At 37.0% G+C, this 144,179-nt stretch overlaps 2 protein-coding genes across 10 annotated transcripts; one reads left to right on the top strand and one right to left on the bottom strand.

Moving 5' to 3' along the window:
• Positions 1-39,079: 39,079 nt before the first annotated feature.
• On the bottom strand, positions 39,080-50,736 carry Peg10 (paternally expressed 10). Its single transcript, XM_069996520.1, is given in 3 exon segments — positions 39,080-43,424; positions 43,427-44,622; positions 50,499-50,736. Coding segments are annotated over 3 exon segments (2,388 nt in total). The 5' UTR covers positions 50,504-50,736; the 3' UTR covers positions 39,080-42,237.
• A 233-nt stretch (positions 50,737-50,969) lies between these two features.
• On the top strand, positions 50,970-125,713 carry Sgce (sarcoglycan epsilon). Of its 9 annotated transcripts, XM_069996511.1 has the most exons (13): positions 50,970-51,128; positions 65,997-66,104; positions 76,731-76,853; positions 78,407-78,564; positions 83,544-83,616; positions 89,110-89,308; positions 106,906-107,068; positions 109,940-110,151; positions 111,074-111,100; positions 111,839-112,027; positions 122,595-122,638; positions 123,522-123,556; positions 125,424-125,713. In XM_069996511.1, the coding sequence occupies exons 1-13, from the start codon at positions 51,020-51,022 to the stop codon at positions 125,472-125,474; spliced, it is 1,491 nt and encodes a 496-aa protein (XP_069852612.1). In that variant the 5' UTR covers positions 50,970-51,019; the 3' UTR covers positions 125,475-125,713. The 9 variants fall into 9 exon arrangements, with proteins under 9 accessions (XP_069852612.1, XP_069852616.1, XP_069852613.1 ...); XM_069996515.1 differs by lacking the exon at positions 65,997-66,104; XM_069996512.1 differs by lacking the exon at positions 111,074-111,100.
• The last annotated feature ends 18,466 nt before the right edge of the window (positions 125,714-144,179 follow it).

The following is a 144,179-nucleotide window of genomic DNA, read 5'->3' as shown; positions in this document are numbered from 1 at the left end:
CTGGAGGAGAGTGAAATTAAATAACTTGGAATCATTTTATCAAAAGAACACTATTAGCATGGCAAATTATAGAGAGGCCACATATGAATTTAATACAATTGACCTTTCAACTTCCAGTAATTTATACATATAATCTCAAATCACTGAGATTTTTATGCTTCTATAGTTGCTTTAAAAATTGATTTATATAAAAATTGATTTATGGAAAAGTTGAGATAATTTCTCTGATACCTCACATCCAGTTTCTCTGATTGATGTCTCACATTTATTAGTGTGATTCTGTTATCACAATGAATGTATATTGATATTATTATTAACCAAAAGCCTTCACTGCTTTGCTTAGTTTTAACCTAATGTTCTTTTTCTATTAGATTTCACAGTTTAAAAAAAAAAGATTAGGTTTCTTAGGACGCATAGTATATGGCATACTTCTCTTGACTGAGACAGTTTCTCACATGTTCCTTGTTTTTGATGACCTTGACAGTGTTAAACACAGTCCGAGAGCATTGCTCAGATACTGTCTCAGTCTTTCTACTGCTAGTATTACAGACCTAGGAAAGTTAAATGTGTGTGTCCCCCATCATCACCCCTACAGTACAGAAGATGGAACTTAGAGCCTTGCACGTGCTAGGCAAGTATTCTAATGCTGAACTGCAGAGTATCTATACAAATTGTTCAGAATTTTCTGCAAGGGAGATTTATCTTTTCTGCTAGATATATTTATTCAGTATTTAGTTATTTAATTCTGTCAATACGGACCTATGGATGCTTGTATGACACATTTGGTACAACATGATAGCTGGGTTTTTTTATTGCTCAAATGGTTGCAGTTTTGATGAACAGATCTTTGGGTATGTTTCCCTCCCTTTGACATACCTTACTTTTGCTTTTAAACTTTTCCATGTGTTTTGGGCTCCTTGGTTTATTTTTGAAACAGTATCACTATGGGATCTACACTGGCCTTGAGCCCCTAATCCTCTGGCATTAGCCTCCCAAGTGCTAGGATTACAGGTGTTCACCACCAGGCCTGGTACCCTTCCTTGTTTTGACACTACAAATGCTTTGACACTACAAAACTCAGTATTCCTCCTGTGTGTTTCCTGCTCATTAGTTTCTCTGATGAGTTCTTGTTCCTTTTGTTGGAGATTGTTATTACTAAACACTGGTCTAATTGATGGTTGACTATCAACCAGGTTGTGGGAAGACGAAAAGATCAAGAAAAAAGGGCAACATGGAGGATCCTTGTGGTGATGCTAAAGTTCTGATCTTGACTGCAAATGATCTTATTGTGATTTTATACTAAGGCACATGCAAGAAACAATGATTTAGAAATCTAAGTTCTGAGTACAAGTAGAAAAAATAAATAAGACAAAGAAAACAAGGAAGTGGCACTGTGGCTCAAAGTGTTAGATCATTAGCCTTGAGCAAAAGGTCAGAGACAGAGCCCAGGCCCTGAGTTCAAGCCCTGCAACCACCACAACCAACAACAAAAAGAAAACAAGAGCTGGGTCCTAAGAGTTCTTATTGAAGTGGTATTAATCCTAGCCTTCTCAGCTGAAAGAGCAAGGAAGTATATGTTTATTCTCTAGCCACTATATACATTAACCTATAAATATTTCTACTGTATACTATACTATCTGTATTTCTAGCAGCTAAGCAAGAGTCTATACTGATATTTTCAATTCTGATTTTAAGACACAATTTTTAGCATAAAGGGAATTCTTTTTCACATAAAGGAATTATTCATTTCATTGTAAGCTACAATTTTCTAGACTTCTTTTTGTTCTACAATATTTCTGTTTTGCTTTAAAGATTATTACAGTAATAGTAAACATTTTTGAGCTAGTATTATTTAGTTGATAAAAGGAGAATCTTTAGTCTTCTAGGTAGATAATATTATTTGTTGACAATATCTAGATACAATAATTTTGTCATTTTTGATTTAATTACCACAGAAAAGGAAAAGAGACACTCCACGATGATAGCTTGAACTGATAAGTACTTCCTTAAGGAATTTATTTAAAGTATTTAAGCTTGGGCTAGGGGCTGGGGGTGATAGAGTGTTGGTCACATGTAGGAGGCCCTGACTCAATCCTCAGCACTTAAGAAAAAAATCTATTAGGGCTGGTAAGGTGGCTCAGTGGTAAGAGTGCTTGCCTTGCATGCATGAGGCCTTGGGCTCGATTCCTCAGCACCACATAAGCAGAAAAATCAGGAAGTAGCGCTGTGGCTCAAGTGGTAGAGTGCTAGCCTTGAGCTGAAGAGCTGAGGGACAGTGCACAGGCCCAGAATTCAAGCCCCATGACGAGAGAGAGAGAGAGAGAGAGAGAGAGAGAGAGAGAGAGAGAGAGAGAGAGAGAGAGAGAGAGAGAGAGAGAGAGAGAGAGAGAGAGACAGAGAGAGAGAGAGAGAGAGAGAGAGAGAGAGAGAGAGACAGAGAGAGAGAGAGAGAGAGAGAGAGAGAGAGAGAGAGAGAGAGAGAGAGAGAGAGGAGAAAAGAAAAAACTATTAGTGAAAATCTTATGGGAAAATTTATAGCCAACAATGCCAAACAGACTCATTGATGGCTCAATGGAAAAAGGACTGTACAAAATCTGAATGGGTTATATCTGTACCATTTCCTTTGTTGGATTTTTCAAGATCACTGAAAAGTAATTTAGTATAAGGGGCTCAGATGGTTCAAGTACCAGAAAATAGCTAGAGTTTAACTTAGAGAACATGTGATTTTTGTGCCAGTAGGGATTTTTTGTAGAGCAATTATAATCCAAATAAATGTTCTATGGAGAAAGATCTAAGTATTTTAAATATGGGGATTCGTAAGGAAGCAAAGGTAATGGGGATAATGGCTGGTGATCACTAACTATTCAAAGTATGTTTAAAAGTCCATGATGACAGTTATCTTCAAAATCTGTTTAAAAGTCCATGATTACATTTTTAGATGACAGCAATGCCTCAGCTGATTGAATTCACCCTTCCTATGCCCTGTCCATATACGCAATGCAATGAAAGACTGTTGCAGAGTTTTGATGTTCAGATTACAGACTTGTTTTCTTCATAACCCTGGCCTTGAGGGGGCATGTGATTCAAGGATAGAATAGATAAGACTTTGGAAGACATCTGAACAATTTTGTTTCTTGTTGACTGACTAGAATCCTAAGAAAACAAGCCTGCTGCACTTTGTACTACATTGTACAATTGCACTATATTGATTTTACTTAATGGATCAGATTTTTCAACAATTCATACATATTACCCACAAACAGAACTGTGCCACAGAATTTGGTTGTACACTAAGCTATAACATAGTCACCAAATCCTAAAATAACAAGCCAAGTGAATCATTTCAGCTCAATAGTCACATTTTTGGTAAAACTTTTTGGATTTGTATAGAGAAACTCTTATCTTCACCCTTTGTTGGGGAGACAGTTGTGGCAGAAACTACTCCCAACAACTTCTTATGCACCTATTTATAAATTAACCTCCAATTGTTTGAACCAATGGCTTAGAATTATCCTTTGCTAGATAATGCAAAGGACCTGTACTTCAGAATCTCATTCTTTCGCACTGAATTATATTTTCTCTGCCTCGTCCAGCAGTGAATTCAACTTACCTCTCATACCAATGACCTAGAATCTCCATTGTTCTCTTACCAAACTAGTACAAAAACTTAAGAGGTAGGTCACCATTGAAACCAGGGGATAATGATGTATTCACTTCACAGACATAAAACAATTTCTCTAAAATATGTCAATGACAGGGTAATATTGAAGGTATATATTGTGCTGTGTTATTTCAGGGATATGATACTTTTGGACTAAGTAGAAGAAGCCATGATGAATTCCATTTGAACCTCAGACTTCAGTTTTGAAGGAAATCAAGGCATTAGACTATAAGATGAATTTACATAGTAGATGGTGAGTGTCATGTAGAATTTCTGTGGGGGTGGATAAAATACATTAAAAAGAAAGAGTTATTAAAAACATTTTATAACCAGCATTGATGAAAACATCAAAGATAAAATGCCCCTTTCTTTAAAATAGTCTTAGGGAAATTTAGGGGCAGAATTCATAGAACTACACATAATTTTGACACAGCAAAAAAATATAGGAATGAAAATAAATTTAGTAACTATTAAAGCTCAAAAAGTAAGAGTAAATTTAAAGGTAATATGGAAAAAAAGAAATTTACAAGGCAAGAGACAATACCTTATTGTAATCAACAAAAGGTAAATAAGCCTTCAGTATTTACTCAGCATGACACTAATAAATCTCACAGTTATTATGGTGAATGAAAAAGAACATACTCTATAGGAATTACATTTATCAAAGTTTTATATCAAAGCCAAATAGAGGCTAAAAATAAAAGCAATCAGAACATTACTTGATTATATGTGTTGGGTCACAAAGGAGTCTAAGGACCACCACCCCAGTTTGGTCATTTATAAGCCCAAGGAATTTAGAGGTTTACTCTGATATCTCCTATCTGCTTAAAGTCCAGACCTGCCAAGGAAGAAAGCAATTACCTCTGGTCCCTTTCCTGAGTTTTTATTAACTAAGCTCCTATTACAAGGGAGACAGAAGTCTGTCAACATAGCTGAACAGATTTCTCACACACCATTGTTTCATATTCCAAAGAGAATCATTTACAATCCCTTGTCTGTTCTGTATAGCCTGGATCATTGTATGCTTCTCCAAGCCCAATGAATTACCCTAAAAACCATTGAATATTCACTGAAAAATTGAATATATTTCTTGTTTTCTCTCTCCCTGTGAACAAAGGGTATCCTAACATGTGAATCATATTGAACTAATGAGTAATTATGTTATGTATTTGTTTCTGTGAATGTAATATATTTATGTATTTTTTTCTCCTATTGCACGTGTTAATTCAAGAGAAACTTCTGAGGAGAAAGGTAAATTTTCCTCTTGCCCTACACTGGGAAGGAGCACCCAGGGGACTTTCAAGAGTGATAGAAATTTTCTTTATTTTGTTAGGATGTGGATTATAAGAATGTACATTGTTAAAATGAAACAGTACTAGACTCAGATTTTATGAACCTTATTGTACATACATTTTACTTAGACACAAACAGTAAGCAAGTTCTTGTTCAATTTTTAAACTACCTTATTGTATATTCCAGACTTGAGAAAATTAGCAAAAGTATTATACCATTAAAGGTGGAAATCTAAATGATTTCTGTGACATTAAATGGATTTCAAACTCCTAGTTATTTAGCTATAGAAAAAAGTATATAAATCATTTATACATGTAGATAGATGATGATGATGATGATGATAGATAAGATAGATTTTTTTTAGCCAAAAGGAACTAGTAACAACTAGTTCTTTGTTCATAGTCATAGCTATGAACATGCATAACATGAAAGTATTAGTATCTAAATACTATTTGCCACAAAGAAGAGTCTTATTTCCTTGAGGAAATGGTAAACTCCAGGCCTGGAGAGAGACAGATTATAAATGATATTAAAATATTTCAGTCACCAAGAAAGTAAATATTCAAGCATTCAAGAAGAAAGAGCATAAAAAGAATGGCTAGGTGGAGGAGGCATAGACCTCAGTTCTTCCTTCCCCTTGCTGAATAAAGTTCTATCAAGCAAGGTTTTTAGAAACATTTTTTCTAGAATAAATTAATCATACAGAGGAATGGATTTTTATTGTGACATTTTCATACATGCAGATAATGTACGTAATCACAGTTACCTTTCATTACCTTCTTACTAAGCCTTCCTCCTCTTCCCACGCAGCCCTTCCTTGTCACTTAGGCCTTTTTCCATCGTCATGTCCAATTTTTCCCACCAGGTTCCATATACGAGAGAAAATGTGATACCTGTCTTTCTGAGTCTGGCTTATTTCCCAACTAAGTTTTAAAATGTTCAATGCTTGAGGGACAAAAACAGAAAGATCGAAAAACAGAAAGAAAGTAATAGGTTCTCTATATCATTTGATGCAAGACAAAAGGATTTACAGACCAATGAGTTTAAGCATGAGAAAGCACATGCCTGTGTACTCTAGAAAATATTAGCACAACTCTCCTAATAGATATGAAAATAATTATCTGGAAATTACAGATTGAACACTAAATAGGAACAAAAATTAAATATACTGTTGAAGTAGATTAAACTGATTGAAAATGTTCATTATACAGAAGTCAAAACACATAGGATAATTTACAAATTGGCTCAGCTTTATTAAAATAGACATAATATTCTAATTTGGAATCATTCATGTAGATAGATTTTGAGTTTTTTATTTGGGGGATGTTTTCAGCATTTTCCAAATGTTCACTGGTTTTTCAATAGCTGCAAAAAGTCCTCAATAAATCTTATGAAATATCTATGAAAACATAAATTGGAAAAACATGTGCAGTGCCTGTGGAAACTAAGGACTGGAATTCATCATATATCAGAATCTTGGAAGGATATACACTAATTACAAGCAGATGCTCAGGTTTAAGGCACTCTAATCATAGTCCATGGATGACTGACCTTTTGCCCTGGAACAGTGCAAGAGGGAATGGACAGGAAGAAGGTCAATAATGTGGAAACTGGCTGGACAACACCTTATTGCAGATACTTTTGGAGGAAGGAAATTCTTTTCCCTACCCCTCATTAACCCATTCATTGTGCATTCGTTTTAGGCTATGTAAGAGGCTGGGGAGCTTTATTTGAACGGATACCTTGTCTCTACAGCTATGCTTTTGAACTCACAGGACAGCAATTCCCAGCAACAGGAGAGCTAAGAGTGGTTGAAGAGGGATTTGAAAAGTACCACAATAATTAGTATTTCACTTGGCATTTCACCTAAAGGCTTAAATCTGGTTGATTTAACAAGTCTATGTAATAGAATAAATTATTAAGGGAAAAGCACTTTCAAAAGATCAGCATAAGTAATACATAGAAAAGAAAAAGAAAGACAACTTGAAATGAAGCAAAACTGATTAACGTATTTGATTTAATGCTCTCTATGAAAAGATAGATTCTCACATTTGTTGAAGAAATAAAATCTACCTTTATATTGACTTTAAGAATCAATGAATGAAAATAAATGGATAAAGGTACATAAGGCAGATATACAGTAAAACAATAGAGACTGACATTAGATGTAAGGAAATTGAAAAGCATTCTACATAGAAGAAATAAAGATAAAGTATCAAAGATAATAAATTCAGAGATAAGTAAAAATGATATCATGATCAATATTTACCAAATAACCAACACAGAATTTAGACAGAATGCTTACCAGTGTAATTAAATATTTATATGGTATATCTATCACTGCATATCTTTCTTATTTGACTCATAGAATGGTGTAAAAATTGATCTGAAGCTGAGGTGGTAAAAAGTTGGAAGCTTTAAAATGAATGTTCTTTCACATTTAAAATGTCCACAGAACCAAAATCAATAACAAAGAAGACAATATAAACTTCCTTGCTTTATAATGAAAAATATCCTTGACGATTATCTCAAGATGAAATAGAAGTTTTCAAATGAAATACAAAAGCACCAAAAGAGAAATAGAAAAGATTAAAAACAACAACAACAAAAGAACATATCTAAGCTCCACTTAAGGAAATGTTACAGGCAGGAGTCTTGAAAGGCCTGATACTTTATTGAGAATAAAATATTAAATTGAATGGAATAAGTATTTAATTTGGTAAACTTGGAAGCTAACACAAAAGTAAATAAAGCAACAAACAAACTAAAATATAAAAGGAGAAGAAAATTTTCACAGGTAAAATTTGAAATTGATTAAAGTGTATAATAGTTTCTATTGATGAACAAATCGTCAAGTTCAAGTGCTGACAGCAAAAACACTTATTTTTGCTGACAAGTCAGCAACTTGGCCTGATGGGTTGGGTGGAGCTCAGCTGGAAAATTTATTTTTTTTTCCCTTGACTGGAATCTGAATACTGATGAACATACTCAGGTATGTTCAATGAGCAAGTTGGTCAAGGGACACTGGTTGGTTTCTGATGCTTTCAGTGTAGAGTCTGAGGTCTTAGATTAGTCCCTCATTCTTCCTTGATCTACTTGGGCTTCTAGATATTCTAGAGAAGGAGCCACAGATCCTGAAGTCCAAGCTCTGAACTTAGTCTACAACATTTCTGCCTATCCTATAGGTCAAATTGAATCTGACAGGCATCTTTTTTTTCTTTCTTGAAGACTGCAAAAAATTGTGCCCATTTTTTGCTATTCATAATAAATATATTTTGTGCTACTTTCTCAAAATATTTTTTAAAATCTGGTCTAGTTAAATAAGTTTAAATTCTTTCCCTAAGAAGAATTGGAAATTCAGACTTACAACTAAAATCTATCATCAAAAAGATACTACTTCTGGGCTTGGTGACTCATGTTTGCAATTCCAGCTACCAGGAGGCAAAACAGCTCAAGGTCAGCCCAGATAAAAAGGAAGGTAGACTCCATCTCAACAAGCAGGTCAGGCATTGTGATTGATACCCATCATCCCAGCTACGTGGAACATATAGGATTGTGATCTGAGGCTGACCTGAGCAAAAATGGAAGACTCCATCTGTAAAAAATACTAAAGCAAAAAGGGCTGGAGGAGTGGTTTAAATGATTGAATGCTTGCTTAATGAGTTCAAATACCAATCCCACAAAAAAGATAATAATTCATATACTTTTAGATCCCAAGAATGAAATATCTTCTGTTCTTTAAGTAGTCACAATATAGCAAAATAAAAGAAAAGCTTCTTATCATTGACTGTATCTAATACCATGAATTGCTCAAAATAAGAGCCTGAAAATTAAAAACAAAACAAAACACTCTAACTTCACTTGTAGAATTGCACAAATTCATTTTTAAAAGTGTACTAAAAGTTACAGTATAAAGTAAATATTCATTTGTTCAGCCAGCCTTGAGCATGACTATGGACCAGTTATCTGGACACTGGATATATAGCTGGGAGCTGAGTCAATAGCATCTCTTCATCTCTTAGCTACAGGAGACCAGGAGGGGCAAGTTCAGCCTACAGGTCAAATCTGGCTTGCCACCTGTACACAGTAGAACATGGCCACACCCTTTGTTTATGTATTGTTTATATCTGCTTTCATACAACAAGGGTAGCGCTGTGTGATTCGGACACACACCATATGAACCACAAACATTGAAAATATTCACTGTGTAGGTTTGGAGGGTTTTTTTTTCTGTTTTTGTTTTGTTTTGCCAGTCTTGGGGCTTGAACTCTGAGCATGGGACTCTTTCCCTGAGGTCCTTTTATTCAATTGGCTTGAGTTATAGCACCACTTCTAGCTTTTTCTATTATTACTTGGAGATAGGCATCTTATAGACTTTCCTACCCGGCTGACTTTGAACCATAATCCTCAGATCTCAGCCTCCTGAATAGCTAGCATTACAGGCATGAGCCACTACGGTCCAGCACTCTATTTTTTTCTAATGGAAAAAGGTTGCTGGCCTTGAACCAGACCAAAAATAAAGAACAAAATATATTAAAAAAATAAAAAGTGCATGGCTAAATGAGAAGAACACCCATCCAGAAGATCCATGTTTAGACAGATTCCTTGGAAAAGCTCAGCTGAGGAAACAGGATGAGACGTGCCTTACACGTGAAGGGCCAGGGAGAGCATGTTTCTAGTAAGGGAAACAAGAATAATAACAAAGAGGTTCAACTTGTATCATGATGCATGCCAGTAGTTTCAACACTCAGGAAATGGAGTCAGGATTTTGAGTTCAAGGCCAGCCTGGATTACATAGTAAGACCCTGCCAAAAGATAGAAGAAAGAGAGAAAAGAAAAAGAAGGAAAGAAAGAAGGAAAGAAGGAAGGAAGGAAGGAAGAAAGGAAAGAAGAGAGGGAGGGAGAGAAGTATACAAGGAGGGAGGGAGAGAGGAGAGAAGGAAGGTAGGAGAAAAAAGTAAGCAAAAACAAAGAAGGAAAGAAAAAAAGAAAGGTTAGTGATTGCATAGAATAAAGTAATCAGGCTAGTGACTTGGAATAGTATAGTAGGAATAGTAGTAAGTGTCCAGGAAGAAATTGTTCTGGGAACATTGAAAGTAAGAGTGAGCCAGATCCTACAGATGCTGGGAAGAAGTCCAGATTTTATTCAAAGAGAGTAGGATTTACAATAGACAGGAAATTGTAGTTATGTGATCTATCAACATGTTTACTATTTCAAAAGGTGAAAACATGACAGTATCAATTCATACTAAGGAGCTCTTAATAAAATTCAGCAGCCTCTCCTCTTGAATTTGAAATAAAAAAGAACAGAAAAAATGGTTAAAGGCAGAATAAGTCTTTGCCAGAAACTTACACCCAGAAAACCTAATGACTATGTAGTCACAAGGACATTATTGCTCAAGGTCCAGGTCTATGGCTAGAGGGTCAGTTTTCAGAGGTCAGTTAGGAAGATAAGATAACTATAACCTGGCTTGAATGAAAAAAATAAGGCAGAAGAGCATGGGGCATTTAGTGTGGCTCAAAAACGTTTGATGTGAAAACTCTTTCAATTTTGATGAACTCAAAGTATCCATGAATTTTGGAGTACAGATACATACTATTTGTTTGCTCAGGGTATAATAGTGGTGATTTTGCTTAGGTATATTTACTCTGAAGTATGAGACTTATACTGGGTATGTGGTGCTTGGGAACTTACCACAGCTAGAAAATTGTTCAAATGGGAAGATTTTTAGCAGAGGATGTACAGAGACAACCCAAGAGAGACTAAACAGAGACTATTCAGGGTTAGGTATATCAAGGCAATCAGCCTCCATCACTTGACTCTGGCAGAGAGCTGGAGGCAGGCAGAAAATTTCAAAAGCTCTTTAGTGAGAAAAGGAAAGTTTCTGGTACAATTTGATGTTGACCTAGACAGCTACAGAAGGTTAAACTAAACAGGAATCCTGTGTGGTTGGTTGGGAAAAATTGTTTAGCATTCTGAAAGCCAAGACAAAAGTTCAGGAGAACTGGCAGCTGTTATTTAAACTCTGATTGTGTGGGGCTGATTGTAGCAGAAATTTTTGGTAAGGCCACTGTCTAATAGTATATGGTGGCCTGTCTCAATCTGGTCTTTGGTCATTCTCTTACTTGCAAAAGGTTAACCAAATCAGGAAAGGCCAGAGTCCCAAATCTTCATTGATAGGAGTTTGTTCAGGCATCTCTATAGTTCACTGTATGGTAAGATCTTCCATTCATAAATAGGAATAGAATACTCAGAAGGATTTGTCCCTCTTTTTTTGTCAGTTGTGGGGCTTGAACTCTGGGCCTAGGTGCTGTCCCTAAGCTCTTCAGCTGAAGGCAAGTGCTCTACCACTTGAGCCACAGTGCCACTTCTGGCTTTTTCTGTTTATGTGGTGCTGAGGAATTGAACCCAGGGCCTTATGGATTTCGAGGCAAGCACTTTATCACTGAGCCACCTTCCCAGCCCAAGGATTTGTCCCTTAAAGACAACAATATCCTGTTAAATTTGGAAATCCTCTCCATTTCTATTTTATAAATATTGAAGGATACATTTGAATAATCTTTCATGTGAATTAAATAGCAAACATTTCCCCCTTAGCTTGGCCATGCTTTAAATGACAGGTTTACAGTTAAGGAGTAAGAAGGGTGTGTGTGGAATTGGTGGGTACTTTGAAGTGTTTACCATAAATATTCTATGCTTATTCTCAGGAAGAGATTGAGCGAAGTTGTTGGTTTTGTGCAGGAACAGTGGCATCTACATCTCCTAAAAAGTGACGAGTTTGACCATCTGCTATTGTCATGCTTTCACCATGAGGGTTCAAGGGTAAAGCTTTCTACTGCGTTAGAGCAGTCTTATCGATCTAAACTGGAGTTTTCTCTCTTGATTTTTCTCCTGGAAGATAGAACACTCTTTTTACCCAATGTTCCAATGCCAGTTTACAACACTAAAAGTGTCTTTGTCAATAGGGATTATCTGGGCATACTCTACTTTTTTAGCTGTTTGTTTTGCAGGGCTGTATTTAAGTCCCATCTGCTTGTTTGTTTGTTTTTTATTTTCTTTTCTTTTGTCCTAAAATCCTTTCAGAATATTCTGACAGGTGTTGTAGTTCAAGGAATGGGCTGTTTCCTGTTCTTATATATGGTTTTTAGTCAGGTCTCCAATGTCCGGTTTAACTGCATTGACAATCTGAGAAGAAAGGCTGTTGTTCCAGCTCTACTTTCTCCAGCTTTCTATTGTTTTTTAGTTTGTTCTTAATATTTCCTACAATATCATCCTTTTTCTCTTTGTATAATTAAATCATGGTTATTTGAAGTGTTTTGGGAATTGAGACTTTGACTTCTTTTTATGAGCCTTTTTTAGTCTCTCAGGTTTTTCGTATAAAAAGCAATCCTGTACGTTTCTTTCTGAGTTAGTCCAATCAACTCTGCCACCCAGGATTAAGTATCTGAAATTCTGACCAACATATATACAAGTCAGATAACCTATGTCATAAGCATCCAAAAGAAGTGAATTCCTTTATGAACTATTGCTGGATTTGCCTGGGTTTAGAGAAAGCCTTAGGCAGTACTAGATGGTTAGGTTTTTAGAAACAGGGTACTTGCTATTGATGAAAGAATTGTTGGCAAAAGGACAAAGCTTGAGTCTGAGTCATTTGTGACAGCCCACATTGGTAATTCCAGTTACTTGGGAGACAGAAGCAGGAAGATTGAATTTGTGGTATCAGCAAAGTTAGTGAGAAACTATCTCACTAGTGAGAACCAAAATTAAAACAAAAAGGTCAGGAGTGTGTCTCAAGTGGTAGAGTACTTTTGTAAGTCCCTGGGTCTAATTCCCTAATCCTTGGGGCTAGGGAAAAAAAAGACAAGGCACTGGACCACATAAGTAGAGAGTAAGGAGCATGAGACAGAGGTACTGAAGGAAACGAATCAGGGGACAATGGGGAAAGAGGGGAGGCAGACATAAGAGGCTACTGAAAGACAAGTCCAGGAAAGATTTATTAGTTAAACAACTATTTTTTGTGAGCAAAAATAGGGGCTTACAGGGCCTGGACCTATATTGAATCCTGTAATATTACAAGCAATGCTTCCACACAATAACCTGAAACAGAAACACATAAATAATAAAATGAAATTGCCTGATCATACCAAGGAAGCCGATCAAATAGGACCCAGACACAAAGTCTGCCCATCAAAATGACAACAACTTAGGAACTCAATACAAAGAGATTAGACTTCAGACCCCAACTGACAGATCCACAGACAGAAGGTACAAAGGACCTTCTTGGTACTGTACCCCATTGAAAGTCAGCTGGGGCCCACTGAAACCAGCAGTGCAAAACATATTTACTGTGCCTTCAATAAGAATGGAATTTCAAGTCTATTTGTTCAGATTTTGCTGTTGCAAAGGGTCAGCCACCGTCCTCCATCACTCGCATTTGGCTAAGACTCCAAGGTAACCCAAGGGGAGCATCTAAGTATGCCTTGATTGGATAATGAGGGCAAGGGGGAAATCTGTCTTTCTCTGGTTGGTCCAGAGTTGGAAGCAGAGGTACAATCTTGGGAAACTGTCAATCACTAACCAAGTGTTGATTGTTCGGGGCTGATTGCTGTAGCAGCTGTGGGTCAGAGTTGGATCATCACAGATGGTTTAGCCATTGTCTGTCTATATTTTCAGTCTTTCAAGGAGGGTAGTGGTGTTTTTCTTTTCATCTGAAACTCTTCATTGTGCTGATAGTTGGATCAAAACCTGTAGTTAGTAAGAGGTATAATTTTAGATGGATTTCACTAGTCCCTGCTTGATATATTCTGTTTGACCAGTGGTCACAAGATAGTTTTGAGGCAATTTCATTTTTATAGAATATACTTCAGTTCTCATTTCCTTTCCTCTTATCCTATGGAGTGACCTAGCACCCCGAGGCTGATGCCAGGCTGTAGGGTGTCACCCTGGCTCTGCCTACCTGCATGTCCCATATTCCAAAAAGGCTGTTAGATACTCTGTAACCCAAGTCTTTTCCTTCTGTTCTTTTAAATTGTCAATAATATTAACACAGCAATCTACACACAGTGGGTGATCAATAAGTGGTTCTGACTCACTTTAAAAAGGACCTCAGATGCACCAAAGCCCAGAGCTTATTCAGTGAGAAACGAGCTCATTAAAATGGTATCACACCGGGTCATCCTTGTTATCTTACCCCCACCCCCAGTTATTAAATGTACATGTTTCAGAGCAGGGTGCTTTGCAGATTACTTTAGAAGAAAAGAAAGAAATCTATTTTTGATTGTGAGAAAATCTTTAAGAACCGGAGATAGAGTTAGTTTCAAACTGCTTTTGCACCTGAGCAAAATTATAAGTTACTCTGCTTCACAGAAGAAGAGGGAATTAGTCCTCTCATTATTGAGGCTCCTTGTAGTCCTGGTCCCACAGCTCCAGACCTACCCCAGAACTTACAAATTGCTTGCTAGTGTGTCATTTAAAGAATAGAGAACTAAGTAAAGGCTCTGAGGTTAAAAAGTACCAAGAGAGGCTTTACATAATTTAAATAGAGAGACAAACATTCTATTTTAGTTATAACTCTGCCACCTCTGAATTTAGTTCTCATCCTATACTTTAGGGCATCTAACTTGCTCACATATTGTCAGTGGTATTTAGTAATTATTTATTAGTTTGCAACAGCCTGACTCTCATTCTCTGCTTTCTCAAAGATAACCCAAGCTAGACACTAACAAAACAACGTATTATTAAAGTAGGGGGAAAAGCCCAGCACAGAGTCCAACCTGCACTGAACAAAGGTGACTGAGTATTTCGTGAGGGGAGGGGAGTTAGCTGGAGGTCAGGAGTTGGGGAGGTGAAATGAAATACAGACCTAGAATGGAGTCATCCATATAGAAACTAGCTGCACGTAGTAACTGGGGTTTATCTAGGTCTGACTGCTATCTTTCCTCAGATTTTAGGAGACAGGCATCCCATTTTCAGGTTTGGACTTGAGGGAGGCAATTTTGTTTTTATCTTCAGTGAATACTTAAGGCAGCCTTGAGGTTTCTTATGCAATGACTCTAAACACAGCTAGGATCATGCTCGGGGCATAGGCTTGATCTGGTGGAGACTTTGAGAGTATCTGTTCAAAGGTTTACAGGTCAAGATAAGATAATTGAGAAGGCTCAGGAGAATCTGGCTAGAGTTTAGTCAGGAGGAAATCTTTATCTTCAATATTATCATTAGTGTTAAAGTGAGTTCCTCCCCCTATGCTGAAGATGGAACCAGGGCCTAGACATGCCAGACAAATACTCTACAACTCAGCTTCATCTGAAGCCCTTTTTGTTTTATACCCAGACAAGCGCTGGCTTCAAATTTACCATCCATCTGACTTTAGCATCCTGAGTGGTGTTATTACAGGCATGTACCATCATACTTGTTGAGTGTGACTCTTTTCAATGTCTTCAAGAACAATTGTAGCCTTTGTATACAGAAAGACCTCTGATAAATGGAGATGGATTACTTTTTGAATGAATATTGTCAAACTCCTATTCAAATTCTAGCAAATTTCTATAGTTTTTTAAGGAGGATTTTAGAAACTTTTTAAATACCCTTAGATATTAAGTTTATTGAATTTCATGTTCTTTTAACAACTTATGTTAAAATATTCAGTTTCCTTTTTAGCAAATACAATTATCTAGTGAACTGCAGTCTAGAAAATGGAATTGCAAGGATAATCAGTATCACCAGAAACACATAATGGCAAATAAACAGGATTGCTTTGTGTAAAATATTAACACTCTCTTAAATTTTTGTTTATGCCTATAATTCTTCCTGGATAACAAGATCCATGATCCCTGAAGGCACATTGCCTTTAGAATGGTTCCCTCCTGTTTTTATTATGAAAGGAAAAAGAACGTGAAACTTATTATGGTCACCATTTCCAAATGAGAAAAGAACTCACATATTTAGTAGGATTAAGTTTATTCAACTATTGTGCAACCAATCTCCAGAACTTTTTGTTGTTGTTGTTGGGTATGGGGCTCGAACTCAAGGCATTGGCACTGTCCCTGAGCTCTTTTGTTCAAGGCTAGGGTTCTACCACTCTGGGTTTTCTGGTGTTTTATTGGAGATAAGAGTCTTATGGACTTTCTTGTTCAGCCTAGCTTTGAACTGCATTCCTCAGATCTCAGCCTCCTCAGTAGTTGGGATTATAGGCAAGAGCCACCAGGCACGGCTGTACCCTCTAAACAATAGCTCCTCCATTCCTCCTTTCTTCCCAGGCCCTGGAAACCACCATTCAACTTCCTTTTTCTATCAATTTGACTACTATGTATACTTCATATAAAGGGAATTGTACACTGTCTTTTCATGCCTGGCTTATTTCACTTAGCATGATGTCCTCAAGGCACACAGTAGAGCTTTCTTTCTTTATAAGGCTCAATAAACACAGTGAGAAGCTAAAACTCTTACTTGAAATTGCTGTGCCTTTAAGAAGGAGTTGAGGGACATACAGCTGAAGCCCATACATTTAAATAATATATTTTCTAATATAGGCATAAATTTCTGATTCCCTCCTTTACTAAGATTTTCCCCATAAGATGCTTCTTTGTTTTTAATACCTCTAACTTCATAAACACATTTTTTTCCTCAATACATTGTTTTATCCAGGTGTATGTGGAGAGAACATGTATTTATGTCCCTAAAGCTCAATGCAATATTTTTGTATCAAAATGATGAGAGGGGGGAGATGACATTTTAAGCTATGATCCAAATAAACTTAAACGAATGGCAAAGTCAGTCAGAAATATTGACAAGCATTCCATAGTATTCATAAAAAGGATGTGATATTTATGAAGTCGAGGGTTTAAAGATAGGCATTGTGGTATTACTATCTACAACATATTTCCTTGTCACAATTTCACATCCTAATGGTAGAGTCTATTACTTATATGTAACTCATTTTGTATTTTAGGAGATTTTTCAGAGGCTTTGAGTGGATAGCTTAGCCAATTGTTAGTTTTTCAGTTTGAAACAATCAGATAAAGGATCCGTAAAATAAAATTTTGTACAGTATTGATTGACTTCCAGAAAGATTTTCTGGAAGTGACGCTGTGGATCAAGTGGTAGAGGGCTAGCCTTGAGCTGAAGAGCTGAGCATGCAGACCCAGAGTTCAAGCCCTGCAACTGGAAAAAAAAAGAAAAAGAAATATTCTGACATTAAGCATGCCATACCTTTTGTCTTCAAAAAGAAGTGGGCAGCCTCCACTATGATTATTGTCAACTTGCTTTGTTATAACTTGCTTTGTTATCCACTTAGATTTTTACTTCTTTGTCCTCCAAGATATTTAAATACCTTCCTGTTTAGCTTCCAAAACCTTTGGGCTTGATGAGAACTCCGGCTACCTCCTAGGATAGAGGATAGAAGTTTGCAATTTAGAATTTACAATTTTTATAAGTACCAGAAGATATCTAACTAAATTCTTGGCATCCTCATAACTTTTGTTTTTATATTCTTGACTAGTAAGATTTTTCTACTAACACTCGAGTATGCTTATTCTCTTTATATATCTGTTTTGCCTGTATACATTAACTTGCATTATCAAATTAAAAGGTCCTTTGGGATGAGTGAGAGAAACAATTTTAGTATTTAATGACATCTTAACATATATATGAAGTAAGGCTTTCGTCCAAACTGCCTTTCTAAGTAGCATTGACAAAACATTTTTCTGTAATCTGAAACAATTTAGTTCATTTTACAAAGTGATCAAATTAATTGTCATCTATAATCCTTTTTTTTTCTCTTTTACTAGTCACACTAAAAGAACATCTTCTACTTGTTTTCTTTTCAAAAGGATGTTAAGGACAAGATGTTTAATTTCTTCTATATTCTTGAAGAAATAACTAAATTATTAATGGCAAAAAAGCAAACTCATCTAACTAGTCCTAGCAGTTTCATGGATTCTTCCTAGATATGGGTGAAAACATGTGAGGATATGTAGAAGACATGTAGAGCAGAAAGTTGCTTCCTTTAGAAGAACTATGCATCCAGAAAAGAAAAACACCAGAGATCTAAACTATGTATCCTAAAAGAATTGGAAATCCAACTGCTTTAACTCTAATGTAACAAATAATACCTTTCATTTTGTATAAGGAAATAGAAAGAATGAAAAGATAAAACACAATTCTAAAGAAAGGGTACATCTAATGTAATTGAAGAAAACCAGTCCTATGGAAAATATTACTTGATTTTTTTGTTTGTTTGGTTTTTTTTGTCAGTCGTGGGGCTTGAACTCTGGGCTTGGGTGCTGTCCTTGTGCTCTTCAGCTCAAGGCCAGCGCTCTACTGCTTGAGCCACAGCACCACTTCTGGTTTTCTAGTGGTTTATTAGACATAAGAGTCTCAAGGACTTTTCTACCCAGGCTGGATTTGAACTGCGATCCTCAGAGCTCAGCCTCCTGAGTAGCTAAGATTATAGGCCTGAGCCATCGGCGCCCAGCTACTTGGTTGTTTTTTTTTTTTTTGTGGGAAATAATCATAAGATAATGATACTTTTGAGCCATACCATTGGGTAAGTTATATCATAAGTCATAAATCATGACTTAAAAAAAAAAAAGAAGATTCTCCAGAACTCAGGTCACTTTTGCTATCATGGTGCAAAGGTTGCTTCCTGAAGACCATAGCCCACAGGATAATGTTATAAACCAGTAAATAGTACTATTTAGTTGAGGAATTTCTACAAACTAGTTTTGTTCCAGCAACACTCTTGTACTCATTTTAATAAACACTGTCTCTGTACAGATGACTACAAAATCCCCAAATTGCTGTCTTGGGCAGGGAGTTTGCTTGTTGAACAACAGTCATCAAAACACCTTCCTGTGTCCACCAATCACAAATTATGTAAAAACTGTACCTGTCATAGTCAGTTAATTGCCAAAGGAAAGAAATGTGATAGTTGACCAAATCAAAAATAACAAAAGAAAGCATATAAAATAAGAGTTCTTCTTCCTCACAATTGCTTGAAAGTAGCTATCACTTCATGAACCACAAGCTTACACAGTGGGTACCATAGCCTTTAAAATAGGCACTTGAACATGGACATCTCCAGCAACATTTCTTCAGACTTAGACAGGTATCAATCTTACAATTAATCCCTGTGGCCAAGGAGAAATACTCCAATCTTCCTTTTTTTTTTTTTTCTTTTCATCTGTTGTGGGGCTTGAACCCAGAGCTGAGGCACTTTTCCTGAGCTCTTTTGCACAAGGCTAGCACTCTTCCACTTTGAGCCGTAGTGCCACATCCAGGTTTTTGGTAGTTAATTGGAGATAAGAGTCTCATGGACTTCCCCTCTCAGGCTGGTTTCAAACTGTGATTGTCAGATCTCAGTCTCCTGAGTAGCTAGGATTATAGGTGTGAGCCACTGGTACGGGGTCAATCTTTTTCATTTTTGCTTTAAAATTTTCTTTTTTGCCTCAACTACTCTAGAGTATACCATGAAGTGCATATTCCCACCTCAATTTTCTGCTATTTCCAAATAAGTATAGTTATTGTTTAGAGACTCTTTCTCAGTTTCTTTTATCTAGATGGACACCATGAAACACTTATCCTATACCTTAAAAGCTACAACCATCCCCATAAGTCCTATAATAGTTATTCTTACAATCTCCCTCTGAGAAATTGAGACTTGCAAGACATCATTCTACTGTGTCCAATAAACATAACTTTGCCTGATGAATAGGTTTATTAGGTGGATATTTTAGAAAACTGACTCTTGACAATCTTGGAAGTCCCATGGTATAATTGAGACCCCTTCTGTTATGGCTCAAGGCCCTCTGTTCAGAAACTATACATTAACTCAAGACTTCTTAAACTTCATCTTTAATGGATCTTCCTCTCTATTGCAATATATTTTTGAAACACTTCAATATGAGTTTATTTTGTGTCCTGAGAATGCTATTTTTTAGGAGTCCTTTAATGACCTGGTCAACTTTGAATACTCTTACCCTTGGGAAGAAAAAATTGGCTGCTTATTAACTCATCACTATTGCACATCTACATTTCTCAGTCTTGCCTTTAGTTTGTGGTAACTACTTGTAGTAACTTCTTTTGTTTGGTGCTGGATATTTCATCAAAACTTCTGGACTTGTTGGTTGACCTAATTTTTCCAAGTGTGGCTGGTGTCTATGATCCTTTTAGGCACTCTGGGCCAACCATGTTTTCATGATGCATGTTTCTGTAACTTCACCATGCATGGCTACTATCCTTTAAGGGAGAAAACAATAAATGAGAAGAAAACTATGAGAGGAGGTCTTCTAACTTGCCTATCCAGATTAGAAATAGTGGTTGAACAAGTTTACACTCCCACCAGCAGTAGAAGCATTCCCTTTTGGCCACATTCACACCAGTATCTGTTGTTATTAGATTTCTTTATAATGGCCATTCTAACTGGGATGAGGTGGAATCTCAATGTTTTAGGGTCTATTTTCATTCATTTATTTATTTTTATTGTCAAGGTGATGTACAGAGGGGTTACAGTTATATAAGTAAGGTAATAAGTACATTTTTATTACCCCCCTATTTTTCTCCCCTTTCCCCCACCCCCGACCCCCTGACAAGTTGTACACATCATTTCCAACATACTATCTTGTGAGCATAGCTCTTGCATTGGTTCCCTCTTTGTCCTTTGTCTGACCATGTTGTTGCTCCCCTTCCCTTCTCTAATTCAGATAAACATATGTCATTTTGATTTGCATTTCTTTTATGGCCAGAGATGTTGAGCATTTCTTCATGTGTCTATTGGCCAATCTTATTTCCTCTTCAGAGAAGTCTCTCTTTAAGTCGTTAGCCCCTCTTGTTAATGGGGTAGTTGTTTCTTTGGGGATTTATTTTTGGGGGGATTTAACTTTTTGAGCTGTAAGTATATTTTAGATATGAAGCTCTTGTCTATTGTACAGCTAGTGAAAATCATCTCCCAACCTGTGGGTTTTCTGTTTATCTCTTAAAAGAAGAGATTTCTATTTTATCTTCTCCCCCAAGGTTTCCTACTTCAGTGGGTTCTTAACAGTAAGTTGTAATAATACATTTTGATGAATGGTTAAAGACTTCAGTTAATGTTCAGCTGCAATGCCTTTTCTCTTTTACACATATGTGCAAACAATAGATTATCCTTCACACTCTCTTTTCTTTCTGCATAATTGATAATTTTATAATGCTCTAAGCTGGCTTCCTCTTGCATCTTATTTCCCTCATTTTTCTCTTCTCTCTAGAACAGGGAAATTATTTTATTCATAAGCATTGCTCTGCCATTATATGTAAACTTTAGGGAAAAAAATCTAAAATATGGCCAAGGTTTTCCAAAATAAAATAGAGAGGAAATACTAAGATATTTGTGGGGTTTTTTTTTTGAGTATGCTTTCCTTGTCAAAATGTAACTCAGAAGAAAAGTTCACTATCTATAGCAGATATGATTCTTAGATATAAAGAAAAACATAGCACTTAGAATATTTTGCAGAATTCCACATTTTTTTTTCTGGTCATGAGCTTGAACTTAGAGCCTGGGCGCTGTCCCTGAGCTCTTTTGCTCAAGACTCAAGCTCTACCACTTTGAGCCACACAGACACTTCCAGTTGTTGTTGTTGTTTTTCTGAGTGATGAACTGGAGATAAAAGTCTCACAGGGGCTTTTCTGCTCAGGCTGGCTTTGAACTGCAGTCCTCAGACCTCAGCTTCCCTGAGTAGCTAGGACCGAGGTGTAAAGCCACTGGCGATCAGCAAAATTCTACAATCTTTAAAATTCATACCATTAAAAGGATTTATCTGCATTTGAAAAAGCATAAAGCAATATTTTTTCTCAATAAGTGATTCATTGGTCACATCATAGTGATTTAATTTTAGTTTAAATCAACACTATATCTTCTTATTAATTTTATCATTGTGTAAAAAATTAGTAAAATATTTCCATACAAGATGTGCTTAATTTTTTATGATTTAAATGTTTAACACTTTCTATATTAGTTCCATTTGTTGAGTAAGTTATTTTTGTTTCCACAAAAAATTTTCCCAGCAGTATTTCAAGAAATGTAATTTGATAAAAATGTAATGAGAGATGTCTTGAATAAGTTTAATCTTTTGAATTCTTATTGTCTGGACTAAGATGTCAACAGTGCCAAAATGGAGAAATCACACTTATGAACACAATCTTGTGTTTAACCTTATGTGAATTTGAGTTATAGCAATGAGTACATTTCTTGTCAACCTTGCTACTCCTTCCCTCAATTTTCTCCTACAATATATATCTTAATACGAGTATACCATATTTGATACCAGATCTCCGAGCTAAGATTTCTGCATAATTAAATGAAGAGGATAGATGATATCTATACAGTAAACTACATTCTAGGAGAAGGAGTGGAGCTTCAAAAAGCTATCTTTTATACTTCGCACTAAATATATCTCACATGGATCCACAAGGAGATCTAGGGATATCATCCATGGGCTCTAATCTACATTTGGCTTGGGAATGAAGTATTATAGATTCTGAGGTTGTTTACTACACAAACACTGTTGAAAAGGTAATTCAGAAAGAGAAAGTCAGTACTTCAGTTCTTAAGAAATGTAGAAATGGGGGGGGACTAGGGGAAAGGAAAAGAAGGGGTGATATTGTTTAAAAAAGAATTTTACTCATTACCTATGAAATAGTAACCCCTCTCTGTATAGCACTTTAATAGTAACAATAAAATTTATTTAAAATTTATTTATTTACATAAAATTTATTTTATTTCAATTTTATTATTATTATTATTTTTTTTTTGCCAGTCCTGGGGCTTGAACTCAGGGCCTAGGCTCTGTCTCTGAGCGTCTTTTGCTCAAGGCTAGCACTCTACCACTACAGCCACAGTGCCACTTCCAGCTTTTTCTGTGTATGTGGTACTGAGGAATCGAACCCAGGGCCTCATGCATGAAAGGCAAGCATTCTACCACTGAGCTACATTCCCAGCCCTATTTTTTTATTTTTATTTAAATTTTATCTAAATTATTTATTTAAAAAAGAAATGTAAAAATGTGAGAGATACATGACTAGGGGGTGAATGTCTATTCAATCTCACTCCTGTCCTCTTAGAAGACAACCTGAGTAAAAGCCTTAGACTCTATCTGAAAAAAACTAACCATGAGCAAAAGGGCTATGAGTGTGGCTTAACTGGTAAAATAATGACTACCAAAGATAAGATTCTAACTTAGGCCCCCAGTACTCTCCCCTCACTCCCCCCAAAAAAGCATTCAAGATCAGTGGTGGAAAACTTGCTTAGCTTTGGATTTGAGCTTTAAAGCCAAAAGTGTGTGTGTGTGTGTGTGTGTGTGTGTGTGTGTGTGTGTGTGTGTGTGTGTGTGTGTGTGTGTGTGTGTGTGTGTGTGTGTGTTAGGAAGATTGAAGGGGCTTTTAAACATTCAAAGAGATATTTATAGGAACTTGAGTAAAGTAATTAAAAAGCAAAAACCAAGATGATTTTCTGGGAGTTGCTTATAACACAGAAATCTGCAAAATAATATGAAATAATAGTATGAAAGCAAGGTAAAATACAGTAAAAGTGTTTAATTTCTCTCAAATAATTACAAAATGTTGTAATGTTTTTATTGAAGCATCACTTAGTGTGACACTGAAAAGATGCACTATGCTCCTGGTTTAAGGAACAGATTTTGGGTAGCTTTTTCACAGATTTGTTATGACATGCTTGTTTATTTGCTGTCTATGTGTGGCACACTCAAAGTGTACTTGCTGTCACTCTATCTCAGGAATATCTATATAGCCTTCAAAACTTTACCAAACACTATTAGGGAAGATATAGATCTGTAATAGCTGTCTTGACAGTTCTCAAAAGCACAAACTAGCATTGTCTATAGTGCTGAGATACCTAATTTTATTTGGAAAGTTGTTCATATCCTAGAAGAAATGAACATCATGTCTCCTATTCTGTGATTTATCAGTCGTATTAACATTCTCAAAAAACAGAAACTTTGTTAATTTTCTCTATTTTTGGACATTTTCAATTTCATTAATGCCTACCTTGATTGATGGCATTGTTTCCTTCTTTTTATTTTTTTGATGACTTTTTTGTGCGCGCGTATATGAGTACATGCGCATTGAGGTTTGAACTTGGGCTTCACACTTGCTAGGTGGAGGCTCTCATTATTTTTGAGCTAGGGTCTCCCTTTTTCCCCAGGTTGGCCTGGAACCTTCCAATCTCAGCTTTACTCCCACTCCCCACCCCCATCATCCATATCCAGCTAGGATTACAGAAACTATCAGCTACTATATCCAGGTATGTTTGGTTTATGTTTCAAAGATAGAAACTTAATATTGTTAAATGTTTCTTTGTGCATAGATTCCTCTTGAGTTGGTAGCATACACCTGTAATCTCAGTACTCAGAAGTTTTAGGCAGGAGGATCAATAGTTCTAGGCCATCCTTGGTTAGATAGCAAAACATTGTGAAAAAAAAAAAGTTTTCAAAACCCTTTAGATTCTTCTCAGTTTAAATTCTTCTCTAACCACTATATCCTGTATATTTAATATGAATTATTTTCATTAATTTCAACTTCAAACTATTTTAAATTTTCATTTTTCTTTGTTGGTAGTTTATTAGAAGTATATTAATTTCTACCTACTTGAGGATTTTATAGATGTTTTTGTTATTGTATCTCTTTAATAAACATGTGAAATATAATTATATGATCTAAAGAATCTGCACTCAATTTAAGTTTATAATTTGATAAGTATATATAAATTTCATGACAACACTATCAATAACATGCAAAATATTTCTGTCTTCCCCTGTATTCCTAATGCTCCTTTCCAGTTCATCACGATTCCAACAATAGGTTATGATTGTTTTAAAATGTGCTATTCAAGGGCTGGGAAAGTGGCTCAGTGGTAGAGCGCTTGCCTTGCATGCATGAGGCCCTGGGTTCGATTCCTCAGTACTACATAAGCAAAAAGAAAAAAGCCGGAAGTGGCACTATGGCTCCAGTGGTAGAGCGCTAGCCTTGAGCTGAAGAGCTGATGGACAGCGCCCAGCCCCAGAGTTCAGGCCCCACGACCGGAACCCCCCCCAAAAAAATGTGCTATTCAAATAATAATAAAAAGATACTTGGAAGAGCTATGTTAATATCATACAATGTAAACTTCTGAAATAGTTTGACAGGCTAAAAAGATTGTCCATGATCTGATCATAGCCAAGGAAAAACATTGATGAATTTTTTTTTCTTTTGGTCAGTAGTGGGGCTTGAGCTCTGGGCCTGGGTGCTGTCCCTCAGCAAATTCGCTCAAGGCAAGCTCTCTACCACTTGAGTCACAGGGCCACTTCCAAAATTTTTATATCCTAGCTCTGTCTTCAATTTTGATATTGTTAATCACTATAATTAATTAATCTCATTCATATAGGCATATTCTGAAACAGACAGTTCTGATTTCTTTATTGGTTCAATATAAAAACTTCACTAAACTAAACTCTTAAAGAGTTCTTCAAGAAAAGAACTTCAAAAAACTTGTGTCAGTGTGAGTTAAATGTGTTATGAAATAAGACATATGTCACAATTTTTTTAATTTGTAGGATCTTTAAAATAGCCTGAAAGCACTGCTTTCTGCTCCAATAAAAAAAAAGCTCCAAACTAAAACTCTAAGAACCTGACATAGCAGTAACTTATAATTCATCTGAGCTTTTAAGCAATATGCTAAAATTTCAAGGTCACGAAAGGTATTCTTGCTTTTTTTGATAGGTAATATTTAATTATGTGTCCATAGCAATACACATTTACTCCCCAAAGGTATTTAATTTTAAATATTTTTTGTCCCAGTAGTTTTTTTCTGAATAATTTAAAGGAAATTAAGCAGTATTTTTTTTTACTCATAGGAAGAACTTCGAGCTTAACGTTATATTTACAAATTATTAGAAATGATTCTAAATATCTTAAAATACTATTTTAGATAAACATTATTTATATTCCTTGTTGATAATACCAAAATAAAATTTATTTTTATTATATGCTATAAAACTAGACAAAATTATTTTCAGAAGTTTGAAAGGAATTCCTAAGTCAAATATTGAGGGAGAAAATATTGAGGGAGTTACAATTACGCAGTAGTTTATGGGTAATTTTCTTAATAAAAGCTAGTAATCCCCTTAGGTGTTTCTTTCATAATCTTGGTAATAAAGTTGGACTTGATTGGTGAGCTACTATTAATTTGAATATTCAGATAGCATAAACTTTAGATAATGAACAAATGTAGTGTCATTAAAGCAATTTTTAAAGATATAGAAGAGCTGACCCAGTGTTGTGGCTGTAATCCTAGGAGTCAGAAGGCTGAGATCTGAGGCTCACAGTTCCAAGCCAGCATGGGCAGAAAAGTACATGAGACTCTTATAGGCCATGAGACATTTTTATCCAATGAACTACTCACATAAGGCCGGAAGTGGCTCTGTAGCTCAAGTGGTAGAGTGGTAGCCTTGAGAAAAAGAATCTCAGGGTCAGTGCCCAGGCCCTGAGTTCAAGCCCCAAGATCGGTACAAAAGAAAGAAAGAAAAAGTAGAAGAGTGGACAAAAACTGTTACTGGGCATTAAATCATGGCAAAATCAGGTCAATTTCTGGTGCAAGAACAATTATATTATTGCTAAAGTAAAGAATGTAAGTGCTTTATCAGAAATAGAAGTATCATTGAAGCTATGTTTCAGATACCTTTCTGAAGAGTAGCTTTTCTAGTCTTGGTATCTGCTTACTACTCCATTGCAGCTACTCCATTGAGTGCACAGAGAAAATGACTATTCATATTGCTGGTCTTCTTTGTAAAGTATACATTTTGATGGAAGCATATGTAAGTCAAACCATTTTTTTTTTGTCTGATTGCAGCATTTCCCAGTTCTTTGTGATTTTCAGCCAGACACACCCTCAGCCCTATCAACTTTAAGAGCCGAGTGCAACAGCAGCAGTTTGGGGTGTTATCAAGCAAAATGGGAGTCAAGAGCAGAACACCACTGTGGCATACTGATTAGTTTCAGTCCAAGGCAATGAAGAAGAAAGAGATAAAAGAAAAGCTCTCTGTCTTTCTGCTATTTCATTACAAGCAGGACATAAATTGGGAAAGGTGTCCTCTTGTCCTCTCCACTAGAAAGAAATAGTGTTAATTGCTGGTTACAATGAATCTTTATTAGTTTGACATAGCACCAGAGGGATCTACACAGCTTTACTAACTTAGCCCTTACCTTCATCTTCACTTTAGCCTTCAGCATCTTCACCTTCCTACAATTTGCTGCCCTTGATAGGTGTAGTTTCCCTTTGTCTCCTCATGTCTCAAAAATTTACTGCCTTAAACTTTATTATTATTCCAGTGTTATACAAGCTCACCTGACAACCAGCCTTTGAACCAACCTGTCTGAGTGCTCCTTTCTGTAGCTCTGCTACTTATGTAATCAATTCTGTTGTTTCCTTATTAATCTGTATTTAGTGAGTGTAATTAATGAGATCCTATCCAATGAACCCAATGGTGTTGGGGGTAGGGGTCCCCTCTCAAAACTGCCCTATTATAACCTAGAACATCTACCTCACCATCATTTTAAATCTTTTTGGCATCCTGAGCCCCAGTACATCCTGCTCAGCAGTGAGTATTTTCCAGATAAATCCAGATTGACACCAAACATTATTTTCTGATTTCTTCCTTTACCAGTAGTGTGTATTGTTTAAATAAATTCCCAAATTACACAAAGCCTTCATGTAAATTAGGAAATAAAAACTCTAAGAAAATCTGAGAGCATATTAACACGTAATGCTGAATGACAGACGGCTCAGCTAAATTCTGGGCAAATACAGTTGAAGAAATATGAAACAAACCCCAATTTAATCAGGGGGCATGAAGTTTCTTTTACAAAGGTAACTAAAGACTTCAATAGTCTTATCTGTTTGAAACATGATTAAGAAAAGTACTACAGAAGAACATAGATACAGTTAACTAACATTGAGTCAAAGCAATGAGTTTTTGGCTTTTTTCCCCTTTATATTTGGCGCCTGTCTCTCAAATTTTGTAAAATGAGTTAAATGTTTAATTAAAAATAAGAGGAACCCAGAAAGATTACAAAGTCTTTAAGATCTTCAAACAGTAGAGAAGGAAAAGATGCTGACATATAAAGTAAAATAAATTATGCCTTAGTTTAAGTTTTTTGCTAGCTATGGCAAATAACAAACATGTTCCCATACCATTAATTTAAAAAAATATTGCTCCCATTTGGGAATATATGCGAAGGGTTATGGAGAACCTGGTAAGCAAAAATACCCAATATTACAAGAGAAGTCCTATATTCCTCTGAGGAAAAACGAATACTGTTATTCTAGCTTTGGCAATAGTGAGTAAGCCCTTCTGTTAGAGTCACCAAGCAACTTACTCCCAAGTTTCCATGGTAGCCACTTATTTTGGGGGGGGGGTTATCTGTGTAAAGGAATCATAAAGTTAAGAATGGAGTTTCTTCCAGAAATAAGTTTCATAGCCCAAGGATGAAAGGTGAATAGTGGTCTATGTTTGAACCAATCTTAAAATGGATTTATGCTTGTAGTCTCTTTGCAATAATCATAATGAACTATTTCTCCACTGAACTAATGGAAGATGTAGAAGTGAGAAGAAAGTCAATAAAGGGTTTAACTCCACAAAAGGGAGGGAACTGAGCATGTTAATGGACTGAAGTTAAAGAGCTGTGAAAGTAATTCACTCACAATGTTTCTTTTGTCCCTACCCTAGAAAGGAATGCATAGTTACACATATAGACTTTTCTATGGTAAAAGCTACTTTCCCTAGGGCACAACAAGAAATAGGGAGAGAAAATATTTTTGCAGGCCTGATGTGGAGTTAAATACATGAAATTTGGGGTAGGTAACTAGGCTTCACAGCTCTGGGTCTTCTTTTTTTAATTGTAAAAATGCTGTACATAGGGGTTACAGTTACATGAACAAGGTAATAAGTAAACTTCCTATCAAGCATTGTTGCCTCCTTTGTTTTTCCCCTACCATCCCTTCCCTGCCACCTCCACAACTACATTCCCCCCCACCCCACGCCTAAATTTTAAAGTTAGTTTTTCAACATAGTGTCTTGTACATCTCATTATTACAATGGGTCAAACCTATTTAAGCATTTTGTTGTTTTCCTTCCCCTCCCCAAATTAGAGAAGTGTATTTACAAGATGCAGGGCACCAACATCAAATACAGTAAAAACAGGGGTTATACTGTGGGGGAGTAACATACAAAGAAACAAAAAAAATCATATGGTACACTATAAATATGTTAGGAACAATAGCAAGAAAGAAAAAAACATTTGTGTCCCTATTTTGGGGTTCACTTCGCTTAACATCATCATATGTATGTATGTGTGTGTGTGTGTATATATATATATATATGATGCTCCTGTGACATCATGGTGGGCCGGGGCTCCTCGGGGCATACCTGGTTGGAAGCGTGGCCAGTCATCTGGCCCATAGCCTTGCCAGGCCTGGGAGGCCCAGGACATGAGAAGGCGGGGACAGGGGAGAGAGAACTATAAATTTCCCTGTGTTCAGCAGTAGCGTCCAATAAACAAAATAGCAAAGCTGGTATAAGGGAAAGTGGTCCAGAAGTAGTTGACTAAATCACTACAGGAGACTTCACCTAATTTACTTTTATTTGTGAAGTGCTAGGGATCTGAAAGTTCTGTTTCAGAAGTATGTGAGCAAATGCTTGGCTACTGAGCCATAGTCCTAGTTTGTTGGTAAGAAATAACACTTCAAGTCACCACAAATGACATGGCTTCAGATGGCAATGCAGAAATAAAAGAAATATGAAAAACAGAACAACAGGATTCCACCAAACTTCAAATTCTCTAAATCAAAGGACACTAATGTTGAGGAATTGTTTGAAAACCCAGACAAGCTCTGAAAAGAATAAAGTGAGCATGAATAAATGCCTGAAAGAATTCTAGGAAAATACAAATTAACAGTTAAATGGACTAAAAAAGAGTATGTTTTATAGAAATTCAATAAAGCTATAGAAAATCTGAAAAAGTCAAATTAAAATTCAGAAAATGAAAGTCTAAAAAAAGTCTAATGAAAAATGAAAAAAAATCTCAGTTGAAAGTAGATTGGATCAAACTGAAAACAGAAAATCAGTACCCGAAGACAAGTGAAATGTATGAGAATATTCAAATGAAGATAAAGGAAAAAAGTAAAGAATAGAAGACATGGGAAATATGGGAAAGACCAAACATATGATGGGAGGAAAAGACCAAACTTAGGAATCATGTTCATAGAAGAGAGAGAAGTGCAAGATAACACCATGGAAAACATAATAAAATAATTGCAGAAAATCCCCAAATGTTGAGAAAGAGATGATTATTCAGGTACGAGACTTTTAAGACTCCAAAAGAAAAAAAAAAAGACAAAAAAGGAAATGGTCCAAGGCATAGCATAATTAAAACATTAAATACACAAAAGCAAAGAAAGAATAATGAAAGATGCAAAGGAGAAGCTTTTATTTATTTTTATTTTTATTTTATTTTATTTTTTGGGGGGGTCTGGTCGTGGGGCCTGAACTCTGGCCCGGGCGCTGTCCCTCAGCTCTTCAGCTCAAGGCTAGCACTCTACCACTTGTGAGCCACATTGCCACTTCCGGCTTTTTTTTCCTGCTTATGTGGTGCTGAGGAATCGAACTCAGGGCCTCATGCATGCAAGGCAAGCGCTCTACCACTGAGCCACCTTCCCAGCCCGGGTAGCTTTTCTATTGTTGGGTTCCTCCTTATTTTGCACATTTGATATAATTTGCTCAAAAAGCAACTTAGAGCTCTAATCAATAAGGGACCTTTAACAACATTAACTAGTGAATGCACATTTGTGGGTTTTAGAGTAGGTGGTTCTTTTTTTAAAAATCATTTTGATTATTGATTATTGGTAGCCATTAAATTCTATGAGAGATTTCTTTCATTGAACGATTTCTAAAAGTAGTACCATTGCTGTGTAAAATTTTAATGTTTTGGAATTTTAATCTTCTGGATTTTAATGTTTTAGAATTTTATGTTTTAATGTTCTGGAGTAGCCTTGTGATTCAGTTGCAAACCATTCATTTAATTCAATCTTGAGACTCAGAAGCTCAATTTTGTTTAATCTTTTGGTTTATGAAGAGTAATCGTATTCTGGATAGGAAGCAATCTAGGTATAACAAAACATCCTTTTCAAGTGATTTGTTAATCACCTTGATACCATATAATTTAACACAAAATTGAACTAATCAGGCATTTGATAGCTATGTACTATTCAGTCAACCATTTCCACTCCCAATATCTCCTATTCCACTACTTTTCTGAATACTGTGAAGGTCTGATGCTGGGCTAGATAGGTAAGCAACTATCCATGGTAGCCTGTTTCTTAGGGGAGATAGCTTTTAGTTGTATGTTTTGCCATTAATCTCAGAGTTTTACATTTAATTGTCATCTTCCTGATAAAACTCCATGTTCATGGGATTACCACATGATATGAGTCCAGCAAGTCTTTGAAATTGGCAAACTAAGAGTCCCTCTTTAGATTTTCTACATGAAATATCACTCAACAGCTCTGACTGATGTCACTATTTTAAAATATGGTATAGGTCTCATAACCCCATTTGTCCCTTTTCAATGAATATCACTGTCCCAATGATGGCATTTTAGTGTGAATTGGCACTAAAAATAAACCTCGGTGTTAATTTTCTGTTTGCCTCATTTATTGCATTTGGTATGTCTTCCTTGATGTCTTCACTATTGTTTTATAACTTCATATTGTTAACTCAATTGTTAACTCAATATTGAAAAATCAAGTTTATTACACCTCTGCAGTCATTAGTGATTGTTGGTTATTCTATATGTTAATTTTTGGCCAGCTGTAATGACTAGTTGATATTCTGGGATATTCAAGGTATGTTATTGATACTGTATTGTGTGCCTTACCTTCCCCAAACCTGTCCAGAGTCATCCTACACACAACTTATAATATCTCCCATGTCTCCCACTCTCTCCCTCATCTTCCCCTACTGCAATGTCCCACTCTCCTTATTCTTATTAATAAATCTCAAGTATTCTAAGCAACATTAATATTAAAAAGTTTGTTCTATTTACTGAAACTATTAATTGGTGGTTTACTTTAAATGATAAAGTTTTGCACCTGGAATAAATGAGATCTCCTCTGGGACATACTGGGTATACACTGACACTGGATTGTGATTGATGTGACCTTTATGTGTCACCCACATCCTGGCCTCTCATCTTCTCTGTTCATGTTCTCATCTTCCTCAAAGTCCCCTGCTTCTTACCCCTATTGTCACTTTCCCCACTGTTTCAATCTCAATTCTTTTTTTAATAAATCTCAAATATTTCAAGCAGATTTGGTAACATCAATGTAATTTGTTTTTAGTATGTCACTAGTGTCATTATTGACAAGTAGCTTTTTTGCCTTATATGTTCATGTTTTACAACTGAGATCAACTGAAGTTGATTACTTAGAATTCTGGAAATGTAATTGACACCTAGCTATGTGGTTGATATGTGCTATATGCACCATCCCCATCCCAAACTCACCCCAATCACACTCTTCCCATCTTCCATCCCCAATTCCCTCCTGATTCCCATTTCCTCTCACTCTTCCCCCAACTCACCCTTTCCCACCAACTCATCTTCCCCCTACTCCAGTGTATAAATATCCACAATTGCAAGTAGTATTGATATTAAATATGCATTTCATTGTCACTGGATGATGCCAGGCAGCTGGAATATATGAACTGATTTCCTGGGGTAAACTGGGTTTATAATTGACAGTGGATTATGTGATATGTTCTTTATGCATTACCTTCTACTCTTCCCTTGGACTCCCTAATTTCTCTTTCCCACTGCAACTTTTCAGTTTTTCAAGTAATATTGTTATTAAAGATAAAGCTGGTTATGCCACATTACAGTTACTCTTAGTTGATGTCTTTTCTATATTAGTGTTTTGCATTTGGAATATTTGAGCTGATTTCCTGGAGTGTCTTCAGCCTTGCACTGATTAATATCAGCCATGTAACTGTTGCCTTCTTCAAATATCATCCCCATCTTAAACTCACCCTATCCTTCCCACTAACTACTCCCACAATTTCCCTCAGTATTGTGACATCTCACTCTTACATCTTCCCCACTCCAATAAAAAGAGGAACTCTTCAGCAGTATTTATATGAAAACTAAAGTTTATTTTACTGGAGTTACTAGTGATTGATGGTTTTATTATTAATTGGTGGTTTATATATTAATATTATTAATATTTTCATTTTATTTTTTTACCAGTCCTGGGGCTTGAACTCAGAGGCCTGGGCACTGTCCCTGAGCTTCTTTTGCTCAAGGCTAACACTCTATCACTTGAACCACAGCACCACTTCTGGCTTTTTCTGTTTATGTGGTACTGAGGAATCGAACCCAGGGCTTCATGCATATTAGGTAAGCACTCTACCACTAAGCCACATTCCCAGCCCATACATTATATATTCATATATATTAAATATTAATATTTTACCAGCTGGAATGAATTGATTTATTGAAGTATTCTGGGTATATAATTGGCACTGGATTGTATGACTGATGTATTTGTTATATACTACCCCTTTCTATCTCAAACCCCAATTCCTATTTCTCTCACTCTCCTTTTTCCTAACTGCACACCTTCCTCCTCATTTTTCCCACTGTATTACCCTCCCTACTCCTGTTAATAAATCTCAAGTTGCAAAGTTGATATGAAAAATAAACTGCAGTGTATCACTGGAGTTGTTCATTAATAGGTGCTTTTATGTTAAGATGTTGCACATAGAACTGATTTCTAGGGATATTCTTGCTCTAGCATTATAAGGTTGTGTAACTTATGTATTCTTTATGTTCCACTCCCATCTACCTTCTCACCACCCCCACCCTCCATGCTCCTCTCATATTTTTCAGCAACAACCTAGTATTGATAGTTTGTGTGTCACTAGAGTCACTATTGATTTATTATTTATTATTGTGAAATGTAACTGGAGCGTATGAATTGAGTCACTAGAATATTCTGTGTACACAATAATCACATTTACTACCTCCCCTGACCCTCCCACTCCATTCCAATTAATATGTCTCAACTATTCCAAGTAATATTGATACTAAAGTTTATGTCACTGAAGTCATTATTAATAGGTCTATTATTATGTATGTTAATATTTTACAGATAGAATGAATTCCTTGACTTTCTAAGGTATTCTGGGCTTATAATTGATACTGGGTTGTCCAGTTGATGTGTTCTTTATATATTACCCTTTTATTTCAAACTATCCCCCATTCCTATTCTTCTCATCCCCTTCTCACTCTTTATTTCCTTCTACCCTCCACTCACTTTGTATACTCTTCTTCATCCTTCTCCATCCCGATTAGTAAATGTTAAGTGTTTCAAGTAATATTAGAAGTACACTAAAGATTGTTGTTACTGGAGCCATTGTTAATTAATGGTTTTATGTTATGTTTGCAGTTGGAATATGTTAGTTGATCTTCTGGAGTGTTCTTAGTAATCACTGATACTAGGTTTGATGATTGATGTGTTCTAACCATCACCTTCATCCTAAACTTACTCCACTTGCACCCTTCTCTTCACTCTCTACCAATTCCCTATCTTCTCCCCCACTCCGCCCATCTTTCCATTGTCCCATCCCCCCATTCCAACAAATAAATTTCAATTATTCCCAAAATATTGACATTAAAGATGTTTGTGATGTCATGAGTTGTTATTGATTTTATGTTAATATTTTGCAAAAAAAAAAGTTGATTCCCTGGGTACTCTGGGCATATAATTGATAGAGTTGAGCAATTGAGGCATTCTTTTTAATGACATCCTTATCTTCCCTTCTTCACCTCCCTGTCCTCTCTTTATTCATCTCTACATTGCCCACCCTTTTATTAATAAATCTCATGTATTACAAGTCCTGCTGAGCTTAAAAAAACTATGTCCCTAGAGTCACTTTTAACTGGTCACGTTATGGTATCCTTTTGTAGCTGGAAGATATTAGTTGATTTCCTGGAGTGTTCTCAATATAATCATGGACACTGGGCTTAGTGTGTTCTTTAAACACAACCCTCATCCCAAACTCACCCTATTCCCATCTTCATACCCTTTCTTCTCATCACTCTTCCTTCCCTACCATCCTATACCTACCCTTTATTACTAGTTCCCACCCATTCTTCATTCTTCTCTCTCTCCCCTATCCCTTTCCAGCTTTCTACCCTTTCTTCATAGTCCCCCACCAACTCTTCTTCCCACACTCTCCACTCTTACCTCCGTTCCCTACTACCCCTACCTAACTCCTTCCTAGTCACCAACCAAGTCTTCATTCACTACTCTCCTCATCCTCCTCCCTTCCCTATTACTCCTTTACCTTTTCTTCCTAGTCCCCATCCCAGCCCCCATCTCTGTTCTCATCCCCTTTCTATTCTTTCTCTCCTCACTCCCCCTTCCTATTCCCCAATCCCCTACACTCTACCTTCTCATTCCCCTCCTTTCTCTACTGCTTTCTCCTCACCCTTTCTTCCTAGAGCCCCTCAAGGACACTTCATTCCCCCCCCTTCTCTACTACCCCCTTGTCACCTTCTTCCAAGTCCCCCACTCATTCTTCATCCTCCACTCTCTTTTCATGCCTCTCCCTTCCCTATGGCCCCTCCTTTCTAGTCTCCTACCCTCTCCTCTCAGCCCCCTCCTTTCTCTTCACCCTTTCTTCCTAACCCCCCCACTCTTTATCCCCTCACCCTCTCTTCTCTTGCCCCATCCTTCACTACTGACCCCTCTTCATCTGTGTCCTCCATCCACTCTTCATGCCTCCTCTCTTCTCATGCCTCTCCCTTCCCTACTGCCCCTCCTTTCTAGTCTCTCACCCTCTCCTTTCACTGCCCCTCATCTTCCATGTCCCCCACCCACTCTCAATCACTCACCCCTTATTCCCCTTCCTTCTCTACTACCCCTTCTTCCTAGTCCTCCATCCACACTTCACCCCCCATCCTCTCTTCTCACCCCCTCCTTCCTACTACCCTTCCTCACCTATCCTTCCTAGACCCCTACCCAGTCAACCACCCCTCTATTCTCATCCTTCTTCTTTATTCTCCCTCCTCATCCCTGCTTAGTCCCCAATCCACTCATCCCCCACTCTCCACTCATCCTTTCCCTACTACCCTTTCCTCACTTTCTTCCTATTCCCTTCCTTCTTAGCTCCCCACCTCCTTCATCCTTACCCTCTATCATCCCTCTCTATTCCTACTACTTCTCCTTATACCATCTTCTAGTCTCCCACCCTCTCTTCATCCTCCACCATCTTATTCCCCTTCCTTCCCTAATACCCTCTCTCTTCCCCCTTTTCACTCCTTCCTAGTCCAGTATCCACTTATCCCTCACATTCTTCCTCTTCATCCCCCTCTCCTCACCCCTTCTTCCTAGTGCCCCAGGGACTCTTCATCCCCTCGCACTCTCTTCTCACTCCCTCCTTTCCCTACTACCCTTGCTCACCTATTTTTCCTAGTCCCCTACCCAGTCAACCCCGCCCTCTATTCTCCTCCTCCTCCTTCTGTACTCCTCCTATTCACCCCTGCTTAGTCACCAATCCACTCATCCTTTCCCATCCCTACTACCCCCTCCTCATTTCTTCATAGCCCCCACCCACGCTTCATCCTCCACTCTTTTCATCTCTCTCTACTACCCCCACCTCATTCTCTTAGTTCCATTACTCTTCATCCCTCATCCTCCTCTCATCTCCTTCCCTTCCTTACTACCCCGTTTATCCCTTCTTCCTAGTCTCCACCCACTCCTCCTAGTTTACCCCCATTCCTCCCTACTACCTCTCCCTTCCTCTTCTTTCTAGTTCCCTACTTAATCATCACCCCCATACTTCCATCTCTCCTTTCTCTATTATTCCCTCTTCACCTCTTCTTAGCCCCCATCCTTCATCCCTACCCTCTGTTATGATCCCCCTCCCTTCTCTACTTTTCCAAATACCATCTTTCTAGTCCCTCACCCACTCTTCACGTCTCCTCATCTCCCTGCCTTCCCTACTACCCAAGATTCCTAATGCCCCAGCAAGGATACTTCATTCCCCACCCTCTCTTCTCTTGCTCTACCCTTCTCTACTATCCCCTCTTCACCTTCTTCCAAGTTCCCCACTCACTCTTTATCTCCTTTCATCCCTACCACCCTTCCTTTCCAGCCTCCCCTCTTCTCGTAGCCCCCTCCTTTCTCTACTTTCTCTTCACCCTTTCTTCCTAGCTCCCCTCCTCACTCTCTCTTCTCTTGCTCCACCCTTCACTACTGACCCCTCTTCACCTTCTTCTGTGTCCCCACCCATTCATCAAGCCCCACACCTCTCCCTTCCCTACTGCCCCTCCTTTCTAGTCTCCCACTCTCTACTCTCCTTTCCTTCCCTTTGCTATTACCCCTCACCTTCCAAGTTCCCCACCCCCTCTCTATCCCTCACCCTTCTCTCTTCCCCCTCCCTTCTCTACTACCCCTCCTTTACTCCTCCTCCTTTCTTCCTAGTCACTTCTTCACTGATCCCTACATTCTCCCCTCTCATCCCCCTCTCCTCACTCAGGGACTCTTCATCCCCTCACCCCTTCTTCTTCCCCCACCCTTCACTACCTACCCCTCTTCACCTTCATCTGAGTCTTCCACCTACTCTTCATGCCCCACTCACTGCTCTTGCCTCTCCTTGCCCTACTGTCCCTCCTTTCTAGTCTCCCAGCCTTGCCTCTCCTTCCCTTCACTACTACCCATCTTCCAAGTTCCCCATCCACTCTCCTCCTTTTCTACTACCCCCTCCCCACATCTTCTTCCTAGTCCTCCATCCACTCTTTATCCACACCCTCTCTTCTCACACCCTCCCTTCCCTACAACCCCTCCTCACCTATTCTCCCTAGTCCCCTACCCAGTCATCCCACCCTCTATTCTTTCTTCTCCTCTACTCCTCCTCCTTCTTAGTCCCCAATTTGCTCATACCCCCCCCACGCTCTCTTCCCTCATCCCCCTCCCTTCCTTAGTCCTCCTCCTCATGAGAGGACTGGGGATTTAGCAGGGGTGAGGAGCTCATCCCCCAAGCTCTTCCATTCTCTACTCATCCCTTCCCTACTACCCCCTTCTCACTTTCTTTGTAGCCCCTACTTGTTCTTCATCCCTCACCCTCCTTTCAATCCTCTCCTTTCCCTACTGCCCTATCCCCACCCCTTCTTCCTACTCCCCCCTCATCCCCCACCCTTTTCATCCATCTTCTCTCCTGCTACTCTCCTCTTACTTCCCCAACTACTCTTCATCCCTAGTCTTTCTCATCCCCCTCCCTTACTAACCCCTCCTCACCTCTTCTTCCTAGTCCTCCACCCACACCTTACTCCCAATCCTTCCTACTACCTCTCCCCTCCCCTTCTTTCTAGTCTTCTACTTAACTCTTCAACTCCTCACTCTCATCTCTCATCCCTTCTTCTTATTCCTCACCCCTTTCATCCCTACCCTCTGATCATCTCCCTCACCTCGTATTACCCAGCTCACACTATCTTCCTAGTCTTCCACCCACTCTTAAGCCTCATCCCCCTCCCTTCCTTAATACCCTATTCATCCCTTCTTCCTAGTCTCCACCCACTCTTCACCCCCCACTCCACCCTCCTACCTCTCCCCTCCTCTTCTTTCTAGTCCCCTATTTACTTTTCACCTCCATTCTCCCTACTTTACTAACTCATCCTTTTTCCCTAGTCTCCCACCCCTTTCATCCTTAATCTCCTTTAATCCCATCCCCTGCCCTCCTCCCACCCCCTCCCTTCCTACCCCTCCTCCTCACACCTTTTTACTAGTCCCCCATCCATTTTTCATCTCCCACCCTTCTATTCTTATCCTTCTCCCGAACATACTACCCCTCTCCACTACTTCCTAGCCCCCTACCCATTCATCACGCATCTTCTTATCCCTCTCTTTTCCCTACTCTCTTAGCCTCTGCTTTTCTCCTTCCTTACTACCCACTCTCTTTATTCCTTCCAAGTCCCCAAGCCCTTCCATGCTCCACCCTCTGCCCTTGACCCTGAGGACGCTGAAATGATAGGGACACAGTATGCACTTAACCACTAAATCTTTATTGAATTTTTTTTGTAATACATCAATGCAGTATTAGTAGATACAGAGAAATATAGTAAAGAGTAATACAATTTGCAGGAGGGGTAGGGTAGAGAGGTAGGGATAGGGAGGAGGGAGGGGGTGAGGTAGGGTTAGAGATGGGTTCTGACAGGGCTTTTATTCATCACTTTCTTTTAATGACCACAAATTTTTTCACAATCTGATCCTAGGAGTTAATACCTAGGGCCTTTATTAAATTCTCAATCCAATCACCTTTGAACTTTCACTAGAGTTTTAGATCTCCCTGCAGTTCCCTCTGAGTTTGAGGTGTGTAAAGGGAAGGGAAGGGAAAGGGTAGAGGATACAGTAAGTAAACGCGTCCACTTATAGAGATATCTAATACATAATATTGTCCTAACTTCCTAAGTAATCCCACCCACTTAAGATTGATTAATAGTCCCTCCCAGCCTAAATGCTTATGATTACATATATCCCCGATTACTTAAAACTTAAGAGAGAAAGAAAGAAAAACAATGCAATGTTCCACAGACCAATTCAATACTGTTCTGCAATCTCAAACAACAAAGAACTTTCAGTCCTATTAGGTGTGTGTTCTCACTCTAGATGAAAACACGGAATGGTTCCCTCGAGTCTCTTCTTCCACAGGTGGTCCTTCATTACCGCTCAGGCCTTTCCAGTAAGGTCTTCTCTGTTGCCAATCCTCGAACTGTACTGAAGTAAGATGTCTGTGGTGGATGACAGCCAGGTCAACTCAGGAGTCCAAGAGATACCTGCAAAACTTAAAACAAACTTCCAGACTGCACAAGAAAGAGGAGCCCCTCTTATTTTTGTGCACTTCCAAGTTCACTGTACTGCTTTACAAGATTTCATCAAATTAGTAAGACAGATACCTCTGTGCTCAAACTAAACTAACCCTTCATGAATGTATGTCAACTTTCTTCATTTCAATATCCTAGCATGATGACCTCCACTAATTTCTTTTCAGGCTTGACTAGCAATGGGAGCTCTTAGACAATTTTCCTTATTGATTTAATTATTTTTTTCCAACGGTCAATTAATTAATTTTGTCATTTTGTGTTTTGCTCCACTTCTAACTTCTTCCTTTATTATGAAGGCATTTTTGTTAGAAATGCCAAAAAAGATTTAACAGAAACAAATCAGATGACAGAAAGGAAACTTAATCAAATTTCAGTACTATAGAGTAAGTTTACTTATCTTAACAGCTAACTTATCTTACCTAACAGCTAACAACTAAAGATAGAATACAGAGTAATAGAACATGGTACACACTGCCGAAAAGTTAAATGACAAGCTTTAATAAACAGTCCAAAGAGTGTCAGGGATGTTGTCCTGACTTCCATCGATGGCCAAATTCTCCAGATTTTTGCTTGTAGTGGTGGCAAATGTCCGTGTGCACATGCCAGGGCTGCAGATAATGTCCCATTTCTGAGCATTCTGCAGCTTGAAGATCAATTAAAATTTGAGTTCAAATGTATGAAGAATGGAATTGAGGTTGAGGTAAACTGGAGTGACACTTCACAATAGTCCAGAAGCACAAATGCACCATTTAAAAAGTAACTAACACACACGAGTGATTGACAAGCTTTCTGATTCCATTGAGGAAAACAAGATAAAGTTGTTCTCAACTGAACAGCCAATTAGGTTTGTTCTCTTCGTGTGAGTTTTAAAGGCCCAATTGATAGAACTGAGAGTAATATTAAAGTTGAAGTCTGTACTTCAGAGACTTTCATTCACAGTATAGTAAGTTCACAGAAATATGCTATGTTACTTAATTTTACTAGAAGAATTAGATAGTTCTTTATTCATCAGTGGAAACTTGAAAGCATAGTCATCACTTAAAAATACCTAAAAGATACTACTATAGCTAAAACTTAAGTAAACATGCAAGGGTAAAGGGGTTGGGGGGCTGATAATGAAGGTATTAAAGGTGATGTTGATGGAAAAGGAAACTTCACCATTAAGACTCCATGAAATGTATTCTGAAATATAAACCATGTTGCTTCCTACTGCTCAAACTGTATGTTGGCAACTGGAGACCATGTGGGCTGAAACACATGCTCCTTCAAGCCTGCTCTTCCAATCTCCATGCATGGCAGCAAAATGGAGTCTCAGCAACCAGGCAGGAAGGTGGCAAATCCTGCAGCAGGGTTAAATGGCAGTAGTAAAACAGAAAGAGAGAGGTTAGACAAATGGTTCAAGGTAGTAGCAAGGGACCAGGCTAAAAGAAGTCAGGCAGCCCCAGGTTAGCACAAAGGTGAGGCCTGTCATCCATTGGCAGCTTCAGGTGGGACTCTGATCTTTTACAAGTCCATAGCCTCAAGACAGTGCCCAGTACTACTCTAATTCCTCCTCTTCCGAGAGTGTGGTCTGGGTGCTAAATCATTTCCCCTCTCAAGCATCCTCCTGGTACAGACCAATGAGGGGATGATGGGATGCCCAGGTGCATGGAGGCAGACACATGGCCGCTCATGAAAACACCCTCTGAAGTACCAGCAGGAGTTGGTACCAATGACCTCAGAGCCTCTCAAGTGTTGGGTACACAATTCGGGTGTCCTTTTGCTACTCTTTAGCCCTCACAGATGATGAGAGGTGTTGCCATTACTGGCATGGCGATGGTAAGATGTTGTCAAAGCCAGAGTTCTTGGGTACATGTGATTTGCACCGGGATGTGAAGGCACACTCTTAACACGCAAGAGTCAGTCTGAGAGAGCACTTCCTTTGTCAGGCTTGAGGTGTTACAATTAGCAGGGGTTTTTGCCTGCTCCTGGGAGAACCGGTCGAGTTGCTGCTCCTTGTATATTAACGGAACCATGAAAGTGGAGTTTGACGATGGTGAAGTTTCCAAGGGGTGCAGCAAGAGGATCACGGAAGCCGTCCCACACTGCACCAATAACTGTGGCTTCCTCATAAGGCGTCGGTCCTCCCCTGATGTAAAGAGAGTGCCGAAACTCCAAGAAAGGTCATGTCCTCCCCATTTTACTTCCCCCTCCATAAAGAAATCAACATTTCCTGCCTTAGCATCAGCTCCTTCCACAGGCTGAGGTGACAGTCCAGCGGTGTGATTGAGAAGCTGCACAGGAATAAACTTCTGAGGGCGGAGTTCCTGGAGGACATGACAGGTGTTTACATGGTGTAGGACGATGAAGGTGGTGGCGGGGGTGGCGGTGGCGGCGGCGGCGGCGGCTGCGGCGGCGGATACTGGGGTACCGGAGGCTGGCGGTACCAGTGTGGATTCCAGGTGACCATCACAGGTACGTAGAGAGATCTTCCATGCCCATCTCGCCCCACGGGGTACCACGCGAATCCTACGGGGTAGGTCGGGTACGCGTAGGTGGGGTACGAGTGGTACCCATGTACTTGAGGAACGTATTCAGTGTAAGTGGCCAGGTGCGCTTGGTCTTCTAGGTTTGGAATAGACAGGCGAGGGTACTGGTGTTGGATGGTGACGTGGTTCGGAGCCCGGCAATTGTAAGTGACTTGCAGCTTCCAGCCCCTCTTCACCTGGAGAACTTGTGCTCCGTTGGGTGCGATGGTGGGGGTGATGAGCCCATCCTTCACATTTCTCGCCACGAAATCTCGGAGAGCAGCCATTTCCGGTTCAGACAGGGAGTACACATGTCCACTGGGGATGCTGTGTGCTCCAGGGATCATTTCTATGTGAGGATCGACCAGCCGGTGATCCGGGTAGTGGTGGTGATCCACTGGGGTGTACACATTCTGGACATAGTAATACCTCACTGGGTGGTAAACTCTGTACCCGCCTTCTACTGGGAAGTAAAGGGTCGGGTGCGGCCCCGGTGGTGGTGGGAGCGGTGGAGGTATGGCCGAGTACATCCGGCAGTGGTAGCGGCAGTAATCGGAGTCGAAGACGATTGATCGGGTGCTCCAGGTGATGTTGGGGTCATGGATGGTCAGCCAGCGAACCCCCAGGACGACGGGAAAGAACGGAGACTGAGTCACATCGAATGACAGCACCTCTCGGTGATCACCCAGGTCGACGAACAGGTGGTGGGTTTCGTGGACAATGGGGCCGGATGCCACGGGGCGCCCGTCGATTGCTTCCACGAGAATTGGCCAGTCCTTGACTCTTACAGGAATTGCATTCTGTATGACGTATTCTTGATCAATGAAGTTGCCAGAAGCACCAGAATCGATCATGGCTCGGACGAACAGGGTGTGTCTGCCCGGGAGATGGATCTGGAGCATCACTTGCAGGTGTGGCGCAGAGACAGCATCATCTTGTGGGGACCTTATTAATTCTGGCCCGGTCGCTGAAGGTCCCTCTACAGCGGGGCCGGGGAGTTTCCCGCCGGCGAATTCTTGGAGGCCTTGGCAGGACAGTTGTCGGCGTAGTGCCCTCCGTTGCCGCAGTAGAGGCAGAGGTTCAGCTTTCGGCGTCTCTCCTTCTCTTCCTGGGTCAGGCGCATGCGGGCACCTCCCACCGGCTCGGTCGGATCCACCTGGTGACCTGCGTTGGGCAACACCAGCGCCCGGGGTGGGGAGCGCGGCTTGCGAGCAGCAGCAGCCCGGGCCAGCCTTCTCTCGATGTGGATGCACTGGCCGATCAGCGCAGACAGGGTCTTGGGGGCTTCGATGTGGGACAGCTCCTCCTGAATCTGGTCACTGAGGCCTTCGTGGTACTGGTCAATCAGGGCAGGCTCGTTCCAATCCAGGTCCTGGGCGATCATCTGGAAGGCGTTGGAATAATCGACGACGGACCCCAGGCCCTGGCGCAGGCGTCTGATCTTGCGTTTGGCAGCCTCTCGCCTCTGAGGGTCTTCGAAGACGTGCTTCATTTCCATCATGAAGGCCGGGTAGTTGTGCATCAGGTAATTGGATCGCTCCAGCTTGGCAGAGGCCCAGCGGGCGGCACGGCCGGTCATCATGCTTGTCACGAAGCAGACACGGACGCGGTCAAGTGAGAAGTCGCGGGTGCTCTTCTCCATGAAGACCTGGCACTGGGACATGAAGGGAGCCAGCATGTCGGGGTTGCCATCGAACTTCTCTGGCAGGTCTTCGGGGCACTCTTCCTCGATGGGGGTGGTGGGCACGGCAGCCGCCGCGGCACCCTGCAGCTCAATGTCGTCTTCGTCGTCCTCGGGGACAGGCTCCACCTCCACCTGCTCACGGAGGGTGCTGTTCTCCTCGGTCAGCTTCTGCACCTGGCTCTGCAGGTTGTTGTTCTCCTCGGACTGCCTGATGACCTTCTCTCTCAGGTTGTTGATCTCTTCAGACAGCTCGTCCCGCCTGCGCTCGGTCATGTTGGGGACGCAGGGGCTCTTGTTGCCTTTGTTGTTGTTGTTGTTGTTGGGGGGAGGGGGCGGGGGAGGGGGAGGGCAGTCGGCTGACCCTCCAGCAGCTCCAGCAGCTCCTCCGGGACCCATGGCAACTATGGGGGTGGGAGGGGACCTCCCGGGTGTGGCTTCACACCTGTGGGGATGGAGGCCTGGATCCTGGCCTCTTGCTCCCCTTCTTCGCGGCTGCTTTGTTTTCAAAACCCGCTTGTTTCTGTAAATGAAGATAAAATTATATATTCAACATACACATTCACAGCAGCACCACATACACAAAGATTTAGCAATTTAAAACTACCCTCTTATTCGAGAGGCTCATATTAATTAGTGGCCAAACAAAACACACCCTCAAAACTGAAAAAAGAACCGAGCTGTCAATCAATTCCAACAACAGTGAAAAGCATATCACTCTGATTGTCCAAACGACCCTGCCCCCCTCAAAAGCCACCTGCTCATCATGATTCAACAATACAGAAACTTTATCATCAGCATCCTTACATTTTTAAACAATAACTTTGTATGGCAGGAGGACAGCAAGAAACTTTCAAAGCAAAGATGAATACCAAATAATTATGCAAAACAATAACCTTAATTATAAGAGAAGCTAGGCAAACAACAACAACAACAACCCAGCTAATATTCCAACCAATGAGAAAACCACAAAAAAAGGAGGGGGCATTAAAATCACTTTGTATTCAAGTCTGAAAAAGTGGGGTTAACTGTCCCACACTCAAGGCCATCTCTACAGAGAAAGTCACTAATTATCTAACCAAACACAACTACCACCATCATAAAAACCACAAGACTGTCTAATTACATTTCTGATCATAATTCAACTTCCACAAGAGAATTCTCTGTGCAACAGAAATGGCACTGAACAACGGCAGGTGTCTACTTCTCTCTTCATTATATAATCATTCAAAGAAAGCTAATTAATACCTCCTTGGAAGAAATGAACTATTAAATGGGGCATTCAAGATGCCCATTAATAGTATACCCTCAAACATATTGTGATTTAATTAATGTAGACAAAGCAGGGAATATCCAATGGTTGTTAACTGATACTAATAAAAGCTATTAATTAGATAAGAGAAATGTAACTTTTTATATAAATGGGGGGGGTGCAAATATAGCAACCTGGGCATCTAAATATATTCAATGTGTTTGTTTTTAAATATTGCATTAGTAAAAAAAAAAAATCCAGGGCTTTATTTGTTCCGCAGGTAAGCAGTCTGTAATAAACTCTGTCAACAACAGAGCCCCACCCAAAGGTGTATAATGCTAAAATGGGATAGGGTGCATTCCTGAGGGGGGGGCATAATGAGTGGATGTGACTGTGTGTGAAGATGGAGTGAGGGGAGGGATTAAGTGTGTATGATGACAACACATCATACACACAAATGATAACACAGGATCTGTGTCATTTCTGAAAGTAGCATTAAATGAATTTATTTATTTAATTAATTTAATTTAATTATTTTATATTTTCAGTTCCCAAATCTGGAAAACATAAACACATAAAGTGTTTACATGTTTAATATATTCAGTTAAATGAGTTTTGAAAACTTTTTATTAAAAGTCTATCTTTGTAAAAGTTTGACAAATGTGTTTCAGAAGTTTAAAACTTAAGTTTTAAAAGTTCTAAGTATATTAAAGTTCTAAAACTTTGGAAAGTTTTGAACTCAATCTAAACAAAAGTTTTGTTAAGCCATGTTGTATAAACTTTAAAAAGTTTAAAACTTTGTAGTTTGTAAATCTGAAAACTTTTAAAGTTTTAAAACAACTTTCTTCTCTGAGATCTATCAAGGCAAAACGCACCATAATTACATTATGTAAAGCTCAAATGGTAAACATTTGTTAATTAGAGAAGTTAGGTGGAAAATAACTAATATTTAGGACCCTCCCCTGGCCCAACTCTCCACCAGTAGCCATATTCCCTTTGTCCAGTGTAGTTGGTGAGGCCTCTCAAAGGAGTGGCTATTTGTCCTTAAAGGGCAGGAATTAGTGTGCTACTTTAATAGTTTTAACCGTGCTTCTTAATTACCTATATTCCAGGCTATATTAAAAAAAAAGAAACATCAATTTATTGATATTCGGGCTTAGAAAAAAAACAAACAAACAAGACACAACAAACAAATCCTAACCTGTCACATTTATCTTCCTTTATAAAGTCATTAGCATAATGTGATTATTGCATATTAAATTAAGAGATTCAATGTCCCATTTAAAAAGTCTAGTAACCACAGGTAACTAAGGTACCACTGTGTCTTCTACAAAGTAGCCCTTGGGAAAAAGACTTGAGACTTCCCAAAGAGCATTGCCAGTAAGGCCTAGTGTGCAGTGTGACCCAGGTCAGGGAGGTCAACAACCTATGTGCCAATCACAGACACAGGGTGGACATTATTGAAGCTTAGATAAGGTGGTTTTCACACCTATAAGAAACAATAAAGAGATAGAAATTACATTAGCAAATCAGTACAAAATTTAAAAGTGAAAAGTAAGGAGGGGCTATAACTTATGTAACTTGGGGATACATGCCCCTCCCCTCACTTTTTTTAAAAAAAACTTTTTAATACAGTGCTAATTAAACAAATTCAAAGACCTCAGTTTAAGGGCTCAATCTCCCATGTGGAGGTTTGCAATTTATGGGTGGGGCTGTACCTCAAAGCAAAGTTAATTTGAGGTAAGGAGCATTTTGACTTTATTTGACTTATAAAACATTGGCTCCTTAAATTCGCCCTTAGTGGGGACTAGATAGGAGAGGTGAGAGGTGGAGGGGGTCAAGGTCCCATTCCTGAAACTGAGAGAGGTCACACTGCATTAAGCCTAGCTGCCTGGGACAAATGTCATTATGACATCTAAAAAGTTTTAAAATCTCAAACATAGAAAAAAAAAAAAAAGAGGCCCAAAACACCATGTATAAATGTCCCAAAAAGAAATGGGACATAAATGCTAGTGTTGTAAACTTTCAAATATTGTCCAAAGATTTTGAGTACTGCATTATTTGTGAAATGCAAATTAGTATGTGCATGCTTTATCAATGTTTTAGGCCTCTTAAATATGCATATATAAAATTGCCAAAATAGGAAACAGACTTAAAGCTGTAATTACAATCACAGAATTTCCAAAGGAAAAATAATTTGAGGGAGGGGAATTAGTAGAGTGACTGATTTGTGGGAGGCAAAGCCTCCTTCCCCCCCACCCCCTTAATAAAATCCTGGCTCATAGTTTGTAAATATGGAACCAGGTTTTTAAATTTCTTCAGTTAGAAGCCTTTTTACATGGTTCATCTGTATATTATACAGATGTTTAATTATGACAGCTGAAAATTCAATCTTTATTTTGTAATGTAACTAGTTTATAAGGCCAATATGTAGCATTAATAACCCATTTGCCTAAAACTTAAATAATTAGCTTTTTATGAAAAAAGCTAATTACATGGGATAACAAATAATTAGCTTTTTATGAAAAAAGCTAATTACTTGGGATAGCAAATAATTAGCTTTTTATGAAAAAAGCTAATTACTTGGGATAGCAAATAATTAGCTTTTTATGAAAAAAGCTAATTACTTGGGATAATTTAAATTAATTTAATTTTATATTATAATTACAGCTCACATAATTGCAGTTCAAAAACATATACATTTTTTTCTTTTTTAGAATAAGCCAAAAACTTTAGAAGACACTGTTGGGTGTGAGAAAGTTAAGACAACAGTACAACCCAGGACAGCAAAGTGCCAAAGGACCCAGGACTCAGAAATCAGAAAACTTCAGACCTGGGCAACACAATAATAAACCAATTTATTCTGGTCACTTAACAAGTAATTAATGAATGCCTACATGTGCCAAGTGCACATTATTATATGTAGGCGGGACTAATCCTCTAGAGTCCAATAGAAAAACAACACCTTGATTCCTATACACAGAAACGCTTCAACCTCCTTCGAGTCCAAGCCAGCAGTGCCAACCAGTCACTTAAACTCCCTCAAAGTTCAACTTGCTCTTGTTTTGTATTCATCAAAGCATCCAATTCCAGTAGGTCCACGAGTGTCTCCAAGGAAAAAAAGTTTAAATGTGAAAATATTCCTTTAATTTCTGTTTTATTATTTGAAATAAAAGCGCTGGCTGAATTGCCTTGAGGCACCAGCCAGGTAAACTTAGACGTTCCCATCATAATCCACTATCAGTAGTATTAAATTGTCGGATTATGTTGTATAATATTAAAGGCACTTGTTGAAAGTGATTATGAATGCAAGGTATAATTGTTGTTAATTGATCTCACTCTTAGATTTATTAGACACCAGTGGACAAAAACCAAAAACCGTGCAGCACAGAAACCGCAGGGGGGCGGGGCTGTACAGCCAGGCTCAGACAAGTAAGGTACGCAGGCGCAAAGGCAAGAGACCAGGAGAGAGGGATGGGGGGGGGGGGAGTAATGGGAGCTTACACTGCGCAGGCGCAGGAGCTTTGAGGAGGGCGGGGCTGTAGGCCGCCTCAAAGGAGGCTGGCTGAGGGAGGCGGGGTATGAGGGGAGGGCCACCTCAGAGGAAGCAGGCCGAGGGGGGCGGGATCTGAGCAGGCTACGTCACCGAAGGCGGGCTGAGGGAGGCGGGGTGCAGGCCGGCCACCTCAAGAAGAGGGGGGCCAGGGGAGGCGGGATCTGGGGGGAGCCACGTCAGAGAAGGCGGGCTGGGGAGGCAGGGTCTGGGCAGGACACCCCAAAGGGGGCAGGCGTGGAGGCGGGGCTCGGCTAAGCGGGCTCTGAGAGCCAGCCTGGGGAGGCGGGGCTGCGGGAGGCGCGCTCCGGGAAGGCGCGCGGCAACGGAGGCGCGCTCCGGGGGAGGCGCGCTGCGAGGAGGCGCGGAGGGGAGGGGGCGAAGCGCGCTCTGAGCCCGAGACTGCAGAGAAGGCGCGCTCGGATGGGCGGGGCAGGTCTGAGACTGGCTGTGACGCGGCCGCAGAGGGTCTGCCGCCTTTCCCGAGATCCTCCCCCCTCCCAGACCCTCCTCCTCGCCCCCCTCCCGCCTCGCACCCCGCTTCATTTCCAGCGGCTAGAGCGAACGCCCCCCGCCCCAGCGCGCCCGCCCCCCTCCCCGCAACTCAGCAGACCGACCGATTTCCACAAACTGTTGCTGAACGCCAAGTCGCGCCACCGCGGCAACTCTACGGCCGCGGGCATCAATCACGGCTCAGGCAGCCCGCGCTGCCAAAAGTCCGCGCCCTCCACCCCACCGCCGAGCGCGGCCGATGCGGGCAGAATGCGAAAACGCTTCCTTGCTGCCCGGGGCTCCATTTTGTCTACCAGCCCCGGTCATGCAAGAGAAATCCCAAGAAACCTTAAGTGGGAACCACCCCCAAAGGTGAGGGAGTGGGAGCCCCCCGCCCCGCTCTCAGAGACCAAGCGCAGGGGGCTCCGCGGCCCGGTGGGGCGCACCGGGCTGTGGCTTCCGCGCCTCTGCGGTAGGGATGAGTTGGAAGCGCATTTTAGGGGTAAATTGCGCTGCAGTTCGCACCTCTGCAGTCCGTCTGCCTCTCCCAGCGCCATGAAGCGCCCTGGGCAGGTCTTCTCGTTTTCTCCTAGCGCTCTCGCAGTGCGACTCTTGGGCAGTTCAGACTTCATAGCGCATCTAAAGCGCAAATGAGTCGGAGAGCTCCTGTCGCGCCGTGTTGGTAGCGCCTGAAGCGCCCATCCGTTGGCAGCGCACGAAGCGCCTCCGCTCGCAGCGCTTGAAGCGCCCCTCCGTTGGTTAGCGCATGAAGCGCCTCCGTTTGTAAGCGCACTGAAGCTTCAGTGAGTTGTAGCGCATCCGAGGAGCACCCTCGGGAGCGGGGTCTGTAGCTCATGTGCGTCTGCAGCTCATGACTGTCCGCAGCTCATGTCCGTCCACAGACCGTCTCTGGACTTGGTCTTGAAGACCAGATGCCGCGAAGGCTTAGTTTCCCCTCACTGTCCTGGGGGTCGTCCGGCCAGTGAAGGCGTGACAGGGTGTGCGTGGAGACCCCCGGGAGGGCGCATTACTCCAGCTCCCGCAGCTCCCCCGGAAAAACGGGATCTTAATGAATGTGATCTTATAAAGAAAAAATCCTCACCGCATACTCACCACACGAGGACCCCTCTGCGAGGACGGGAAGGATGGGTCCCACACCTGGCCGGGCGTGGGCTCCACTGGGCGGCCGAAGCCCGGAGTGGCTCCGGACTCGAGCCCGCTCAGCGGACCTTTCGCGGGGCTCGGTGGACCCTCTCGGCTCTGCTCTCGGGTGGCAGTCAGGTTCCTTCGACACACACCAACCGAAGTTGAAGCGCGTGTACCCCGAGCCCGGACCGCTAGCCTTATATAGCCTGAACACGGAGGGGGGGCGCCAAATCCCAGCGTGCTCCGCGGGCCAGGGGGGGTGGAGGGGAGTGCGGGGGCGGGCCAGGAGGGGGGGGAAGGGGGGAAAGGGGGGATGGGAGAGTGGGGGGGGCTGGCCACGCTTCCGCAGCCCGCCGCTAGGGGGAGCACGGGGTTCGGGAGGGGGGTGCAGGATGCTGAAGCTGAACTGGCCAAGCTGGGAGGAAAGAAAGGGAGGGGAGGGGAGAATCGAGGACGGCCGGCCTAACCAGGCCAAGAATGCAATTGCCCCGGTGGTGGGAGCTGGGAGACCCCTGTGCGTGGACAGGACAGGGTCGGGGGACACGCAAGATGAGCCCCGCGACCACGGGCACATTCTTACTGACAGGTTAGTGGCCTGCGCGCGATTTGGAAGTCCTGGGGCCAACAGGCCGCCGCCTCCCCTCCCCCACTCGGGTTCCGGGTACCCGGGCGCGCCCTTCGGGCGCTGGCCTCTTGGATGCCCCGAGGCCCCACTGAACCCCTTCCTCCAGGATACCCCGCACCCCACCTCCCGAGTCCAGTGGGTCCCTTTCCAGGCTTGACCCCTGGCCTTCTTTTTTCACCCCCCCCCCGTTGGGCTCCTCCCTGTCTAGCGGGCACAGATTTTCTATCCCCAATTTCCTTTACCCCCACCCCCACCCCCAGTACTGGACCGCTCCCGATCCCCGCAGCAAAGATTTGGGGGTCATTGCTCCATTTTGGGGGGTGGGGGTTGCCCCGCGATTTTGATTCCTTGGCCAAAGGAAATGGGTGTCAAGCGTCATCCCGATCTACACAATGCGTCTTTTTTCTCCTTTTCTTGCATTTGGTGGAAGGGAAACCTTAAAATGTCACATTTAAAAGACCAGTTCCCCCCTAACCCCGCCCTCACTTCTTTCTAAGCGCATTTTCTCGGGTGTCCGAAATCCCGTTTTTCTTAGGTTTTACCGAGCAGGAAAACGGGGTCTTGAAATGCCAAGAGCCAACACGGGGCGCTCAGGTCAGGGTCAGCGCGGGTTGGGGGCCAGAGATGCTGTAAAGGCCTGGCTGGCTCCCACCAGGGCACTCCGTGGAGAACGCTAAAACAATTGGAAACAGCTGTGGGTGCTTCCCGGGTTCTTTGGCGGGCTTTAGAGGCTCCCTTCGCCGGTGGTTACCGGATTTGAGCAGAGACCTGGGCTCGCTCCCGTCCACAATACGTTCTCCTAAATGTTGTGGGGTCAGAGAATGCGTTTAGTCACGGCAGCCGCAAATGCATCCTTTGAAGCGGTGGCCAAAATACGACCCCAGACATTTGCGTGAATGCCAAAGAATAGTTTTGTTATCTGTGTATATGTGATTTACGGTAGGGAAAATTACAGGACGCTAAGGTATTGATGAGGAAGGATGCCAAATAAAACCTTCACGAGTATTTCCATATAATCTTCTCAGAGTCTTAGGCGCTAAGACAACGGAGACAATCTGTTGCAAATCTTAGTGAAAAGAAATAGAAGTTACAATGGGAAATCAAATTGTCTACAACTGAATTTGATTTCCAAAGCACAGATGAAACACATTTCTCTCTGAAGACTAAATCTGAGCATGAGTTTTAGTAGTGTGGCTATAGATTATCTTACCCTTGAGAGTAGATGAGAATTTTACTTTTTGTGCATGACAAGTTGGGGAGATTCAAGTTTAACAATCCACCACCTAAGACTTTCAAACTTTGAACCGATTTAATAATTTCAACAAATTTTTTTGTAAAAACAAAAATACAATAAGCAAGACTTCATTACTATTTTAACACAATAAAAGCCATTGTCTAAAACTCCAGAAAACCGCAGCAAACTGTAAAGAAAATCAAGATCACCTGTAATCTCTTCACGCTGCAAAGATGCCGGTCAAATTATAGTCTGGTATGTCAGACTTGGTCTATGTTTATGTAGATAGCTAAAAAATATATTTTATTGGGATATACCTTTAAAAACTAAAAATGTAGCCCACTTGTTTTCTTTCTAATTAGGCTTTACATTTCAAAATTTCAGTTTTCTTTGGAAATAAATTAATTTTTTGCTTAAAAATTTAAATGAACAACCTCAGCACATAAATATTTAGAAGAAAACTGTAGAATTTCCTCTCACAATTATAACATATATACTTAGTTATCACTTTGGTGTATAGTTCCTTGGTATTTTAAGATTATTCCTCTACATATGAAAAAAAACTTTACTTAGAAAATGATGTTTAAAGGGGAAAAAACAATATCGATAGAGAACTAGTGTAGATAACCCTTTTTGCTCTCTGAAACTACAAAAAATATAAAAAATTAACAGATATTAAGAGACACTTCAGATTTTTTTGTGTGTTCATTAAAACAACAAAAACAACTTGAAAACCAAACAGCTATTAGTAGATAGGAACTCTAACTACTGATTTGACATATAGTGTCTAAGTGAATTCTAGGTTTTTCTCAAATGTTTGTTCCCAATGTTGACTGTTTTCTTCCCCGTTTATAGAAGGTTAAATATAAAGCAAAATAAGTGCTAGTATACGTTATTTAATTTACCAAATGATAGCCGGGCTTTGTGCTCAGACAATGTATTCTGGCTTTAACAAGCTCTTGCTTTATCACCTGTGTTTAACTTCCAATATAGTGGGAAAATTGTATTTGAATACAAAGTGGAATTTTCATTTTCAAATATTAGTAGTCCGTCTGTTTGGACATTTAACCTTTTGTAATGACAATTTGCCATATATTTATGAAGATATTGATTTATTTCATGTATTTAGTTTATATTTTAGAGAGGTAGGAAAATTGTATTTCCAAACAGAATAGGATTTTCTCATGTCAAATCACAACTGGACAGTTTATTCATTTTTAAAGGATAGTTTGCTGTAGTGCTGACATACCACCTGCATTTGACTTAATTTCTAATGTGGCAGGGGAAAATAATTTCTAAATAAAGTAGAGTTTTCAATTGTCAGATAGTAACTGGAATTTTTATTGTTCATTTTATCCATATTTATAACTCTGCCATAAATCTAACAGTTGTTGATTTACCTTACTTATTGAACATGACTTTTGGCATGGTGAGCAAATTGTGTATCTAAGCCAAGTGGAATTTTCACTTGTCTCACAGACTTTGAAAATCATCAGGAAAACACCATAAAAAATAGTTAGAGATAACCTCAAAGAGATAACTGTGCCCTGTTTCTAACGTCGGTTTTCCATTGATGACAGTCATCCTGTAAACAAAATACTGAAGTGGTGAAGAAATACTATCTTGTTAAAAAAAAATCTCAAGTTAAATATTCTGGCTGTGACCTTGATGGATTCAGCATTTCAGATTTCATTTTCTCCAAAAATAATTGAACACTTTGTTTCTTTTTAAAAAAAAATTAGTTGTCCACACTTACTCTATGTGATCCCTTTTCTTAAAATTCACCCTGCTTATTCTCTATTCTAAATGTCCACGTGCACACTTTTATCATTTGTCTTGTTCCCTTCTCGCAGTGTAAAAATGATTCTAGGTAAATAGATGATATGGTTTATGTGTCCTTTTGCGATTTCTGGACTAAGAAGGAAGCTTTACACTTTACTGTCTTTAGGTCCACAGCTTGACAGAAAGATTTTTTTCCTTCCATGCTTTCCTGACCTTTCCAACAGAGACAGACAGGCAGACAGACACAAGTACCATCTAGACTTTTGCTAAACTTTAGAATCCAGTTCTCTAGTTTGCTAGCTACCTAATGTCAAGAAATATTAAATCTAAAATAGCAATGCAAACTTAAAAAAGGGAGCGAGAGAGGTAGAGAAGGAAGAAGCAGCCAGTGCTTCTGGAGATCAACAAGTCATTTCGACAGACTTTTTCTGCTTAGAGTTTTCAGGTTGATGGAGCAGATGGGCTTTCAGTCCTCGTAAAGCTATTTCATATGGATTTCTTCCAAACCCAAAACTCTCTTCATAATTTCTCATTTAAAAATTTTTAAACAAGGTAAACTATATTAAAGACCATATTGAATTTAGACAACAAACACCTGTAGTCTATACAACTGGACATTAGAACACACATTTTCAGGGATGCACCTTCCCTTCCATATTTCACCCTGCTCTGCACGTGTGCATCTTTGGATAGAATCATAATTTTAATAGTGTAGATCTTTTGCACTTCGTTTTGAAGAATAAGCCAATCTTGCTTTTAGGGGAGACATTATCAGGGCTTCAAGCTGCTCTTACATGAGAAATGGTATATGAACTAGCAGAATGGTTAGGAGGAAGGCAGGCTGGAACCAGCACTGGCCAGGTGTGTAGGCTACTGGGTTTGAGTCAGGGGGTAACTCTGGTAGGGTCACAAACCTTTGCCCAGGCTCTTTTCTTGTTTAACATTTGTGGGGATGATTTGGACAAAGATCTTAGAAGCTTGCTTTTAAAAATTCATGGATGACTGAGAAAAGGATGGCTGTTATAAACAGATAACAGAATTTACAGTTAAACACCATTTTAAGTAGAGTGCAATGCTATGATGAGAGTGAAAAGCAAATGCATAATAATACAGGTGGTGCAGGAAAAGAGATGCCTTTGTATACTGACAGTTCTTTAGGAAAAAGATAGCTAATAATGAACCCACAGCATGATGTGCCTGGAAAAAAATTCAAATCAGAGTTAGACTCAGATAATAGTATAATTTATGTCACAACAATTAATTGTCCCTTGCTCTAATCAACCACATCTGTAGGATTGTGTGTCCATTTCTGGCTGTCACATTTAAAGAAAGACATTGACAAATTAGACAACTTCCAGAACAGTCTGTGGGGACAGTGAGGGGTCTGGCAATTCTGTCATAGGAGGAATCCTCCAAGGGTCTGGATGTGTTCAACTTGAGCAGAGAAGGAGACATAAACTCCCTTCTTTTGCTTTGAAAAGCAGAACCTGCATCAGTGGGTAGAAGGTACAGAGAGATTGCCACTTGAGACCTTCCTAACAGTTAGTGCAAGTCAACAAGAAAATCTACTTGTTCTGTTGTTTTAAAATTATAGAATTATTCATGATATTTAATTTGAACTCCACAAACAACATTTCATGTGGCCAACATAGATATTTATGGTAGAAACATTTCTTTTCCTGATAAACTGAAAACGCCGATCCTATGTGTTGTAAGTTGATCTCTTACAAATAGAAAATAGCCATAATAGGATAAATAAACACATGCTCTTTTTTTCCCCCATTCCATTTCAAATACGGAAATCTGAGAAGAAAATGATACATTCTGAGACCCCAGACCATCCTCCTTCCCCCTGTAAAGCGTCCTGATCTTAACTTGCTTCCCAGGGTCACTATTTCTGGTGTTTCTTGCTCTCTGTGGGATCTGGCTTCTTAGACAAAGTGGCTGGCGGGATTCTGGGGTGCATAGAATTACTGGGCAGGCTAGATGCTTGCCGCTGGACAGGGACAGCTCAGTATGCTTGACTGCCTCTTCCCAAGAGGAAAATGATTGAAAGGGGAGTGGGGGGTGTTAGTTCTCCTTTCATTAATCTGCTTCTCTGTGATTGATAGAAGGTCTCCTTGTAATAGAATTACAATTTCTTTTTAATAGCAAAAAACCAACCTTCTTATTAAAAGTAGCTTCTACCCCAGTGCTCCCTTAACTTACAGAGGAGCCTGGTTTCTGACTGCCCCAGGGACATTTTCTTAATGTCTCAAACATGACTTAAAGCAGCATTTTTTTCTTCTTGTCTCTCCATCTGACTCCTGATTGTTATTTTGATTGTCATAGCTAACTTTGAAAACATGTTTGCGCAAAGGGGTGACATAGATCAAATGCACTGCATTCATAAACTGATTTGTTGAATGATAACTCCTTTGCACATCTACTTAAATATAATTTTTTAAATTAAAAAATGAATCTGCAGAGGATGGACGCCCTTTCTGTGCAGCACATCTGACTGCGTTTTATGCCCCAGAGCCTTGCACACTAGGGGGACTTAGATGAGAAGTATGAGGAAGGGAGAAACAATTCACAATTCTGTCATCTTTTCAAACCAACTATTTTCCTGCTGCGTTTACTCCAGCCGTACATCCAGAACTTTCTCATTCATTCCAATTGTTGAGTCAGAATTTGAGTTATTCTGTCTCTGACTCTGTGAAGTGACCTTCTCATTCATTCCAGTTGTGGGGTCAGAATTTGAGTTATTCTTCCTCTGACTCTGTGAAGTGAATTTTTAATTAGAAGAACTTTCTCATGTTTTTATTTGACCTTTCTGTAAAAGTGCCAGGCACTTATGTGAGGTTGTAATAAATACACACGGCAACCTGCATGGCTGGCTTCCCAGTTGTTCAGTTGTTGGAGATGCCACAGGCATTCTTGGGCTGAGTTCATATTTCCCAGGGAGAAATACTCAAAAGTGAGGTTCTGGCTTGTCAACACGTACCTGATGGGCATGTGGCTACTTATCATTGCTTGAATGTTCTCCTGTGTAATAATCCCCTATCTTTTAAGTTTTAAAATATAAGGAAGTTATTGAGAGATATATAGTGGATTCAAAATATTTGTTGCTGGCATGATTATTGTTATAGTCACAAATACATTAATGCGTTAGTAAAAGCCGAAGTGTGTGTGTGTGTGTGTGTGTGTGTGTGTGTGTGTTTTCTCCCTCTTGGGTCATTCTGATAACATTCTAATTTTTTTTGTATCCTCCTCTAAGATTGTAACATTGTTTATACAATAGTGATTCACATGCATTTTATTATTTAAAAATCACTCGTCTTTAGCACATCTCACTTTCTATCTAATTACCTTAGACTAATCAGATCTTTAGAACAGATCCTTGGCCAGCCTGTGCCACGGGAATCGCCACAGCATCTGCTATGACATAGAAAGACAGAAAGACAGACTTTCTTTTCTGACAAATGGAACCTGCTTATTTAAAAAAAAAATGTTTAGGAGTTAGGCAGCAACGTTGGTGTAAATTCCTGCCCATTCTTTAGCTTTTCACTCATTCATTTGATCACCACTTTGATTATTATAGAGACTTGGGGATTCACTGGCACACTGAAAGAAGAGATCTTAGTCACTTTTCGTATAGTAGTGAAAATTAAAATTTTCAGTTCTCTGTTTCTTTAAGATAAGTCATAGAAGCATATAGTTGATCCTTTGGCTCTGGATGTAAAAGAAAAGAAAAAAATATCCCCAAAGATGCATGTTTTTCCTCCTTAACAAATTAGTGAATGTTTCTCACTATGTGGTAAAATGATACCAGATTTTCTTCCCTATGCAACAGTTAATCAACATAGTACCTTTGACATCTTTTATTTTCTGTAGCTGCGGAGCTGATTCTAATCAGAGACGGGGACTGCAGAGAAAAGGTTGCTACGTGTCTTATCAAATTTGAAAGGCATATTATTTTGTGCCTAGTCATTTTCCTTCTGGAAATCTAGTTTATAGATAAACTAATGACAGTGTTCAAAGATATAGTTAAGGATGTTTATTGTAGTATTGATAGCAATAATGAAAAACTGGAAAAATATCAGTCATCTTTATGAATCATTTCATTTTATTTATGTCTTTTTGGAGAGATTGTTTTTGAGATCCTGTGTTAGATGCTAGGGGATATATGGCTCCTGTCTTCATAGAACTTTTTACAGGAGTGATATTGACAATATCAAATATATTTTCCAGACTAATCTTTGTGAAGATTAATTAAACTATTACAGATGTAAATGTACTCTTAGAACTATGCTAAGTGCTACAAACATGATTAGAACTTGTGGTGTGATTTTACCAGAGTGGAATTGGGAGTTTAGGAAGCATTTTCTGTGGAAGCACTCAGATGTGAAGGATGTGTAAATATTAGTGAGGTAAAGGGGGAAGGTATATTGGGGCAAAAAGAACTGCTCTGCAGGGGCTCTGGGGCAGGTAGAGCATGTCAAATAAAAAGTGCTGGAAGAAATCCAGTGAGGATGAAATCCAGTGAAGAGAAAAAGAAAGAGGAAGACAATGTGAAATGGGGTTAGAGAGGTCAAGGAGCAAATCGTGCAGTACCTCGTAGACCACCTTACCAGTTCCATCTTTATGCTAAGACCGCTGGGAAGTCTTCAAGATTGGATTTGCATTTCAAAAAGAGTACTTTTGCTGCTTTGAGTAGAAAAGGTTGGAGTCTGAAGAGATTGCAGCTGACCAGTTTGAAGGCTACTCTGAGCTAAGATAGAGATGGTGACATTGTGGGTTATGAGGGTAACAGAGAAATAAAGTCAGGAGGAACATTTTAAGGAGTAAAATTAACAGAAGATATTGGATTTTATTTGCCATCGAGTTTACTAGGGGGAGATGTCAAGGGTGATTTTTAGATATCTCTAATCTACGTGAAAATAAGTTTAATGCTATTCACAGGCTGAAAAAGGATCCGATTTTATAAGAAAACAATCTCCAATCTTAATCTGGTCAGGCTGAGTTGAAGGTGATAGTAAATAAATTATGATTGAGATGGACAACAGAAAGCGATACAATCTTAAAATCTAATAATCTCTTAAACGGGTTTAAGATATATTTAAGTGAAAACAGTGTGAATCATGTAAAGCATGGTGTGTGTATGCCTGTGAACAAATATGTGTTGCATATGCCTAGAATAGAAAGATGCAAAGATTATTAACCACGGGCAGTGGTTTTGGTGTCAGGACAATGCAGATGTGAGAGAGCACTTTCATAGTTTATACCTCCCAGATTATATTGTGGAAATTACAACTAGAATGCATGGTTTCTATGGTAAAGAAAATTAATGATAGCTTAAACATCTAATGAGAGAATATTTCATTTTTAGCTCTTTTTTACAATTGGAAAGGTCATGTAGGTATTATTTTATATTTTAGTTTGAACGGAAATGTTTCCTTTACCAACAGTTCTACTTCCTTAATTCAGTAGCTCATCTGAACACTGCTTTTTATTTTTTTTCCACTAGATTGCACTATTACGCTAGGTTTCAAAGAATATATACTGTTTTCTATTCTGCTTTTCACTAATTTTATTAACAGTAAAACTACCCCACATTTTGTGAGTATGCCATCACATTTTAATGATATAGGTGGTTGCTGCATATATTATATGTCCTTTTTATTAAAGATCCCACTGGTACTTCTATTTTATTTCTGTGATAGACAGTTACGTTTCTGGGAGGAAAAAAACTCAAACTTCTTCCCCAGCTATTTGAGCAAAGGACTGAAGACTAACTAGAGAAATAAGTTCCCATCCCTTCTCCATTAACTGTTCTGTTAAATAAATATGTCCTATATGGGGCATATAATTTTTCATTCAGTTTTTTAAATTATAATGTAGTGCAAAATTGAGTGTTGTGCACACTGCATTTTTATTACGTTGGTGGCATTATTTTTTTTTCAGAATGAATACCTAAGAGTGTAAGAGCAGTTAACAGAGTGGGAATATCAGAGTTCTAGTAGTAACTGGTTTTCTTCAAAAAGGTTGAATTGTAGCTCCTAACTAGTGTGTGTTGTCTCAATGCAGAAGATGTGGTCTTCTCAGTCCTTCTGCAGGCTGTGGATATGATCGAGTTTGGTATGGTTGGAGCCTCATGCTGCTACCAGGGAGCTTCTAATGTTTGTTTCATTTTGCCATAGAAATATTACCATTTTCATGTGTAATGATTACGAAGAGTGACACGTAATGCCAGCTTCAAATTTTTATTTGAAGATTTATTCTTTTAAGTCATATTTAAAGAAATTCCAATTTTTCCTCAAATTAGTAATTCTTCAATTTGTTAAATATAATAGATCCATCCTTTAGGGATGTCACTATATCTTAAGCAGTTTTCTAGAAGTTTTCAAGATATTATCTCATTTAATGCCTCTCTGATGTGAATACTACTGTCTCCCTACAGATGAGAAAATCGAGGCAGAAGTGTATACAAACTTGCCCAAAGGATAAAAATTGGAATTTAAACTCAGACACTTTGCCTTCAGATAGTAATCTCTGCTTTCTCCACAATTTTACTTTACTTGGAAGTCTTATGCACCTTAATTCTATTTTGCTAGAAAAATTATAAAGTCCTCAGAATTTTTATTAAATAAACTTATATTCTTCCCTGCTAGACTTTTCTGTTTTAACTCTTTGGAAGCTGTTTCTTCTTACATTCTTGAAGTCTTCTTGTTACTTCTTTTTGAAATACATTTTTCATGGTATCTGTCAGTAGTTGTAGTGGACAGTACTCAGGAAAGTTTTATTTCCCCATAGATTTTACTAATGTTTTACCATTTTTTTCTCCATGAATTGTCTTGTGTTTTGTTTTTGCATGCATTTGGTTAATTTCTACTGCACTGCAGTAGGATGCCGTGTTGGTTGCTTTTTCTAAGTCAGCTGTTGGACAGTATATTTTTACCACAGACTGAAATAGATGAAGATGATACTCTAATAATAGTAATAATAATAATAATAATAATAATAATAATAATAATAATAATAATAATAATGGTATCTCAAATTACAAAAAAATACATGGTTTACAAGTTGCATTTTTTATTTAACTATTTACCAGTAGAGATAGAGAAGATGATATAGTCAGCCACAAAATGGCTTCAGAATCCAACTCTGCTACTAACTAAACACATTGTCCATGGTATGGTATATAATTTCCTAAGACTTCTTATCCTCATTGCAAAATGGAACTAACAATACCTACTTCAGATTGTTAATAAAAGGATGAAATTTGTTAATAGGAATAAAACCAATAATATGCAACACTTAGCACTCAAAACATGGTGACTAATGATAAGAAGTAATGGTCAATTACTTTTGTAACAAAAGAGAAAAATATGAATATGAGGGAAATATGAGAGAAAAATATGAATACATTGTTAACATGAGAAAAGTTTTTTAAAAAAATAAGGAAAGTTGCATAAAGGAAGGGAAAGAAAGAATCTAGAAGGAATGGAGCAATCCAGCCATTTGTAGGGGATGACAGAAAATGGAAGAGAATTTGGGAAATGCTAACTGCGCAGCCAACTTCTAAAAACAAAGTCAATTGTTCGTTTCTCTTAAAGTAGAATATAAAAAGAGATAAATGAAGGCAGTGGACAGAGAAAGATTTGACAGTTTGGTTCTAAGGTGAGTGTGTTAATCAGATTAAATTCCATTTGGCATATCCTGCTGTTTACTTGGACAGTGATGTCTGAGCAAGTTATTTATTATTTCTATCCCTTGACATTCTGATTAGCTCATCAGCAATCAGTCACTATTCATAGCTCTTCAATTGCTTTTATTAAAAAGCACCCCTCTCCTCCCCCGGTCTGCAAATTATTCAGGTTTATGAAAGACTAATATCTCTTCCAAGAGTGCTTGCCCCAAGCCACATGAAATGTAGTCATGCTGCCACAAGACTTGAAATGAATCACAGAAGCTTAAGACAAACTTTAGCTATGGTATGGTTTCTAGGGAACTTGAGGCCATGCCAGCCACCTCAGCGTTCTTTTAGTAAGCTTTGTTTATTTTGGAGAGGAAGCATTGAAAAGTTGGTTAAATTGTGTACAGTGATACCCCAGTAAATCATGTGAATGTTTTCTTAGTAAGACCAGTGTAAATGCAGGACACATGGTGGTTTGTTTATTTGTTTTTGCTTTTGCATTTATGAATTAGAGCAAAATTCACTCAGGTATAAATGCAGCATGCATAATTACAAACTGGTGAATTCAGTAAGGTTCTTTCTCTTCCTTTTAAGATTCTGAAGATGCTCCATTTTCTTTGGATTTAATCCAAGAACCAGGTCAGGTTGACATTTCCTTATGCATAAGGTGTAATCTGATAAGATATACACAGGACAAATATTTTAAAAATTGAGTCATATTCTTTCACTGTAAGGAAATTTGTTCTTATAGGGAAAAGTGCATTAGTCCTTCCCTAATTGAAAAAAAACAACTAGTTTTTCTTAGTAACGTTGTCTATTTGTCACTGTACCAATTACAATAATTTCTATACAGAAAGTTAATGAAATATATCCATGATCCTAGGCACAATTAAAAACAAATAATTATTTCCATATTATTGAAATTTTTCTCACACAGTATAAGATTTGAATGGTTAAGTTGACACATTATCCATTACACTGTGCCGTGCCTTTAGTAACATTGCCTGGTGAGTAGAGCCATAAAAACTTATCCTTTTATTTAGATTTATTGGATTTCAGTCTTCCTGTGGGCAGTCAGGCTTTATATGAATCAATGTGAACTTCAAAAAAAATGAACTTGCTTGAAGCAAGTTATTTATTATTACTTGAGATGTTTTAAAACTATTTTACCCTGCCTTATTTTCTAAAAAAAAAATTGAGACATCTGTCAGATGTGTGTTTTAAATCCTGCACAAGCCAACTAGACTGTCCTTATACAGAACTAGGATAGTACAACAATATGTATTCAATCTTTATGATGATTCTCTATCGAGTCCACAGAACTGAAGAGCCCAGGACGGATGTCTGCTTGCTTGCAGGACTTCCTTCTTTTCACTTTAGGATAAGGCTTCTATAATCATCAATTATGCCAATAGATTAGTTTGGTCTTGTAAGGATTGAATTAGACAATAGCATAAAAGCACCTTGCTCAGGATGTGATGATATGAAACTGTTAAATCTAAATGTAACTTGTCTGATCCCTGTAAATCTTGATTTTTGGAAAATTGTCAGGAAGAATTTGGCCACTCCCTCCTGTCTCTCCTAGGTTGGGCTTTCCTGCTGTCTGGTAGCAATTTGCTCATCGTCACATGTTGGCTGTTTGTGTAGAGCAGTTGAAGGTGGGAGGATAGGAATGTCAGTCCTAAGGTCAGCCTTACCTTTGCTACATGTAAGTGAACCAGAAAAATATTTGATGGCTTTGTGTTGTGTAGATATTTTAGAATTCATAGTTGTGAGTGAGAATCACCTGATGAAATTGTGTAACTCACCTATCTAGACTCCATGAATATGTGTCCACATTTATCATCTACCTTTGGAGGGTACATGTGAATATGTGTCTTTATGAAGTACACAGGTGATTTTTGTATCACCAACTTGTTACTTTTGGAACCCAAAACTCAAGAGAAGCCTAGAAGATAACATTTCTGATGTTGTGTTAGCTGAAAGTACTAGCAAATGGCTACTCTATTTTTCATTAGATTTCAATCATTGAATACTTTCAGCTATTAAATGAGTCAACCATTTATTAATCAACTCATTCATATGATTGGTCATTTAATAGATAAAGCTACTATACTTGAGGTTACACAGTTTAAAAACTGAGTATCAATTAAACAGGTCTTTTGTTGGGGGTGCTAGGATCATTGATTTCTACATCTCATTATCAGTGAAATAAATCACCTGATGCTTTGTTTGTGTTTGTTTTTAATAACCTGGGATTTGATTTTTTTCACTTTAGAAGAGAACTTGACATTTCTCATTTAGTGTAAGTTCATAGTTCTACTGAAAATTCAATTTGAAAATAAATCTGATTTATTAAAGTAAAGTAGGCAGCACTTTTAACATTAACTTTGCTGTGTTCCACTAAATAATGTTTCTATCTTCACTTGTCTCTACTTTCTAATACATGCAACCTTTTTTTTTTTGTCGTGTTTATGTTTGGTATGACCCATTTTGTTTTTGGGGGGAGTGGTGTTCCATTAGTTAGGCTCCTTTTCTTTATCTTTTATCTTTTTCTCTCTATACACAGCTTTTCTAGAATTTATGTACAAAAATCTAAGTTTTCCTATGCTGTACAAACTCTTATTTCTGCCTTGCTCCTCCTCAGTCTATCATTTGATCCCTGTGCTCCGAGTATTAGCATCCACATAGTGACTTTTTATAATTTTGCTTCTGTCAGTACTTCATTGAAACTCCATATTCAACAAGCTACCAGTAACGTTTTTTCCTTCCCAAATCCAGCATGTTTTCCCCCCTAAGATCCCTTCACCTTTTATCATTTTGCAGTAAGTAAAGATGTTGATCTCACTCTCTTTGCCCTCTCTCTTCCACTGGCATTTGTGACTATAGAATCAGTGGTCCTCTTTTCTGACCACCTCTTGCTTCTTTGCTGAATAATTTTTGGCTTTTTCTGTGCAAGTATGTTTATTAATGCATTTCTGCATTTACTTGTCCCTTCTGCTGTTTATGCACTCTTTATTACTACATTTTAGGTCTAGAAATTAGAACAAATCTATGAGATAAGACCTAGGAGATTTTGAGGCTATCCTGAGCCAGGAGAAATTTAACTGGGACAGTTGGAGGAATGGAGAATAGGATGGAAAGCCAATGTTGTAAGAAAAATGTTACACAGAAATATGCAATCTGAAAGGTAAGGAAAGAAACTCAGAGAGTAAGAAGTATGATTAACAGTTTGGATAATGAGGAGCAGAATGAATGGATCTGCAAGATAAATGTGTATATACTTGAGATTACTTTGTACATGAAGGGCACAGCTGTACTAGCTGGGTACATAGTGTCTCTAGGGAATTGCACTGAGAGTTCAGCTTTTGAAGTCATTTCTTTGGCACAACAATTTCAATGAGGGCTCTGTTGTATTCCCTTTTGAAGCATAGCTCTATTCCCATCTTCTTAGATGGTTTCACCTGGATGCCTAGCTAGTGTCCTAAATTTAACATAACCCTAATTAAATTCATATCTTTTTCTTGAAGCTGACCCCTCTTCTGGGATAATATATTGTATTTTGTTTGTTCTATGTCAAAAATTCAAAGCCATCTTTGATTCTCCTTTAACCTGTCAGTGTATATTGTGAAAAAAGTATTGTCAGTGTATTTCCTTGGTGCTTTGTAACTGGTGCCACCTTTTTTTCCTCTTTAGTTCCCACAGATTTTCTGCTCCTCTACACAAATGGCCCTATGTAGTATTTCTGAAACCTAGTCGTTACTTCTAGTGTAATGCTTCCAAAGTCAACTGTGAATTTACTTAACGTAACATTCTTAGCCAGAGACTTATCCTCCTTCTTGTCTTCCTCCAAGATCTGTTCTTGTTGCACTTAGACTATTCACCACTGTGTGTATTCATAGTATTTAGTAATATGAATCTCTGTACCTAAATTACTAGTTCTCCTAGATTGTAAGCTCCTTGGGGCCAGGAACAATGTCTTGTCTATGTGACATGCAACAAACATTTGTTGACTAGAATTAAACAGTTTGGCTGGAAGTGATCTGATCCCAGTTAATAGTACATGATCTATGATAGTCATTTGAATTTGACATTAATTTTATTTTTTGTGCATTTGTTTTATTCTAAAAAGCATTTTTATTAAGCTGTGCTGATGGCATAAATGGAACAGTTAACTGGAAGACCAAACAGGCCAACAGTTTTATTATCAGCAGAAAAATGGCTGCTGGGAAGAAAGATGGTGAGTTTAGGTTGTATATGTAAATCCCCTTTGGGGAGTCAAATGTCTGCTTCAAATACTCCGTTCATTCTTTAGGCATGTGTTGTGTATGTATGTGTGTTTAATAAATCTGAAAAACAAAATTTTGGTTTTCTAATCTTCTAAAACTTATGATCCTGTGTTTTAAATCTATTATTTTCTTTTGATACTGTTTTGTACTTTTTTAAAAACTAAAAATCATTCCTGATTTAACCAATGTTGCCCCTTATCCAATTACCTACTTACTACTTATCAAAATTGTCCCATATGGCCATTACAGTTTATGTATAGTATTAAAAACATTAAGAAGCACCACTAACAATATTGTAAAGTAGAATTTATGTAAACTTTGAAGAAAAATCATAAAATATTTTATGTGATTTGGGTTGACTTCTGTTCACAACCAAATTGATGTTTTGCTAGTAAGAAATTACTTGAAAAATGACTTGATACTGACTTTCTAAAATTTTATTTCCTGTCTATAAATTTGCCCTTGACCCTTGAAATAATTCATTTTATTAAGGTAAGAAAGCCTTACTTTATAATCAATTATTAGTTATTTTCAAAATGTCAGTTATCATTACGAACTTTTACCTGATATTTCTTGATTAGACAGTTTCATTCTTCCTCCTTTCCCCCTAAAATTTTGGCTACATGTGGTCATGAATATCAGCCAAATAGTATCCTGGTTTCATTAACAGTGGGGCAACCAAAGTGTCTTTCAAAAATAATAATGTTAAAATAATTTTATAAGAAGACCATTAATACTGTATGAAAAAATGGCCTTACTCTCTGATAAAATCTACTGAGTATTTGTAGGAGTGATTCCTGGCTTACTTAATTTTTTCCATACATCCCTTAAGTTGAGGTAACTAACTTTTTATAGCTGGTACCAAATTACTCTTCAGCTGAAATCTTTTACCTCCAGATCAGTATTACAGTGCAACAAAGTTTCCCAGTATATCTCCTTCCCTGATGTCTTGAAACAAACTCAATCATTGTTAATATCTTCAGTAAGAAATAGTGTTTCATAACAGCACTTTCCCATGAAAAGATCACAAACATTTGTTTTAAAATCCCTAGACGAACTTGTCCCAAAACCTAAACCTATAGCCTCATAGTTCTATTCTCTACACTTTGCTTAGATATTTCCAGTGGATTCTCCTTAGTCCCTTCAAAGGAATCACATCTGTTTCATTTTTTGACTGGTGGCTTGATCAAGCCAAAAGCCTTCAGCAATCTTGGCACATCCATTCTTACTGTTTTGCTATAGTTCGCTTTTCAAGTTATGGGACTCACGTGTCCTTCAGTATTATGATCTGCATACTTACACTCTGTCATCTCCACAGAAATTGGGACCTTACAGAGAGAATCTTCAGAGACTTCCTCCCAGCTTTACGCATTTTACACTAAATTCTTACCCTTTGAAAAATGTATAAATCTTGTCTTTACCTTTATACTTGGAACTGTTTTCCCCTATAAAAATACTCCTCCTGTTCCTGTTCAGTTTGTTAAGAGTATTGTCATAATTAGCTGAATTGGCCTTATTTGGTGCTATTCTTAGTGATCATCCTTTAGAATCTCTGAGTCCCCATCTCTTCCTATGTCCCCAAATTTATGGTTTTCACACTGATTTTTTTCCTTGAGATCTGAGAAATGATTGCATTTCTTAGAGATGAACAATCTTCCTCAAATCAATTGGAATAACCAGTTTAAATTGTCATGCTTTAAAACAAATGTCCTGTTTCTCTTCATTTGGTCCTTTAAATTCTTCACTTTTCCAGGTCTCTTCATCCTATATAAATTCCACATTTATATTTCTGAGTTATCAAGATGACTTGTACAGAAGGCACTAAGCTTTACCAATTATGTAAAGAAAATTGTCTGATAGCTTTAAAAATGGTAACAAGCACTAGTGTCTTTGTATTGCAAGGCTATATAGTACATGATAGCTCAAGCATCAAATGCTCTGCTCTTGACTATGAATTTCAGTCATCATTTTGTAGCAAGTTCAAGGGAACATTAGAGATTACAAGAACATTTATATAGTAAAAGAGATTTAGCAGTTATATTTTTAGCATAATTTTTCTTTTACAATAATATTCTCAGTCTCAACTAAAAGAGTAAGATAGTATTTCTTCTGTAAATAAGATTCTGAAGAGTTTGATAGCCTTGGACCAACATTTTGACATCATTCTACTTTGACATACATTCAGTGTTATAAAAATCATTAGGGGCTGGGAAGGTGGCTCAGTGGTAGAGCGCTTGCCTTGCATGCCTGAGGCCCTGGGTTCAGTTCCTCAGCACTACATAAGCAAAATGGAAAAAAGCTAGAAGTGGCATTGTGGCTCAAGTGGTAGAGTGCTAGCCTTGAGCTTAAGAGCTTAAGGGGACAGCGCCTAGGCCCAGAGTTCAGGCCCCACGACCAGACCCCCCCAAAAAAAATCATTAATAGCACTCTATGAGTTTCCTGCTTTTTTCTGGGATAGAAAATTTCTAGGAAGAAATTTTCAATTTGCCCTTGAAATAAATGAACAGAAGTACGTGTGCATTCACATACAGAGAGTTCATTTAAATATCTTTGAATTCTCCTTTCCTAATCATCTTTATATTCTCCTTTCTTACTTGGAAAAACCCTCTTTCTAAAATTGCTCAGCCTTAGATTAATCAACTTTCATTAGTTAAAAAAAATTTTTTAGAAACTAAAGCAAAGTCAATGATTGTGTTAAAAATTTTAAATAATGTTCAATATAAATGTTAAACCTTAACTGAATATTTGTGAGAATAAAGTAGCATGTAGTTTAGATAGGTTGATCTGCCTCCTTGAAGGAGCTTCTTCTTGGCTTACTGACAATCAAAGGAATGTGTTAGGAACATGGGAATATCTAACTAGATAATTTCTTCCCACCCCCTACTCACTATTCCCTGAGTTAGAGAGAACAGAACATGTCCCCAGGGTTGAAAGTACTTCTTTGCTTCTGAAGGGTGATGAAGTCAGGAGAAGGATCACAGAGTTCTAGGACTTCAGTGGACTATGTACAAGTAAAACTGCCTGTGTGGGCCGAAATGTTTCTTTTAAACTTCAGATGTACTTATTCTTGTAGACATGTTTCTTTGCAATTGTGATTGCCAGTTCACATGCTTTTTAGGTATACTGTGTATAGTTAAACAGTGTAAAGTTATACTATGATAACTATATGAAGTAATACAATTGGATTATCTGGTGAAATTCTAGCTTTTCATGTAAAAAAAGGAGAGATAATTGAAAAAGAGTTATGTAACATGAGATTACTGTACTGGTATGCAATAGTGGAATGTATAACCATCAAATATACTTTCTTTTATTTTCAAATCAATGAATGACTTGACTACCTGGTTCAAGAACTGGTTTTTGCTAGGCTTGAGGTATTGCTTAGGATTGAATGACTTGGTTAGTCCTTTTGGGTTGAATTGTCAACTTCAATAAAATGGAGGAATGATCCTCTGGAGAGTAAACACATGCCAAGTCTGTCTGGTAGTGATGATTAGGAATTCTAGGTTGATCAAGACACTCGGACCTTTTCTGGGTAGGAAGTAATAATCTTTTTTTGGGGGGGGGTCCGGTCGTGGGGCCTGAACTCTGGGCGTGGGTGCTGTCCCTCAGCTCTTCAGCTCAAGGCTAGCGCTCTACCACTTGAGCCACAGCGCCACTTCAAGCTTTTTTCTTTTTGCTTATGTGGTGCTGAGGAATCGAACCCAGGGCTTCGAGCATGCAAGGCAAGCGCTCTACCACTGAGCCACCTTCCCAACCCGGAAGTAATAATCTTATCTGCATATTTGCATGTCTAGTCAGGATGACCTCAGCAATGCCTTTCAACTTTTCAGCATTCAGTGAGACCAGTGTTTTGTTGATCATTTATTGAATGGTATACAACTTTTTTCCGTTGACATTTATGAAAGGAAGAGAAAAGTACATTCAATAATAGAAAAGATATTCAATTCCTGTTTAAAAAATTAAGTGTCTTTGGTTGGGGAAAAATAATGAAGAAGCTCTTTTTTTTTTTTTTTTGAGGATAAAAGATCCAAACAATAGTTCTCTTATAAAGAGATAGAAATAACCATATCTCATAGAGATAAAAACCAATCTGATGCTGTCCTTGGGCTCCAATGCACAGCCTTGGCATGGACTGTCTGTGACTAAAACAAAAACAATAGCTGCCCACCTCCAAATGGATGGCCTGGCAGTACTTTGATGTTGTGTAAACTCAAAGGTGAAGGGCGGACTGACTGCTGAGAAAAGGTGTTGATTTAAAGCCAATATTTATAAAATTTGGTTGATAAAACTCAAAATAAAAATAGGTTGCATGTCTGGCTGGATATGAAGGTATCTTAACATATTTCTACATAATCATCTGTTGTAGTAATTTAATTTTAATTTGATAGTATGTTCAAAAAATAAGGAAGGAAGGAAGGAAACCATAAGTATATAAGGCTCTTCAAACCCCGAAATTATTTCTCTTGAGGCAGAGACAGCAAAAGGGATTCATCTCTTGTAATCAGTTTGTATGAACTTGTCACTGTTTCTCCGAGTGCTTATGTATTTCCAGGCTCTGAGTCTCAGAAAGAGATTTTTTAAGACAGTAAAATAAAGACACAAATTCTTATTTTTCCTGTCAGTACTTCAAAGGTTTAATTATAAGAATGATCATGCTTATTTTCTTAGACCAGAAAAATATTTTAAAAGCTATGTTAGATAGGTGACTGTTTAATACTCTTTATAATCGAAGCACAATTAAAAATGTCTTCATTCATTTCCAAATTTTGTCCAGGTAATTCTTACCTTTAAAGCAATGCTTATGGACAGTTGGGATATTTAAATTAAGTAATTTTGTCTTAAAGCACCTTTGTGATGTTTCCTAATTGATCCTTTAATGTCTTAAGACTCTTTTAACTATGGGAAGCAAATTGATAAAAGTGACGTGCTTTCCGAAATAGACTAATATTTCCTTAGAAAATTACTGGTGGTAGTGTGTTATAATACTCTTAAACTGATTTAATTAGTGCTAAGTGTAATATATTGTTTAGTCCATACATTTCTTTGTTTAAGTAAGGCAGCCTATTTTCCACATATCCATGTAATAAATATTTTATGCAACACATCACGTCCATTTTATTTTGACAACTCATTTTTATATAACATGCAAGTTGAATTAATACTTTTAATTGTACACATATTTATTTCTGAGTGTATTTAATACACAGAGTCTGTACAGCTCTTGCTTCAAGTAATGGCTTTATCCAAGTTGCAGTTAAATCATATATTCAAAAGTACACTACTGCAACCAAGAATCAGAAAATATACCACAAATACTTTTTGGTCTGCCAAAATAGATGCAGCAAATGCAGACTGTTTTGTGCATCTAGCAGAGCACTGTGTGTGTCAAAACAGCACGTATTTGCTCTTAACATGCAATCTCACCTCATTTAGTAGTCTGGTTTCTAAACCTACAGCCGATTAATAACAGCAAATTAGAGGAGATAGAGAAAGTGCTATAGGAAACTACTGATAGCAATGAGAAATGACAGCTGACAACTTGTCTACAGAGGAGAAAACAGAAAATCTATAAAACATACAACCTTAAAAAGCATTAGCAGCCTGGGACCTGCTAGTGTGATCAGTAAATGACAAGGCAACCAAACAGCCCATAAGGGCGTCGCTGTATAATGGAGCAGAGAGCAGTAATTGATGTGCAGAATGATGATCTTATACTATCATGAAAAAGGATCGACCACTGAGTGCTTTAGAAAATCAGCTCTTTGGAATAATTCATTCCATGGGGTTCCTGATAAACTGAGATTTTTGTCCTTGCCTTGGAAACCTTAAAAATTAGACAATGATGATATAAATGGGCTTGTTAAAGTGACTAACTTGTTAATAAAGTGTCTATAAGACCCACCTACAGAGTATTGATATCTTTTAAAGGCCACCAGCGATGCATATTGATAACAATTTATGACTTTCTTCTCAAAGATTTCAAAAGATAGACAAGTAAGATTTAAGTCTAAGCCTCCACACTTAAAAAGAGCATTTTGTTTTTCTAGCCATGTATTTGTTCTTGGTGATGCAGAAAAGGATCTGGTAAGTAGGTCTGGACATTTTGTAAAGAAGGGACTGAATTGTGGCTATACACATACACATGCCATTAAAAATAATCATTGCAGTTATTGTGAAGTTCTGTGTCATAGATTCAGTAACAACTCACCACTACTTATCACTTATTAATATTTACTAAATACACTCAAATTTGCTTTTGTTTTTAAGGTAATTGTAAGTAAGCACACAGATGCACACCATTATATTTCATCATGAAGAAAGAAATTTTCCAATGGATTCTTAGTAAAGGAAGATAGGATGCAATTTTCCTAGCACAAGGTCCTACTTTGTTGCCACTGCTCTCACCATCTGTTATTTGATTTGGGGTTCTGTGCTGTCACATAATATGCAGTTGTTGAAATGGTCTGTAGTTTTTCTACCCCATGCCTAAAACATACAGAGAATAGATCTGTGAACAAGAGTTTGGGAGCATAGGAATAAGAATGAAAGGAGGGTGAGTTCATGAATCTGGCTACTTGCTGAAATAACCTTTTAACTCTCTTCTCTACTCAGATATGTGATTTTTTCTTTAGAAATTCTATTGCTTATGATAGCATGTTTTCAGAAGTTTTAATCTTTGCGCATCTAGCTATTGTTGCTGTTTGAAGATGATATTTTTGATCCTGTGGGCTCAAATTTGCTTTAATTGTTTTGCCCATTAATGTTGATAGGTTTGCACGGGATTTAGCCACACACTGGTTTCCAGTTTCAATTGTATCCAGTGGCATGTGTTTACAGAGGTAATGGATTTACAGCCATAGAAGATTGCAAAACCATGCAGTACACAGAGAGGCTAGACCCTGTGACCTTGGCTTGATTAGCAAGACACTGTATACTTGTATATTTCAGAGATTATTAGATCTTTGTATTGTGGCTTCTTACAGTGTTTAAATTTGATTTTTAAGAATTACTCCTAGGGAAAACCATATGTATTGAGCTTATGGTTTGTGAGTACTACCTACGCATGTGTGACTGCAACTTGTGTTAACTCTTACACTAGCCTCCATGGGTATTGGCACAGACCCTGTCAGCATTATTGAAATAGTTCATGTTTAGGACAAGAGCCTAGAGCTTCAGATTCTCTGTCATTGTTGGTTTTGCAAGGAAGCATAGGTGTAAATACTGCCCAAATAGCTTTCATTGAAGAGCTGTTTGTTTTGCAAGTAACAAATAGGAAAGGGAAATAGAAAAGCTATTCTCTAAAATGTTGTGTGGGTGCCCATAATTTAAACTGATGCCACAGAAAGGAAGTATTATTTTCACAAACAAAACAGTGGCTTAGTCATTTTCCATTTCTGGATGATGAATATGTCATACATCTGTATCATGTTTTTCTCAATGTGAATGGCATACTATACTTAAAGTGAAGCAGGCTTTACTGTGGAGTTGCCAAGGTAACTGACCAGCAAGTATGCAGTTCAGCAAGCAGATTTCAGAAAGGCAATTGAGTACACATGAATAAAGAAATGTTCATGTCATCTTAAAACCCAGGAGGGCTATGGTGGATTGTAGCTTGATCATAGATTGTGGTATATATTATCATGAAGGCAGAATCCAAGATGTTCTATGATAGTCCTTGAAAGAAAGTGATATGGAGTGCCAGATATCCTGTAATGATAGAGAAAGTAGAATCATCTCAATATTATTTAATGTGAACAACCTGTTTTTATTTTTGCTTTATAAGCTAACTTTTACTACTTCATAGTAACAAACAGTAGTTTAGTTTATGATGTAAATGGAGAATAGTAATCTATAAAATATTATGCCTTAGTTAAGTATATTTAGTTCACTGGCCTGAGACTTGTGTCTGACTTTACAGTGCTTTGTATTAGAATGTATGCATCCATTCTATGACTACTTATTAATTTACTCAAAAATGCCTGACACTCTTTTAGATGCTAAAAAAAATGACATCAACAGAACTCAATATTCTACTTTAAGATGTTTTTAACTTTTAGAATAAATTCAGAAGCAATTCAATAAGAGTGTTCAAAATATTCTTATGGTTTATATGTATGGTTTGTGTTCTGGAATTTGAATGCCTTTAATATAAAGTAAAATAACTTCTCAACAGGAGTTTAATTAAATTCTTGTTCCTAGTTTTGTTTTCCCTAAAAACAAAAACAAAAACAAAACCACCATAAGAACCTCAAAACACCCAGGATCCAGTACAACTGGCCTTGCACAGCACCTCTCTATTGTATCTTGCACGTGTTCATTGCTGAATGCTTGAATTCCCCATCTCTGAGTTCTAGAAATGTATGATACTTTAATAACTATATTGAGTTTTCCTTCTGTAAATGTTTTCCAGATTTTTTCAACCACATTTGCTTCACTTTCCCTTCCACATGTTGCTAGAGCATTTCATGCCTTCAGGATAACCTTTACTTAGGATGGTGTTGGTCTCCCAAACTGGATAATGAAATCATGAAAGGCACAAATGGGGTCTCCATAGCACCTAACATTTAGGACACAAATCCTAAGCCTTTTTCTATTTTTTCTATTATTCAGTCATTCGTCTTGTTTGAAATCTGATCATTTTCACAGGTGAGTAAATAGTCCTTAGGTGGAAGTTGAGCACTATAAAGACTATTCCTGAATTCTAGTTTCAGACAAGTCAACAAAGGGTCCCCTTCTGTACCTAAGTTTAAACTAGTTTGCAGCTTCCTTTTTACCAGTTGCATAGCCTTTGAAGTTGTGTTTTTAGTAGTCAAATTATAGATATGTGAAGCTACAGGCCAAATATTTTCATTCTGTTTGCCTTTTTTGGCAGCCATCCATAGAACTGCAGGGACAAGTTTTCACAGAAAAGAAACATTTTGTAGCTTTTTTTTTATACTGAAAATTTTACTGTCAGTGATCTTGCTATGCAGGGTTTTTAGTAAGTTATGAGCTTGGTATGAGCAGCGTTGGGATTTAAGGTTAATTACCACATTTACCAATCCATCAGTGACTTAAGAGAAAGATCTGGCCAGATGGGGATTCTCAGTCTAAAAAATGCAGTTTCCGACCAATCAGGAAACCGGAAAAGATTGTAGAGGTGACAAATGTGATAGCAATAATGTGCTAGTGGAGACAATGGTATCAGAAGAAAAACAATAGGTGGAAACTAATCAAACCAATTTGGCTATTTTAACATACTCACACCTTAATCATGAAATTGGCCCCATTTCACTTAAATTATTTGCAGTTAATTGTGTAATATAATATGCTGTTGATTACCCAGGATATAACATAATATAATGGAATATACTCTTTGAATTATTAAATGCCAAGATTTGGGGAAGAGTAATATTAGTTATTTTTAAGAGAGAGATAACTGAGTACTCAGAAACAGTACCCAGTACATTTTTCTAAGTATATATTATTAGTTTTAATTAGTATTAATATTAGTAAATTATATAATATTCTGACTTGCTTTTTCTGGAAAATAGTATACTGTAGATTGTTACTACTAAAAAGTATGAGAAACTGGGTGCCAGTGGCTCAAGCTACTCAGGAGGCTGAGATCTGAGGATCATAGTTCAAAGCCAGCCCAGGCAGGAAAATCTGTGAAACTCATCTCCAAAAAACCACCAACAAAACTGAAATGGAGTTGTGGCTCAAGGGGTAGAATGCTAGCCTTGAGAGAAAAAAAAAAGCTCAGGGACATCTCCCAGGTGCTGAGTTCAAACCCCAGGAAGGTCATTAAAAAAGGAAGGAAAGAAGGGAGGAAGAGAGGAAGGGAGGGAGAGAACAAAACCAAGTTGTAATAATTGTTGGCCAGCTCTCATGATTATTTTTATTAGTAATAATTTCCAGTAAAATTATATGGATATTCCATTGCTCAATAATTTTATGTGTGTGTGCTGCTAGTCTTGGGGCTTGAACTCAGGATTTGGAAGCTGTCTTTGAGCATGAAAAAAATTATTTCATTATAAAAATGCTGTACAGAGGGGTTACAGTTACCTGAGTAAGGTATTGACTATATTTCTTGTTGAACATTGTTACCTTGTCCTTTATTTTCCTCCTGCTATCCCTTCTCCTCCATCTCTTCCCCCCACAAGGCTAGCACTCTATCCATTGAACCACAGCTCTACTTCTGGCTTTTTGGTGGTTAATTGAAGATAGGCATCTCAAAGATTTTTCTGCCCAGGCTGGTTTCAAACCACAATCTCAGAAGTCAGCCTCCTCATTAGCTAGGATTATATGCATGAGCTACTGTTGCCTGGATACTGAATAACTTCTAAGAATGTTCCATGTGTATAATTTTATTTACATAGTCTTTGAAAATGTTCTAAACACGTCAATAGCATTTTCTACGTTTTGTCCTAAAAATCGTTTTTACACAAATTGTTATTAACAGTTCTCTTGCGTGTTGCTTTACTTTGATCAGAGATTTCTATATTGTAAATCCTTTGTTTACAATTGAAGCTGAATTATCCAGGAGACATCTGTCATTATTTATCTATGCCCTGTCTTTCCCTTTTTTTCAGTGTATACTATTTTCTCAAAGGTGCACTCTGATCGGAATGTATACCCATCTGCAGGTGTCCTCTTTGTTCACGTTCTGGAAAGAGAATATTTTAAGGGAGAATTTCCCCCGTACCCCAAACCTGGTAGGGTTTTTTGTTTTCTTTTTGTTTTGTTTTCTTTTGTTTTTTGCAGGGAGGGGGAAAGTGGTTAATTTGCTAAATGTTTATATACAACATTTCTTCAGTGTGTACAATCTGTGGTACATCATCAGTTATCAGTTATCATGTCATTTAAAATGGTCTGGATATATAACAAATGGGTTGTACAGTATTTCTCACTTGAAGATTTGAAATTTAATTGCAGAAAATAATTCATATTTGAATTTTAAAGAAAAGTATTTCTGGATTCTGAGTCATTTTATGCTTCTGACAGATGATCTATCTTTATTCCCATTGATGTAATTAAGACATATAATTAAGGTTTTTATACTAAAGCTTGTACATCGTAAAAAATTTTACATGCTTTGTAGAAGACAATATTAAGTAAGTTCTTAAAAAAGCTTTTCCAAAATAACATAATTTGATAAAACTTCTTAATAATATAATGGAGATTAATTTTTCTTCATAGTAGTAACAGTCGTAGATTCTTATTTAATTCACTATTGGTTTGAATATGTTATTTTGAATGATCACAAATGTCATCACATTAATGAAGATTCAGAAAGAATAGCAGGAGAAAACATATTAAGTTGTAAATGTCTCAAGCAGGAAATAAAAATGACTTTTCTAAACAATAACATCATTTATAAGAACACATTTTTAATATTAGGATGAATGTAGATTGTTTTGTAGATTATATGATAAATAACAATCTGAAAACAATTCTAGAATAAAGGTAGACATGTCCTTAATAGTTTTTAGGCAAAAAGTCCTCTTTTCCTCAGTGATTTTTTAAATGTTTTCTTATGAGCTATATACCATGTTTGCAGAATTATATAGCTCCACACGGTGAGCAGCAGCTCTGTGAAGAAGAACATGGAGGTGAGAGTGTACTTTTTAGCCAAACCATGGAAAATTACATATTCCATCAATAAAATTAGGGCTAAGAATAGAAATATTTATATACATAATATAAAATAAATGTATGAAGTGTGTTTGAGCACAGTAATCCAAGGCCAGGCACAAGCTAATAAGCCATGTTATTCATTCTTGTTATCCATACATAATGTCATCACAGTTGTCTTGGATTTGACATAATTGTTTTCATTCTATACTCCAAAGTTTTAAAATTATATTATTTTGATTTTGGTGATACTGTTATAGTTATTTTTTTATCTCCCTCAATATTAGTTTGATAGTATCTGGAGTATCATGAAAGGAATAATCTCCAAAGCATGAAATCATTAGTGAAAATGAGAAGGTTTTTACTAAAATCTGTTTATTTGAGTCATTGGTAGAACTGACCTGCTCTAATGTGCTCCCACCAAAAAGTTTCCAAGAAAATTGTATGAATCTGCTTTATTTGTGGCATCGCTAAATTCTTTTATTCCATGAAGCCTTAATCTAAATTCCCAAAGGGATTTTTTGTTTGTATATTTAGTTTGCTTAAATTTTTCAAAGCGAATGTTTTGATTGAAAGTACCAAAGCAAATTGTATGAAAATAACTTTTCGTGTCTTAATTCTATGTCTTATCTAGGCGAGATTAGTAATGATCCCATAACATTTAACACAAACTTAATGGGTTACCCAGACCGACCTGGATGGCTTCGATATATCCAAAGAACACCATATAGTGATGGAGTCCTGTATGGGTCTCCAACAGCTGAAAATGTGGGGAAGCCAACTGTCATTGAGGTAATTTCCTTTTTTGTAAATTGTCAAGGTTATGTACAGAGGGGTTACAGTTACATAAGTAAGGTAATAAGTACATTTCTTGTTGAATGTGTTGCCCCTCCCTTGTTGTTCTGCTACTTCCCTTTCCCCTCTAATCCCCCTCCCCCAAGTTGTACAGATAAATTAAACAGAGCTCCCCTATGACCCAGCAATCCCACTTCTGGGCATGTACCCAAACAATCACAAACAAGGCTATACTAAAGCTACCAGTACAACTATATTAATCTCAGCATTATTCACCATAACCAAGATATGGAACCAACCCAGATCCCCCTCAATAGATGAATGGATGCAGAAAATGTGATGGAATTCTATACTTCCATCAGAGAGAATGGCACCACCCTATTTGTAAGGAAATGGAAAGAATTGGAAAAAATCATAAGTGATGTAAGCCAGACCCAAAGACACATAGGTCCCATGGTTTCCCTTATTTTCAATTATTAGTATGTATCTAGGATAATCTTAGGAGATAAGCAGAATAGCTCAATACTATGTACATATGACCATATAAGTCGGTGCTAAGTGAAATGAACCCCAACACATGGACACGAGGTTTTTCTTTTTTCTTTTTTCTTTTTTTTTTTTTTTTTTTTTTTGTTGGTCGTGGGGGCTGAACTCTGGGCCTGGCACTGTCCCTCAGCTCTTCAGCTCAAGGCTAGCACCCTACCACTTGAGCTACAGCACCACTTCCCAACTTTTTTCTGCTTATGTGGTGCTGAGGAATCGAACCTAGGGCCTCATGCATGTGAGTCAAGCACTCTACCACTGAGTCAACTTCCCAGCTCCATGTTGTTGTTATTTTTAATGTACCATGTGATTTCTTTTTCTTTTTGTATATTCTTCCCCCTATGGTTTATCCCCTGTTGTCACTGGTTGATTTTGTTACCTTTTCATTGTACATATGCTTATCTGATTTAGGGAAGAGAACGGGAACAACAGAATGGTGAGACAAAGGACAAGGGGGGAACCAATGCAACAGCAATATACACAAGACAATATGTTGGAAATGATCAGTTATTTCCTTTTAAAAGATTAAAGTGTGTGTGTGTGTGTGTGTGTGTGTGTGTGTGTGTGTGTAATCATTTGAATTTTAAATTTTGAAATTAAAATCATAGGCCATTGTTTTAACATTTTGTGAACAGAAACACACTAAACATCTAGAAATGTGACATTCCTTTCTGTTCCATAAAGTTTGTTGTTTCAGCTTTTGAAGATGATGGTCTGAATTTGAAAAAAAGAAATAAATGATATTTGAAAGAGAGATTTTGGTAATATGAGTTATCTTTAGGAAAATGGCTATAAGAAGAAGCATTTACTTGTTTTACATTTTGAATTCAAATTATTCATTGCAATACAGTCATTTTGAGTTATTAGAAGATTAATTTTAAAAATATTTAGTAAAAATTGTGGAAGAGACTTGAAAATCTAATCTACTACATAGAGTAAAGGAACTGGGTACTGGTAGTTCATACCTATAATCCTAACTTCTAAGGAGGCTGAAAGCTGAGGATCTCTGTTCAAAGCCAGCCTGGGCAGAAAGTCCTGTGAGACTCTTACCCACAATTAACCATCAAAAAAAATTGGAAGTGGAGCTGTGGCTCAAGCAGTAGAGAACTAGCCTTGAGCAAAAACACTCAAGAGACAGTGCCCAGGCCACAACCTAGCACACAAACAAAGAAAAAAATTAAAGGAGAAAAACTTTGTTTTGATGGTTGCAATGACATAGTATCATATAGATTATTAAAAATTTTAGGAATGAAAGCCAGGTGCCGGTGGCTCATGCCTGTAATCCTAGCTACTCAGGAGGCTGAGATCTGAGGATCGTAGTTCAAAGCCAGTCCGGGCAGGAAAGTCTGCGAGACTCTTGGCTCCAATAAACCACTAGAAAACCGGAAGTGGTGCTGTGGTTCAAGCCGTAGAGCGCTCACCTTGAGCTGAAGAGCTGAGGGACAGTGCCCAGGCCCAGAGTTCAAGCCCCACGACCGACCAAAAATAAAAAAATTAGGAATAAAGCCAGACACTGGTGGCTCATGCCTATAATCCTAGCTATTCAAATAGGAGGCAGAGTTGTGAGAATCACAGTTTGACGTCAGCCTGAACAGCTAAGTCTGTGAGACTCTTATTTCCAATTAACCACCAAAAAGCCAGAAGTAGTACTGTGGTTCAAGTGGTACAGCACTATCCTTTAGCAGAAAAGCTCAGGGACAAACTTACCCTGACTTCAAGCCCCAGGACCAACACACACATTCTCTCCCCTCTCCCGTCGTAAATCTCAGGAAAGGCTAGCAATGAGTTATAGGATTGATATAAAAACTTGTTACAGCTCTATACATGAATAACAAAACTGAGAAAAATATATCCTAAAAGAGCATGTGTTACAGTAGCAACAAAGATTATAAAGTACTAGGAGAAAATATAACAAGATATAGGTCTTTATGGGAAAATTGTCAAACTGTGATATTAAAGAAATATCTCCAAGAATAGGAAGAAAAAAAGCATCACCTTCCTTGATTAATCTAAAGACTCAAGACAATTCCAATAAAAATTGTAATGGACTATTATTTTCTTTTAATGAAACTTGGCAAGCTGGTTCTAAAATTTGTAGGGAAGAAAACAGGCCAAGAATAACCAAGACAATCTTAAGGAAGAAAAAATGGGAAATTAGTTTATTCCCCTTGGCTATATGAACATTTATATGAGTGCATCTTAATTATCATGACATTGCCTTAATGAAAGAATGAACATATTAACTGAAGAATTGAGAAGAGCCCAGAGTCAGATATATATATATATATATATATATATATATATATATATATATATATATGAATATAGACCAATAATACATGTCCGAAGAGTTGGCACCATTGGTCATTGGGGAAAACAATGTCGGTGTATTAAGTGGTATTTAGGCAATTGACTAGCCATATGTGAAAAATAAAACTAAGTTCTTTGTACCAAAGAACTTGAACCTGGGTAGACTAAGGATTAGTTGTGAAAGGCAAAAATGTCAACAGTTACATTAAAATGTAGAAGCCCTTTCTGACTTTGGGGTCAGAATGTTCTTTGTTTATTTGTTTTGTTTTGGGGGGGGGGGTTACTAGGGTTTGAACTCAGCATCTTCCACTTGGTAAGCAGACACTCTACCTAGATCCATTCTCCCAATCCTGTTTTATGTTAGTTATTTTGAGTGGTGTCTCACATTTTTGCCCATAGTGGCCTCAGACTGATATTTCTAGCTATGGCCTCTAGGTTTTCTTCCAAAGGACCCATTTATAGATGGTGACCTGGGAATATGGACAGTCAAGCTTTATAACAATGTTTGTTTCAGCTGTTAAATTTAAGCATTCGCTGTTAAAATTTGTAGCTGTCTAAACATCAAATATAAATTCAGATAATAAAATTCTTCCCCTTCATTTGAAATATTCTTTATTCCTTTCAGTAACCTGTTATTTTTTTTAAAGAAGCTTATTAGAGTTTATGAAACTGGCAGTAATGGAATCAGTGATGGATAAGGAAAAGTTAGCATTAAACTAGTGTTATTAATTCAAAAATACCAAATATCTTTCTGAACAAAAGTTTCAATATCTAACATATAGGAGAAAACTGATATTTCTTTTCCATTGAAAATATTTTTTCAGGATAAATTCTTTTTGTTATTTTATATTAATTGTACAGAATAATGAGCGCTCAGTAAATGTGTGAAATCTTGAAGTTTCATAAGTAAAACTTCATATTTTTATTCTTTCTTCATTAGAAAATGTTTCTGCTTTGTTTTAATGTTTAATGTTTAATGTAGCTTGACTGACCACATGTCTAGCAGCAAGGAAGTGATATAAATCCAATGGGAGTTGACAAATTGTGAAGAGTTCTTGTCCCTTAGTAAAATAATGTGCCTTTTCGAGTATATGCTTTATCAATGTTGTTAAAGGCTTTGCTTAGCCCAAAATTCTGATTCTTATTGTTCTAATGCTCAGTATTTTTAAAGAGTGCAGTTGACTTTTTTTTGGATCTTCTGTGTGAACTATAAAAGTGCTTAGTATTATTTTTAAATGCAGAAGACATTTCTTGCTAGTTGGAAGCAGTTTTACTCTGCTCTTTTGTCTTAGTGTCACCCACAGCTCAATCGCTACTAGAAGGCTAGTACTGGATTCTAGGACTTGGACACATTTGGGGTTTTTTGAGGTACTACAGATGTGTCTTAATGATTTAACATCTGTTATAAAATTAATTATTCCTTGAGTTTTGAAGCCATATCCTGCTATTGGCCTTTGCTTTGTTTGTGGTTTGCATTGACTTTTTCTGAGTTGACTTTGATGTTCATTGGTCCTGCAAGTGCTTACTAACATATGACTATAGGAAGGTTTGCATCTGTGTTTTTGAGCATGTGCCGTGGCTTTTTAGACTGATCCTTACTGCTCTCTCCTGCTGTAAGATGTGCTCTCTACAGGATTAGTTATAACAGTTTTTGGACTAATTGGTGTGCAGTTTCATGCTAAATGCAAACAGCACAGAGATGTGCTTGTTTTAAAGTGTGGTTTCCATTACAATTCTTAAACCCCATCTAAAAGCTCAATATATTGTTTAGGCTTTGTTTTTGTTTTTTTTTTAGAATGTCATGGTAAGTAATTCATAATAGGGCCTTCATTTACTAATGATGCACCTGCACTGCTACCTGTATATTTAATGGCCATCTATGAAAAGGTCTTTCTCCATTTAACTTTTTACTTTAGCATGTTAAATAGACGTAATTGTTTGTTTTCCTATAATATTGCTAAAAGCCCTGATTTCTTATTGGCTAGAGAAGGAATATTGGGTTACGTATATCAACAAATAGTGAAAATGGAAAGACCAAGCATTTGTTTTCATTTTTCTTCTTAATGCATTTTGCTTTACAAATAACATTTCACTTCTTTAATATGATTTTCCTTTTCTAATAGATAACTGCCTACAATAGGCGCACCTTTGAGACTGCAAGGCATAATTTGATAATTAATATTATGTCCGCAGAAGGTGAGCATAGAAAATATATCGATCATTTATTTATTTATAAGAAATATTTCATTATGTTTTATAACTGTACAAAATATAATTGTGAATTATAAATGTTTCATATCTAATATAACTGGTAAAAATAGTAAAATGTGAAAATACAACAATATCTAATTTGTTATAAAATCTTGTATTGTGTTCTGTGAAGAACTAAGGATGAAGGGCTAACTTAACAGATGGGCCATATATTCTCGAAGCTTTGGTATTATGATCTGTGAAACGGTCCTAAAAATAATATTTTTGTCATAAGTCTGGAGGAAAGACTCGTAAGTCTCAAAATGTGCTTAGCATACATCATAGGGTGTACAGTCCATAGTTATGAACTAGTTTTGTTATTTTGCTTTGAAGTTTACAATGGGAGGTGGTTCAACTGTAATTTGGGGGACAGTTTTCTTCCTAAGTTAGTTATATATCAGTAATTACTATAGTCCATCAACAATTGAGAGTAACACATGCTTCAATTATACATGATTGCCTAAGGATTTTGAAGGTTAGGGTATAACTGTTATAAGAATTATACTACTAGAGAGATCCATGTTATTTTGTAACTGACTAGGAAAAATGTATGCTCCTAAAACCTTTGTCGTTAATATTAATAAATCATATGTTCTAGATGCCATTTATGAAAATGCCAGAAGAAAAACAGACAGATGATTTTTCCTCTGAAAACAGTAATACACATTTGTATTCTTTTTTTTTTTTTTTTTTTTGTCAGTGGTGGGGCTTGAACTCTGGGCCTGAGTGCTGTCCCTCAGCTCTTCAGCTCAAGGCTAGTGCTCTACCACTTGAGCTACAGCACCACTTCCGGTTTTCTAGTGGTTTATTGGAGATAAGAATTTCAACGGACTTTCTTGCCTGGGCTGGGTTTGAACCCAAGATCCTCAGATCTCAGCCTCCTGAGTAGCTAGGATTACAGACGTGAGCCACTGGTGCCAGGCTACACATTTGTATTCTTAATGCAGGAATTCTTGCTTTGGTTCACTAGTACAACTAAAACCAACCAAACAAATATTTTACCACAACCTACTATTTTTCAATTCATGATAACTCAATAAAGGCTGACTTTAAAAAATTGTCTTTTGAACATTCAAAAGAAAACAGTTTCTCTAAAATGCTAATATATATATGGAAAGATTCTTGAAGACTTGAACCTTTTTAAGTGATTTTTTTTCCTCATAGATATTTTAAGCAATATTAATTGAAGATAATAAATGTACAAATTTACAATTTAAAAATATCTTCCAATATGAAAAGCAGCTCCAAGGGCAGTTCTTTGGGCCCAGACAGAACATTGTCTGCTCTCATACTCACCAGAGCTTTAAGCAGATATTCATGTTTGTATCAGGGAGACTTTTAGTATGGACTACAAGTGAGATTGGATGCCTGATTCCAGTCTACGCTGCCCCTGTAGACTTGGAATGCCCTTGATGAGCACAGTAATCACAACGTTTCCTTTTTCCTTGGCAGTTCATCACTGGAGTTACACAGATATATTCCACTGGCCTTGGGTCATTGGATCTTACTGTTTTTCTTTCAGAGGGATTCAAGGCTCTTTCAGATGTGGGAGTTCCTAAAAGCTGGGGCCAAAAAGCCTGATCTATAGCCTGACCTCTTCTTTCTCCAGTCTTGTCTTAAAGCTGAGTCTGCTAGAGAGGCAGCTCACAGAGGCCTTTGAATAGGTTTTGTTATTGATGTAGGGAGCACATGATCAAGCAGATACTAATGGAAGATTGCTAAACAACTGTATGGTCAAAAGTTGGCTTTAAAGGCTATTTATCTAAATCAGGAGTTTTGAGGTTGTGTTGGTAAGGGAGGAAGTGTGGATAGATTTTGAATGCCTCTAACTTTGACTTCAGACAGAGCTACTCCATGCCTTTTATGTAGGGTTCAGTGACCTAAACTATTTGAAAACCAGTGAAATAAAAAGGTCACACATTTGTCCTTCTAGTCTAGACAGAACTCCTCTCTCTCTCTCTCTCTCTCTCTCTCTCTCTCTCTCTCTCTCTCTCTCTCTCTCTCTCTCTCTCTCTCTCCTCTCTCTCTCTCTCTCTCTCTCTCTCTCTCTCTCTCTCTCTCTCTCTCTCTCTCTCTCTCTCTCTCTCTCTCTCTCTCTCTCTCATCTGAGTATGGCCTTTACTCATGCTGTTTGTCCCAGATAGGGAAAGAAATAACAGAGTTGTAAATCAGGGTAATCATGGTCAGACCAACTCCCTGCCCAGCTGTCTCCTTCTCTGAGCAACCTAATGGGAAATTAGTCATGTAGACTCACACAGCATGGTGCTCAAGGAGAGCACATAAAGTGACTCTCTAAATTGAGTTTAACGCCTCTGAGGCCTGCTACCAATCTGCTGGCCTACTGTTCTCTTGGCCTCTGTGATTTCCAAATATAGCAGGCATGGGATTTCCCCAGAGTTAGAAAGCTGCTGTGATTCATTCCAGGGAGACCTGGCAGCAGCTCTTGGCCCAGTAGACAGCAGGCAGCTGCACTACCCAGCGCCTCCAAGGGGTGTGGTGGCAGGCAGCTCCCTGCTTGCCTTCATCAGTCCCAGAATGGAAGCCACAAAGCAGAGCCACATAGAGCAGAAAATGCTGCCTAACAGTTATCCAAAAAGTGGTACTCATGATAAGAGGGACAACCTTTACAGATTTTGGAAAATTGGATGTGAAAACATAGAAGAAAATGAATGATTATAAACTTCTGACACATGCAAAATTATATTCAATGTTATTTATAAATATATTAGCATCAAAAAACTCTTCTTCATAATTTGCTTCTGCATGACTATTTCAAGGTCTAGGGGAAATGTCACATAATTAAGCTACTATTTATCTGTATAAGACAGGAAATGTATTTGTATAAACAGAAAATTTATCTTCATGAACAAGAATAAATACATCATATTTTGGAAGATTCCAGACGGGCTATATATTAAATACGTCCACAATATCATAAGCAAAATGCATGACAGTATAGGAGATAAGTAAAGAACTGGATTGTTAAGAATAGATAACCACACTCTAAACAACACATTGAAAACTTAGTCTAAAGCCAGAATTTCTTCTTAGATTTCACCTCTTGCATCTGGTTTCAGTTACTATCAAAGAGCTTCACAAAAAATGAGGCCTTTTTTTTTTTTTTGATGACAGCTATCAGGTGCTCATTGTATAATTTTTACTTTTCCTTTAGCAAATAGGAGTGGAAGACTTTACAGATTCATGAATTCTATTGAAATACATTGGAGGATATGCATAGTGTAATTACCACTCAAGATTTTGAATTTATACTATTCAGATTTTCTTGTCCTTTTAAAGTAATGATTCAGAAAACCAACCTTTTCATATTATTATAACAACTAAAGTTGTAATATTTTTCAAATTTTTACCATATATTTGGAATCTGCTGAGGACTTTCTAGCCACATCCTGTGGCTTAGAGAAAAGTTATGTGAGGTAAATTCACATTTTTGTACATTCCTTAACCTCTCTAAAGATAAGCTTCCCTAAGCCTAGTACCAAGGCTCATACCTATAATACCAGCTTTTCAGGAGGCTAAGATCCAGAGCGTGGGCAGAAAAGTTATAAGACTCCATCTCCAGTTAGACAGCAAAAAGCTAGGCTGGAGGCCCAAATGGTACATCAACGATGGAGAAAGCAAACCAAGCAAGCATTAGGCCCTGAGTTCAAATCACAGTACAACTTCCTTAACCCCCCAAAATTAAGCTTCACATCTGAAAGTATAAAGCAAAACACAAGAAGAGACTACCCACTTCCTTGTGAGAAATTCACTGTTATAATTTAGCCAATTCTCTTTGCTTGGACTGCTTTGTAGTAATTTTTAAATTAATATTTGTTATAAAAAATTGTATTACATAAAATAAAGCTAACTCTTAATCATAATGGAAAAATCAGAATATAAGAAATATGAGTCAGACATTGGTGGCTCACACCTGTAATCCTAACTACTCAGGAGGCTGAGATCTGAGGATTGTGGTTCAAAGCCAGCCCGGGCAGGAATGTCCTTGAGACTCTTATGTCCAATAAACCACCAGCAAACTGGAAGTGGACTATGGTTCAAGTGGTAGAGTGCTCGACTTGAGCTGAAGCACTGAGGGACAGCGCCCAGGCCCAAAGTTCAAGCCCCATGATGGACAAAAAAAAAAAAAGATAAAAAAGATTTAAAGAAGAAATATGATTGTTGACTCAAGACCAATTGAAATATTTTTATATTTATTTGGAGCATTTTTTGTTGAGTGAATATGACACTAAATTGATTTTAAATACTAATTTTAAAATGTTTGCAGAATTTTAGTGAAATTTCAGGAGGAAAAAATTCTAAGTAAGACTTTCTATTTTTTGTCGGTCATGAGGCTTGAACTCCCGGCCTGGGTGCTGTCCCTGTGCTATTCAGCTCAAGGCAAGCACTCTACCACTTGAGCCACAGTGCCACTTCCAGTTTTCTAGTGGTTTATTGGAGATAAGAATCTCATGGACTTTCCTGCCTGGGCTGGCTTTGAACTGTGATCCTCAGATCTCAGCCTCCTGAGTAGGTAGGATTACAGGCGTGAGTCACAGTGCCAGGCTCTAAGTAAGTCTTTAACAAGCTAAGATGTAGAATTTCATGAGACTTCATAATTTTTTCTAGAGTATTTGATAATAGAAAAGTGAAAATAATAGAATTGCTCTGATTTTAGAATTCGTTTAAGATATATAATTAGTATAATTGTAGAAAAATAAATTTTTTGTCATGTTATAAATGATATCAGTAATTATAAATTTAAAATATTTCATTTTTTTCTTTTATGGACCAAATCCCGCAATGATCAATTACCCTGGTGAGCTTTGCATTTTATTTATATTATAGGTAAAGTTCTGTGTCTATATTATGTGTTTGGATACAGCCTCTTTTTACAGAGAAAGTCTCTGAAGCTAGTACAATGATCCCTTGGTATCTTCCAGGGATTATTCTTAAACCCCTGTGAATAATGAACTCTGAGGTTGCTCAAGTCCCTTAGACAAAATGATACAGTATTTGCATAGAACCTACACATCCTTTCATTCTTTATATCTCTCTACACTTATAATACCTAGTTCAATGTGAATACTATATAAATAGTTCTTAGGTCAAATTGTTTAGTGAATGATGACAAGAAAAATGTTGTACAGTTTTTCTAAATATATTTCAACCTCTCTATATCTATCTATCTATCTATCTATCTATCTATCTATCTATCTATCTATCTATCTATCTATTTATCTATCTATCTACCTACCTACCTAACTATCCATCTACAGTTTTTTTTTGTATCCAAGGACATAGAACCATGGATATGAGGACTGACAGTTTTAATATTACTTCCTATTATTAGAACAAAACCCATAAATCTCAAATTGTTCTTTTGTTTCCCTTTTAAAAGACTACTTTACTAAAGGTATGTACCTTTTTCTCCAAAATTAGACTTCCCATTGCCATATCAAGCAGAATTTTTTATTAAAAATATGAATGTTGAAGAAATGCTGGCCAGTGAGGTTCTGGGAGACTTTCTAGGGGCCGTGAAAAATGTGTGGCAGCCAGAACGTCTGAACGCTATAAACATCACGTCAGCCTTGGACAGGGGTGGCAGGGTGCCGCTTCCTATAAATGACATGAAGGAGGGGTAAGTACACTTTTTATTTCTTTGGCATAAATAGGGATTCTTAAGTATAGTGATCTTATCAAACTTATTACAGATAGATTGACCTTCTGCAGTTTTCTTTTTATTAAGAAATAGATATTGTAACAATAGGAACATTAGCAATTCTCCATATTGATAAAAAGATAGTGTTAATGGATCTCTAAGTTCTGAGTCCCAGCACTCGGGAAAATCTAACTGCGGGTCAGGATCCGTATTATGTATTATAGTAGTAAGCCTTTTGTGTCTTCTGTAGAGAAGCTGATTATTTAGAACCATGAATTTCAAAGGAAATTGATGCCTGGTTATCATCTGTAGAAGGATGTACCGACTGCTGTAACTTTATTCTAGGAAACTATTTCTTTGCCTTTGACATTCTTTCCACCATGTGTTAGTGACTGATGGCTGAAGTGCTTCTGAAACCCATTCCTGTGACACGAGAGCCTAAAGCCTGGCCTTGTCACTCACAAGTTGGGCGGCACTTAGAAAACACCAACCCTCTCTGTGTCTCAACTTCCTTTTCTGCTCCAGTGAGGATGATACACTTTCAGGGTTGTTATAATGATTAATGAGACGTGTATTGGAGAGGGATTTGTCAGGTTTCAAATCATACAGAGTATGAGCTGTATCCTCATAGAAGTCAAGAAACACTCCTAACCTGAGCAAATTGAAAACAGCAATGCCAATGTCAAGCCAGACTTTCATCTTTAATTTCTAATCTGTAGGCTGATGCAGAATTGCTTTGCCTTCAATCCTATAAAAGGACAATATGTGGAGTAAATCACATTTTTCACAGCATGTATCCTCTCTAACTTTTCCTTCATCCTTAATCCTGGTATCACTTTCATACAGGTGATGCCTAGAATTAACTAGGATACCTGGATTAGTAAGAATTAGATTTCAGAACAGCTTTAAAGGAGAAGTTTGTTAGAAATAACAGAAAAGATCACAAATAACACAGATGAGGTCTGGGGAGTAGACAGAGGGAGCAGAGGGGAAAGCAGTGATCTGTAAAGTCCAACTTAAACATTTCAGCATTAACTTTTATCTCCTATGTTATAGCAATGGATTTTGAAGTCAGTCAGGCCCACTCGTAAGTGCTTTGAGGGAAATAGTTTATCTCTTGTCTGACTGCTGATTGGCTTTCTATCCGAAAACCTAACTCTAGCATTAAAATTTTCACTACTAGAGTTGCAATATGTATCTCTTTCCTTGTGAAGAATTTTAAAAAGCAGAACCATGCAACAAAGGAAATGGTAGCCTCCCCCTGGAAAAAAAATTTCCAACTATGGAGCCTTTCAACAAGTTTCTTAATGTACAGTATTCTATGAAGACTGTTAAAACACAAAAGTCAAGGAAGTAGAATTATAACCATAATGAAAACTGGTAGAATTTTCTGAAGTTATACTTTCTTCAGGTCTTCATTTTTCTTCAGTCAGTAGTGTAGGCCACAGTATTAGAACTTGAACTAAATTAAATTGGTCAAATCAACTTCAAACTAAACTCTGACCAAAGAAGTGTTTCCCAAGTATGTCCAGCCTGAGAATCACCAGTATAGCATTATTAAAAGTATGGATAGGTTGCTGGCCTCTGATGTCCCATAGAGATTCTAACTCTGAGTCTAGGTCTCGGCCTGAGCATGGGATGCTAAATTAAGAACAGACTTTTTTGTCCTCTAAGTACTTGTAGAGAGTTCAGTCATTAGCTGACTGACTGCCCCCAACACCTGCTTGAGGGCAGCACATGCTATTTGAATCAGTCTTGTGGCATTTATTTAGACTCTTGTCTCAGATCCCTTCCCAACTTGAAATGCTTTCCATGAGTTTTAATTTAATGTTAAGCCTTAACCTTTACAAAGTATTCATATGAGAAGTCTTTTAAAATAGTGTTTCTATAAATTGTGCCTAGTGCCAATTCTATTACCCCTATACAAATGAAATAGGATCCTGCTTGAATTATAATTCCAGGAGAAAAGTTTGCCCCAGAGAATGGTTTTGCATGTTTTCTTTAGTTGCCGTATGAAGTCATGGTAACAAAAACTTTTTTATCCTATTTCTTTATATTTGGACATACATCCCATGTTTACCTCATCTTTGATGCCTTTCTTTTCAATGATGTATCTTATGGTTTTAATTTACTCAGTATACTTTTTACTGTATTTTATCTTGAAAATGATCATAATATATCAATCTTTTTTAAAATGAAATATTGAAAGCTTTAAGAGGTAAGGTCAGAGATATCCAAGGAATGTAATTCCTTGATTTTCTGGTATTTTATTTAAAATACATGTATAGAATTCAGACATATTAAGCATGTGAAGAATTAGTACACGAATTAAACATGTATTCTGCTTAATACTTAGCATAGGTCTTACTCCTAGATTTCCAGAGGGAGAGAAAGATGTACATGAAATTATCTACTTTTACTCATGGTAGCCACAATAAACTAATTGCACATTTCTCCATACTTGGAATATGGAGTTTTAATAGATCTTGGATGTGTAAGAGTAGTAGATTCCCATAGTAAACTTACTGTATATTCTTCCACAGCCTAAAGAGCTAATGTCAATCACCAATAACCTATTCTTCAGCATTCCAGCTCCTCATTACATCTCTAGAACTCACTAGCAGCTTTAAAACTTTTAAATCACACAGAAAACAATTATGAAGATCTACTTCAAAGTGAAGTAGATTCTGCAAAAGAAGGCTGAACCCTCTGAAAAGATTCATTTTCACTTGCCAGAATTATAACTCCAAGGCAACTGTGCTCTGAGCACACACTTGATGTTGCTTTTGCTCCTGACACTGAGCCAGAAGCTAAAGACTCGTGGATGTATTTAGCCTGGGATAAAGCTGGTAGAAAGAAGAGCAGGTTCATATTTCACTTTAGGCATGTCGTAGCTGCCAGCCATGGGTGAATGATGTGGTGTAAATGGTGGCCATGAGGGAATGATGGGGTGTGAGGATTAGAGAATATACTCACTTTTCATAAGAGATTGTCAAAGTAACCACCATATCCTCTTGTCTCCCGAAGGATGCTGATCCATCCTCAATCAGCAACAGAATCCTAGTTTATTCTCTAGATCATTTCACAAAATACCCCGTCTAATTAACTGTCTCATTTTTGCCCTGGATCGTAATCCTCAGGAAGAAATTCTACTGGAGGAAGGAACTGTTAGTAAATGGTTGTCAAATATTGATATGAAGGAAAGGAATAGTCCTAGACCAACCTGGGTTCTGAAATTGTCCTGTTAGATGATTTACAGGATTACGTTTTTTTCTTAAATATTATTCCTCCTGTGTTTTGTGCAAATATTTTTCTTTTTATAGAATAATGGCAATCTGAAATAGATCTTTTTTGAAAAAAATCTTTAAAACAAAATTTGGAAACCATTATCAGGCCATTTTTTTATGCATTTAGGTCAGTGCAACTAGATATTTTATCCTTTTTTTTTTTAGTTTTTGGCAGAATTGGAGTTGATCTCAAAGTCTCTCACTTTCTTGGCTCACTTGTTCCATCAATGCTTTGTTATTTGAGCCATGCCTCCAGTCTAGTTTTTTCTATAATTTTTCTGCCTGGGCTGTCCTCCACCTGTGATTTTCCAGATGTCAGCCTTTGAGTAGCTATGATTATAGGTATCAACTATTGGTGCCCAGCTGCATTAAGTATTTTTATGGAAAAATATTATGTTAGTCTTTGGAAAAATATAACGTAGCTAGGCAAGAAAATAAATGATCAAAATGAGTATTGTGAGTTTCAAATTTGAGGTATTCAGAGTACTTCTCCTTGACTTCACACCTATGGCTAGAGAAGATTCATAGAGGAAAAGAAACTTGATATATGTTATGAGTTGAAAGTGTGAGTATAAATTATCCTGCTGAGACAATGGGAAGGGAGAACGCTGTGGGGCAAAAAAAATCTCTGGGTATAAGAGAGCATGGTGGATGGGCTAGATATGTGGGCACATGCCTATAATCCCAGCTACCCAAGAGGTAGACCAAGGGATAGCAGGATGGAGGGTGGAGGCCAGTTAGGGAAAAAGTTAGTGAGATCTTTTCTGAAAAGCAAACGAAGAGCAAAAGAGCTAGAAGCATTGCTCAAGTTATAGAGCCAAGCATGAGACCCTATGTTCAAACCCCAATACTGATTTTTTTTAAAGCATCATAGATTTGAAAACCTACTATAAAGAGTTGAGCAGGGGTTATACCATGAGGAAGAACATACAAAAGAAATTTAAAACTCACATAGTACATTAAAAACAACAGTGACAAAGAAAAGAACCTCTTGTGTCCCTATCTTGGGGTTCATTTTGCTTAACATCATCTTATATGGTCATATGTACATAGCTTTTGACCTTTTCTGCTTGTCTGGTAAGATTAACCTAGACGTATACTAGTTATTATAAATAAGGTAAACCATGGGACCTATGTTTCTTTGGGTCTGGCTTACTTCGCTTAATATATTTTTTTTCCAAATCTTTCCATTTCCTAACAAATGGCATAGAATTCCAATGTATGTAGGTGCCCTGCATCTTGTATATTTTTTTTTTTCTGTTTGGGGAGGAGACGGGAAATAACAAAATGCTGAAACAAGGATACATGTTGACCATTGTAACAATGAGACGTACAAGACACAAGACTTTACAACTTCTGGTGGAGGGGGGAGGAGTTGGGGAGGTGTGAAGGGAAGGGATAGTAGGGGAAAAACAAAGGAGAAGTAAAAATGCTCGCTAGGATATGTACTCATTACCTTACTTCCATGTAACTGTAACCCCTCTACACAGTATCTTTACAATAAAAAAAAAAAAAACAACTAAAACAAAGAAGTGGGCAAAGGGTTCCAGAAGTATGAGAGCTATGAAGTGGCAAAGACCAAACCATAGGCATCCTTTTATACCAGAAAAAACAATGTGGATTTTATCCTGAGATACTGGGGATCTTTACAAAAAGAGGTTGATACCAAAGTTTTCAGTTAAATAGATCACACTTACTGTAGACTAAAGGGAAGCCTGCATAGAGGAAGGGCTTCATGCATAGGTTCTGAGATTTGAGGTGACCCAATGAATTCCATGTTCCTTGACAAGGAGACATAAATTAGAAGGGAAGAAACATGAGCAAATTCTTACTGAATTTACAGTCTTTAAATCTCTTAAATCTTTGAGGAATAGCCACATTTCTTTTTTCAATAAGGACATATGGATCACATTTCTTACTGTTCTTGTTGAGTTTTTATTTTTCTTGTTTGTTTGGTGCCTGATACTGAAGCTTGAACTCAGGGCACCTGCTCTTGCTTAGCTTTTTCACTTAAGGCTAGTACTCTACCACTTGAGCCACATACCTCTATTTCTGCATTTTTGCTTCTCAACTAGAAATCTCTCAGATTTGTCTGCCTAGGTTGGCTTTGCACTGTGATCTTCAGATTTTAGCCTCCTAAGTAACTAGGATTAAAGGTGTGAGCCACTAGCACTAGCTGTTTTGATTTAGGATTGAGGAAGTTCAATGTAAAACTCAGTGCTCTGGATTTGGAATTATTAATTCCATACATTGTTGTTTTTTCCTTTGGTAATTTAGTCATTTGATTATGCACTTTTATTATAATCTCATAAATCTTTAGTTCTTTATTTTATCATATTGTTTAATTGATGAATTACAGATATATACAAAATAGAAGGATGAGGAGAAAAACAGAAAGGTACAATTGCTTTTGAGACCTTGAGAGCCTGTAACATACATGAGCATGGGGCTGGGAAGGTGGCTCAGTGGCAGAGCGCTTGCCTTGCATGCATGAGGCCCTGGGTTCAATTCCTCAGCACCATATAAGAAAAAAGAAAAAAGCCGGAAGTGGCGCTGTGGCTCAAGTGGTAGAGCGCTAGCCTTGAGCTGAAGAGCTGAGGGACAGCGCCTAGGCCCAGAGTTCAGGCCCCACGACCGGACCCAAAAAAAAACAAACAAACCATACATGAGCATAGCTCTTTAAAGCTGTCTGAAATCTCTGATAGGCATCCATAAAGAACAAAATAGATTAATGAGTTGGACAACTAAGGAAAAAAGATCATCGCATTGTATCAGGTTACTGCTAACACCCTGAAGCACCATGTTTTGTCCATCAATAGCCTTGTTTTTACTTAATAATATACCACATCTCATTAATTTGTCCACTTTTGAAAATTTGAAAACATGATAAGATAAAAAAGTAAAGAGCATTCTCATTTCACTTCCCTAATTATTTAAACTTCTGCATATTAAAAAGCTAACTAAAACTAAACCATGAGAATCATAGCATTAGCGTGTACAGCATAACATTTTATTAAAAAGATATAATATGTTCAAAGTTACTGATTCTACAAAAAGAAACTTTTTTTTAAAAAACCTATACAATAATCTAATAACCTACTGTTCTTTTTTAAATTTTTATTTTATTGTAAAGATGCTCTACAGAGAGGTTACAGTTACATGAGTAAGGCAATGAATATATTTCTTGTGGAGCATTGTTATCCCTTCCCTTCTTGTTTCCCTACTATCCCTTCCCTTCCCTACCAGCCTCACCCCCCCCCTCCCCTGCCTGAAGTTGTAAAGTTCATTTCCAATATACTGTCTTGTAGGTATCATTGTTGCTATGGGTCATCCTGTGTCCTTGTTTCAGCATTTTGTTATTCCTCTTCCCCTCCCCAAATTAGGCAGATGTATATACAAAGATGCAGGGTACCAGAATCAAGTACAGTGACAACAGGGGGGAAAAACATACAAAGGAAACAAAAATTACACAGTGTATTAAAACAACAACAACAAAGAAAGACCTCTTATGTCCATATCTTGGAGTTCATTTCACTTAGCAACATCTTTTTTTAATTGTTTTTATTGTGAAAATACTGTACAAAGGGGTTATAGTTACATGAGCAAGGTAATGAGTGCACTTCTTATCCAGCATTGTTGCCTCCTCCTTTGTTTTTCCCCTACCATCCCTTCCCTCCCATCTCCTCAGCTACACCCCCCCACCCCTGCCTAAATTGTAGAGTTCAGTTTTCAACATAGCGTCTTGTACATCTCATTGTTGCAATGGATCAACCTGTATCCCTATTTCAAAAATTTGTTTATTTCCCTGCCCCTCCCCAATTACACCAACATCAAATATAGTGAAAACACGAGTTATACCATGGAGGAGGGACATACAAAGCAACAAAAAAAATCACATGTTACCTTATAAATACGTTAGAAACAATAGCAAGGAAGAAAAAACCACTTGTGTCTCTATCTTGGGGTTCATTTCACTTAACATCATCTTATCTGACCTTTTCTGCTTGTCCCAGACATATACTTATTGCAAATAAGGGCAACCATGGGACCTATGCTTCTTTGGGCCTGGCTAACTTCACTTAATTCTTTCCAAGTCTTTCCATTTCCTAACAAATGGGGCAATGTCATTCTTTCTGATGGATCATCTTATATGGTCATATGTACATAGCTTTTGAGCTTTTCTGCTCATCTGATAAAATTATCCCATATGTATACTAATTATTGCAAATGAGGGAAACTACGGGACATATATTTCTTTGGGTCTGGCTTACTTCACTTAATATGATTTTTTCTGAGTTTTTCTGCTATAATGCTGTTCATTTATTCATTCGTTCATCCAGAAGTTAGGCTCCCTGAGGACAAAGGCAAAGACTAGGTTGAAGAATGATTAAAGAAATGCTTTACCCCCATGGAAGATACTTTCCTTAGTGACTAGAACTAGAGTTGTAGCAATGTGATGGAACTGTGACATGTGTTCTTAAGTTATTTCAGAGTAGATGTTAGAGATTAATGATGGATTGAACTGCAGCGAGAAGGAGAGTAGTCAAAGGTGATGCTGCTTGGGTTCATGACTTGAGCATCTGGGGTTGCCAATCACTTGGGGAAGGAGATAGAGGAAACAGGTGGAGGTAGTGTGGGGTGATGATGAGCTCAGTTTGGAACACATTAAGTTTGAGAAGTTTATGGATAGTCCAAGTAGAGATGAAAATAATTTGGCAGTGTGTGTCAACTATCATAAAAATGTTTCCACTTCTAGCCATCTCTTTTAAGACAGTAACATTAAAGAATCTGTACATAGTCCTTGCAATATTATTTCTAACATCAAAAAATTGGAAGCAACTACCAGTCCAACTCTAAAATAATTGCTGAATAAATCATGTGCACTTAAAAATTATATTGCCATAAAACTATAATTACAAAGACTACAATATGGAAAATGCTTATGAGCATTAAATGGAGAAGCAAGATACAAAATTATATTTTAGAGATGATTGCAATTAGGCTAAAATATATGCATTTGAAAAATATTCTGAAAGGTACGTTGGAAAATGAAAATAGTTATCTTGGTAATATAAATGAAATTTTTATATCCCAACTTTTCTGTAATGTTTTCATATTGCTTTTATAATTTAAAGGGAAAATTTCAAAGCACCAAAAATCTTATGCCAATTTATATTATTTTTAAATGAATTAATTTAAAATCTTAGTAATTATAAATGCAAATTGCTGTCATATTTAGACAAGAGGGCTGTTAACAGTCTGCGAAACATCCATTTGTCTTTATATTTACAAACATTCACAATAATCAAGAAAAAGTCATAGTGTTGGTCAGGTATTTGACATGGGTATAGAAATTGATTTTACTTGAAGCTTAAATGTTACTTGTTTTAACTAGAGTATATCTTAATTTACAAACATCTAAATACTTTCCAATGGATTCTCATATCTCCTTTTATTCTGAATTTTTTTATTTTCAATTTCAGTCCAATTTACTATTTGTTTCCTGGGTACAGTGGCTCATGCCTGTAATCCCAGCTATTTGTTAGGTAGAAACAGGAAGATCATGTCCAACACAGCAAAGACTTAGTGAGACTTTATCTCAACAAATAAGCTAAGTATAATGGCATATAACTATGTTCCCAGGTACCATGATAGAGGAAGCAAGAGGATCCCTTTTCAAGTTCAGCCCAAGCAAAGTTAGTGAGGTTCTTAGCTGGAAGGCAAACTAAAAGAAAAATCATTTGAGGCATGGCACATGTAGTAGAATACTTGCTGAGCAAACATGAGGCCCTGAGCTTAAACCCCAGGACTGTGAGTGTGCATGCACATACACACACATTCCTACACACACACACACACACACACACACACACACACATGAATTTTTTAAATTTAATTTAATTCTGTTGTAAAGGTGATGTACAGAGGGGTTACAATTACATAAGTAAGGTAATTAATACATTTATGGTCAAACATTGTTACCCTACCCTCATTTTTCTCCCACTTTTCCTCTTCTCTCCCTACTGCCCTAATTGTGAAGTTCATTTCCAACACAGTGCCTTGTGAGTATTGCTGTTGCATTGGTTCATCCTTTGTCCTTTGTTTCTTTATTCCCTTTCCCTTCCTCAAATCAGATGAACACACAGGGTACCAGAATCAGAAACACTGATGACAGGTGATAAACCAAAGAGGAGAAGAAAAAAAAAAAGAAAGAAAGAAAGAAAAAAGAAAAGAATTTTAGAGCACAGTTCTTAGGCTTGGCCTTGACCTAATACTTACATTGACATAGCTTTGAACTTTAGTGCTATACTTATTTCATCTCACTTTTTAAAATAATAGCTTTATTAAAAGATAATTTACATTTCATACAGTTCATGTATTTAAAATGTAGTTTAATATTTTTAGGAAATTCACAATTTATCAATAATTTTAGAGCATTTTGATCATCTCAGATATCTCCATCCCCATTTCTGTACCTATTAGCAGTCATCTACATTACTCTTGACTCCTGGAAACTAATTTACTGGATGTCTCTATATATTTTGTTATTAACATATCAATGAATAATTTTATTATGACAGTTTTAGTTTCACTCATGTTATGGGATGCATCAATATTTCATTTATTTCTCTCTATTATATGTAGTATATGTTTATATATTTAAATATACATATATAAATTACATGTCATAAGTTGCCTGTTGTATGATATACTACCTTCTGTTTATCCATTTGTACCTTTCTACACTTGGATGCTTATGGATAAAATTGCTATCAACATTCATATCTGTTACAGACATGTGTTTTCATTTCTCTTAGGTATATCCTCATGAATAGAATTCCCAAGTCACATGATAACTCAGTATTTAACTTTTTGATGACCTGCTAGACTGTTTGAAACAGTTGTACCACCTTATATTTCCATCAGCAGAATAGGAGGGTTTCAGTTCTTCTGAGGGTGGGAACCTTTTTCCTGCCCAGAGCCATTTAGATATTAATAACTTATCACATGCCATATAAAGTATCAATACAGGAAGATAGGCGGAGGACAGCCTCCCAAGAAGCACTGGGTGTCCACCCTGTCCTGTATCAAGTGATGTCACTGCCCTTGTATGGCCTCATGTTCAGACATTCCCCATCCCTGCCAGGATTCTCACCATCACTAGGTATGATCTCTGCCATTTTGATGTTAGTTATCCTAGTAAGAATGAAGTAAATGGGTTTGATTTCAATTTCAATCATAGTTAGTGATGTTAAGCACTTACTTGTATTTCTTCTTTGGAGGTATGTATATTCATATCCTGTTAAGTGATGAGACTCCTTTACATTTTCTCCCAGATGTCTTAGACTTTCTCAACAAGAATCTTAGCACATACAGATTTACAAATGTTTTCTCATTCTACCATAATATTGGCTCGCTTATGTTGGTCTTTGAAGCATATAATATTTTCATTTTTATAAAGTTCAGCTCATCTAGTTTTTCCTTTATTGCTTGAGCTTTGATGTTATAGTTAAGAAAACATTGCCTAATCCATGCCACAGAAATTTAGGGCTTTTTCCTTTAGAGTTTTTTAGTTTGAGTTCTTATATTTAAGCCACAGTCATATACTTTAAAGTATATTGTCTTCAGAGAATTTTTAGGCTTACAGAGAAAAACCATACAGAGAATACATACGTTTTGCATCTACTTAGTGTCTCCACATGTACATAGAATGCCCATTATCAATTTCTTCCACCGAATAAATAGTAAGAAGAGTGATAGGAATCATAAGGTAGGAGTATGTCTAGTTTTCTAAGAAACTACCTAGCTTTCTTCCAATATTATATTGCTTGCTTTCAGACCAGTTCTAAAAGAAAGCTTCGATTTTTCCACATCCTTGCCACTGTTGGTAGTGATCTGAATTTTGGCTATTCATGGTATTGCATTGTCTTACTATATATTTCCCTTGTGATACGTGATGTTGAACTTTTTTTCATGCTTATTTGCCATCAGTATATCTACTTCAGTAAGGTAGCTGTTAAGACCTTTGGCGTGTGTGTGTGTGTGTGTGCGCGCGCGCACATCCACACGCGCACTCCTGTGTGCCATTCTAAGGCTTGAATTCCAGGTCTCGGCACTGTCCCCAAGCTCTTTTGCATGGATTTTACCACGTGAGACACAGATCCACTTCTAGGTTTTTGTGGTTAATTGGAGATAAGAGTCTCACCAACCTTTCCTGCCCTGGATGGCTTTGGACGGTGATACTCAGATCTCAGCCTCCTGAGTAGGTAGGATTACAGGTATGAGCCACTGGCATCAGGCTCTTTGACTCAGTTTTAAATCACATTTTTGTTCATTTCTGGCCTAAGAGTTTATTATATATTTTGGGTAACAGTTTCTTATGAGATACATGTTTTCTCTCAGCACTTTTCACAGCGAGCATTAATTTTCTTGCCAATTTCTGTTTCACGAATTATACATCTATTGTATCTAAAAACTCCATGTAGTTTTTTAGTATTGTCTTCTAGGAGTTTTACAGTCTTACACTATTTAATTTCTGACCCATTTTTGAATAAATACTTGTAAATTATGTAAGACTTGTATACATATTTTACTTTTGAATGCATATATCCACTTACTCAAGCACTATTTGTTGAAAAAGATTAATTTTTTCCAGAGTGTATTATCTTTGCTCCTTCTGCAACTAACTGATCTTTATTAGTTAACTATATTTTGGTCTATTTCTGGGATCTCTCTCTTGTCCGTTAATCTATTAGACTGTTCTTTCACTGGTATCACATTGTCTTGATTGCTTTATCTTGAAGTGTGACAGTATTGATCTTCCAGGTTTGTTCTGCTTCAATATTGTTTGGATACACTTGGTCTTTTGCCTTTCCACATAAACTTTAATCTCAGTTGGTCAGTGTTCACAAAACAGTTTTCTGAGATTGTGATCGAAATTAACCTTATAAATTAGTTTGGAAAGAACGTACATCTTAATAATATAATGAGTCTCCCTATCTGTGAAGGTGAAATTTCTTAACTTTGATTTTGTTCTCCGATTTCTCTCATCAGAGTTTTAAGTTTTTGTTATGTCAGTTCTGAGTTTGTTTTGCAATTTTTTGGTAGTATCTATGGATATAGTTTTATTTCTTCCTTCTACATATGCATACACTTTGTTTTTTCTTCTTATTGCACTAGCTGGGATTTCCAGAATAGAGTTGCAAAATAGTGAGAGGTGACATCCTTGTTCTTGAGGTAGTAGCAAAGTTCTGAGTTTCTCACCATTTTGTTAAATATTAGCTGTAAGGTTTGGAGGATTTATTTATTTTGGTAGACAACCTGTATTAAGTTGAGAAAGTTTTCCTCTATTTCTTGTTTACTAACAATTCTTAATGCACATGTTAAACTTTGTCAAATGCTTTTCTTCATCTGTTAATTAGGTCATATGATTTTTTTTCTATAGCCCATGGATGTGAAATATTAATTTATTTTCAAATAGTAAACTAGCTTTGCTTGATTAGGACAAATCCTACCTTGTCATCATTTATAATTTAAATGTATTATTGGATCGAATTTACTAGTATTTTGTTGAGAACTTTTGACCTCTGTTTTGAATGTATTAGGCTTTTATTTTCTTGTAATATCTTTGTCTCATTTTTATATTAAGGTGCAGACCTCATAAAATGCTTTATTTCTTAGCTTCTGTTCTCAGAGAGAGATTGTAGAAAAGCTGGTATAATTTCTTCCTCAAATGGGTGGTTGAATTGAAGTGTATGGGCCTGGTGCTTTCTGTTTCCAAGTTCATTAATTATTGCTTGAGTTTCTTTGCTAGATGAAGGCCTGCGCTGATTATCTATTTCTTATATGAATTTCATGAGATTGTGTCTTTCAAAGAATTGTTCTGTTCATCAGTGTTATCTAATCTGTGGGTGTAGCTACATTTCTTGATTATCCTTTAATGTCCACAAGATCTCTAATGATGTCCTTTTCATGATATTAACAATATTAATACTTCTCTCTGTGTTTCTTTCTTTTTCAGTTTGTCTCTGTCTGTCTCTCTGTTTTATTCTCTGTCTTTTTTCCTTGGTTTATGAATTTTATTTTTTTCCAAAGACAAATTTGCATTTTCATGACTACTTTCTTTTCAAATTTTTTTGTTTCCAATTTAACTTCTTCTCTAATTTTTATTGTTTCCTTTCATATGCATACTTAATTTGCTGTTCTTTTTCAATTTTCCTAAGTTGGAAACAGATGACTGTGTTTTAGATATTTCTTCTTTTTTAAAAAATATGTTCACTCATTGCCATTCTAAGTACTACCTTCACTATATGCTACAAATTGATAAGATAGGACTTTACTTTCATTTGGTTACAAATATTCTTAAATTTCTCTTGAGATTTCTTCTTTGACCTTTGTGTTTTTAAGATGGTGCTTAATTTCCAAACACTTTGGGATCTTACTGGTTATCCTTTCATACTGATTTTTAATTGATTTAATTGGGCATAGGTCACGTGATTTGTATTCTTTCAAATTTAATAAGGTGTGTTTTGGCCCAGAATGTTGATTAATGTGTTTTATTATGCAAGAATATTTATTCTGTTATTATTATTTAGTAATACGGTCTATTGATTCTGTTAATCTAATTAATGATATAGTTGAATTCAACTATACTCTTACTCATTATCTACCTGCTGGATGTATCTCTTTCTGATAGAATAATATTGAGCTCTCCAACTAAAATAGTAGATTCATCCATTTCTTCCAGTTTTACTCATGTTTTTTGATATTTTATTAATAAGTATATAATGCTTTTTAGATTTTTTTTCCATATCAGTATACCCTTTTTTTCACTTGAAAAATTTCCTTGGTCTGCTCTGAGATTCTTTATTATTTTTTCCCCCACACCACCACTGCTCCTCCTCCTCCTCCTTCGTGTGTGTGTGTGTGTGTGTGTGTGTGTGTGTGTGTGTGTGTGTGTGTGTGTGTGTGTGTGTGTGTGTGTGTGTGCGCGCTAAAAATTGAACCCAGTGCCCCATGAATACTAACACTGGCTCTGTTATACAGCTGTATCCCTAGCCTTGTTCTCACTTTCTTTTTATAAATGTTAGCATGGTATATATTTTTCTATCAATTTATTTTTACATAAATTATTTTTTAAATACATTTATGGTAAACAGCATGTAGTTAGCTCTTGTTTTCTTAAGTCTTATAGTTGGTATTTTTTATTAGTGCATTAGACCATTATTGTTTAAAGTGATTATTGATATGGTTGAATTATTACTTACCAATAATTTTGTTGCTAATTTTTATTTGTGGGCCTTACCCTTAGCCCTATTTTTATTTATTGTTAATTAATCATTCAGTTAATTAATTTTGTCAGTTGTGGGTCTTGAACTCAGGCCTGGGCTCTGTCCCTCAGCTTTTCAGCTCAAGGCTAGCTCTCTACTACTTGAGCCACAGCACCACTTCTGGTTTTCTGGTGGTTAATTGGTGATAAAGAGTCTCATAGACTTTCTTGCTTGGGCTGGCTTTGAACTGTGATCCTCAGATCTCAGCCTCCTGAGTAGCCAGGATTATAGGCATGAGCCACTGGCACCCAGCTCCTTAGCCCTATTTTTTGTACATTTTTTATTATAAAAATGCTGTACAGAGATGTTACAGTTATATGAGAAAGGTAATGAGTACATTTCCCATTGAGCATTGTTGCCTCCTCCGTTGTTTTCCCCCTACCATCCCTTCCCTCCCACCTCCACACCTATACCCCCCACCCCCACTGAAGCTGTAAAGTTCGTTTTCAACATAGTGTTTTGTTCATCTCATTGTTAAAATGGGTCAACCTGTATCCTTATTTAAGCATTTTGTTTTTTCCATTTCCCTCTCTGAATTAGAGAAGTGTATATACAAGATGCAGGGCCCCTATATCAAGTACAGTGAAAACAGGGGTTATACCGTGGGGGAAGAGCATACAAAGAAACAAAAAATAATCACATGGTACATTATAAATACATTAGAAACAATAGCAAGGAAGAAAAAAACCACTTGTGTCCCTATCTTGGGGTTCATTTTGCTTAACTTCATCTTATACGGTATATGTACATAGTTTTTTGCCTTTTCTGCTTGTCCTACACATGTACCAGTTACTGCAAATAAGGGAAACCATGGGACCTATTTTTCTTTGGGCCTGGCTTACTTCATTTAAATATAATTTTTTCCAAGTCTTTCCATTTCCTAACAAATAGGGTGATGTCATTCTTTCTGATGGAGGCATAGAATTCCATTCTGTATATGTGTGCGTGCGTATGTATATATACATATATATATACATATATATATATATATATATATATATATATCACATTTTCTTTAACCACTCATCTACTGAGGGGCATCTGGGTTGGTTCCATATCTTAGCTATGGTAAATAATGCTGTGATAAACATAGTTGTGCTGGTAGCCTTAATGTGGCCTTGTTTGTGATCATTTGGGTAAATGCCCAAAAGTGGGATTGCTGGTTCATACGGGAGCTCTATGTGGAGTCTTTTGAAGAACCTCCATACTGCTTTCCAAAGTGGTTGAACAAGTTTACACTCCCACCAACAATGCAGTAGGGTTCCCTTCTGGCCACATCCCTTCCAGCATCTGTTTTTATTAGATTTCTTGATATAGCCATTCTAACTGGGGTGAGGTAGAATCTGAATGTTGTTTTGATTTGTATTTCTTTTATGGCTAGAGAGATTGAGCATTTCTTCATGTGTCTATTGGCCATTCTTATTTCCTCTTCAGAGAAGTTTCTCTTTAAGTCTTTACCCCACTTATTTATTGGGTAGTTGTTTCTTTGAGGATTTGTTGTTGGGGGATTTAATTTTTTGAGTTCCGGGTATATTTTAGATATGAGACCCTTGTCCATTGTATGGCTAGTGAAAATCTTGTCTCAATCTGTGGGCTTTCTATTGATCTTGCTAGCTATGTCCTTTGCCATGCAGAAGCTCTACAGTTTCATGCAATCCCATTTGTCCAACCTGTCTTTGATTTGTTGTGTTTCTGGGTCACTATTAAGAAAATTTCTTAGCCCTATTTTTGTTGTCACCTAGTTTTGTGTTTTTTTACCTTGTTTGGTTTTAATTAGGTATTTTATATGATTTTTTCCTGTTTAAGGTAATACTTTAATAACTATTAAGTAATAATATTTTAATAACTTATTTCTGGATTCTCAGTTTTATTCCAGTGATCTGTTTCTATTTGAGCATCAAAGCTTTCAGTGAGTTTTCAAATCATGAGTTATGAGTCTTCAAAATGTGTTCTCTTAGTTGTAATTTTCCTTGTCTAATTTGGGTTTTTTAATTATCCTATGAATTTTAGGGTCAGTTTGTTAATTTCTACAAAGAAGGCAGCTGGAACATAGATGGTTTCATTTCCTTTTATAAGTAACTATAGTATTATCATTAAGATAAGTAATATTTAATTATAGTAATGTTTTTGTTTTTCTATTTTTTTTTGAAAACCCAGTGAGATTCTGTCTTCTCAAGCTGCTTCAAGACTGCTTACATGCTAGCGTCAGTCACGAGTCTCTTTTGTATGATGTAATCTTGTTAGCTAATTAAATAAGGCTCTTTCCTCATATTTGCTAGGATACTTGCCAAGAAAATGCATAATACACATATACATGTACCTATATATCTGCCATGTTTGTAGTTTCCATATCATAGTTTTTCTCCTTTAACTTCTGAGGTAATATTATTGAGAGGCCTTCTGCTGAAAGGCTACGTGCCGTGGACTTGTATACTAGGAAAACTCATAGACAAACTGTTGGCTGAAATAGCGATCTCTGTCTAGATCTCTGTATTTCCAGGTATAATATTATAATCTTAGTATAAGGAAATAAAATGAAGATTTTTTTCTTTACTTATAATTACTTACTTCTTCAGAGCTAAGATTGTTTCTCTAGCAGTTTTACCTTTAAAATTCAAGGTAAAATTTAATGTGGATAGTTTACCAAATGTAATAAACAGACTATGTGACATCAATTTTGAATGAAATAAAAGAAGATGAAATGAAATTTCTATAAATTAACATAGAATGAAGACAGCCTCTGGTACACCAAGGCAACTCAGTAAATATTGGCTGAATAAAGGAATGAATGAAAGAAAAGCCTCCATGAATCACTGCTTTTAAAGCATAGGCCTCTACCTTAGGGAAGATTCTAGTTAATCCCTCAATTCAAAAGGATAAATCCTGCTTTCAGGGTAGATTGTTTTTCAGTGTTTTCAATTTTCTTAAAGGATAACTTGAGAGTTTCACATTTTTACAGTGTTTATGTCATGGTTGGTGCCGATGTCCCATTTTCTTCTTGTTTACGAGAAGTTGAAAATCCACAGAATCAGTTGAGATGCAGTCAAGAAATGGAGCCTGTCATAACATGTGATAAAAAATTTCGTACACAATTTTACATTGACTGGTGCAAAATTTCATTGGTGAGTATTTAGTTTTTGCAAATGTTATTAGGGGCTGATGTGGCTGGACATACATAACATTTGACTAAAACCTGAGTTGCTTTTACAAACAAATCCTGGGTTTACTTTGTTAACTACAATGGACTTCCTTGACTTTAGGATTTGGCCAGTTCATTGACAGTGTATCCACTTAGGAAATAGTATCTCCACTTTTGTACTTATTCTACCCTTGATTAGTTGCTGAGACTGGATTAGCTTGGCAGGTGGTCCAAATGAACTCCTTGGGCACGCAGGTGGCTGTTAAATCAGCACAGATTATGGAGTCGGTGTGGTATGTGAAAAAATGTCTTAAATGTGCCGCCACTCCCCCACTTTGGAAGGAAAGAACAGAGAATAATAAATCTTAAAGCAAATCCATATTTATGCTACAATTCAACATTTTGGAAACTTGTAATCATAGGAAATGTTTAAGGGACAATTCCTAGTGAGAAAACTTACAATGTCTTGCCCATAGCCTTAAAGACAAATGCATAAACATTCAATGTGTCTTTCCTAATCACTATTTAGTTTGCATGATGATAGCATTAGGAAAAGCAGAGTGGTTCATATATATATATATGTATATATATACATATATATATTGTATTTGCAATACTTTGTATAAATGTCTATGGTATTGTGTTTTCTCTTGTGTATCTTTATAAATATTTTGATCCAGTTAGCTGGAAGACAGGGAAGTTGTTTTAGTTCTTTAATAACCATTAGATTTAGCTTATATCAGTTCTTTGTGATAGATGGTGAATGAGCTAAATCTAAGTTTAAAGTTGACATTTGAACAGCGTTACTGATACTTAAATATAACTGTCACTTCACATTTTAGAGAGCCAATTACAGGCAGCTTTCCAGGATCCAGTAGTGGAGAACATATCACTCATAATACAACATTTAGTACCCCCTGTGGCTTTTTGCCTTGGACCCCTCCCCTCATGTCCTTTGCATCTTAGAAAAATAATGCCATTTCTATGCCTTCTTAAGTCAAATTATAAGTAAATGTTAAATTTTAAAACTCACTGTTGTTCAGTCATGGTGCTAATTGTACAAGAGTATGAAAGACTGAACAGCTGTGATCATAACTTAAATAGATTGGTCTCACTAGAGTCAGGAGACTGTATACCCTACCATGACCATTTTAATTGTGTTTGAAGCATAGCTTGGGTTTATGTTTAGGAACAGTGTTCTAATTTCTAAAAGTTTTAAAATTAACTTAAATGTGCTTTCAGATTTTAATTTTTGCAGTAACATTTTATAAGTAGGATTTTATAAATTTTATAAATAGAAAGACTTTTCATACATGCACACACATATGCCACACACATATGTTTATATGCTACTTTTCATCATAAAGACCTTAGGAGGTTTCAGCAAAAGAATCATACAATAAACAATAAGAGGGAGGCTGGGAAGGGATGTGAAAAGTAAACAAAGGAGGAGGCTGCAATGCTTGGTAAGAAATGTACGCATTATCCTGCCCATGTAATTGTAACTCCTCTGTATAGTATGTTCACAAATAAAACTAAATTAAATTTAAAAAAACAATAAGATATTAAAATGGAAAAATTTGGGCTTAAACTTAAAAAAATGTGTAAGTTCATATTTGATAAACTTCCTAATATCCAGGATTTTAAAAGATAAAAATTAGACTTTTCCCCTATCAGTTATTTAAGTTCATATTCTTTAAAAGAAGACACTATATTAATTCCTTCACTGCAAATAAAGGCTTCACTAGCACCATATTACTAACAAAATACTTCAAGTAGTGTTTCAGGAGAGGATGAGGATGTTAAATAATGACACAAATAGTAATTCCCCCCAACAATTTTTTTTGGGGGGTCCGGTCGTGGGGCCTGAACTCTGGGCCTGGGCACTGTCCCTCAGCTCTTCAGCTCAAGGCTAGCGCCCTACCACTTGAGCCACAGCGCCACTTCTGGCTTTTTTCTTTTTTCTTATGTGGTGCTAAGGAATTGAACCCAGGGCTTCAGGCATGCAAGGCAAGCGCTCTACCACTGAGCCACCTTCCCAGCCTTCTCTCCCCAACAATTTTTTGTAATAGCAACTGTAAGTTAAAAATTGTACTTGGCTACTTTTTTTAATGTCCTTAAATAAAAACCTTAGTATAATTATATGCGATTCAGTGAATGCAATTCAATTAACATGGACATAAATTAACATAGTGTAAGTGTACATTTTTTTGATTCTGGGATAGAATTTCATAAAACTACAGCAATGGATAGGTTCCATCTTCCATCCATTATTTTTCCTAAAAATTAGTTGTTAGTTGGATGGCAGAAAGATTAATAATAATACACTTGGAAATTTTCCTTTCTTTTCTCTTTCTTCTTTCTCCTTCCATCAACCTTACAATCCGTACCTGCAAATCTGTTTACTAGCCAGTTTGTGGTCCTTTCACATCTGTACTAGAGTTGGTTATGAGGAAAAAAGAAATTTATGTAATAGTATGAAAAGAACTTGTATGAAGTAAACAAAAACTCTACACATGCATGCACAGATGTATGTCTACGTGCTCATGTGTATATAAGTAGATGTTTATATTCAAGAATCATGAACACATATATTCTGTTTGTTTACAAGAATGTGGGGGGTATATATTCTAGAAAGTACAGAGTAAACAGGCCAAGATAAAGCCTCATTACTTTGATTCATTACCTCTCCCTAGCTCTAATAAATAACGACATATTCAGAGAAATAAAGTAGTTGGAAGTAATTGGCTTTTTCAAGTAGTTTGTCAAAGAATGTTCTGCTGTGTCTGGATCTTAAAATCTTATAATGTTCGCAGTTAATAATTCAATATGTAATTGTCTTCTTTTATATCAGGTTGATAAAACAAAGCAAGTATCCACGTATCAGGAAGTGATCCGTGGAGAGGGGATTTTACCTGATGGTGGAGAGTACAAACCCCCTTCTGACTCTTTGAAAAGCAGAGACTATTACACGGATTTCCTCATTACCCTGGCTGTGCCCTCAGCAGTAGCCCTGGTCCTTTTTCTAATACTTGCGTATATCATGTGCTGCCGACGGGAAGGAGTGTGAGTACTTTAAAACACTACTAACGAATTGGAGAGCCTGCCAAGATAACATAGATGATTCCATTTAATGCAGAGTTTCACTTAGTTTGTTAAACACTTGATAAATGATTGAAATTGTGTTTAAACTGCAGTACTTTAAAATGAATTAAAATAGTTCTGAGTGTAGCAAATCAAATTAGGGGCTATAATTACTTTATTCAAAAATTATTAAGGCTAGATGTAAATTCACACTGGCAAACCACTCCCAAGAATAACTGAGGCTAGATACAGTGATTATGCAAGGCATCGTGGGGGAGCAGAGATTGGGCTCTATTGACATTGTAATTGCACTCTAAATACCTAAATTATCTTAGACAGCTTGATCAAAAATGATGGCCAAAATTCTTCTTGCAGTCATGCAACTGTGAAACAGGGCAACACAATCTAAATCCTTAAAATACATTTATAAAAAATCCTTAGGAGCAAATTAATGAAAATAAGGTATTATTTAAGCAATGAGTCTTCATTTCGTGAGTAGTTAGTACTTTCAGAACATGATGTCAGTTAAGATAACCTCCCAAGATTACCTGGAAGTCAGGGTGATAAAGCCAGGGATTAAAAATAATAACAAAGCAGCAAGTAACAAACTCTTTCATTTTTACATGTAGTCTGATTTCATTATGTCATAGAATTGATTTCATTCAGAAGCCTGATTCTCAGTCTCCATTTTTTCCCATTTTCTGTGTGTTTCTCATCAATATTCCATTGCTGTATGTGTCCTCATGCAAGTAATACCATAAACCTGGTGGCAAATGCTGCCTGGTTGTGTAGAAAAGTCACGACATCAGCATTTCCACATCATGCAAGATCTCATGAGCATATAGTCTTAATGTTCCAAATATCAATGCTATTATTTAATTCATAAATTTTGTTTTGTTTCTAGGGAAAAGAGAAACATGCAAACACCAGAGTAAGTGTCTTCTTTCCTGTTAATTTCTGTGTCATTGTTTTTGCCACTCTTCAGTTGCCATGGTGCTCCACACTTGTGTCATGCTTTCTTTTCATCCATCATCTTTCATAGTAGTTTATTTCATAAACGTGAAAGCTGCTTTCTAAATAGAGTTATTTAGGAGGGAGAGGAACTACACATAAAAAGGGGTTGAAAACTAAGATTACCTAGATTAAAAAATAAAACCTAAAATATTTCACACTCAGAATATTAACTTGCCAATTACATCATGTGACTTCCAAATCTGCATTTCTATAAACCAGAGAACAGATGAAAAGACCTTTCATACAAGTTTTCCTGAACCTACAGTAATAACCTTCCATAAAATGAACGTTCTGTGAGTATTTATAAATGCCCCACCAGTAGCAATAATATAAAAGCTGTAGTAGTTTGATCTTAATCATAGAAAATAAATAGAACACTAGTTTGTGACTTAGGGTTTAATATTAACACAATACTTCATAACAGTTTAATTTGAGCTTTATGTACTTTGCAATCAGTTTATAATTTTCAGCTCTGCTATGTTAAAAGTCTACGAGACATGATCACCTTCTGAGATAATTTGTAGAATGTTCAAAGTGCAACAATGTCTGGTTATTTTAAAAGAAAAAAAAACTTTTAGAAAATGTTTTCAAATTGACAACCCATCAGGTTAGTATACAATTTTAAATATATGTTGTTGAATTCTCTTTCATATAGTATTCAACTGGTTCATCATAGTGCTATTCAGAAATCTACCAAAGAACTTCGAGATATGTCCAAGAATAGAGAGATAGCCTGGCCCCTGTCAACACTTCCCGTGTTTCACCCTGTAACCGGGGAAATCATCCCTCCTCTGCACACAGACAGCTATGACAGCACCAATATGCCATTGATGCAGACACAGCAGTGAGTATCCACTTGAGTATCCCCAGTCATTAATATGCATGAATATGTTTACAGAAACCAGTGCTTCTCATTGTTGCTTTTGTTGGTTTATAAACAGAGGCGAAAAGAGCAAAAGGTCGTTGATAATGTAGTTCCCAACCCCACTGGCCTGATACAAATGAGATAGAATTAATTTTCAGGGAATTTTTTGTTTTCTTCACTAACCCAAATAAGGCAATATTTAGCTTATATATAAGAAATTGACATTGATAATATACAATCATATGTTTTCTCAAGAAAAAGGAAGCATATGTTACAGCATAACAAGATGATTATATTATAGAAATGTTGTTTATTGTGTTAGACTTTTTATTATCTATGTATTCTACAAGTTTTTTTACAATAAAAAGTTTTAGGGATTTCTTTTTTGTATGATTTACTTGTATATCTAAATGAACAATTACAGTTTGGGTTGTGAACATGAACATGTATTTTCTTCATGCAAACCTTCTAGTGTTGGAAGGACATTGGTCAGAAAGCCTGGAGGAAGCCTTGTAAAGGTTTGGGGAAGGAAGTTGAGAGATTTTATATACCTAGAAGCTAGATTTTGATACGTGAATTGGTGGGTAAAACTATTGTTTAATTTTAAGAATGTGACCCCCATTTTTCATATTAACCTTGTGTTAAAAATGTATTTAATTGCAAGTAAAAAAACTTTGATTCCACTAACAATCTAAGTTTACTTTTGAAGTACTTTTGTTTTCAAAGTAAATGGAATGGATATGCATAATATCTCTTACACTCTCCTTTTCACACAAGCATGTGTGTATGCACACACACACACACACCTTAGACTGTTATATGAGTAAACACACATTAAAATTTTATGTGGGAAGCATGATGAACACAAACATTTTTGATTGAGAGTATTTTATTTATTGTGTAACCAGGTAAAAAAAATAATGAAGATGAATAATATACACAGTAGGCTAAATATGCTTGCCCCAAACACTTGGGAAATCCAAAAGAATTATAAATAGATTCTGAAAGTTTTTTTAACATCATTTACTCAGGGTTATATAGGCTGAGGGCATGTTCATGTGTGCGTGTATGTATGCCTGAGTAATTTTCATTCAAGTTCTTTCAGTAGTTGGGGAAATTGCATACATTTAAAATTTGGGGGTTTGAGTCATAAAAATAAGTATTTGAATGTTGCATAATATAGTTGTAGTAAATGGAAAGGATGGATTTCTGTGTTCATTAAAATCATTGGTCCATTTGTTATGTGCTACACCAAGACTGTGTGTATTAAAATTAGATAGTAATGAGAAAAAAGTTGTACAACTTCAAGAATACCATAATAATACAATTTAGCATCTCTTCTGCTTTTCTGAGATAATAGTTGTAGATAACCTTATCATTCATTTTCAAACGAAAGATTTGTACTTACTATTTGAGTTTTTACATTACCTAGTATTCCAGTGAAATATCCATTGGTATGAAATGGTTAAATATACTTGAAACCCAAGGGTTTTTTTTTTTCAAGCTACAAGAGTTATCAGTCCAGTCAGTGTGTTGATAGACTTTGTAGATCATGGGGAAAAATCAAAATAGCTAAATCTTCCAAGAACATAGTTTGAGAATTCTACTGCAAAGTCATAGTGCTATGTAACTGTTTATTATATAATGAATAGGGAAACTTGAATATGTTTGAAAATCAGTAAAACTTCATTCTGATGAAATATAAAGGAGAAAGAAAAGACTGAGGTCTTGAAGTAACTTTTTAAATCATATATGTTGAGAATAAGATCCTTAAAAATTATTTTGCTTCCTTTTGGTTAGGACTTTGCAATGTTACTACTAATGTATGCTATATGCAAGCAAAAAAAATCTCCTGTATAGTTTACAAAGTAGTGCATCTGCCTGGTTTGTGAATAATCACATCTAGACCACTATTATGTTGATCAGATCTCTCTATTTGCAAATGTAATAGGTTATTATATTCAAATTTCAACATATATACGTTTTAAAGTCCAGAAAACCTTCATATTATTCAGATTTCTACTAATGGCAAAGCTCCATTAACTAGCACTTCTATATAAATAGGGTGCAAATATAATTGATGATGTTCTCAATGATTATTCTGAGGCACTGCAGGATCATCAAGTGCGTCTGACTCATCAGAGAAAAATTAAATTACATTTGGTGTCATTTCAGTGTTGAGTGTATATTATCTTTCTTTTATTCTTGGAAATGGATAATATGTGCACAGTCTCTATGGTAACTCCCTATAAGCCAGAATATGTGATTAACCTCATTTTCCAACCATGCCAGATAATAGGGAATGTATTGTCTTGGGTTCATCAGAGCTGTTCTTTACAAAAATTCAACTTTTCACTTTAACTGAAAAAGACAGCTCTTTTTAAAGTTTCATTTCAACACCAAATAGATACATATAAATATTTTGCTTATTTGGCTAGAACTGAATTCTGAAGTTTAAAATAAGATATTAGGTTTGATGAGGCTTTACAATACTTTCTAACTATGCTTGGATAATGTTGCCTTGTACTTATTAATTAACTCTTCCAGAAAAGGCATGTATTTTATCTTCAGATAGTTATACTAATGTAGTGAATTGATACCATTTGGAAACAATTTGGCCACCTATAACATTTCATATGTTTATTATTCAAACTTAACACGAGAAATATTCAGGCATGAAGAAATGGTCAAACATGTATATGGACTTCTAAGCAAGATTTAAGAACATTCAGAGCTTTCTTTCAAAGCTGAATGGGCTTTAAAACCTCAGGGGAAGGAAGAACTTGAAAGGCTGTGTAATTTGGCAATAAGGTAATTGTCAGTTACTTAGAAATATTTTCTTCTTCCTCCTCCTCCTCCTCCTCTTCCTCCTCTTCCTCCTTTTCTTCTTCCTCCTCCTCTTCCTTCTTTTCCTTCTTCCTCCTTTCCCTCCTTCCTTTTCTTCTTTTTTTCATAGAATTCTTCACAGGACCTCTTAGTGGCACCATAAATTATCCAGTTTAAAATATGTAATAAGTTATTTATAGGTGATAAATTAAAGCACTGACCTAAATCAGATCAACACTGAAATTAGATTATTTACTCTTTCTGATATCTATACTGATACCTTCTCTGGGATAGATAGTGTGGTCTTTGGCCTCAGATGGATCTATAATCCTGTTTACAAGCAAAGTGAATGAAGACTTAGCAGAAAGGGAATCTGGGGTAGAACTGGGAGCCAAAGCATATGCTCAGAAAGGCGGGGTTTCATTTTGTACAAGGTTCCTTTTGACTTCAAAATGGCAGAGATGGTATAAACATGAAGTCTAGAAAAGTAAGAGCACTTTAATTTGGTCTTTGCTAATGTTCTTAAACACAAACACATAATTTTGGAATGATTTTAGAGGGACAGATACTGCATACTTTTTGATTACGATTTACAGTTTCTTCCATTAACACCTTACAGTACTATAGTATGTACATGGTAACAATTAGGGACCAAGAATTGGTATTTTAGATTTTTCCAAATTTTACCAGTTTTAACATTCACGTTCTTGTTGTGTTCCAAGATTATGCGTAGGACAGGATAATCCTCATGTCTTCGTATTGTCCCCCAGTCTGAGCCATTTCTCAGAACATCCTTGTGTCTCTTGTCCTTGAGAAGCACTAGCAAGTGTTCTGTAGAGTGTACCCCATTCCTTCACCTAGTCAGGCTTTCTGCATCTGTACTCAGTAAATAAATGTTATCACTGATATTAGATTTTACAAAGATTTTTTAAAAATACAGACAGTGCCCTTATTACAATTCATTTCTCGTAACCACATTTTAAAGTAACTATTACATTTGAATTGCCTGGGTATAACACATTGTTGTCATTGGGCATTAGACTTGTGAACAAAGGCTTAACCAAATCTATCACAGATATTGCTGATATTCCCCAAAGATAAGCATTTGTAACTATTGCAATGGGAAAAAATAAATTCCAAGTTACAGAATTTTAGGTCCTGAATTTGAGAGAGTATAATGCAGTTTTTCCAAACTATGTTACTTTTCCTAATCACTGTGAGCTTTTAGAATGCGAATTCTAGCCCTAGATTTAGGGATTTGGAGGCTAATGGAAGTGTATGTTATAGGCTGAGCAGCTAAAAGGTTCTGAATCCCTGATTTAGTGATTTGCAGGACTTAAGTTTTAGGATTGGGAAATCAGTGGGAAGGGGTTGGAGATGAGGGAAATGTGTGTACTTCCACATTTCCACCTAGAGTTGTAAACAGAGAACATTTTTCCTAAATTCCCCAGAGGAATATGTGTGGAAAGTATGAAAGAGGAGTGAGTCTAGTGGGTTTTATCTAAAAATTTTGAGCTGTTTGTGAGTTTCTATGCATATATACCTGTAAACTTTCCACAGCTCCTTAAAACTGACTGAGGAAAATGCTGTGTAAAACAGAGATTAGTGCTGAGTAGAAAGCAGTGTCTGAATGGGACAGAAAAAATGTTAAACCCTGAAAGGCTAAAACCCACTTAGAAAGCGCAGCTTGCAATCTTATCCTTTGGGAAACAGGCATTGAGTAGAGGATCCCAAATACTCCATTTTCTAAAAAGGATTGTATTCTGAGATTGGTGAGGAGTGATGTTGTCTTTTAGGCAGAAGATGTGCCTCCTTATTCTTCTTTTCTTATAACCACATCAATACTAATTGATTTTCCTAAGTGGGAAACATCTTCATGGAGGACCCTTACATAATGGATAATATGGGAAAGCACCCTACATATTTTCCAGGAAGATTTTAATTGGCTCTACAAAAATTTTCTTTATTCATTATACTAAATATATAATACTTAATCCAGGATAATTGGGTGTCTGTCAAAACAGGAGGTAGGTTGTACTTAATCTTTGGTAAATTAACAAGTATAAAAGTTCAATCAAGTCTAATAATTAAAGACAGTAACTAATCATTTTTGACTTTTATTTAAGTATTTTTCCACATTTCTTTCCTTTGGTGATAATGAAATCCAACTTCATGGTAAAATTCCGTACAGAAAAAATAAAGTTTTAATAAAAGTTACTAACAGCAGAAGAGACTATTTCAGGAGACCAAGGTGATGGTCTCCTATTGAAAAGAGGTGTCAGCTGCCAAGGATATTTCAGAGCCACTGGCTTTTAATTTGGCAAGTAAACCGTAAGTGTGATATATTGCTTGATAGATTCTCGGTTCTGTAGTTTTGTTCTGCTTCAATTTAAAGCTATGATAGATTTACTTTGGGCTTTACATAGCAAACAGAAAAAAAATAAAGAAATAAGTGAATGCTTCCTTCCATCTTTATACATCATGTAAAATGTTAAATTGACTTTGGTTAAAATTAGGGTTTGTGGGGCTGGGAAGGTGGCTCAATGGTAGAGTGCTTGCCTTGCATGCATGAGGCCCTGGGTTTGATTCCTTAGCACTACATAAGCAGAAAAAGCCAGAAGTGGCACTGTGGCTCAAGTGGTAGAGCGCTAGCCTTGAGCTGAAGAGCTGAGGGACAGTGCCTAGCCCCAGAGTTCAGGCCCCATGACTGACAAAAAATTTAAAAAAATTAAAAATATTAGGATTTAGGAATATTTAAAATTGTAATGACATTTCCAATTTCTTTCTGACCTTCCTTCCCTTTCTTTTTCATTTCTCCATATCATGGCCTGATTCCTAGCGCAAGTAGTTACAGGACAAAGTCATTTTGGCAGAAAAACATTTGTAGAAAAATCAAACTTTGGGCAATATCACTTTTGCCTGCCACTTTTTCCTGAACAGTTCTCAAAATGTGTTACAATTTCTTGTTGTTCTACTCATAGGGTTTCAAGAGAACTATTTTATATTCCACATAACTAATGTCATTTTCTTTCACCTTTCGCATGGATTCTTGGCTTTATGCAGATCACTTTGCTTTTGAATCTTCAAGCAAGTAGCAGCATAATCAGTTGATTAATCATCCACCTTACTTATAGAATTTCTGTACAGGGCATCCAAGAATGTTAAATTATCTTGAAGGAGTTGCACAAATAACAAATAATATGTTCTCCCCCCCCCCAAATCACTTATTTACTAATTTGCAAGTTATTACCTTGGCTCTCTTAAAGAATGAACTTTTTGGAATGGCTAATTTATACAATTTTCTACTTAAATGCATATAATTAATGGAAACAAAATTGGAAAATAATTAATGCTAATAATTCAGAGAATGATAGTTTTTCTTAATTTTCTCTATAATGCCACAGTTTATACATTATGACCTTTCAGTTAGTCCATTAATAACTTAATTACTTTAAGTGGTTTTATGCCTTTATAAATGTTCTTTCTTTGGAGGATTATGGGACCTCTGTTTGAAGTCCGTCCCATTCTAATTGCCTTTAGTGGACTTTAGTTGTTCCCACTCTCTTCCTGAATTCTCTGCATCTTAACTCCAACACAGTTCATTGTGGGCATTTTTTTTTTTCAGTATGTTTGAAGCAGTACCCTGAGGAAGTACCTCTCTTCAGCTCTTCAGTGGAATATATTACTTCAAATATGCCCATCATTAACTTTCTAATGCTTATATATAGTCAAAAAACTGTAACAGCACAAAAAAAAAAAATAACAGAACAGAGCTTTGTGTATACATACACTTTGGAGATTGGGGGAAGTCGAATCTCAACATTTTTTTTCTGGTTAAGCCCGACTTTAATTTCCATAAATAAGCACTTTTCCTGTAACTCATCTGAATTTTCACTGGAAATTTCAAGAAGAGCACATGCTTAGTTTAAACTTAGATAACTGCAACATGCACTACAGATACTTTTTAAGTCCCTAAACATTATAATACACAATCAGTTCCTTGTGTCTTTTCCTAATTTCTTGCTAGTGTGTGCATGACACTTTCACAGCCAACCATTTCTCATCACCTAGCTAATCCCATTGTGATTTTAAAAGGTTGATAATGAAAGAAAAAAATGGAGGCTTAAGAGAAATGACAGGCTTTGAATTGTCTTCAACCAGTAGTGTTCCGCATAACGTGTGGGGAGGATCAAAAAAGGGGGTTCCAATCACATTATCCAGATATTGGTTTTGGATTTGGGGGAATATCCTTGATCTAATGTTTTTGAGAATCCAATGTCTTTGCATACCAATCATTGGCAATATCAGAATAACCTACATTCTATGCTTTCTTTGCCCTGTTTATCTTGTCTTGGGAAAATATGTTGATTTAATCTGTTAAAAGACATGTTAGAGCTAGAGATGATAGAAAATGAGAAAGTATTTGTATGTGGTATGTATGGATGTGTAGAAACACTGCTGTATTCAATTGGAATGTGGAATAGACCAGCCAGTTATGTTTGAGTAGTAAAAATGAAACACACCCCATACCCCACTCCAAATGCCCATGCAGTTTGATTTCTGTAGCAAAGGCCTTTGCTTTTCTATCTTTATTTAAGACTAGAACTTAATTTCTCCTATTTGTGGCTTTAAAATTAATCTTTTTACTTTTGTGACCAAAGCCAATATAAACACATGGTCTGAGCCAGGCCCAAAGAAACATAGGTCCTATGGTTTCCCTTTTTTGCAATAACTAGTGTATGTCTGAGACAAGCAGAAAAGGTCAGATAAGATGATGTTAAGTGAAAAGAACCCCAAGATAAGGATACAGTGGTTTTTTTTCTTTCTTGCTATTGTTTCTAACATATTTATAAGGTGATTTTTTTATTGTTGTTGCTTTGGATGTACCTCCCCCATGTTATAACCCCTCTTTTCACGGTATTTGACGTTGGTATATTTTAGGGAGGGGAAGGGAAAAAACAAATTGTTTAAATAGGACACAGGTGGACCCACTGCAGCAATGAGATGTACAAGACACTATGTGGAAAAACAAACTTTACATTGTCAGGGGGTAGGGTGTAGTGTGGAGATGGGAGGGCGGGGATGGTAGGGGAAAAACAAAGGAGGAGGCTATAATGCTTGATAAGAAATGTACTCATTACCTTGCTCATGTAATTGTAACCCCTCTGTATGGTATTTTCACAATTAAAAAAAACTTATTTAAAAAACAAAAAAGAAAATACTACCTTACACCACATGAAGATAAATCTTCCTAATACATAATAGCAAAGAAATACAATCATTGAGACAAATGATTAAATAATTTATTTAAATTGAATTAGAATTGGTTTCTTATCTTTTTTTAATTAATAAGTTTTTTTATTGTGGAAATACCATACAGAGGGGTTACAATAATTACATGAGCAAGGTAATGAGTACATTTTTTATCAAGCATTGTTGCCTCCTCCTTTGTTTCCCCTTCCATTCCTGCCCTGCCATCCCCCCCCCCCCGGTACATTTTCTTAACAGTATATTTTAAACATTTTTTGAATCATTCAAATTCATAACTAGAGATAAAGATTTTGAACACTGTTACCTAACAAGCACTGTTTTTCACATTAGAGCTTTGTATTTGAAACATAATACTTGCCTAGATGAAATGATTCAGATCAATGATTTTCAAACTCTGTTTTGGAAATTTCTTAGTCCAGCAAGTGGGGCAAAGGAAACAAAGCAAGAATTCCTTGCTCCTTTGTCTCAATCAGGAAACCTCACTTTTATCTCTTTTGTACATTAGAGTTCCGTTGAGGCTTTCAATGAAAAGGAATTCCACTGCCAAAGACAAACAAAAGACTGAAAATCTCTGACTTGGATCAAGTTTTACTTTGTAGCTAGGGTCTTACTCCTAGAGTTTCTTGCACATAGAATAAAGTATAAATAGTCACAAACTAATACTAATACCAAATGCATGCTTCAAGTTAATGAACACATGTGTATTAGTGATAGGAGTCTTTGAAGAAAACATTGAATGTTTCTCTGTTTGAGATACTAAGAAAAATAGGATGCTTCTTACCCGTCATAAGGCATTGGGGATGGAGCACTAAATGTTACATACAGAGAAAAACAGTGACATTCATCCTGCATGCTAAGAGCTACCTAATTGGGAGAGAAGGGATGCTCAGAGAGTGGTAAAATGTAGAAGGAGGTGTTGGATGAGATATTATTTTCTTAATTAAAAATCATACTTAAAATTTTAACAGCATTCCTTGAGGGAATGTTGTACTAAATCTATTAAAAGTTGGTTGTGACGAACTTTGAGCTAAGTTTGAAAGGACAAGCATAAAACTCATTGAACACAGAATATGGTAGTTGCTGTGGGGGTTGGTTATTTTGTTCCAAACAGGTAGGGTACTCCACTTAGGGACCACAGAGATTGATGGCTGCCTAAGCCACACTGAGAAACCTGAAACTTAATTTGCAGATAGATGTCAAGAAATATTGAAACATGTTATTTGCATGACATAATCAGATTTATGTCTCAGGAGATCATTCTGACAGCAATACACAGAGTGGATTATAAAGAAACAAGAATGTGAATGAGGAAATAAATCAGATGAGTTATAAGGATCCAAGTGAGAAATGATGATAGCTTAACCAAGTTAGCAATGGAGATAGAGGAGGCAGATTTTATTGAGATTGAGGAGAAATGTCTTGAGACTGTGAAGACTGAAAGAGAAGAATCAAGGATGACTTCTTCATTCTGCTTAAGTATGGTTAGATGAGTGGCCATTCCCTACCATGGGCATAAAAAAGTTCAGTTTTGGAGTAGTGAATAAAGATAGTGATATATTTTTAAAAGCTGTTATGATGATCAAGATGCATTGTACTCATAACCTATTGGAATTAAAACTTCTTTGTACAACTCTCTAATGATAAAGCCCCACCCCCACACCCCCCAAAAAGCTGTTACAACATGAGCAGGGACGTATGCATGCATATAGATGTTCTAGACCTAGATCTAAAAGAGTTGTCATCATGATCATGTCTTTATTCACTTTATTATAGCTGTGTGGACTTAATCTTTAAGGCAATTTTGTCATCTGTCAATTGGGAAAAATATTAATACCTGCCTCTCAAGGCTATAGTTAGGGAGTTTAGAGCATAGCAAGTGTGCTGTGTTTTAGTAATGGGGGAACTTCCCTACAAGGAAAATTTATGCCTGAGCAGGCATAAGAGCCGAAGACTTTCCCTGGAGGGATTTTAGGCTGTTCAATTTATTTTCCTGAATTATTTTTCTAAAACAGGTTTTGGGAAGTAGAAATTTTGCTTGAGGCAAGATTAACTTTGATCTCTCTTTCTCTTAGTACTGTGGCTTGTTAGCTTCTTGCTTTCTCGTGTGTGTGTGTGTGTGTGTGTGTGTGTGTGTGTGTGTGTGTGTGTGTGTGTGTGTGTGTTGGGATTTATTTTTCTTTGTTTGTTTGCAGTTTGGATTGTGTTATTGACAAAAGTGAACCGTCTCCCCATAGCTTCGTTGTTATTGTTGTTTATCAATGAGTCTCAAAGAACTCCATGACTCTTATCAAACATGGTTATTATTTATCCTCCTCAGATATTAGTTTTCTTATTCATAAACTTGTAAAGGGGGAAAAGGGGTTGTGTGTATTTTTTAATGCTAGTATGTCTGTTCTTTATTTATGTGCATATAAACACAACTTTACTCAATAATTTTAATCATTTCTAGGAACTTGCCACACCAGACTCAGATTCCCCAACAGCAGAGTACAGGTGAGTACTAAAAATAGTAAATGGATGTTTATGGATGAAGCTAATAGGTTAAAAGGTAATTATAGCATTGTATATGTTACAAAGCTTTAGCTTTACTAAAGAAGACAAAACAGTTGTATCATTCCTTAATCAGACTTAGAATCTCAGAATAGTAGCTTAGATTATTGCATAGATTATTGGCATCAGAATGTTAAACATGGGGTAAATGATCTAGTGCAAAAACATCCATGGAGGTCCTGTCTAATTAAGGAAGACTGAATAAAATCCCCTTCCTTGGGTGGAACTCCCTATTCTTTCCCTTAAAATGAAAGATTTTTTAGCTTGGATGCATCCAGGATTTGTCTCAGTAAGTGAGCAGCTTGAAACTGACTCTTAAAAAAGGAAACTATTGTAACTAATCACTGAGGCCTCAGGAGGATAAATGAGAAATGGTTAGTCTGGTTTTAAATCGGCTTTAAAAAGCTGTTATAACATGACCAGTGACAACAAGATGGCGGAAAAATTTCCCTGGACTGTTCTATTTTCCTAAGACTTGCTTTCTTTAAGTGTATTTCTTTCAAGTGTCCCTAAAAATTTTCCACCGCCAATTATTTCATTCATCTCCATAATGAATAGATAACTTATTCATGATTGTCTTCTAATTAGTGGTTGATTCCTAGTTCTAATTGCCAGGCAACCGGTAATGCCTTTGTAGCTCTTTTGGAAAAAGCAAGAGAAGTTTTAAAACGTAAGTTGGGTACGGAATTCTAAGTATGAATAGGGGCATTGTGGTAGGGAATCTCTTAAATAAGTATCCTGTTAAAAACTTCAGGCACATATAGAAATGTATTGGATGTTTTCATTTGGAAATTATCTTCTCTATTATTGCTTTCGGGAATTTAAGGAGATTTTCGTTTGACAACTTTTCAAAGATTTGAGGCAAGTATAAATGAAGCTTTTCATCAGATTTTAATAATGAGATAATGTTTATCACATTTTCCCCACAATTTTCATGACTTGTTTTAATTAAATGCTGACATGATTCAACAAGACTATTCAATTTATTGATATATTAACGCTTGTCACTTGAAGAAAAAGAAAAATAATCCTTACTATCACTAATTTTATGACTGTTTTTTAAAGAGGTTAAAACAATTAAAGGAATATTTCTGCCATAGAAATGGACAAACCTCTTTCTCATTAATTTCATGGACTTTCTACCTCCTCTAAGATGTTTGTCTTCTAATTTTTTATTGTTTCAGGTATAGAGTTAAGAGAAGGGAGTTTCTAGAAAAATTGTAAATATCGTTTTGAGCATTTTTAAAATCCAAATTTTACTTATTTCCACATGAAAAGAAGTAGAAAACTTGAGTAGATGATATTAGGAATGATAGTTTTAAATGATGCTACCTGTTTGATAGTCAAATAGGTTTTTAGCAAGCAGACTTGTTAGTTTGCTTCATTTTAGTAATGGAGAAACTTCCCTAAAAGGAGAATTTATGCCTGAGCAGATGTGGTAAGAGCCACATACTTTCCCTAGGGGGATTTTAGGCTGTTCAATTTATTTTCCTGAATTATTTTTCTAAAACAGGTTTTGGGGAGCAGAGATTTTGCTTGAGGCAATATAGCTTTGTACTGTAGTTAGTACGGTAGCTTGTTAGCTTCTTGTTTACTTGTGTTTTTTTGCAGTTTGGATTGTGTTGTCCACAAAAGTGCACTGTCTCTTCTTAGTTGCTTTGTTGTTATTGTTGTGTCATCAGTAAATCTCCAAAATGTCTTAAGAGCCAAAGAAAGAGGGACTACGCTAGCATTTGATATAATTATGAGTGATTGTCATGCTTCTGCCTCTGTTTTTAACACTAAGTGCAGGTCTTTCTCTTAGAGAGGGAGCTAAGGGGCACTTTTATTTTTTATTCCCTTTAATTCATTTACATGCAAAATGATGTTTCCTAGTTTCTAAATTATTCTGTTTTGTCTGCACATGCATGGATTCAGTTTGTGCTCTGGGTATTTTCATGAGTGAGTACACTTGAGCTTTTCTCTTCTCGCACCCTGGTTATCCAGTACTATAAAGACTCAACTACATCTGTGCATGATTATTAAGAAATGGAAACAGGCTTTTTCTAAGCACCAGCATCTGTGCTGGTGTCACAGTTTGCCATATGAAGGTAATTGAGGTACTGAGTTTGTCCCTTGGATAGCAAGTCATTTTATTTGTAGTTACCTATGTAAACTTTTATAAGGGGAGGGTAGAATTTGAAGCTTGTCTGATGTGGTTGGCTGTTTTCTTTTAAATTCTTATCAAAAATTTAAGAAGTGAACTGGCTGCTGGTGTTGTATTCCTGGGCTTGAGTGCTAGCTGGGATAATAGGGCAGTTAGAAGTGGACAATAACACTACCTTTTGGATTAGACCCAAACCATTAAGTTTGATGCCCCTTCCGGTTTTCTCATTTTCTCTGCCCTTGCAATCTACCTGGTATTTCTTTTTTTTCTTTTAAAGACAGGATTAAAAGGTACAGTCATATATCCCGCAGTTAACCTCATTCTGTTTGTTTATTGTGGGAGGGATTTTTCAGGCCATACTTTTTGAGAAATAGAAAACAGATTCAAGAAGGGAGGACTAATTTGGTTTTTTCTTTCTTTCTTTTATTTTTTTAAGCAAATGCAGAGAAAAAATACATGCAATTATTTAAATTACATTTAAAAGAAAATTTCTCCTTGCCGTAATTTCTTGTACACAAAATCTAATGGTGTTCAAACCTTGCCAAAGTCATACTCGTTCATATTCACTCTTCCGTGTTGCAGGTAAATGGTATCCCTGAAGAAAGAAAATTGACTGAAGCAATGAATTTATAAGCAAGCAACACAGCAGTCATGTCCTACTTCCTTCCTCTTCCAATAATGCATGAGCTTTCTGGCATACAGTATGCATGTTGACAGTATTAAGTACATACCAAATAATACAACGTAACTTTCATTTTACTAATGTATTTCTTTTGTACTTATAGCATTTTTTGACAATTTGTAAGACACTGATGACTTTATATTTGTTACAATAAAAAGTGATCTTTAAAATAAATATTAATGAAGCCTAATGCCTGGTAAAATTTACTTCAGACAAGCACTTGTTTCTTATTTGGTAGAAATCTTTTAGTTGCTACGAAAAGGTTCATATGTTCATCTTCATTCGACAAGATTTTATTAAGCACTTCCTATGAGCAATAAAGTATTTAAGCTTCTATGCTCCAAGTGATATATCTATTTAAATAATACTCTAAGTCTTGTGCACCATACTGCCTCTGGTTTTATATTAGGCTTCCCGCGATGTTTCAGACTACATTTAGTGTTCACACAGGACAGCCCAGGTTGTATACTGAACTGACTCCAAAATCAGATATTTGGTCTTTAAACCAAGCCAGAAACTATTAACTCTGAAAGAGAATAGTTATTAATAGTGATATGAATTAGCTCTACAGGATCCAATTGCTAAAGTTAATGTTCAGGGATTAAGAGAGTTTCCTCTGTTGGTCTGTTGCTTGCATCTTGGGCATTATTGGATCCAAGTGCCCATCAGATCAGTTGGCATGGCAGCTAAATGAATAGAAACAAAAACACAGTTGATAACAAACTTTGGATCAGGAGTCAGGAAATTCTCTCCTTTTTTTCTGGTAAGTAACTATGATGGGTACTGGAAAATACAGTCTGAGTTTGCTCTGGTTTTTGTGCTGACCACACCGAGGAATTTAATGGAAATGACATCATTGACTAGCATCAAGGAAATCAAGGAAAATTAGTTAGTCTCAATCCCCCTGAACAAGCGATTTTGCCTTTTACTTAACATTTTGACTGGAAGAAAGAATCCAAATAAATTTCCCTCTATTGGTGCTTCAACCTTAATCCTTGTTTCATTGGTTTAATTCTGTGTTGTTGGTTTTTTGTTTTGTTTTGTTTGTTTGTTTGTTTTTTAAAGTGGGATTCTGCCATAGGCTGAGAATTTCTATTCCAGCCATTCAATCTTATGGAAAATTCTGGGTTTTCAACAGAACTTCCAAATACCTTTTTGAAAGTTGACTACAGTCAGCCTTTGACCTAACAAACTATTGTGTTTTTGTGCATTTCCAGGATTTCGTAAACTTGAGTACAGACTCCAGATATTCCTTATGAGAAGTAGACAAGTTAAGACATGAATTTTCAGATTCAGAATAGAGGTCTCACTGATTCTCTGCTTGGGTCATTGGGTAAATGTAGTCTTTGAAGCCACGGGAATTGATGAGAAAACTGATACCCAGTAAGTTATCTGCACATTCCTTGGTTGTTGCTCAGCCAAAACATGCTATAATTGTTTCTCCAGTAGGATAGGGTACGTGCAGTTGGATACGTTTCAGAATCTTTTGATCAGGGATGGTATTTTATTAACATTTCACAAAATTAAAATATAATATTGCTTATTTTTATAGAAAATCCATTACATTTTTAAAGACTGTATATGAGCTACATCATTTCTATGATCAGATCATTCCTTCACATTCACTGAATTGGGTACAGTGCATCTTTGTTTTTTATGTACTTTTTGTTTAATTTTTAGGTGCTTAGATGTCCTCATTACTTTAATTTGAGGGTACAGGAATGTTCTTAAAACAAGTTTAAAAGGGTTAAGATGATGAGGAATGATTAAAACAAAGTTGTCTAGCTGAATAATAGACCCATGTTTTTTTTTAAACATCTCAAAATATTTTTCTTGAATTGAGTTTTAGAGCCATTACAGTCATTCACTGATCAAATATTTAGGACCTTCTGTGTTCTTCTAGGTATTGAATTATACAGTGTTAAATGAAACAGGTATGGTGCAAGACTTTTTTTTTTTTAAGAAAAGGTCTAGTATAATGTCTGGCCTTAGTTGGTGCTAAATAAATATTTGCCAACAGAATTAACCTCTTGTCTAATTTAAAGGTTATGAAGGTTAAAAACTGTTGTAGTAAAGAATGAAGAATGTGAGCTACTTAAATTGCAGGGAAAGAATCACTCTATCTGAAGAGAAAACATTTAAGATAAGATTTGAAGGATGAGCACGCACCAGGCATGCTTAAGTCTTGTCAGGGCAAACAGTGTGAGCACATACCCAAAGCTATGTAAGGGAAGTAGATGGTGGTAGTCTGTCCAATCAATATCAACCCCCTCCTCTTTGAGCAACCATTCCCTGCCATAGTTACCTAATAATACTTAAAACTTCCTTTTATGATTGTTCAAACAAGAATTTTGTGGATTGTGGAAGGGAAGGGGGTTACCAATATGGAAGAAGAAACACTAAAATGATCTATATTATTGGACTGTATTTGGAAATATCAGTTCGAACCCATATTTGTGTTGTTGTTTAGCAAACTGATGGATGTGTGTGGACATTCATTGGTATATTTGCTAGTACTTACCTATAAATTATAATACATTATTTTTCAAATCTTATGAATCAGGTGATCACATATTTGGCCAGACTGTACCCATTCTAGCTGGCTTCTGAGTTCTTTTAATAAATGTCCATTCTTGGAGCATTTTCTTTTCTAAAGTAGATGTCAGGCTCATCTAATATTTTCTCTACCTCAGCCTTGAAATTAGCCTTTTCCCTAAGTTTTGGTTTCATAGGACCAAGATTGGGCACAAGGCATTAAGGGGTATTTTGTTTCTAACTGTTTCTAATGGATAAAACTAGGAAATATATGGATATATAAATAACTACACACATGTTTTACTATTGTAGTAACATTATACATGTGCAAAATAGGTTAGTCATGTACACTCAAAATATCACTCATTAATTTCCCATAGTATACCAACAACAGGTATGTGTTGTATCACGGCTATGGAGGCTGGAAGTCTTAAATAAAGAAGTCAGCGGGGGTTAATTGGAGATGAATCTCACAGCCTTGGGCTGAGAAGGTGGCTCAGTGGTAGAGCAGTTGCCTTGCATGACTGAGGCCCTGGGTTCGATTCCTCAGCACCACATAAGCAAAAAGAAAAATCCCGGAAGTGGCACTGTGGCTCAAGTGGTAGAGTGCTAACCTTGAGCTGAAGAGCTGAGGGACAGCGCCCAGGCCCAGAGTTCAGGCCCCACGACTGGACCCCCCCCCAAAAAAAATAAAAATAATTTTAAAAAAGAGTCTCACAGCCTTTCCAGATTAGGCTGGCTTCAAACCAGGAGCCTCAGATCTCAGGTTCCTCAGATCTCAGATTACAGGTATGAGCAACCATCACTTGTCTAGAAGGCAGTTTTAAAAGAGGTAGAGAAGATGAGACTTGTATTTAAAATTGAATAGCACAATAAAGTCAGCATTGCAATGAATAAAGAACAGATATCAAGTTGGGGGAAAAAAAGTCAGCAGGACTGTGTTTCTTCTTGAAGTCTAGGGGACAGTCCTTCCTTGCCTTTTTCTGGATTGTGGTGATTCATAGTAACCCTTGACTTTTGTTGCCTTGCATCTAGGGCAATTCACTCTTTGTCTGACACCACATTACATCTTTCCTCTTGTACATCTCTTGTACATTTTCACCTCTTCTTATCATGACTAAGAGCATACCCTAGTCCAATATGACTTCATCTTAGTTAATTGTATTAACAACAATCCTGTTTCCAAATAAGTTGACATTTTAGGTACATTTACCATTAAGACTTCACATATATTTTTTCACATTTAAATTATTGCTGAATATTTTGTGATGGTTAATATTCTTGATTACAAATTTCATTAGATTGAGATACCGAGGAGAATCGAAAACATAAAACTAGGTGGATCTATGATGGTGTTTCCAGAGATGTTAGGCCAAAAGAGCTCTTAACTAGTGATTAAATTCATTGATGGATTCAACATTTCAGCAGACTGTTGGAAGGGGGTGGAACTGAGTTAGGTAAGGTGTGATTGGAGGGATGGTTCCTTTTGGTGAATATGTGTTGGTTCTGGCTCCTTCCTGTTGTTCTTATTTCCCAGCTGCCATTAGGTGAACAACTTTGCTCTGTAACATCATCTGCATGATGTTCTGCCTCTCCAAAGCCCAGAAACAATGAAGCCAACCAACCATGGACTCAAGCCTCTAAAGCCATGATAACAATAAGTGGTTCCCTGTTCTAAATTGTTTCTCTATAGAATTTGTCACAGTGGCAAAAAAAAAAAAATCCCTTAGAACACAGCTTTCAAAAAGGTGATACTACTTTATATTCTAAATTATGTGAAGATAGGTTGTTAAGATGGCAAAAATGATATCATTCACTGAAAGTACTGGTTCCAGTCACTATTTCTTTGATTTCCACTTAGTGTGAGTAACTTCTCATAGCATTCTATACATCTTTTAAAATTATTGTTATTATTGTAAGAAGTGTTAAATTTACTGTCTTTACTATTCTAAAAGAGCCAGCCTAGTCATTATAATTACTGTTATATTTCAATAATGTTAAATAAATTCACATGGTTTTCTAGAACTTTTTCATTTTGAAAACTGAAGCTGGATTACTGAAACTCAGTAAGCATTAAATTGCCCCTCTTCACAACCTTGTTAACTACTTTTATATTTTACCATTTAAAAATCTTACGAGCAGAGTCTTTGTACTTTCAGGATTATTTCTTTTAGCATAATGTCTACAAGATTCATTCATGTTTTAGCATGCAGCAGAATTTCAGCCTGTATAAGACCTCATTGTATGCATTCTTCACATTTTCAATAACTTATTTGTCCATAGATATTTCGGATGCCTTTGCCTGGCCATTGCAATGAACCCAGAGGTTCATTAAAGCATTATTTGTGACTCTGCTTCTGTTTTCTGTCAACATATACTTTGGGTGAACAAAATTCAACTCATACCAAATACAAAAGGAAAAAATAACTTTATTGTGAAGAAACCTGGAAAACATTGTTCAAGATTCCATGGCTCATGAGACAAAGTGATACCATGTACTTCCTGAGAAGATGCACTGAAAGGACCACCATTTTTGTGGCTGTTCTGCCCCAAATGCCTATCTAAATCTAAGCAAGAAAATACCTGGTAGTATCAAATTTAAGGGCAGTCTATGAAACAGCCTGAATCTTCAAAGCTATAAAGCTGTGAAACTCCGAATTAAAGAACACTTAGACATAAGATGTGAATGTGTGACTCAGAACTGAATTCCAAATCAGGAAAAGTACTTTATTAGAACAAGTGGTAAAATTTGGGTAAGATCTGAAAATTAGATAAGAGGATTGTATAGACGATGAATTCTTGGGTTTAATCATTCAACTGAGATTGTATAATAAAATTGTTTACTTTTAAACAATATACCCAAAAAGGTTTGATGGCAAAGAGAAATCATGCTTGTGACTTATTCTCAGTTGTTTTAGAATAAATTTTCAAGATGGACGGATTTTTATAAATGCCAATGCTAGATCAGTACAATACTCAGATTTGTAAATCTGTATGGGGATGGTAGTACTATATGTAAAACTTCTGCAAGTGTTAAAGTATCTTAAGATGAAAAAAGTACAAATCCAATACAAATACAAAGAATAGGTGAAAATGCAAGAAATTAATACAGAGAGGGCAGAAGAACCATTGTTCTTGTTCTGTATGGTAAAGAAGAAAGGAAGAGAAATGTTTATCTTTCAGAAATATTTTGGATGTAGACTTGATAGAATTTACAAATGGAGTAGATATGAACAGAAAAGGAGAAATCAAGATGTCGCCCAGAATTATGACCTTAGTTCTTGGATATATGTATTTTGAAATTCATTTACTGAATTTGTGAAGTTTGAGGCAAGAACAGTTTTCAAGGATAAAATCAAGAGTTTAGTTTTGAGCATTTTTTTTCTAGTTACAAAGGCCAAGTCTTTCTAGGACAAAGAAAGGGTAGACGTGCCATCTCAGGAGTTTTCAACACCATATGCCAAATTTTTGTGTATATAAGTTTATGGTAATCCTCTGAAACAATTTTGTAGGCTACAACAGATAGTCACACATTAACTAGCCATGTATACTAATACTTAGTGATGTCCCTATCAGAACACAATGTCCAAAGGTTCTTCTGTAGATAAAGATAATGAAGTCCAGGGGTCTTGTGTCAGGTGAATGTATAACATGGGACTATCTTAGACAAACCTCAAGAGGAGCAAACACACTTCAAAAGTAAATAATTAGGAGCTAATTCTTCTCCATTGATCTCTCATTTCTGAAAATTATTGGAAAATTCAAACAAGTCAAACTTGATTCTTTTTTGTGTTCAGATATGCGAATGCTGAGCCCATCAGCTCTTAGTCAAAGTTAAATACAGTCATCCATGCAATTCCTGGTGATTCAAGAACAGTGCATGGAATATTGTTGATAAATGGTAACCATGATTTAAAATTTTGATTTAAAGAAATCAAATCCACACCATGCCCAATGACTACATTGCAGTGGCTCACAAGTCTGGAAGTGTTTCATGAAAATTCTAAGTAGTTAAAAAAAATTAAGAAACAGGGAACGTATCTCTGAAATAGCTTATGATATATACCATATTTATTGATTGTGTTGCTTGTCAAGTGCTACAAATATGATGTGCAACAATCTCCTAGAACTCAGCTTCAAATAATAACCATTTGAGCACTTTGTGGCTCAGCTATTTAGGCTGGCTTTACTTAAAAGTACCTTCTGGTTTTAGTTGCATTTCCTCATATGTCTTGAGGTTGGATGACTATTGTATTTGTTGGCTGATGTAGGATGGCTTCAGCTGAGATGGTAGGAAAACCTGATTTCTTCCAAATTTAACTGATTTTAGGTTTACTCAGTCATTCATCATGTATTGGATAAGCAAAAAAAATTCTTTTAAGTTTTTATTTGCTAATATCTCATGGGCCCAAGAAAGTAAACTGACTGAGCTTTAAATCTGAGTGCAGTGTAATGGATATAGGGTTACACAGTTACACACTGTGAATATGGGGATGTTATTAATGCAGCCATTAATGTAATCACAACTGTATACTGGCTTTAGTTATTCATTTCTTTTCACATACATAGGACACCAAACCTTCATCAACTTCCCCAAATTATCATGAATCACACCAGAGTTACACCAGCTTCAAATGGGTCTTTCTGTTGGGCTCCTCTTGATTTAGAGACATATACTAAGATGATGAATATATTCACCCCTTTCTCATAATGCAATATAGAACAGAGAAATAGGGACATTAATTTGCTAAAGTTATTTCTGTTTAGAAGTGAAGAAGGAGACATATAGGCAAACCATTACAAGAACTTCCCATCATTTCAAATAATCAGTTTTACTTTTAGCTTCCATCAATAGTAGAAATTAGAAATCAGTTCAAAGCAATTTATGTTTTTCTCCACCATATTCCTTAGAATTACAGCAATCTAAAACAAACAAATCTTCCAACTTGGAATTCTATGACTAGTAAAACTAACCTTCCAAACTTGGAAAGAATGGAGGACAAACCAAATACAAAAGCAGGGGGAGTTTATGATCATTATACCTTCTCATTAGACCACAAGAAATACTAGTGTCCATCAGGTTAAAATAAATTGACACAAAACAGTAACTTGAAGCCATATGAAAAAATAAACACCATCAGTAGCAGTAAATATGTAGGGAAATATAAAGACAGAACTGTTGTACCTTTGGTACTTTTTAATTCCTACATGGTTTAAAGGATGATTTGTAATCCATGCTATTGATTACTTATTATACAAACATTTAATTTGTAGTGTCAATAACATATCACAGCTATGTAGAAGGAAAACTTTGGAAACGAAGGTGTATGTGTGTGTGAGAGAGTGTGCAACACACATGATCCATTGGTGCTTGACCACTGGAAAAGGATGTGTTCTCAAAATAAAGTTTTTAAAGGGAGAGAAATGGAGCTCAGTGGCAGAGCACTTGCCTAGTATTCATGAAGCCTTGGGTTTAATATTCAGTACTAAAAAAAAAGATGTTTGACTCTTACTGTGCACCGTACTTTCTAAAAATTCAAAATGAATCACACCTGAACTTAAAAAATAAACTATAAGCTCTTAAAGAATTAAAAAAATTGTACTTCATCAAAATTAAAAATCTTTATGTATCAAAAGACACCATTAAGAGACTAAAAAGAAAACTCATGGAACTGGAGAAAATATTTGCAAATCATGTGTCTATACCTCATTAAAAGAACTCAACAACAAAACAACAACAACAACAAAAGTATGGAAAACCCAATGACCCAATGCAAGAATCGGTGCAGGGGCTTGATAGATTATTCTCGAAAGAAAGTACACAAAAAATGTGGGTTGCTTTTTTATGACTTTTAAATTATTAAAAAGAAATAGAGAAATCTTCTATATAAAATGATTCAAAATCCAGAAGGTCATGAAAGAAAAGCTTGATTATATATTTTAAAGTATCTCTTTTTTTTACAGAATAAAAACATAAGCATATTCTATGCAAATGGCTAACTTCACAAATATGTGCCACCCCCCTAATTCCTATGTTGAAATCCAACCCCAAATATGACCATGATCATATTAGGAGGGGAGATCTTTGGAAGGTAACTAGGTCATGAAGGCAGAGCCCTTATTAATGGGCTTAGTGGACATATAAAAAGAGACCCCAGAGAAACTCATTGCCCCTTCCACCATGTGAGAACACAGTGGGAAGACAGCTGTCTCTGAACCAGGAAACAAGACACCGAACAATGAATCTGCCAATGCTTTGATCTTGGTCTTCCCCAGTGTTTGGAAATATGAGAAATAAATTTGTGTGATTTGGGAAGCAACTAGTCTATATTTTGTTGTAGCTGCTCAAATGTACTACAACAGAGGGCAAGCAGAATGGGCCATTTGTTCACAGAGAGGAAACAATTGATAGTTCTTAAATATATGACAAAACACAAATCGATAGCACATGATGTCCGGGGGGGAAGCTGTTATGTTAGGGAGGTAACACTGATGCATAACTTTTGGAAGTACAAATTCCTAGGGTCTCAATGGAGAGTGTTTTAGCTGTGAATATTAATATGATATATGGTAACTTATCTTACACATGCACTTACATTAGTGGAACATGGTGTATAAATAAAGATACTCAGTGTGGTATTACTTTTAATATCATTTGGTTGGAATTGACATCATTAATAAGGGAATGGTGATGATGTAATACCCAGAATAAGGGTGATCTCATGTAGCAGCCATCCCACATACCACTTCAATATGATGGTGACCAAGAATGGGTGATGATCCACTGAGACAGAAAGATCCCAAAGAATATCTATAGGTTAAAAAAAAAGTGCAGAAATCTGGCACCGTTTGTGCTAGGAGAGGACAAAGAGTAAGAATGTTTTGTTTCTTTTAGTGTATAACAGACTTTTATAATACAAAAACCTAGTCTGTGAGGGCACGTGTACCTAGGGAGCAGCAGTCATGAGAACCAGGCAGATGAGGGACTGTGAAGTAAAAATAAAAGTCTTTCACTATTTGCCTTAATAGTTTTGTGTTTGAAACCATCTAAATATATACTTTGTTCAAAATATTTCAAAAAGAAATGTCAGGATCTTGCACTTGAAAGAAGAAAAAACCACAAGCGGGCAAGGGCTGGCGCCTGTAAGCATTCCTATTTCTGCTATCTTTGCATAGCTCTCTTAGTATTTTAAAGATGACCAGAATGTTGAGAGAGAGAGAAGGTTACCAATCCTCTGGTGTCTTCTTTCTGATCTCCCCATATAACTCCATTGGTATTTTCAAGGCTATTGCCAAATATGAAGCAAACACATTACTTCAGTTAGGAAAGGATGGTCTTGTCGCCATTTTGTTCCCTAATGTCTGTTCTTTGTCCATAGTCCTGCTCAGAAAATACTAGAACTGGTATGAGAGAAGCAAAAAATGGGAGGATCCAAGGAATAGAAAATAAATCACATTGCACAATTACAACATGTTAGAAAAGAGAAAAATGTGCTGGGGCATTCCACAAATGGCTTGTGCCTGTAATCCTAGCCACTCAGGAGGCTAAGATATGGAAGACTGTAGTTGGAAGCAAGCCTGCAGAAAAGTTTCCAAAACAAGCAGCAAAAGAGGAGGGCTGGAGGTGTGGTTCAAGTAGTAGAGCACTAGCCTTACAAGCATGAGGTCCTCCAATTAAACCCCAGTACTGCCAAAAAGAAAAGAAAAGAAAAGAGAGAAAATAAATCACAAAATTAAAGGATACTTTATTATTTTTTTTTATTTTGTTTTTTTGGGGGGTCCAGTCGTGGGGACTGAACTCTAGGCCTGGGCCCTGTCCCTTAGCTTTTCAGCTCAAGGCTAGCGCTCTACCACTTGAGCCACAGTGCCACTTCTGGCTTTTTTCTTTTTTCTTATGTGGTGCTGAGGAATTGAACCCAGGGCCTCAGGCATGCAAGGCAAGCGCTCTACCACTGAGCCACCTTCCCAGCCCTAAAGGATACTTTAAAAAGGAAGTAGTAAGGCTGAAAATTATAGCTATCAGAATAAACTTTAAAGTATAAATCTTTTCCAGCCAATAGTTGACATACAATTATTGTTTGGTTGACTTTCAGTGCAAATCTAAGCATTACATGCTAGGGGGTTCAAGGTTAGGAGAAAAATTTTACTCTATTAATATTTTTTTCTAATTTTTATCTATTAAAACCCCTACCAGAAAAGCCATCATGCTGTCTGTCACATGATGATGAGCTAAGGGGATAGTTAACGCCCCCAACACACACATACACACACACACACACACACACACACACACACACACACACACACACACACACACAGAATTTGTTCCTAATAGCAGAGAGATAGGTCATTGAAGATCAGAGCTCTTCTCCATATGTCATAAACTCAATAATTTTATGCCATAAAATGTTTAGGGAAGGTGTAACTACAAGCCCACTGTAGCACATTAAAAAGGAAGAAAACTGAATGAAGTTTCCATAAATGACTGTAAATGACTGGCTATGAGCACTGTTACTTCCTGATGTATACTCTAAGTTAAACTATGAAATAGAGACCAAGCAGTGGACTAGAGTAAGGACCTACATGGAACAATATAAACCATAAATCAGCCATGAGTTGGAAAACACCTTGTTTTATTTATTTTTTTTAACTTAAATGAAGTCTTTTAAACAATAATCTCTAGGGGCTGGGAAGGTGGCTCAATGGTAGAGTGCTTGCCTTGCATGCATAAGGCCCTGGGTTTGACTCCTCAGCACCACACAAGCAGAAAAAAGCCAGAAGTGATGCTGTGGCTCAAGTGATAGGGCACTAGCTTTGAGCTGAAGAGCTGAGGGACAGCGCCCAGGCCCAGGGGTCAGCCCCCATGACCAACAAAAATAAATAAATAAATAATCTCTAAGTAGTTATACAAAGAAGTTGTTACTCAACAGTTTCTGAGTCTTGATCAGTGTCATCTCTTTCACCTTTCTTACCCATCCTTCCTAACAAAAATTTCCCTCATTTTCTTAATTTGTTAAGAAGTGTGTGTGTGTGTGTGTGTGTGTGTGTGTGTGTGTGTGTGTGTCTGTGTGTATGGTTTTGACTGCATTCTCCTCACTTCTTCTCAATCATCTATTCCCCTTCCCCTTTACTCTACTTACCCTTTTAACATACAGGTTTTCTGAGCATATCTTATTGAAAAAAAGTTAGAGTTCCTCATGCAAAGATATTAAAAGTAGGTCTGCTCATCTTTTAAATATATTTTTTCATTTTGCCTTTTATTTTGTTCATGGCATTTCTTTTGACTAAGAAAAACATTTCACCTTTATAAGAGAATATTATAATCATATACCTTGTGCTTTCTTTTGTTTATATACTTAAGCTATTCTTCCACTAGCAGAAATTAAATAAAATTAAATTATATATTATCTCTCGCCTTCCCTTACTTATTAAAATTCTATGTTCACTAGATTATGAATTTTCATGTATATATGATTTATTATGAATTTTCTTATTATATATGATTTATGAATAAGTATAGATATCATATTCCAAGTTTTCCCTTTGGTTCTTTGCTGAAACACATGAATTTAATTGTAACTTTCTGGGTTCTACCTCATTTTTCCTTGTGATTATCATGGAAGTACCCTCCACAGATCTCACTTCACAATCTTCACTGTGAACAAGGAAATCAACAATCTCCACCTCATGGTGGAATGTTCAGAGAAGTTCTGCCTCTCCCTGGGCTTTGATCCCATACAATAACAGCATAGCAGCAGTAATAGCCCCAACTTACTGTTGCTCAATGCTTGACTTCTCTGATGGCTATTATTCATTCCCTAATACCACACTGCAATCTGAAGGAATCCTTACCTAACCGTCCTTTCTGCAGATGTCAGACCCACATGGGCATCTGAGAGCAAATGTCAGACCTGCATTGTGGCCCAATGGCTTTACATGCTGACCTTGGTATCTATTTTTTTTCTTTATTCCTCATAAGTACTTCCTCTAGCACATTTATTTCATACTTAATTCTATCTACTTCTGGGGGCCCCAAAATGATATAGTTGTCACATGGAGGTTAGCTGACAATGTACCTGATTAAATGAAGTTAAATGCTGGCTCTGTCTACTTAGCTAGCAATGAGGAGCCAATATTAAGTACAATGTAAATAATGAAGTCTTTGGCCTAAGATGATGGCTTAATTGCAGAAGTTTTCATTCACGGTGATTTGGACAAATAACCTGGGTAAGGGAAGGACCCTTACAAGTATAATAATTGATGATAAACAGTAGTAGAGACATAGAATATAGTGTCCCTAGAGGAAAAATAAGTGGGGTGGAATGTACAGTGCCACTTAATGTCAATAATGAGGAAAGAATAGAGTTCTATGGAAATTTACCACTATGTAAAAGGGTTGAACTGGAGATTTTCAGGATCATATGATAGGGATACTCAGAGACATGAAGTATCATTATGGTTCTAGAGGTGGCATAGCCGGGGGTTAAGTAGTAAATGGGTCCTGTCTAAAATGAGTTCTTTGCATCCATGGATCCACATGACATGCATTTCACTGAGTGAACTGTTGGAATGTACACATCTGGAAACCAGAGTTAACCCCAGTTGAGAAATTTGCATATGAGAAAAGAGCCCAGAAGACTACAGGTGGAAGACAATTAGCAACTGACCCTCCACTGGATAGGATAGTAAGTTAGGAATGGACCATTTCTTATCTCAGGGTTGATGGCAGATATTAGTGCAACTACTTAAGTTCCATGGGGTGCAGAGACTGTATTGTCTTTCAGTCACTTGTCATCACTGTGACAAAACATGTGAGCAACTCAATTTTAAAGAGGATGATTTATTTGACTCATCATCTTAGAGGTTTCTGGATCAAGGTTTCAAGGTTAAGGTCAGCTGCAACTGTTACTTGGGTATGAACCATTTGGTAACTAGGATTCCCTCTGCTATACTAGATAGTTTCATTGACAGATCAATAGCAATAGTAAAACGACTGGTAAGGCTTTGACCATTCCAATTAGTGCTTTATAATCCTACTAGAAACAGTCTGGGTTCACCTAAGAATGGCAATACTCATTTGTACCTGGACTAAGGTTATTCTTTCACCCTGTGTCATTAAGTAGTCTGAAATTCTAGACTATCTAAACATCCAAAGGAATACCACATTCATTTATTACATTGAAGATACCATGCTGATGAAGTGCTACCACACTCAAGATCTCAGTAAGAGAGATGTACTTTAGAGTGGAGGAAATACACCATGGAACAATTGACAGATTTCTTAAGTAAATGTTTTAAAAGTCCAGAAGTTAGTGGTGTGCCCAGACATGGCCATCAAAATGAAAAGACACTGGTGCATGTTATATTCTCTACTACAAAGAAGGAAGTCAAGGATACCAGAGGGCACACATTCCACATCTAAGAATACTGCTCTGGCCACCCATCAAGTGACAAAAAAGTCAGCTGGCTTTTGAAGGGCCCTTATAGAAAGGGTTGTGCCATTCTAGAATGTGTGTGTGTGTGTGTGTGTGTGTGTGTGTGTGTGTGTGTGTGTGTGTGTGTGTGTGTGTGTATGGGTTTGATTTTTTAAAGATAAAATTTGAAAGACACTGGTGGCTCACACCTGTCATCCTAGCTATATATTAAAGCTACCAGCACAACTATGTTTATTGCAGCATTATTTACCATAGCTAAGATATGGAACCAACCCAGATGCCCCTCAGTAGATGAATGGATCAAGAAAATGCGGTATATATACACAATGGAATTCTAGACCTCCATCAGAAAGAATGACATCACCCATTTGTTAGGAAAGGGAAAGACTTGGAAAAAAATCATATTAAGTGAAGTAAGCCAGGCCCAAAGAAACATAGGTCCCATGGTTTCCCTTATTTGCAATAACTAGTGTATGTCTGGGACAAGCAGAAAAGGTCAGATAAGATGATGTTAAGCGAAATGAACCCCAAGATAGGGACACAAGTGGGTTTTTCTTTCTTGCTACTATTTCTAACGTATTTATAAGGCACCATGTGATTTTTTTGTTGCTTTGTATGTCTCTCCCCCACGGTATAACCCGTTTTCACTGTATTTGATATTGGTATAATTTGGGGAGGGGAAGGGAAAAAACAAATTATTTAAATAAGGATACAGGTGGACCATTGCAACAATGAGATGTACAAGACACCATGTTGAAAAATGAACTTTACAATTTAGGTGAGGAGGGGGGAGTGTAGTTGTGAAGGTGGGAAGGAAGGGAGGGTAGGGGAAAATCAAAGGAGGAGGTAACAATGCTTGATAGGAAATGTACTCATTACCTTGCTCATGTATCTGTAACCCTTCTGTACAGTATTTTCACAATAAAAAAAACTTATTTTAAAAAAAAGAGATTGAGACCTGTAGGATCAAGCCTAGGCAGAAAAGTCCATGAGACTATCTCCAATTAGTCAGCAGAAAGTAGGCTAGAGTGGCTTATGTGGTAGAAGGTTAGTCATGAACAAGAAAGCTTAGCAATGGCTTGAGCTCTGAGTTCAAGTCTTGGTACTGAAAATAACAAACCAAAACATTAGCAACAAAATTATGTAAGAAATTAAAATAAGTAAAACTAGAAGGCAAGAACAAATTGGGAAAGTCTTTGCAAACCTAAACAACAGTATAAACCTCTTGTGTGATCCATTGAAGTCCTCCTCCATGCTCTATCTTTTCTGCCATTGGCCACTGTCATAGATCGCATAGATTTGAACCACTCTAAAGGTAATACTGTTGGTTCTTCAAAGTTCCCTTTGTGTAGAGTAGTGTCAAACAGGGTACAAGCATACCAGTTTCTTAGACTATGTCATGTGACTCTGAAGGGTGAGGGGAACCAAGTCACAAGAGTAGGAATCTTTCTGAATCCTTCAGCATTCTCTGGTATGAAGTTATAAATGAGGGAGCTGGGATTACATTCCACTGGAGGAGAATATCTGACCTGGTCTAACAGACAACAGTATGAAGAGGTGGCAGAGATAGGTTTCTACTTCACCTTGGGGCAAGCACGCATCACCATCTTAAGATAGGGACCTGGCATCAGTCCTCAGAACAACCACCTTCAAAAAGAAATAGAATTGGCAATTTGGAGATACAACTAGAAGTTATTATGAACTAAAAAGAAAAAAATGAAAGGGTGAGCTGAGAAGAAATACATGAGATGAACTGGACAAAGAGAACTTCTAGGTTTGTTTTTATAAAGAGAATTTCAGAGAACTATTAATATTTGGATTTGGCACATTTTATGAGCCAAGCATAATAATAATGGGGGAGGTGAATGAATTAAGTGTCCATATATAGTGAAAATACTACTGACTGTATACTATGATCTCTTGTCCCATTGTGACTGGTATAGTGTGAAGAAGTACTTAAGACCACCACAGTGCTTCAGTTTAAGAAAGGATGTAAGGCAGCTTCCAGGGCAAGGCAAGATAAAGGCAGACAATATCATCTGAAGTAGATGAAAAAGAAAGAGTATCCAGGAATAAGGCTAATATAATAAATATCAAAGTGTCTTGTTCTTGGGGATGGAACACACTTTATTTCTAGCTTTTAAACAAAAATTAAAAATCCAAGCCACAGTGTTCATCAGACAAAAGCAAAGTGACTGTTTAGAAGCAGTGTGAATACTTCAATGTTACCAAAATGAAAGAACTGAAAACCCACAAAAAGAGCTTATTTTGTAAGTAACACACAATCAACATTTTCAGTTAAAACAATCATGGGTTCCATAGAACTATTTTGTGGGTTGTCTTGCTACGCAGCTCCATGGCTGTAAACACGAGAAATTCCAGGAATGAGTTAAGAGGTTATTGTCCCGGTGATCTTTGCTAGATGCCTGACTCAATTCTGGGATGTATTCTAAAAAGAATCTTGAGATAGAGATGAACAACAAATGGTTAATATTCTATTATAAAGTGTTTGCCACAGCCAAACCCAAGATAATAAGTATTATTAGCTAGCTGATTTCAACATTGTACATCTAATACCTGGAGTATGTAAATCCTCGGCATAAAACTTTAAAGAAAACATGGTCTGAAATGGAACTTTGGGCTTGTACAGGAGCGACATCTTTTGGGGAAAATTAAGAGTCTAACAGTAAGAGGAAGGCCAATATTCTCTTTAGGAAAAAAAAATCTGTGCACTCACACAGACAGATGGCCCATTTAGGTTCCAAATTTCTGCTGAATATAACTCTGTCTTAATTAATTTTAGTTTGGAAAATGTTTAAGGAAGGCATAACTAAACATAGTGGTCATTAAAAATATTGCCTCCTCTCCCTGATTCCCCAAAAGCATCTATAGAAATCTTCGCTTTGGTACTCTGGTCTCCTGATGTTCTTCCAAGTTAAATTATTTATGTAATGTACATCAAGGTGTCTGAATGAAGTGACTTCCTGTACAGAATTAGGAACCAACAGAAATTTGGAAAACACCTTGGCACTTCTAGACTATAAAAGCTCTCTATACACTCAGGTTATTAAATTTCTGTCAAATATTCATGCTCTAAATCTTTCCAGATTATTCTTTTTTTTCTATTTGCCTTTTGGCATACTTTTTAAATTTTTGTGTAATGGAATGTAGCAATTCTGGCTTTACCATTTGATTTATACTTAATGGGTCATTTCTCTTCTAGAGATGAGCTATTCACTGAATTTCCAACTTCTGTTTTACATATCTTCAAATCTGTTAACATTATTTTACATTTCTCTGGATATAAAGAGTAGGAATAGGAACTTACTGCTTCATCTCCATAATTAATTGTCTCAGGACAATTAAAGAATATTTATAACTTTCAAAAAGCATGACATTGAATGAGGCACTGTATTCATAAACTGCTTGGCAACTCTTGTACAACTACTTAAAGAAAATACATTTTTAATATATATTTTTATTGTAAAGATACTGTACAAAGGGGTTACAGTTGCATAAGGTAATGAGTATACTTCCTATCGAGCATTGTTACCCCCCTCCTATATTTTTCCCCTACCATCCCTTCTCTCCCCACCTCCACATCTCCCTTCCCCCACCCCTGAACCTGTAAAGTTCATTTTCAACATAGTGTTTTGTACATCTCATTGTTACAATGGGTCAACCTGTATCCTTATTTCAGCATTTTGTTATTTCCCTTCCCCTCCCCAAATTAAAAAATGCATATGCAAGATGCAAGGCATCAGAATCAAATACAGTGAAATAAAAAAATTTACACTTAAAAATATTTTTAAAATATATTAAAATTTCTAATCTTTCCCAAGGATTCTAAATAACCATATTCTAATATATTTTCTACTAAGTCTGTTTCTATGTTTTTCTATTCAGTATATTTATAGACAAATATATATTAATATAATTTATATATTCTTGCATCCATTCATGCTGATTTAACTGAAGCTATCACATTTCTAAGGAAATGAGCTCAATATACCTAAGAGATATGGTTATTGTAGCACTATTCACAATAAGCAAGATATGGAATCATTCTAGGTACCCATGAGTGGATGAATGGATAATGAAAGCATTGAACATATACATGATGGTGTATTTATTCAACTACACAAAGAACAAAATCTTATCATTTTCAGCAAAATGGATGGATAGGGGAAATTTAAGTTGGAAAGTACTAGATTGTGGACATATTTTAAAAAGGAAGTAAGATTTAGTAAGCTCTGTGACATATTTGATCAAAGAGGTCAAAGATAAATCCCCCCCCTCACCCCGCCTGCCACCCTCTCCCCTACACATGACTTGCTAAGAGGGAAGCTTAGGGGTTTTTAGACTTTCAAAATATGAGGTGTTTGAGTATCTTTGTAGAATGAAGTGAGCAGATAGGTATGTTTGTATGAACGTTAGGGAAGTTTCAAAATAAATATCAATTTTGTACGCCTCAGTCATGTGATTAGGTAATATCATTTAACGAGTTGATATAGTTTATACTGAGCTTTAGAGATTGTAATTTGGAGGTCAAGAAATGATCAAATGAGACTGAAGGGACAACTACCGAATTAGGGGAAAAAAATCAAAAATACTGATGGCAACGGAGGCAGAGAGAAACATCAGCTGAAAAGGGAGGCAGTAAAGCAACCTTGTTAACTGCTGCTC

Source organism: Dipodomys merriami, unplaced genomic scaffold, assembly GCF_024711535.1.
Source record: "Dipodomys merriami isolate MVZ:Mamm:240054 unplaced genomic scaffold, mDipMer1.0.p SCAF_5, whole genome shotgun sequence".
In the NCBI taxonomy this organism is placed as follows: domain Eukaryota; kingdom Metazoa; phylum Chordata; class Mammalia; order Rodentia; family Heteromyidae; genus Dipodomys; species Dipodomys merriami.
This window is presented reverse-complemented; position numbering and strand designations above follow the sequence as displayed.

Coding starts and splice junctions, on each gene's coding strand:
- Sgce (XM_069996511.1), top strand. CDS start 51,020: ATGCAATTGCCCCGGTGGTGGGAGCTGGGAGACCCCTGTGCGTGGACA. Junction 76,854..78,406: donor TCCCCCGTACCCCAAACCTG/GTAGGGTTTTTT, acceptor TGTCTTATCTAG/GCGAGATTAGTAATGATCCC. Junction 110,152..111,073: donor TGCTGCCGACGGGAAGGAGT/GTGAGTACTTTA, acceptor TTTTGTTTCTAG/GGAAAAGAGAAACATGCAAA.